Raw genomic sequence first — 143,498 nt, 5'->3', positions numbered from 1 at the left:
TCTGTAGTTGTGGTTCTGGCTAATTGTTCTTGTTAACTAAAGTGTGCCAACCCAGGATGCGATTTTTGCTCCTAAAGCAAAGAGAACGGCTTGGGGATACACTGGGATCCTGAGCACACAGTGTGTACACAATACAGTCACTGGCCAGCTAATAAAGACTGTTCCCTTAAATCCGTATCTAAGCAATCTTCTCCGGCAGATACTCCACAGCACCTCCAGAGCCTCCGGCCTCCACCTCACAGTTGCTGGGAGTAGACTGACATACTTGCACAAATTTGCACCTTTCTAAGACTTGCCCATCTGTAGTACAACTCCTTTTTCTGGTGGCGCACGTCTTTAATCCCAGCACTCCGGAGGCAGAGGCAGGCGGATCTCTCTGAGTTCGAGGCCAGTCTGGTCTACAGAGCAAGTTCCAGGACAGGCTCCAAAGCTACACAGAGAAACCCTGTCTCATAAAAACCAAAACAAACAAAAAAGAAAAAGAAAAATTTTAAAATTACTAGAAAAAAACAAAACAAAAGAAAACCCACAGGGAATTAGAAAAAGACTTTGGGACTGGAGAGATGACTCAGAGATTAAGAGCACCAGCAGTTTACTCCTAAATTCAATTCCCAGCAACCACTTCCTGCTCACAACCATCTATAATGAGATCTGGTGCCCTCTTCTAGTGGGCAGGCATATATGCGAGCAGAACACTGTATACACAATAAATACATCTTCAAAAGAGAAAAATAAAAAAAGCCTTCAGGATCTAGGAAAGTGGGCATAGTGACACATGCCTGGCAGCCACAGCACCCAGAAGGCCAGACAGGATCACCACCATCAGCTCAAGGCCACCCTCAGCCACATATCAAGTTTAAGGCCAGCCTGGGAAACAGGAGATTCTGTTGAAAAAAAAAATCTAGTAATAGGTAATGGTATTCTGAATATGATCCCTATAACCTAGGAGATATTAGCAAGAACTGACCGACGAAGCTGGGTGGTGGTGTCACGTGCTGCCTCTAGTCCCAGCCAGTGCTCTTAACTACTGAGCCATCCCTTCAGCCCCAGTAACCAGGTCCTTAAAGGAGACTTTAACCAAATACATCTTTAAGATCAGCAAAAATTGGAAGACTTCTAAGGGCCAGGTGCACCTTGTACCAAAAAGGTGTCACCCCATTTGAAATCATGCTTGGGAGGTCTTTCCAATCCTCTCTAAGCTTAGAAATGTTCATAAGGCAAAAGTTACTAACCTCCCTCCTCAAGTCCTCACAGGCCCTGCAACAGACCTCTGTCTCTCTTTTCTTCCTGCTTTCCTTTTAAAGACAGGATTGTACTAGGTATCCCTGACTTCCCAGAACTACATAAACAGGGAGTGCCAGCATTAAAGGCATTCTACCACCACACCCTACCCATTACAGTCTTGGCAAGAGTTTAACCACTGAGTTACATCTCCAACTCTGATTTGTACTTTCTTTTTAGTTTTTTTTTTTTTTTTTTTTTTTTTTGGTTTTTCGAGACAGGGTTTCTCTGTGGCTTTGGAGGCTGTCCTGGAACTCGCTTGGTAGTCCAGGCTGGTCTCGAACTTACAGAGATCCGCCTGCCTCTGCCTCCCGAGTGCTGTGATCTTTTTAGTTTTTTGAGATAGGGTTTCTCTGTATTGTTTTAGAGGCTGTCCTGGAACTCGCTCTGTAGACCAGGCTGGCCTCAAACTCACATAGATCCGGGCGCCTGCCTCTGCCTTCGGAGTGCTGGGATTAAAGTCGTGCACCACCAACACCCAGCCCTTTGTTCAACTTTTAAAAATACTTCTGTGTGTGTGTGTGTGTGTGTGTGTGTGTGTGTGTGTGTGTGTGTGTGTGTGTAAAATACATTAGAGTGTCCAAGGAAGCCACAAGAGGGCATCAAATCCCCTGGAGCTAGAGTAACAGGTGTTTGTGAACAGCCTGACATGAGGTTTGGGATCTGAACTTCGATTCTCTTGATTTAGCAGAACGTGAACTGTCTCCCTAGCCCCTGGTTTTCCTTTTGAGACAGACTTTGATTTAGGGCAGGTTAACCTTGAATGTACTGTGTGGTTGAGGATAAACTTGAACTCTTCTAAGACTTTCTAGTTGCTGGGTATAAAACTTTTTTAAATTGTTTGTTTTTCAAGTTCATGTACAAAGTTTAGGTTTCATTATGACCTCTCCATACATTAGTATCATCAGACTTCTTTTGAATTCACTACCTCCCATCCTGCCCTCCCTTCCTCCTCTGATGTCATCCTCCCTTGTAATGTCATGTCATATGAATTCCCCTACCCTTTCCTGCTAAGACGTCTTTCTCCTCTCTCATGGTCTCCTTTCTACTTTTCTCTCTCTGTCTCTGTCTCTCTCTGTCTCTCTCTGTCTCTCTCTGTCTCTGTCTCTGTCTCTCTCTCTCTCTCTCTCTCTCACACACACACATACACGCGCGCGCACGATATATGTATGAGAAAAAAACATATGGTATTTGGCTTTCTGAGTCTGGCTTATGTCACTTGACATAATCATTTCCAGTTCCATCCGTTTTCCTGCAAATGTATGACTTCATTTTCCTTTTCGGCTGAAAAATGTTCCCTTTTGTAAACCACAGTTTCTTCATTCACTTATCTGTTTGGGGACGTCTGGGCTGGTTCAGCTTCCTAGCCAGTGCAGCAGTTAACTTGGATGTTCATGCGGTCTGTTGATCTAGAATCTTCAGGTCTGTACCAAGTGGTGTATAACTTCATCCTATGGTAGTACTACTTTTAGATTTCTGTTCTGTTTTGTTTTATACATGGTGTCATTTAACACAGGCTGGACTCAAGCTTACTATGTAGCCAAGCATGAGCTGGAATTACTGACTGCTCTGTCTTCAGCTTCCTAGGGCTAGGACTACAGATGTATGTCACCATGCCTGGTTCAGTTTGATTTTGAGGGACCTCTACACCAATTTCTGTCATAGCTGCAGTAGTTAACATCTTCATCATCAGGATATGAGCATTTTTCTTTCCCTACATCCCACCCATCTCTGGGCATGTGTATTTGTAGTTCTAAATGTCTTTTGTGTTCTGATATCCATTTCTTTCTCTAGATTTGAGAGAGTTTCTGCTATAATCTCATTGAATCCATTCTCTAAGTCTTGGGTTTTTATTTGTTTGCTTATTGTTGGTTTTTCGAGCTAGGGTTGCTCTGTACAGCTTTGGAGGCTGTCTTGAAACCAGCTTTTATAAACCAGGCTGGTCTCGAACTCACAGAGATCCGCCTACTTCTGCCTCCCGAGTGCTGGGATTAAAGGAGTGCTCTACCACTGCCTGGCAGTCTTAGGTATTTATTTCAGTTTCCTTTCTATTCTATGGATCCTTAGCTTTGGTCTCTTGATCATATCCCAGAGTCCTGGAAGCTATTGTGGTGATGCTCAATAATTTCCGTTTGCCACTGTTTGAATGTAGTTAGTGTTTCTTTGGCCATGCCCTCCATACCTGATGCCCTTCTGCTTGGTCAAGATTATTGATAATTCTTTTTGCTGTGTTTGTTCTTTTGATTCATGGAGTTTTCTTTTTTTTTTTTCTTTTGGTTTTTTTCGAGACAGGGTTTCTCTGTGGCTTTGGAAGCTGCCCTGGAACTCGCTTGGTAGTCCAGGCTGGTCTCGAACTCACAGAGATCCGCCTGCCTCTGCCTCCCGAGTGCTGTGATTAAAGGCGTGCGCCACCAACGCCCAGCTGATTCATGGAGTTTTCATTTCCAACATTGCTATTTTTCTTCAAAATTTCAGTTTTCTTTCAATTCTTTCATTCCATGTTGTGACTTTTGGGTCCTTATTTCTCATCCAGCTTCTGGCTTTTTCCCCTGCCTGTTGCTGCCCTTCCCTTCTGAGTTGAACGTATTTGCTTGTTTGTATCAGACATACATAAATCTCCCTTTGAGGTCACTGATCATTTTCTATAGTAAATGCTTGATCCCTTCTTTTACTTGTTTTAGTATCCTTGAGTTCAGTAGTTAAGAAGTTCTGATCATTTGGAGGAGTCATGTTATTTCCTGGTTTGGCTGTTGCTTCAGTGTTCTATACAGATCCTCTCATTGAGGAATCCCCTCGTGAGGACTCTTTTTATTCTTCAGGGGATAAAAACCAAGTTGCTGTAGCAGGAACAAAGAGAAACCAATCAGAATATTGAATTGTATTTAAAAACTGATGAGAATCCACTAATGCATCATCAGAAACCATAAAAAAGACAGTGGAAAAGTTGATATAGAGTATACTGTGGAGATAAAACTATTTGGGATAAACATGGAAATAGAACTGGAGCGATTACTCAGTGGTTAACAGCTGCTCTGCCAGAGGTACTGGGTTCAATTCCCAGCACCCACATGGTGGCTCACAACCATCCGTAATGAGATCTGGCGCCTTCTTCTGGCATGAATTCATACACGCAGATACAGGACTCAAACATCAAATAAATTAGTCTGAAAAAAACATAGAAATAATAAATGATAGAGAAAGCAATACTAGCCATGGGAGCAGAAGGAAGAGGCAGAGAAGAATGTTCTGGAGGAGAAGAGGAAACCAGGAAGTGGTTATGTCAATAATCACAACATCTTGAAAGTTAAGGCAGAAGGATAAAGAGTTCAAGTTTAATCTGAGGCCAGCCTGGCTGTATGAGAACCTTTCTCAGAAAACTACCGAACAAATGGCAGCTCTGATGGCTCACATTTGTAGTGCCAGAACAAGATCTCTGTTAAGTGTGAGGCCAAATAGAGCTACATATGGATCCTCTCTAAAAAAATTTTTAAAGAAATGAAAAAGAAACAACAAAACAATATTTTAAAAAATAAATAAAAATTTAAAAATCTCCCAAAACAAAAAAGAGAAATTAAAAAAGTGAATTACACGTAATGAGAAAGTTTGAAAGTAAAATTAGATAAATATAAGATATGGCATGAGAAAGAAAAACATAAAAACCATGAGGTGAGAGAGATGATTCGGTGGTTAGGAATGGGCACTCCTTTTCTTGAGGGCTTGAGTTCTATTCCCAGCACTCACATCGAGTGGTTCACAATATAAGTAACTCCTCCAGTCTGATGCCCTTGGTCTCTGTAGGCAGGGACACACTCATGCGTGGTTCCCGTTACATACGTGGTGTCTCAGTCACCCATAAGTCCAAGTTTGTGGGTCCAATGCCATCTTTTGAACTCCATGGGCACCAGACACTCATGTGGCACACATACATACATACATACACTCAAGCAAAACATATACATAAAGCGTACACCCATGCTGGGGGCTTACACTCAACTGTAACTTCAGCTACAAGAGATCTGAGGTCCTCTTCTGTCCCCCCCCCCCCCGGGGCTCCCACACACGTGTGACATACCCTCACACAAATGTATAAATACATTTCTTTTAAATTAAAAGACATTCCAAACAAATAACAACAATAAAAGAGAACAGGCTGGGAGACAGAGGCAGGTTGATCTCTGAGTTCAAGGCCAGCCTGGTCTACAGAGTGAGTTCCAAGACAGCCAGGGCTACAGAAACTACATTTAAAAAACCAAAACCAGGCCTGGAGAGATGGCTCAGTGGTTAAGAGCACTGGCTGCTCTTCCAGAGGTCCTGAGTTCAATTCCCAGCAACCACATGGTGGCTCACAACCATCTGTAATGAGATCTGGTGCCTTCTTCTGGCCTACAGGGATACATGAGGTGCTGTATTCATAATAAATAAAATCTTTTTTTTTTGTTTTTTTTTGTTTTTTGAGACAGGGTTTCTCTGTAGCTTTGGAGGCTGTGCTGGAACTCACTTTGTAGACCAGGCTGGCCTTGAACTCAGAGATCCTCCTGCCTCTGCCTCCCGAGTGCTGGGATTAAAGGTGTGCGCTACCAACGCCCGGCAATAAATAAAATCTTTAAAAAAAAACCAAACCAAAAAAGTTTTAAAACACAAAACCCGAAACAAAAACCCAACAACAATAAAGAACCAAACAAACCAAAAGCAGCAGCAGCAGCAGAGGCCTGGAGAGATGGCTTAGCAGTTAAAATCACATATCAGTGTTCTAGCAGACCTACCTATGTTTGATTACCAACATCCACCTCAAGTAGTTCACAACCACCTGAAAATCCAGCTCCAGGAGCATCCCACTGGCCTTTGATGGCATGTGCACCACACACACACACACACACACACACACACACACACACACACACACACACACACACACCTTTTGTGCAGAGGGGTGATGCACTGTGTCAGGTCCCCCAGGGGCTAGGCCAAGGTGTGCCTGGGTGCTGACACCACCCATCCCCCTTTTCCTTTATAAGCCACCATTTGCCTATGGGCAGTGTCTGTCTCTCTATGTTCCTCCAGGACAAATATCCCTGCCACTTTCCCTTGTCCCCTGTCTCCTCTACCGCAGCATCCTAGCCCATTCTAACACAGACCTCCCCTTCTTCTCTTCTTAGGAATGACCACAGTCATTCCCTGCTGTTTTTCTAAGTCAGAAAGCAGCCACTTTAACTCTCTGTGCAAACAGATGATTGGGTGTGGTTTATACATAATCCAGAGTCTGGGAGGGAGCCCCCGCTGTGAGGTAGTCCCCTTCAGCTACCTTCTTGCAAAGCCTCTAGAAAACAAAACAAAGCATACCTAGGTTTTGCTGACATAATACAATGGCATAGGACAGTGGCTTAATTCCCCACAACATCAATTTCAGAAGAATTTTACGACTCCCCAATTCTCTTTAACATGTTCTACTCTGGCACCTGATGATATGGCTTGGGGGTAGAGTATTTGCCTCACATGAAGACCTAGGTTCAGTCTCCAACTCCAAACAAACTAGGCCTGTGATCCCAGAAGCCAGTGTGAGTTTTGGGGAGACAGTGATTACTCTGGCAGAGAGCAGAAGGAGAGTAGATCAGGTATGAGGGATCTGAGTGTTGAAAACTGAGCAACCCCGAAGGACCTGAAAAGAGAGAAGGACTCCAGTCGAATTTAACCCAGAGCACCTCCAGGTCAGAGACAGCTCCGGGAGAGCAGGAGGCTTTTCCTAACAAGCCAAAACAAGCAGGAGGCTCAGTTCAGGTGATTTATTGTGTAATAATGCACCCTCATTAAATGAAAAAGAGCCAGAGTAACTTTTGGTTTGGTTTTCAACATGTGGGTGCCCACAGGGTTCCTATGAGTGTGGAGACAACCTCAGTTGTGATCACCTTTTTCTGTTTCTCTTTTTATCCTCCCCACACACTTCTTTTTAAAGCCAGGGTATCATTATGTAGCCTAGGCTGATATGGATAAAACATAGGAACCTGTCTGTCTCTGTTTCCTGAGTACTGGGATTAAAAGTAAGATTGAAAATGAAACTTCTGTCATTATGAAGAAGAACTTACTTTCTAGGGGGTAGACTGTCATGGGGGGGTCATTTTTCTAGAATTAAAGCTTTTTATTGAGTGATAATTTTTCTTTCCTCTCTCTCCCCTCCCTCTGCCTGTCCCCCTCTCTCCCTCTCTCCCTCCCTCCTTCTTTCCCTCCCTCTCTCCCTCCTCCCCTCCCTCTCTCCCTCCTTTCCTCTCTCTCTCCCTCTTTCTTTCATTCCTCCATTTATTTATTTTTGGTTGTTTGAGACAAGGTTTCTCTTTGTAGCCCTGGCTGTTCTGAAACTCACTTTGTAGACCAGGCTGGCCTCAAACTCACAGAGATCCATCTGCCTCTGCCTCTGGAGTGCTGGAATTAAAGGCATGAGCCACCACTGCACAGATGACTTCCAACCACTTTTAACTTCAATTCTTTTTTTTTTATTATTGAATTTTTACATTCCAATCCCGTTCCCCCTCCCTCCTCTCCTCCCGCTCTCAGGTCATTCTCCCCATCCTGCCTCCCACCTGCTCCTCAGAGGTCTCCCCTAGGATGTCAACTAAGTCCATCCCAAGACCAAGGTGTAACGCTCTCCCCATATCTAGGCTGAGCAAGGCATCTCTCCATAGGAAATGGGCTCCACAAAGTCAGTTTACGCATTATAGCTAGGCCGTGGTGCCACTGGCAGTGGCTTCATATACTGTCAACTCACACCATTGTCTCCCATATTCAGGGAGTCTAGTTCGGTCTTATGCAGGTTCCCCATTTGTCAGACCTAAGTCAGTGATCTCTCACTAGCTCAGGTCAGCTGATACTGTGGGTTTCCCCATTGTGGTCTTGACTCCTTTGTTCATGTATTCAAATCTCCCTCACTTCGATTGTACTCTGGGAGGACGGCCCCATGGTCAGTTATAGATCACTGCATCGGCTTCCATCTGTTTCTGGAAGAGGGGTCTAGTTTCTCCATGTTGTGGATTATAGGCTGGTTATGTTTTGTCTTATGTCTGGTAATCACTTATGAGTGAGTACATACTATGATTGTCTTTTTGGATTTGGGTTACCTCACTCAGGAGGTTTTGTTTTGTTTTTTTTTTTAGTTCTGTCCATTTGCTTGCAGTTTTAAAGATGTCATTGTTTCTGATGGATGAGTAGTACTCCATTGCATAAATGTTTAACTTCAATTCTAGGAGAGCTAATGTTCTTTTCTGGCCCCTGTGGGCACCACCATATAGAATACAAGCAAATAAACATGGATACCCACTTAAAAATCCTTTTAAAAACAGAGAAACCATTAAAAATATTTCAAAATATATTTATCTAGCACAGGTCTGGAGATATAGCTCAGAGGGTGAAGTGTTTTCCTAACATGCATTAACCTTTAGGTTCAATGATTAATCCTGCATAGAACAATAGTTGCAGTCAGCACTGGGGAAGCAAAGGCTGGTGGATCTCTATGAGTTCAAAGCCAGCCTGGTTTACAGAGTGAGTTCCAGGACAGCCAAGGTAACACAGAGAAACTCTGTCTTGTAAAATCAAAACCAAACCAAACTCAAACAAACAAACAAACAAACAAACCCCAAAACAGTAGTTGTAGTTTACCACTGTTACTCAGCATTCTGGAGGTAAAAAGAGGAAGGTTAGAAGTTCAATCATTGCTTATCTGGTTGAACATTATCTTAGTTAAAAGTCTCTATTGTTGCCCGGCGTTGGTGGCGCACGCCTTTAATCCCAGCACTTGGGAGGCAGAGGCAGGCAGATCTCTGTGAGTTCGAGGCCAGCCTGGTCTACAGAGTGAGTTCCAGGACAGCCTCCAAAACAATACAGAGAAACCCTGTCTCGAAAAAACAAAAAAGTCTCTATTCTTATGATAAAACACCACAACAAAAAGTGACTTGGGGAGGAAAGGGTTTGTTTCATCTTAAAGCTTGTAGTCCATCATCTAAAGAAGTTAGGGCAAGAATTCAGGGCAATAAGTGATGTAACACAAACCCAGTTACTGATAGTGGGATTCAAACTGAAGAAGAGAGAAGCAAAGCAGCCTGCCACTAGCTCTTACCTCTACCTCATGCTGATAGGGCTGGCCTGTCCTCAGCGTGGCTGGAGAATAAGTCTCCACGACTGGCTTTGTTTCTTCCTTTTATACCTCCCTAGTGCTGGGATTAAAGGCTGTGATCCCAAATGCTGAGGTCATCCTTGGTGAGCCGTTTCTCAATAGGACTGGATCAATTTTGTGTAGCTCAGTGTGGCCTTGAACTAACATAGATCCATCTGCCTGTCTTCTGAGTCCTGGGATTAAAGGTGTGTATCATCACTGCCTGACTCTATGGCTTGTGGCTAACTTTGCATTCTGAACCCTTAGGCAAGCTTTAATAAATCATAAAGTGATGCAGAGGTTTTGAAGGAGTTCTTCTTACTGGTTTTCTCGGCCTGCTTTCTTAGAAAATACAGGACCACTATACAAGTGGTGGTACCACCCATGGTAAACTGCCCTGCCACATGAATCATGAATCAAGAAAATGCATTTAGTGTGGGTATTTCTTAACTGAAGTTCCCTCTTCCCAAATATGTCTAGGTTTGACAAAAGCCAACCAGCACAAAACTCATCCTGCAATACATGAGACCATATTTCAACATGTTTGTGCATGCACATACACGTGTATACATACACACACATACACACACACACCAATTTCCCTGTTGTGGAACACTTTCCTATGGACATGACAAAGTCATTGTCCTCTTGAGCTCTCAGTGACTGTGATTTCTTGCATGAAATCTGCACAAGACTGGTCTATAAATGTTTCATCAAGGACAGGAAAGAGGGGCGCATGAGTTGTCCATCAGATGGGTATAAGAAGTTAACTGCTGATGGGTAAGGGATTTCCCTTTTTGTTGTTGCTGCTACATTTTGTTAGGCATGTGTGTGTGTAAGTATGTGTCATACATGCTATAGTGCACATGTGGAAGTCAGAGGACTACTGGCTTTTAGAATCTTTTTGCTGCTTCTTTCATGAAATTCTTGGGGCCTTGAGGGAGTTGATTGATAAAGACATCCCATTTAGGACAAGTGTTCCAAGGACTCTCACTCTCTCTACATTGTCCAGTTGTGGGTCTCTATTTTAGTTCTCATTTATTTCAGGAGCAAACTTCCCTGGTGATGGATGAATGAGACCTGATCTACAGGTATAGCAGAATGCTGTTAAGAGTCATTATATTGCTATGTTCCTTTAGCAGTTCAATAATACTTGGTTTTCCCCTAGGTCTGTGGCCTATTTAGTCTCAGATTTTTGGTCCAAGACAGAGGTGGGTAGATCTCTGTGAATTCAAGGTCAGGCAGGGTTATATAATGAGTCTCTCTCTCAAAAACAAAAATAAACTAAAAAGTGAACCAAGGTTTGAGATCTCTATGTGTTTGGGGCCAGCCTGATCTATATAGCAACTTCCAGGCCAGCCAAGGCTACATATCAAGATCTTGACTCAAAACAAAAAACAAAAACACCCAAGCAGTGTCAGGCATAGGTTCTACATCATGGAGTAGGCCTTAAATTCAGTCAGATAGTTATTGGTTACTCCCACAATATTTGTGATACTGTTGAACCAGCATTATCACACAGTCAGGTCATGATTGTAGATCAAAGGGTTTATTGCAGTGTTCATGTTTATCTTTCTCCTCTGACAATGTGCAAGTACCTTCCAGTATTATGAACACTAGTCATTTGGGGTGAAGTCTCTACTCTAGTTAGGCACCAGGTCAACTTCCCTGTGTTCAGTAAGATATGTAAGTGTTGTCTTCAGTAATAGGGCCTTACCAACAGTTTGTGGAGAACAACCAATAGACTTGGAAATAGTCTGAGTTCTTTGGTAGTTTCCATGGGACCCTTTTGGCCAACAACTCAACTAGATATAACCCATTCCCTGGCCCGGCGTTGGTTGCACATGCTTTTAATCCCAGCACTCGGGAGGCAGAGGCAGGCGGATCTCTGTGAGTTCGAGGCCAGCCTGGTCTACAGAGCAAAATCCAGGACAGGCCCCAGAAACAATACAGAGAAACCCTGACTAGAAATAAAACAAAAACAAATAACCCATTCCCTGGCACTGGTGGCAAGAGAAGTCTAGTTGGAGCTTTGTCTCCCCTGTTATTTGGTGATTATGTTTAGTTTTCTTTCATATATATGTTGAGAAGCTTCTACTATGGTAATTTTCCATATGACCCTTTTTTTGTTTGTTTGTTTTTTGAGACAGTATTGTTTTGGAGGCTGTCCTGGATTTTGCTCTGTAGACCAGGCTGGCCTCGAACTCACAGAGATCTGCCTGCCTCTGCCTCCCGAGTGCTCCACCAACGCCCGGCTTCATATGAATGTATACACTGTTCTGCCTGCATGTCAGAGAAGGGTGTCAGGTCTCATCATGTGGCTGCTGAGAATTGAACTCAGGACCTCTGGAAGAGCAGTCAGTGCTCTTAACCTCTGAGCCATCTCTCCAGCCCCCTCATATGACCCTACTAATGCTCCTTAGTATTAGCTGGACCTCCCTGTAACCCCTCCCTTATCCCTCCTAACTCCTCCTCTCTATTTAATCCTCTCATTATAGTCCCCCTCCCCTATCTTTTTATAAGTAAATGTTTTATTTCCCCTTCCTTGGAAGATCCTTCCTTCCCCTCTCAGTCTCTTTCTCTATGTACCTAACCTCTGTGTTTATACAGATTGTAGCATGTCCATAGAAAACTTAACAACTAACATCTACATATAAAGAATATTTACCATATTTGTCTTTTGGGGTCTGGGCTACCTCACTCAGATGATTCTTTTTCTAGTTTCATCCATTTACCTCTGAATTTCATGCTTTCACTTAAAAATAGTAATATTTTCTTTTTAACTATACCACATTTTCATTATTTATTCCTCAGTTGATGAACATCTAAGCTGCTTCCAATTTCTGGCTATTATGAGTAAAGCAGCAATGAACATGGATGAGAAAGTATCTCTGTAGTAGGATGTAGAGTTCTTTGGGTATATGTCCTTGAGTGGCCTAACTGGATCATGAGGTAATTCTATTCTCAGCTTGGTTTTGTTTTTGTTTGTTTGGTTTTTCAAGACAGGATTTCTGTGGATAGCTTTGGAGCCTGTCCTGGAACTTGCTCTGTAGATCAGGTTGGCATTGAACTCACAGAGATCCATCTGCCTCTGCCTTTCCAGTGCTGGGTTTAAAAGCGTGGGCTACCATTGCCTGGCCTATTTCCAGCTTCCTGAGGAACTGCCACCCTGATTTCCACAGTGGCTGTGCAAGTTTGCACTCCCACCAGCAATGAATGAGTGTTCCCCTTACCCCACAACCTCAACAACATGAGCTGTCCTTTGTTTTATTGATTTTAGCCATCTGACTAGTGTACGATAAAATCTCACACTAGTTTTGTTTACATTTCCCTGACAACTTAAGATGCTGAACATTTCTTTAAGTATTTGGCAGTCTTTTGTATTTCATCTTTTCAGAACTGTCTGTTCAAATCTATATCCCATTTCTTTTTTTTTTTTTTTTTTTGGTTTTTACGAGACAGGGTTTCTCTGTATTGTTTCGGAGGCTATCGGTCCAGCCCGGCCTCGAACTCACAGCGATCCGCCTGCCTCTGCCTCCCGAGTGCTGGGATTAAAGGCGTGCGCCACCACTGCCCGGCTATATCCCATTTCTTAATTGGGGTATTTGTTTTCTTGATGTCCAGGTTTTCTGTTGTTGTTATTTAGTTCTTAAGATATTTTATATCTAAGCCCTCTATCAGATATATAATGTGTAATGACTATTTCCCATGCTGGGACCTGCTGCTTTGTCTGAATGATGGTGTGCTTTGCCGTACAGAAGATTTCCAGCATCATTGGTCTCATTTATTAATTGTTGGTCTTAGTGCCTGTGCTAAGGGTGTTCTGTTCAGAAAAACTATTCCTGTGCCAATGAGTTCAAAGCTATTTCCCACTATTTCTACCAGACTCAGGATATCTGGCCTTACGTGAAGGTCCTTGATCCATGTGAGACTGAGTTTTGTGCAGGGATCTATATGCAAGCTTTTATGTGCAGCTGACTAGTTTGACAAGCACCGTATATTGAAGATGCTGTCCTTTTTCTAGTGTGTATTTCCGGCTTGTTTGTCTAAATTTAGTTGTCAATATGGTGTGTGAACTTATATCTGGGTCTTGGACTCAATTCCATTTATCAAAGTGTCTGTTTTTATGTCAATACCATGATGTTATTGATAAGTTTCTATACCCCGATATTAAGTCTCTCAACTGATGCAATAAATCAGCTTAGCCCGAATTAAAGTCCAGGTTTTAATCTGAGCAAAGCATTCCCAGGTGGTCCCAGGGGACAAAGAGAAACCACCAGGGAGAACCATGTAGCAGGTGGGACCGAATCTTAAGGCCTGCTCTTGAGCACCTCAGGGGGAGGAGCTGACCCTTGGCTGACTTTCTCAGGGGCTGGGTCTGGAGAGGGCAGTTCCAGGAGAGGTCCCCAGCAGTTATTATTACTATAGCTTTATGTTACAATTTGGGATTGAGGATAGTGATACCTCCTGAAGTTTTTTTTATTTTTTCAAGATTGTTTTAGCTATCCTGTTTTTTATTTGTTTTGGAATTTTTGTTTTGTTTTGTTTTGTTTTTGAGACAGGGTTTCTCTGTGTAGCATCTCTGGCTATCCTGCAACTTGCTCTGTAGACCGGGCTGGCTTATAGAGATTTGCCTGCCTCTGCCTCTGAAGTGCTGGGATTAAGGTGTGTGCCAGTACTGCCCAGCTTGGTTTTTTTTTTTTTTTTTTGAGACAAGTTTTCATTATAAAACCCTGGAACTCATTATGTAGACAAGGCTGGCCTGAAACTCACAAAGATCTATCTGCCTCTGTTCCTTAGGTTCTGGCATTAAATTATTTATGGGACTATAATTATTTATACTTTAAACTTTAATATATGTCTGATTCTATGAGTACTGAAGTTAGAATGATGGCAGCACATTATTAATAGTTTTTCTGTAATGTGGTGTTGGGGACTGCTAAGAACCTTGAACAAAATGGAGTGTGTCAGCCATTTCTTGGCCTTCCGCCTACGTGACTGCGGGCACACATGCCCTTGAGACAAAGGAAATAGCTAACCACAAAAGTTAAATTTACACAGGGCAGCCCACCCGCCTAGCCAGGGGGAAGTAACCCTTATAGAACAATTGTCTTTGTTAACAAAAGGTTAATATGTTCCTTTGGATGCTTTTACCATAATGATAGGCGGAAGTAACCCTTAAAGGGCAATTGTCTTTGTTAACAAAAGGTTAATGTGTTCCTTTGAATGCTTTTTACCCCTCCCTATTTCCTGCACCTGGCTTACGCTGACAAGCATTTGCGGAATGCAACTGATGGAAAATTACAGCTTTGTCTTTACCTTATTTGGTGTTTATTTGATACTTGATTGACATGCTTGTACCGCCCCCTGAGATGCTCTACTTATAAAAACTATTTCACCCCCAAGAATAACCGCTCTTGATCAGCAAAAGTAGTCTTGAGCCTGTTTCCCTTAACCTCTTGAAGTTTGCTTTTTAAGATCGGATCTGCTCGTGAAGACCCACCAAATTAGTAGCGACCCTCATCACTTCATCCCCGAGGGTCGGGGGTCCCCTCAGGGGTTGCAACGTGGTATTAGGTTTCTCCGATGATGTAGAGGTAAAAGAACAGGTCTGTTTGAGCGAAGCAACTCTGGGGTGAGCAAACCAGTCCCAGAGATCAGCTGGAGAAGTCACCAGGCAGAGCCAAAGGAAAGAGCATACACATGCTTTAGGTGAGCTGCCACAGCTGCCAAGAATTCAGAACTGGGCTTTTTGGCGCCTTTTCTTTGTTGTAGCATCTCTGAGAGGTTGAGGTTTGCAGAGAGAGGAACGGGGCTTTCTGAATCAAGCAGGAGTGAGCTGGGGTCCCAGCCGAGCAATTACAGACTAATTTTCTACCAGCTTACTAACACACTCTTATCAATACCACACATGTCGAGGACAGTACCTCCTTCTCTGCCTTCTGTCAGCACTGGCGTTCACTGTTCTTCCCTTTCCTCACCTCCCTTCCTCCTGTAGGATTTGCAGTCAGCTGTGTTGAAAATAAGAAGTAGCTGGACATGATGCCACATGCCTGTGACCTCAGCACTTGGGGAGGCTATGGTAGGAAGGTCATCAAGACTTCGAGATCCAGCCAGAGCTACAGAGTGAGAAACACTCATCACGAGACAGAATCTGTCTCCCAGTCATTGGTCACTTACTCACATTCACGTCTACACCATAGTTTCAAACCCTTCTTTGGAAGGATCCTTGAAGGATTTATCTCACACCTAGCCTCAGGTGAGAATTCTGAATTTTGTTTTAAAAAATGAAGAATCTTAAAAAAGGAAAAGCTACCTGTGGTGATGCTCACCTGTGATCTCATCATTTGAGAGACAGAGGCAGGAGAGTAAGGAGTTCAAGGCTAGCCTTTGTTAGGTAATAAATTCCAGGCCACCCTGGGCTACAGGAGACCCTGTCTGGAAATACAAAAACAGAGCAGGGTATGTTTTTAATTCTAGCACTAAGGAAGTAGAGGCAGGTGGATGTCCGTGAGTTTAAGAGCAGTCTAATATACAGAATGCATTCCAGGACAGCCAGGACTATGTAAGAGAGACCACATCTAAAACAAACAAAACAAAAACAAAAATAACAAAAAAAACAAACAAAACCAAAAAAACGCCAAAAACAAAAACCAGAAAATAAGCCAAGCCTGCTCTCTAAAACAAAGTAAACATACAAACAAACAATAATAACAACAAAGCAAAACCAAATACTAATTTCACAGAAATTGTAGGAACATAAGAAATTGCCTATAAGAAGCCAGGCAAGCCAGACATTGGTGGCGCACGCATTTATTCCCAGTACTCGGAAGGCAGAGGCAGGAGGATCTCTGTGAGTTCAAGACCAGTCTGGTCAACAGGAGCTAGAAAATGTCTAGGTTTACCCAGTAACGAGACACAAACCGTGACTCAACGATCCCACGTGGAGTTTTATTGGTGGACAGGGAAGGAGGAAAGGGGAGTGAGAGGAAACCAAGCCATGCAGAGCTGTGTGTGTGTGTGAGAGAGAGAGAGAGAGAGAGAGAGAGAGAGAGAGAGAGAGAGAGAGAGAGAGAGAGAGAGAGAGAGAGAGAAGCCCTGACTGTTCTGGAACTCATTCTGTAGACCAGGCTAGACCAGGCTGGTCTCAAACTCAAGTCATTGAGTAGCATTGTAAACGTATTTCCCTAAGCTATTTTTCTTTTGATATTCACATCAGGATTTTTCAATATTTATAAGAATACTTTGTGTTAATTTGCATAATTTTATGCATATGAATGTTTTGCCTGCATCGATGTTATGCATGTGTACTACATGCCTGAGGAGGTCAGAAGAAGGCATCAGATTCCCTGGGGCTGGAGTTACAGAACAGATGTTTGTGAATCAGCATGTGGGCTCTTGGAACTGAACCTGGGTCCTTTGCAAGAGCAGCCAAGTGCTGTTCTCCAGCCTCCACTTTACTATGTAAGCAATACAGAGAAGGGCTTGCTGTATATGGGGAGGCACAAGCCTATAGTCTCAGCCCTGAGGGTGAGGTAAGAGGCCAAGTTCTTCTTCTCTAGACGTCAATGTCATCCTTAGCTACACATCCATACTGGGGCCAGCCTGGGCTACAGGATACCCTAAATTAATTAATTTTTTGTTTTTCCAGAAAGGGTTTCTCTGTGTAGCCTTGGCTGTCCTCCAACTCCCTCTGTAGATCAAGCTGACCTCAAACTCAGAGATCGGCCTGCCTCTTCCTCCCAAGTTCTGGGATTAAAGGCATGCACCACCACTGCTCCATGTTAATTTATTTATTTTTAAGAGACAGGGTTTCTCTGTGTGACAGCTCTGGCTGTCTTGGAACTCACTCTATAGACCAAGCTCACAGAGATCTGCCTGTCTCGGCCTCCCAAGTACTTGGATTAAAGGTGTGGCTCTCCACTGCCTAGCACACACACACACACACACACACACACACACACATACACACACACACACACACATACACACACACAGAGAAAGAAACAAAAATAATTACATAATCATTTACTTAGGAATCAAAGAGACAACTTGTACAAGAAAGAAGTCTTTTTATTTTACTCGAGATAGGGCTGGGCTCAAACTTTCAGTAATCTTCTTGTTCTCCGGAGACTGTAACTTATTTATTTTTTTAAATCCAGTTATCTTTCTTGCCATCATGGTAATACCCTTTGTCCTGAAGTTTAGCTTTGTTTTAGCTACTTCTCTATTTCTGTGGAGGCGAACGATGACTAAGGCAATTTATAAAAGAAAGCATTTAATTTGGGGACTATGGTTCCAAAGAGTCCATGACCATCATGGTGGGAACATGGCAGCAAGCATGGTACTGGAGCAGTAGCTGAGAGCTTATATGTGACTCACAAATTGAAGGGAGAGAGAGAGAGAGAGAGAGAGAGAGAGAGAGAGAGAGAGAGAGAGAGAGAGAGAGAGAGAGAGACAAGGGCATACCTCCTAATCCTTCTCAAACAATTCCACCAACTGGGAACCAAACCAAATGGGGCCATTCTCATTCAAACAAGTGCTACTTGGTGGTGGTGCACACCTTTAATCCCAGCACTTGGGAGGCAGAGGCAGGTGGATCTCTGAGTTCAAGGCCAGCCTGGTGGTCTACAGAGAGAGTGCCAGGACAGTCATGGTTAAACACAGAAACCCTTTCTCAAAACAACAACAAAAAAACCTGAAACTCCCAAAAGAACAACAACAACAACAACAAAAAAAACCAACCAAACTGCCACAACCTTCTCTTTTTTGGGGGGGGGGTTTCGAGACAGGGTTTCTCTGTATTGTCTTGGAAGCTGTCCTTGAACTCGCTTTGTAGATCAGGCTAGCCTTGAACTCACAGAGATCCACCCGTCTCTGCCTTCCGAGTGCTGGGATTAAAGGCATGCGCCACCAACGCCCGACTCACAACCTTCTCTTTGAAAATATTTTTTTATTCTTTAAAAAATTCACATATGCACACAAAGTATTTTGGTCACTTCCTGCTATCTCTCTCTGCTTTCTATTGCATATGCTACTTCTTTTTTCTTGAACAAAATTAATTTTCTAACAATTTATTTGATATCAGAAACTTGTTGCCTAAAATTAAAGCTCTTACTTTTTTTTGGTTTTTTGAGACAGGGATTCTTTGTGTTTTGGAGACTGTCCTGGAACTAGTTCTGTAGACCAGGCTGCTGGGACTAAAGACCACCACCGCCTGGCCTCTTACATTCTTTTTTTTTTTTTTTTTTTTTTTTTTGGTTTTTCGAGAGAGGGTTTCTCTGTATTGTTTTGGAAACTGTCCTGGAACTCACTCTGTAGACCAGGCTGGCCTAGAACTCACAGAGATCCTCCTGCCTCTGCCTCCCGAGTGCTGGGATTAGAGGCATGCGCCACCAATGCCCGGCTCCGGCCTCTTACATTCTTGAAGTGACGTTCTGTGGTGATATTCTGTTTATGATCTAATAGAGCTTGCCTAAAGGTCAGAGTGCAAAGCTAGCCACAGCCTTAGTAGCTGGGTGTTGGTGGCACACACCTTTAGTCCCATTTTCCTTGTTTTTGAGGCATGGTCTTACTCCACCCCAGAGTGACTCACTCTGTGTAGTTCAGGCTAGCCACAAACTCAGCAATCTTCCTACATCACCTCTGGAGTGTGGGAATTAGAGAAGTTAGCCACCACGCCCAGCTAGAGTCTTTCTGTTCGTTGGTTGGTTGTTGTGTTAGGGATTGAACCTAGGGTTTTGCACAAGCAAGTACTCACCACTCTTTTTTTTTTTTTTGGTTTTTTTTTTTTTTTTTTTGGTTTTTCGAGACAGGGTTTCTCTGTGGCTTTGGAGGCTGTCCTGGAACTCACTTGGTAGTCCAGGCTGGTCTCGAACTCACAGGGATCCGCCTGCCTCTGCCTCCCGAGTGCTGGGATTAAAGGTATGCATCAATACTCACCACTCTTTATGATTCTGTTTGTTGGCATTTTCTAGTCTAACACATTCCACGAAACAAGAGACCACATATTTGTTTTCTGCTGTTGTATCCTTAGCACTTACGTATCTAAAATAATGTAGACCCTCAATATTAGTAGAATGAATAGACAACCAAATTCTCAATAAAAACGCTACACTGTGTGGGTGCTAGAGAGAGAGTGGTTAAGATCAGGCGCTGCTCACTTTCCCAGCCCACATGGCGGTCCACATGGCAGTCCACATGGCAGCCCACATGGCGGTCCACATGGCAGTCCACATGGCAGCCCACATGGCGGTCCACATGGCAGTCCACAGTCATCTGTAACGCCACTTCCACCAGCTTGACACACTCTTTTGACTGCCACATGGTGCACATGCATGCAGATAAAACACTCATTCACTATACATATTCTATTTTGCATTAATAGCAGTTACTAACTGTTAGACTCTCTGTGAAGGGGCCTGGAGATATGGCTCAATGGTTAAGAGCACTAACTGCTTTTTAGGAGGACCAGGGTTCAATTCCTAGCACTCATGGTAACTCCCAACTATCTAACTCCATGGCAAAACACCAATGCATATAAAATTTTAAAGATGAATTAATTAATTAAGAAAAGAGTCACCATGCCAACATTTAAAGAATGGGATGTGCACATTTGCAATCCTTGGCAAAGTTTCAGGTGAGCATGGGATAAATAAGATTCTGACAGTTGCCGGGCAGTGGTGGCGCACGCCTTTAATCCCAGCACTCGGGAGGCAGAGGCAGGTGGATCTCTGTGAGTTTGAGGCCGGGCTGGACCGACAGCCTCCAAAACAATACAGAGAAACCCTGTCTTGTAAAACCAAAAAAAGAAAAAAAGAAAAAAAAGAGATTCTGACAGTTAAAAAACGGAAAGATAATTCAATGTAGAACGACTTCCGTGCTAGCACAGATGCACTTCCTCCACAGCCTTTCCCATACAACCAACTTATTTTGTCATACCACATAAGCAATGTAAGTGTACCTAATGTCCTCCTCCCTGCTTTTTCTCAGGTGCCGTTTGTGTTGAATGCCATTTACCCATGAGGGTGTCCTCAGATTTGATTTCTTCTCAACCTCTTTCTGGCAGAAGGCCGCCATGGCATGGTGCTCTTCCTAATGACATCTTACTTGGTTCTGCATGTGCCTCTTCTTAAGGTCTGTCTCCCCTAGCTATCTTTAGTTCTCTATTGCTGTGATGGAATACCCTATCAAAAGCAACTCGAGAAAGAAAGAAGGCCTTGTTTCATCTTACCCTTTCCAGTCCATCATTGGGAAGTCAGGGTAGTAGCCCAGGGGCAGCAACTGAAGCAGAGACCCTGGAGGAGCTTTGCTGACGGGCTGGCTTGCTCAGCCTGTTTTTTTCTACTGTCCTGCCCACCTGCCCAGAGTGGCACCACCCACAATGGTGGGACCCAACCACATGAATCATTGATTAAGAAAGTGCCTGCAGGTTTGCCTACAGGCCAATGTGATGGAACTTTCTCAACTGAGATTCCTCTTTTCAGATAACTCTAGCTTGTATTGACTTGACAAACAAAACAAACAAATAAAACCAACCGGGACACTAACCATCAAGAACAAAAGGGGGATGATTACTTTTCCCTGGGACAATTTTATTTTTCTGATTATCACCAGTGCTTTACAGAACTTCTTTCTTCTTTACTCTGCCCCATGACCGTTAATGTCACATGACCTCAGTGAAATACCTGTGGCAGCTAATTCAGTAAGGAACGCCACAGGCTGAACGGCTAAAGTTGCTGTGGATCCTAGCAGGATCCACAGTGGATGGTGAGACGTGGGCTTAAGGAAGAAAGCACACTAAACCAGAAGCCAGAGAGAGACCTGGGTGGGAGGGTGTGTGTGGGGGGGCCTCTCTGTTTCTGTCTCTCTTTTTCCTCCCTCTCTCTTTTGATTTTTCAAAACAGGGTTTCTCTGTGTAACAACCCTGGCTGTCCTGGAACTCGATCTGTAGACTAGGCTGGCCTCGAACTCACAGAGATCCATCTGTCTGCCTCTGCCTCCTCAGTGCTGGGATTAAAGGCATATGCTACCAATGCCCGGCTTTCTACTTCATCTGTTGGGAACCTAAATTTTTCAAAAAAATGTAACAGGAGTCATGTGTGAATGCCAGCTTTATTGGTTGTGTTTTCTGTTGTACTTTTGGGTTTTCTTATATGAATCTCTATTTTTGTGTTCTTTTCCTTCTGAAAGTGACTGAGTTTATATTTATAGCTTGGGAAGTAGGAAAAGCATTTTGAGACAGGAATAGGCTAATTCATAACTATTAGACCTGCTTAATTTTACTCTCTCTGTTTTTCAAGACAGGGTTTCTTTGTGTAGCTTTGTAGTTTTGGCTGTCCTGGAACTCGCTCTATAGACCAGACTGGCCTCCTTTTTTTTTTTTTTTTTTTCGAGACAGGGTTTCTCTGTGGCTTTGGAGGCTGTCCTGGAACTAGCTCTTGTAGACCAGGCTGGCCTCGAACTCACAGAGATCCGCCTGCCTCTGCCTCCCAAGTGCTGGGATTAAAGGCGTGCGCCACCACTGCCCAGAAATTTATTATTTTTTAAGATCATAAAATTTAGTTGATCAAAAGGATCTCTGAAATAATCTCGTATGGTATTCTCTTTTACACTTTGAATCTGAGAAGCTAGCTGAAATGGTTCAATAGTTAAGAGCACTTGCTGTTTTTGCAGAGGACCTGGGTTCAGTTTCCAGCATTCACGAACTGGCTTTGGTTTCCAACAGCTGCACGGCAGCTTATAACCATCTGTAGCTCCAGTGTCCTCTCCCAGCCTTCACAGACACCAGGAATGGATACACTTACATACATGCAGGTAAAATGTAACAGGCCCCTAGACTAGCACGACTGACTCCATGATGGAAGTACCATTCAGGCCATAAAACTCAGCACATAGAAAACACCACCTGCCAAAACTAAAGCAAAGACCCAATCCATCAAAATCCAGTCTGGGAAAGTCTCTAAATGCACTAACTTTGCTTTGTGACGTCTATAGTTCTGCTTCTGGCTAACTGTTGTTATTAACTGAACTACACTTAACCCAGAACATGGTTTTTGTGCTTAAAAGCTCACCCGAGAAAGGCTTGGTGCTATCCTGGGATTGTGAACATTCAGTTTAGTTGCTGACTGGCGAATAGAGACTTTCTTTTGGCTTAAACTCCTGTCTGTTCAGTCTTCTCTGGCAGATACACCACAACATTTTTGGAGATCCTGCCAAGATCCCCAGAGACCAAACCTTGAGACACTGGGTTGGGAGTGGGGTACTCAGCGCCTGTAACATGCATTCTTCCTGCCAGCCTGCTACCAGAGCCGCATCAGTCCCAAATGAACACTCAGGACACTATATTAATTATGAAGCTGTTGACCATTTGTAATGGTTTCTTGTTGACTAGCTCTGACTTAATGTTTAACCCATAACTGCTAACCTGAGTATTTCCACATGGTCTTCTCTTACCGGAGAAAGGGTCTGGACCTCTTACTCCTCTGGTGTCCTACATGGTGACTGTGTCTCTGTTTCCCAGAATCCTCCTTGACTCCTAGTCCCACCTATCTTGCTTCCTTCATGGCCAACAGTGCTTTATTTATCAACCAATAAGGCAAACATATACACAGAAGGACTTCCCCCAACAAGAGCCCCTTGGAGCAGGAAGACTGGGGTGGATAAGGAGCTCCCAGGGGGTAAAGCACTTAAGCTACAGGTCCCCAAGGCTCCCATTGATCAATTACTACCTAATGCTTAGGAGGAATCTGATACCTCTCTCCTCAAAGGAAACAAATAAGAAAGACACCTGATTGTCACCTGTGGAGATGAGTGGTTAAGACTCCTTCTGGGGGCGGGAGAGATGGCTCAGTGGTTAAGAGTACTGGCTTCTCTTCTAGAAGACCCAGGTTCAACTCCCAGCACCCACATGGTAGCTCACAACTGTCTGCAACTTCAGATTCAGGGGATCTGACATCCTCACACAGACATACATGCAGGCAAAACATAAACAAAAAATAAATCTTACAAAAAAAAAAGACTCCTTCTGTTTGGACATGCAGCAGAGGTCAGATGTGGTCACTGATCCAGTGTCTGGGAATCCATGTCAAACACACTGAATTCCCTCTATCCAGGTGTGTGGATGTGTGGTGGCCACCCCAGGTTGTCTTTATTGTGTTGTTTTCTCTGGTGTGAGAACTCCCTGGCTTAAGAACTGTGCCCCTCCTGTTGGGGACCTGAGTGCTGGGATTAAAGGCATGCGCCGCCAACGCCTGGCCTCCCACTGTCTTAATTAGGGTTTCTATTGCTGTGAAGAGACACCATGACCACAACAGCTGTTCCAAGGAAACATTGAGTTGGTGCTGTCTTACAGTTCAGAGGGTTAGTTCATTGTCATCATGGTAGGACATGGTAGCATGCAGGCAGACATGGTATGGAGAAGGTGCTGAGAGTGCTACCACTGGATTGGCAGACTGCAAGAAGACAGTGAGACACTGACTCTGACCTCAGCATCTGGGACCTCAAAGCCTACACCCAGTGATACTTTCACCAACAAAACCACACACTCTCCAACAAGGCCATACCTCCTAATAGTGCCTATCAGGCCCATTTTCATTAAAACTATCACATTACACTCTCTGGCCCCTCCATAGGCTTGTAGCCATACCATAATGCAGAATGCACTATTCCAACTTCAAAGGTCCCCATAGTCTATCATAGTACAGCACTGTTTAAAAGTCCAAAGTTCAAAGTCTCTTCGGATTCACAGGATCTCTTAACTGTAATCCCCTGTAAAATCAAAATGAAAAAGCAGATTACATTCTTCCAACATATAATGGCACCGATATACAATGTTTTTCCAAAAAGCAAGAAGGGGTCCATAATGAAGAAAAACTGGACCAAAGCAAGATAAAAAACCAGCTGGGCAAACTCCAAACTCCACATCTCCATGTCTGATGTCAATGGACTCTTCAGATGTCCAACTCCTTTTAGCTTTGTTGACTGTCACACACTTCTTTCTCTTGGGCTGGTTTCCTGTTAGCAGCTTTCCTCAGCAGGTATCCCACAACTCTGACGTCTCTAACATCTGGGCCACCAAGCCAACCCAGGCTTCATTTTCACAGCTTCACTCTATGGCCTCTCTTGACCACCATGCAAGTACAACCCTGACATATACCTGGCCTCAGCGGCTTTCCTTAGTTGAAGAGGGAGATTCTATAACTCCTTTCTTATATCCTTGACTCTAAAGCCAGAATCATGTGACTGAAGCTGCCAAGTTCTGCTGCTTGCTGGGGCTAGAACATGGTCTGTACCTGGGAACTAAGAAAGACAGACAGGGGAGGGGACACCATTTGTGCCTACAAAACAGCAACCCGTATTTCGTCTTGACCTTTACTTACTGATGCTCACTGTCTTAGTTAGGTTTCTGTTGCTCTGAAGAGATACCACGACCATGGCAACTTGCAACTCTTCTAATTAGGTGACTTACAGTTCTGAGGTTTAATCCATTATCATCATGGTGGGACATGGTGGCACGCAGGTAGACAGGGTGCTGGAGAAGGAGCTGAGAGTCCTACATTTTGATATGCAGGCAATAGGAAGTGATGTGGGACTCTGGGTGTGGAGGGGCATGTATGAGACCTTAAAGCCCACTCCCGCAGTGACTCATTTCCTCCAACAATGCCATACCTATTGCAACAAAGCCACACCTCCTAATAGTGCCACTCCCTATGGGAACCAATTACAATCAAACTACCACATCCACTTTAAGTGCCTGGTTGTATTGGAGAAAGGAAAGATTCAGGGAGTTAATCTTTTGACATAGGAGTACAGAATTTATAATTCTATGCATGCTCTGTGGCTGGGTCCCCTGTTGTCAGGAACAAGGGAGTTTCCATTGCAAAAATTAGAGGCTTCTGAAAAATTCCTTAAGAAAGATTCTGGTCTTTTGAAAGCAGGGAAAACATGGGGAATCAGATTCTATGCCACAGGAAGGGACCCTGGAGATAGAGTTAATCATTCCCACCTGGGTGGTGGTGGTGGTGCACGCCTTTAATCCCAGCACTTGGGGGGGCAGAGGCCGGAGGATCTCTGTAAATTTGAGGTCATCCTTGTCTATAGATCAAGTTCCAGGACAGGCTCCAAAGCTACAGAGAAACTATGTCTCAAAAAAAAAAACATAAAAAAATCATTCCTAGCCAATAACTGGCCAGGATTGCTGATTAGACTGCCAGTTCATTGACTGACAAAACTCATTGTGACTGGGAACAGCCCAAATTAAAATTAGAGGACTTACAAGGGGCTGAATGGAACTTGTCTAATATCCAAAATATTTCATCTAGGCAGTTCTCCTTATTCTGACACCTGCTAGTTCACCTTGTGGTTTAACACATCTGGGCAACAGCAATGTTACTACCGGGCCTCTGAGACTACATGTTGGGCATGTACCAATGGTGACTAAATGTGCCTCTTCTGATGCTTTCCAACTGGCTAACTGTTGTTAACTGAACTATGTCAACCTAGACCATGGTGGGTAGTGTGTATGTGTGTGTGTGTGTGTGTGTGTGTGTGTGTGTGTGTGTGTGTGTGTGTGTGTGCACTTACGAACACACATGAGTGCTTACAAGCTCACCCTGAGTAAGGCTCAGTGCTACATTGCAATCCCAAACCCCCAGGGTAGTGGTGGACCAGCTAATAAAAACTTTACATTGGCTTAAACCTGTGTTCAAGCAACCTTCTCTGGTGAATACCCTGTAACGCAAAAACATTCTTAAATATAACCTGAATGTAAAAAACTCTCTAAAAATACTAAGACCACAAAGAAAAGGAGAGGATATTAGTAATAACCTAGAAGAATGAGAAAGATATTCATTGGGATCCTACAAATGAGGACAGATGAGAAACAAGAAACTTCTTTCAAGGACATAGGATGTGTGATTCTCTCATTTTAGTGAAGAAGGTCAGGCTTCAAAAGATTTAGAGTCACTGCTAGAGTTAGAATGCTTTTCCTTGCCTTCAGAACTCAGGGGCACCTTATCTTTCACACTCAGTAAATAGAGACAGGATAATCAAGAGTTCAAGGTTGTCCTCTGGTTACACAGTGAGGTCAACGCCAGGCTAGGCTACCTCAAATTCATTTTCAGAAAGAGAGAGAGAGACCCTCAAGTTCAAATGGAATTGCTATTTTGACAATACTAAGAGGAGTTTAGATCATGGGGGTTCCCCCTTATAAATTTATTAGTGCCTTATGGTAGTATTGGGTTCCTTGTCTAGGAGTGTGGCCACCTATTTGCTCTTTTGGGTCTTTGTTTATGTGTTGCTGTCCCCATTGAGGCACAGGAAGGCTCTCTCCATCTGGCATCTTGATGAACTTCCCCAAATCTAGAATGAACTGATAAACTGCCATCTTTTAAAATCTATTAATTTTTATTTTATGTGCATTGGTGTTTTGCCTGCATGTATGTCTGTGTATGTGAACATGTCAGATCTTGGAGTTAAAGAGAGTTGTAAACTCATGTGTGGTTGCTGGGAATTGAACCCCGGTCCTCTAGAAGAGCAGCTGGTGCTCTTAACCTTTGAGCCATCTCGCCGGGCATTGGTGGTGCACACCTTTAGTCCCAGCACTTGGGAGGCAGATGCAGGTGAATCTCTGTGAGTTCGACACCAACCTGGTCTACAAGAGCTAGTTCCAGGACAGCGTCCAAAGCCACGAAGAAACACTGTCACGAAAAACCAAAAAAAAAAACCCAAAACCAAAAAGACAACCTTTGAGCGATCTCTCCAGCCCCTAAATTTCCATTCTTTATAAAGTATGCCGGTTCTGGAATTCTGTTCAGAACAGATAGACAGCCACAGGATTAGGAAGCAGTCGCATTAGCATTGGCTTCAACCTTTGAGGCAAACTTCCAGGCATCCTAATTCTTCTTACTTCTCTGGGAGCATTTTGCTTGTTTTCTGTTTTCATAGATAAAGGCTTGCTTGATTTCAGTACCTGATTTGTACTCACCCAGGCCATTGTGTAGAGACACCAGGCACAGATTTCATTTCTTGCTTTCTTCCTCCAGACAAAAGGAGTCTAATGTGCCCTTCTTAGGCAGAAGGCCTCTTCTTCCTGCCTGAGAACTCCTAAGCCTAGAGTTTCCCCAGGGACCTTGTGGAATGTTTAGAATGTATGATGAGGATCCCCTTCTCCTCCGTGAGCAGCTATGATACACGTGGCGTTCCATCTTATTATATTCATAGAATCTGCAGCCCACAGAGGACCTTACCCAGATCACCTTTAGGGACATTCAAAGCCAGGCTGCAGTCTTGCCCAACCTAGGCTCCAGGGCTACCCTTCCCTGGATCACAGGTGTTTTTATGGATGTTCACAGGCTTGTAGATGAGCAGGTCTTATTGGATAAGATTCTGGATGCACTGGCAGAGTTGGCATTTGATTTCTTTGGTCTTACTAGAGATGAAAAAAACTGGCCCTGAAGCCGGGCGTTGGTGGCGCATGCCTTTAATTCCAGCACTTGGGAGGCAGAGGCAGGTGGATCTCAGTGAGTTTGAGGCCAGCCTGGTCTACAAAGCGAGTTCCAGGACAGCCTCCAAACAATACAGAGAAACCCTGTCTCAAAAAACAAATAACAAAAAAAAAAAAAAGAAAGAAAGAAAAAAAAACTGGCCCTGATAGTCTCTGCTTCCCCCTAAAACTTTATAAGCCAGACTTCCATCATGTATCCTGCTCTCAACGTATCTTTCTTCCAAACTCTCACAACAGTGCTTTGAGCTCTGAACACTAAATGGCTTTTCCAATTCAAAGTCCCAAATTCCTTCCACAGTCTTCCCCAAAGCAATAGAGTCAGGCCTATCACAGCAAGGTCCCAGTCTCTGTCACCAGTTTCTATTCTAGCTTGCTTTCTGAATGGTGCAGGCCTGGGAATCCAGCACTTGAGAGGAGGAAGCGAAAGGATCAAGAGCTCCACGTAAGCTTGGTTTGCATCAGACACTGTTTCAAAGAAAAGCAAAAAGGAAAAATGAGATTTGACTAATAACTCTGGAAGCTGAAGGATCTGTACAGCACTGGACTCTGACTGTTTCAACATGGCAAAGAAACGAGCAGCTTCCTTTCCAAGGAACCAAGACACAGCCTTGCTTTCTATTTTTTTTTTTTTTGAGACAGGGTTTCTCTGTATTGTTTTGGAGGCTGTCCTAGAACTCCCTCTGTAGACCAGGCTGGCCTCGAACTCACAGAGATCCGCCTGCCTCTGCCTCCCGAGTGCTGGGATTAAAGGCGTGCGCCACCACCGCCCGGCTATTTTTATTTTTTATTTTATTTTTTTAATATAACACTCTGCCTCCATTTATGTCTGCACGCCAGAAGAGGGCGCCAGATCTCACTATGGATGGTTGTGAGCCACCATGTGGTTGCTAGAAATTGAACTCAAGACCTCTGGAAGGGCAGTCTGTGCTCTTAACCTCTGAGCCATCTTTCCAGCTCCCTTGCCTTGCTTTCTAAAAAGCCATTACTGAAAGGGCTTTTACACCACAACCGTGGTTCTCAACCTTCCTAATACCAAGACTCTTTAATACAATTCCTCATTTTGCGGTGACCTCCAACCATAAAATTATTTTGTAGCTACATCATGAATGTAATATTGCTACTGTTATGAATGGTAATGTAAATATCTGATATGCAGAATGGTCTTAGGCAACCCCTGTGAAAGGGTCATTCCACCTCCAAAGGGGTTGTATCCCACAGGTTGAGAACCACTACACTACAGAGACTTGCATCATCCATTCATGAAAGTAGAACCTCCCATGGCTACCTGCTGCCACCGCCTGCTCCTCCTCCCCCTCCTCCTCCTCCTCCCACAAGGTCTTGTATAACCCAGACTATCCCTGAATTTACTGTGTAACCAATATTGGCCTTGAATGTCTAATCTTTCTTCCTTACCTCTCCCCCCACAGGCAGGGTTTCTCTGTGTAGTCCTGGCTGTCCTGGAACTTGCTTTGTAGACCAGGCAGGCAGTCCTCGAAATCAGATTCACTGCCTCTGCCTCCCTTTTCCCCACTGGGACTTAAGGAGTGTGTCATCACTGTCTGGCCTGCCTCAATTTCTGAAGAACTGAGATTACAGGCGTGTTCCACCAAGCCCAACTCAGAAATAGGATTTCAATGTAATAATCAGTCAAGTTAAACATGTTTCAGTGTCCCCCCCAAAAGAGTCAGCTTGGTGGTACATGCCTTTAATCCTAGCACTTGGGAGGCAGAGGCAAGCCGATCTTTGCGAGTTTGAGGCCAACCTGGTCTATAGAGTGAGTTCCAGGGCAGCCAGGGCTACAGAGAGAAACTGTATCTCAAAAAACAAAGAAACAAACAAAAAAGAGCCAAAGCCAGGCAGTGGTACCTACTCTCTATAATTTGCAGCTTAATTATCTTCATCCTGTTAGCTTACCAGGCACATTCACTAGTGACATAAAACTTCAAATGAAGTTAAATAAGAATTAAAAGTGCAGTTAGGAGCTGGGTGGTGGTGGCATCGCCTTTATTTCTTTTTTTTTTTTTTTTTTTTTTTTTGGTTATTAGAGACAGGGTTTTCTCTGTGGCTTTGGAGGCTGTCCTGGAACTAACTCTTGTAGACCAGGCTGGCCTCGAACTCACAGAGATCCACCTGCCTCTGCCTCCCAAGTGCTGGGATTAAAGACGTGCGCCACCAATGCCCGGCGACATCGCCTTTAAATCCAGCACTTGGGAGACAGAGACAGGCTGATGTCTGTGAGTTTGAGGCCAGCCTGGTCTACAGAGTGAGTTTAAGGACACCCTCCAAAGCTAAAGAGAAACTCTATCTCAAAAAACCAGAAAAAAAAAGTACAGTTAAGGCTACTAGATGACTCAGTATTCTAGATGCCTGCTGGGAAGCCTTACAAGAATGCAATCCCCTAGAACAGTGGTTCTCAACACATGAGTCTCTGTAAGTCTACATAACAAGTTTTAGGTCAGCCAGGGCCTTGCAGAGAGACCTTGTCTTGAAAAACCAAAAACCAAACCAAACCAAACCAACCAACCAACCAACCAACCAACCAAAAACAGCATAAAGGGATTTGTAAGAGTATTCACTTTCATTTGTTCTCATTCCTAATGTGATTATTTCTCTATTTTGGGGTCTTGGCTAATTTAGACTCATCATTTATCGAGGGAGACACAGCATCCTCTGAGTTCTTCCAGGGTATGCCTTTGCACTGTGCTATTTTTCCCGAAGACTTGGTGGTTCTTGTCTTCCCAGTGCACAGTAGGTTCCGTAGCACTGGAGAGTTTTCACATGCTCTAGCCAAGAAGTGATGGGTCACTCAGTGAAGTCCTTTCCGTGCAAGCATGAGGAGATGAGTTCAGGTCTGTGAAAAGCCAGGCATAGCGCTGAGGACCTGCAGTCTTAGTACACGGGGTGTGGAGACAGGAGGGTCACTGTAGCTCCATGGCTAGTCATTCCAGTGATTTTGGTGAGCTTTATATTGGGTGAGAGAACCTATTTTATAAAAAAAAAAAAAAAGGTTGAGCCAGGCATAGTGGCACACACTTTTAATCCCAGCAGGAGGGAGGCTGAGGCATGTGGATCTCTATGATTTCCTCTTGGTATGACTTAGTTCTTGCACTCTCAGCAGCTGTATTACTTGTGCAAGACCTGTGCATGGTTCGGCCCATTACTGTTTATCATATTGGCCATAAGAGGTTCATAATCTCCTACTCGTCTAGATATACGAACAGTTAACAGTTGGTTGGGGGAAGGGCTCATGAAACCCTGTCTCATCCCGAGAATATATAGTCAGTTAACAGCCGGTAGGGGAGGGGTTCGCAAGGCACCATGCCTACCTTAGAAGTAGATAGTTAATAGTTGCTGGATGAGGGGCTCCAGAGGTACTATTCTCCAGGATTTAAAATGTTAATAGTTGCTGGGAAGACTTATCTTCAATATAAGTTTTCTTCAAGCATAAGTTGTCTATGTTTCTGTAAGTAGTCATAATCAAACCCATTAATTCACAAAGTTCTACTTGGGAGGAGTCATTTATTTGATTTGTCTTTAGTACTCTACCTGGGGTGAATGGGCATTTGTTCTCCCCTCTAGGAAAAGTCCATGTAACATCTAGTTCAATCCAAATTTTTGTAACTGGCTGACTACAGTGGTATACACCTTTAAGCTTAGCACTCAGGCAGGCTGAGATAGAATTTCTATGAGTTCCAGGGGAGCCTGGTCTACATATTGCATTTCAGGCCAGTCAGGCAACACAGTGAGAGATTGTCTTACAACAACAACAAAAAAAAACAAAACTCTGACATGTTGTTGAGTTCTATGAACAAAATAAAATGATGAACAAAGTATTGTATCTAATCTTCCACATATTTTCATTTTAAAAATTATATCATGCACTCATTCATGCACATACATGTGCACATGGATGTTTTTGTAGTGGCACATATTTATAATTCCTGAATTTAGGAGACATAGACAAGGTAAAGAGTCCAAAGTCATTCTCAGTTACAGTGTAAGTAGACCAGCCTGGAGTATATGAGGCATTTGAGCAGGGCACCCAGACCCATGCTTATACCAGAATTTGAGAGGTAGAGGCAAAAGCACCAGGAATTCAAGGTCTTCCTTAGGTACATATTTGAGTTCTTGGCCATCTGGAGTATAAGAACTTGTTTCAACTAACCAAATAAACATTTGAATATTTTCCAAGAAGAGCCATGGACACTTGCCTTCCACTGCATGGGTCCCGGGGATTGAGCTCAGGTTGTCACCAGAAATTAGTGAAGTATAAAACAGCAATGACATCAGGGAATTGATAGCAGTGTAAAGCTGCTCCCATGTGAACACCAAGTGGCAAACCAATCAGCCTACCACATGAAAACAATTCTAACCATAATTTCAGTGACTCAACTTACAATATGGTCCTAATGACTTCATCAGAACCCTCCCTCAAGGCTCAGACATGTATTCAGCAGAAGACAGATTGTAAGAGCTAGAGGTGGTGGATGACTGGATGACTTCAAGGAAACAACAGGAATGATACACGTGTTACCTCTCAGAGAGGTTGAGACAGAACTCCTGGGACACGTGTTACCTCTCAGAGAGGTTGAGACAGAACTCCTGGGATCTGCAGCGGGTCAGGTTCCATCGTTGCAAAGAGGAAGTGGACCCTGAGGCCCCACTCCTAACCAAAAAGCTATTTGTAACTAGTATCTGTTGGCAAACGGAAAATCAGTTTTTTCCAAGGCAGTGTCATTGAGCATATCAGCCACCAGTCAGGGCATGCCAGGTGCCCAGGATTAGTTGGCCAACACAAACGAACTCCATGCTTTTTTCAGTAGACCTACTGTTTTGGCATTATTTATTCACTTGGTTTTTCGAAAACAGGGTTTCTCTGTGTGTGTAGTTTTGGCTGTCATGGAACCCACTCTGTAGACCAGGCTGCCTTCAGACTTGGAGATATATCTCCCAAGGGCTGGGATTAAAGACATTTGCCACCATTGCCTGTCAGGTTTTTTTGGCATGTTTTTGTCTTACTGGTTTCCTACTTATTTTTTTGAGATAAAGAACAGGATGTCAGGGTAGGGAGGTGAGGAGGGAGCTTCAAAGAAGTGAAAGGGGAAAACATGATGAAAATATATTGTATGAAAACATTTTTTTCTTTTGGTTTTTCAAGACAGGCTTTCTCTGTATTGTTTTGGAGGCTGTCCTGGAACTCGCTCTGTAGACCAGGCTAGCCTGGAACTCAGAGATATCTGCCTGCCTCTGCCTCCCAAGTGCTGGGATTAAAGGCGTGAACCACCAACGCCTGGCATATGAAAAATTTTTTTAAAGAATTAACACATATGGCCTTAGATGGTAGGAGAAATAGATACTGTCACATTTTCAGCGAATTTTATTTTCTCAACATTTATTAAGAGATGTTCCTGAGCCAGGCGTTGGTGGCACATGCCTTTAATCCCAGCACTCGGGAGGAAGAGGCAAGCGGGTCTCTGTGAGTTCCAGCCCAGCCTGGTCTACAGAGCGAATTCCAGGAGAGCCTCCAAAGCAATACAGAGAAACCCTGTCTCGAAAAACAAAAAACAAACAAAAAAAGATGTTCCTGTTGTGACAAGGACATCGATCATGTACATGTAAAATGGCATTGTGTAATATAAAATTCCAAAAGGCTGTTTTAGCGTATTGAAAACAAAAATATACACATATATATTTTTTAAACGAAATTTCCTGAAAAATATTCTTTGAAAAGCTGGGTCAAATACATGTAGGCCTTTTACAACTAGTAAAAGAGAGCAGTGTATGTACGGGATTTAGACACGGGTGAAAATACTTGGTTTAATTTTCATTGAGAATGAATCTCAATTTCTATCAGGTTATACTTTGTAAATGGCATCCACCAGAGTTCACACATTAGTCTTGAGTCTTTAATCGGTAATTCACTTCATTAAAAATTTCATGTTCATTATCATTCTGAAGAGCTTTAAAATGTAACGTCATATTTCTAATTAATAGGCAGTATTGTCAATCCGGAAATTGAGGTCTAATTCAGTCATCCATTTGGCTGGGGATGTAACCAACTGCATCAGTTGTAATCCCGCTAACAACCGCCAGGGCGAGGCTCATTTTAGGTCTTTTCTGGAGTCCTGGAAATCCGGCACCATGACACACGCCGAAGACGTAGGTGTAGACGAGGAACAAAAGACCCTCGTGCCGCCCCCCCCCCCGCGGCTCCGCTCCGAACGCGCCCGGCGGGGCTCCCGGGCGAGGGTCGCTGCCCACGGCGGGCAGGAGGAGCGAAGGGCGCGCGGTGGCCCGAGGCCCCGTCAACGTAGAGCACGGACGCCGGGCAGGCCCGGGAGCGCGCGCTCTGCCGGGCACCGACGGCCGAGCCCGCACAGCCCCGACCCGAGGCGCGAGCCCGCTAGGGGGCCGGCGGCTTCCGGCGGCTGCACCTGGGCCCCGCACCGTCGTGCGGCCCCGTCGCAACCTAGGCGCGCACGCCCTCAGCAGCCGAGCGCACGGCCGATGGTCGAGCGCGGTCGGGGCCGTTCCGGGCCAAGTTTCCCGGCCCCACGGGGTTCGGTGCTGATGGGCACCAAGTTCTCCCAACAGATCCCACAAAATGGAGGACGACGTCTCCTCCCGCCGCAGCCATGGCGGAGGTGGGGGGCCATTCCCACGGGCGAGGCAAGGTGGAGGCGCCCGCACGGCCGCCAGCGCGCCAGTGCCCCGCAGCGGCGGCCCGGCCCGCCCCCTCGGCCCGCCGCAGGCACTGCGGGGCTCGGCCGTCTCCCGGGCCTTGGGGGCCCGGACAGGGAGGACGCCTCGAGGCCGCGTCTGTCCTCGGGCAGAGTGGCGGGGGACCGCGGCGACCGTCTGGAGGCCAAGGCCCGGTGCCCGATCCCGGCCCCGCGGGAAGCCTCGACGAAGATTCCCCGCCCCGAGGCCGAACCGCGATCCGTACTGCGGGTCTCGCCACTCGGGCTCCTGACCCGGGCGGACCCGGCGAGTGGGGGCGGGGCGGGGCGGGGCGGGGGCGCCGAGGGAGGGACGGAGGGAGGGAGGGCTGGCTAAGCCCGAGGCTGGCGGCAGGGGGGAGGGAACGGCAGGCCCGAGGGCGTGGCCCGCGTTTGACGGACAGCCGCTCTGACTACCTCACCGAGGAGGGTCCTGAAGGAAGGCCGACTGAGCCAATGGACTTGCCCGAGGCATTCCGGGCCGCCTTCGGCAGCAGCCAATGAGCGTGCGGAGGGCGGGGCGTCCCCGGGCTCCGCCGCGCCGCCGCCTCCTCTACCTCCTCCTCACCAGCGCTAAAGCCGGGACTGGACCGAGCGGAGTTGTGCGTGTCGCCGAAGGGGGGTGGGCCGGGGAAGGGGAGGTTCGTTCCGCGGAGCTGCAGCCAGCACCGGGTGAGGCTTATCCCCGCTGTCTTTCCTGTCGAGGGCCGCGGAGAGTGGGGGTGGCTGGGAGCAGCGCAGCCTCGGGAGGAGGAGGCGGAGGCGGGGGCGACTGGGGAGGCGGAGATGGGTGAGGGCAGCCTCGGGAGCCTCCCACCGACCTGGGCTTAGCAGCCCGCGGCGGCTGGTGTCGCCGCTGCTGCGTCGGAGCCTCGGGGTGCGCTGGGGGCCGCGCTCATGTCCCGGGCGTCTTCGCGTGCGGCCCGAGGGCTGAGGGAGCGCGGGCGCGGCCGGGCGGGCTGGGTGAGGCGGACGCCGGGGCGGGGGGCGCGGGGGCCTTGGGGCGCGGGCGGCGGCGGCCGGAGGTCGTGGGGTGTTTTCTTCTCTGTGCTGCGGGCGGGCGGGCCGGGGAGGGGCCCGTTGGCCCTCCTGCCTGGGGGCCGCACTCCCACCCTGTCTGTCTGACCAAGACCCCAAGTTTTCGAAGGCGAGGGGCGCCGCCTGAGTCTCGCCTGGTCCTCTTCGTCGCTGGTCTCCTCCCCGGCGCTGTGCTGCGCGGCGCTTGCTCCTCACGTATTGTTTGGCTGGGTCTCTAATGGCGGACGGGGAGGCAGCGCTGCCGGTCGCGGACTGCAGGGGGGGCAAACCTCGGGCCCAGGGCAACTGCTTGGGGCAAATATGGGCAATAGCAGCCCAGCACTGACGTGAACTGTTTCTTACCTGTAAATTGGTGCTGAGTTTGACTGCAGTGATGGTGGGTGGTAAGATTTGAGAGGGAATACAAGTCGCTTACTGGCGTCGGGGCAGTGTTTGCCCTTCCCCCCTCCTCCCCTTCTTCCCAGGAGCAAGCTTGATGCCCTGTGGTCCCTTCCCCTGCAGCTTGTGGCTTTCCCATAGGTTTTGGCCCCAAATAAATATTTTGCTCCACTTTCATAGGAGTGGGCTGTTTTGCGTGGGTTGGGGGTAATAATAGAAGGACCGAACCTCCTTGACCTCTTAGTCCCTTCTCTGCCTCCTCCTGGTGAAATAGGCTTGGTGCTCCTACCAGATTGGGTGTTCATCCATTTTCCTTTCTTTTTTTTCTCTTTTATCCCAGGACCAGAAATTTCGTTCAGTCCTATCTGGTGCATCTTTGGGAGAAAGTGAGGAAACCACCCTCATTGTGAGTCCTTTTCTTCCAATGTGTTGCTTAATACAGAGGGCATCGTCAGGTTATAGGGGTTCAGCTATGGGACTCTGGTTCTCCTGGTTGTTTTCAGGGGGAGGAGCTTTCGCTTGGGTGGCAGCTGCTCCCGGGGAGAAGCCCGAGTGATGCCTGGTGAGGCAGCTGGGAGTGGGTGCTGCTGTTTCCACCGCTGCAGACATCGCTTCTGCTGCTGCAATACCAACCTCAGCAACCAGACGACGGGCTTCTGCAGCTGCTCACGTTACCGGGGAGGAGGGGTGTTGTGAAGGAGGGCATATTTCTGGTGCCCTCTAGAGTTGCCAAGTAGGAATTAACGTTATTTCGTTTGAAGCGCATGCAACCATTTTTGACATTTTTCTTGCCATAATGGTTAATTGATCTAAGGTATTGGAAAACTAGAGAGAGCCACTTAACTTTTTATGTCTGATTTAAATTGACAAAATTTCATTCTTATTGTGGATTGGTTTCTACATCTTTTCTTGTCTCTGGGTAGATGTTGCTCAGAGTTGTGTAGTCCTCTACTTAGTCTTTCATCTCCGGTGTTGACCAGTCTTCCATGACGCTTTTTAACTGCTAAAACTTTTTATTGTGTGTGAGTACCTGGCCTGTTGTGTGGGCACACATCCCACAGCATTGGTGTGTAGGTCAGGTTCTGGAGTTGGTTCTACTCTTTGAGCTTACTGGGTTCCATGGAACCAGCTCAGATTTGTTAGGCTTGTGCAGCAAGCACCTCTATCCACTCAGGTCTTGCCAGCCCTGTCACTTATTTTGAGACAGGGTCTACTGTATCCCAGGTTGACCTTGAACTTTTGTTGTATAGCCTAGGAGATGATTTTGAACTTGATTCCTCTGTCTCAACTTCTTTTTGGTTTTTCGAGACAGGGTTTCTTTGTATTGTTTTGGAGGCTGTCCTGGAACTCACGCTGTAGACCAGGCTGGCCTCGAACTCACAGAGATCCGCCTGCCTCTGCCTCCCGAGTGCTGGGATTAAAGGTGTGCGCCACCAACGCCCCGCCTGCCTCCTACTTCTTAAGTGCTAGAATTACAGGTATGTGCCTCTTGTGAGGTTTATGTGGTGCTGGGAATCAAACCAAGTGTTTCCTTCATGCTAGCAAGCACTCTACTAGCTGAGCTACATCCCTAGTCCAGACACCATTCTTGAACCCAGGATAGCTTGTGTTGTAATTTGTAGACTTTCTGGTTAGTTTTTTTTTTTTTTTTTTTTTGGTGGTTGTTTGTTTTGTATTTTGGAGACAGGATTTCTCTTTGTCACCTTGGCTGTCCTGGAACTAGCTCTGTAGACCAGGCTGGCCTTGAACTCACAGAGATCTGCCTGCCTCTGCTTCCCTAGTGCTGGGATTAAAGGCATAGGCTGCCTGTCAAAATTTGTAGACTTTCAAAGGTGTGTTACAAATATTGGTGCTTATGTTTTTTTTGTCCTTTTTTTATGTGTATGAGTATTTTGCTTGCATGAATGTATGTGTACAATACATGTGTCTGGTGCTAAAGGATGTCAGGAGGGGGTATTGGGTCCCGGGGAAGTGGAGATGGTTGTAAGCCACTGTGTGAGTGCTGGAAACTGGATCCTCAGCAAGAACAAGTGCTTTCTTTTAACTGCTGAGCTATCTCTCCAACCCAATGTTTAGCCTTTTTAAATGTGTATTAATTAGTTTAATCCACAGGAGAACTTGGTGGCATAGCTAATATTTTTTCCCTTTTCGATTACTGTTTTCATTCCTAATTTGCAGAGAAGTAAATGGGCATAGAAAGACAGGAGGCAATATTTAGTAAAGCAGGTCTGAACTTAAGCAGTGTGATGGTGCCCAACACCAGCAACCATATTATACTTAAGATTCTCATGACATCTCAAATTTGAAACTGAGTCAAAATGGTGTTTTCCTGTTTGGAAGTAGAAACATAAAAGGTGCTTGAATCTTGTTGAATGAATTCTTTTTAAGAAAATAAGAGAAAGCCAGGCATTGGTGACACATGCCTTTAATCCTAGCACTCAAAAGGCAGAGAAAAGCAGATCTCTGAGTTTGGGGCCAGTGTGGTCTACAGAGTGGGTTCCAGGACAGCCAGAGCTGTCTTGGAAAACCTGCCTTGGAAAAAATAAAGGGGAGGGGGACACATTTAATTTGCACTTATTTATTTAATTAATTTTAGTGAGAATTATGGCCAGGACTGGCTTTTAATCACTGTGTAGTACAGGATGTCTTTGGGCTGTTCTTTCTGCTTTTCTTTCCTAAGTTGGTGGTGTTACAGGCATGTGCCACTATGGCCAGCTTCATTTAAATATTTTTTTACTACCTCATCAAAAACAATAGAGGGTGCTTGTATCAGTATTACTTTTACAGCATATGTCCAGATGAGTCTAAAGATTTTGTTTTGTTTTGTTTTTCAAGGCAGGGTTTCTCTGTGACTTTGGAGGCTGTTCTGGAACTAGCTCTTGTGGAACAGGCTGGTCTCCAACTCACAGAGATCAGCCTGCCTCTGCTGTACTAAAGGCGTGCCAAGTCTGAAAATTTTGTAAGAACTTTATTATTACTGTACTATTATTTGAGACATTATATAGTCATGCCACCCACTGTGTAGACCACACTGGCTCTGAACTAAGATTCACCTGCATCAGCAGTTCAAGTGCTGGTTTTGCAGGTGTTTGACACTATGCTTGGCTTGAATATAAACTTCTAATGATTGTAAAGCTCTTTTTAGGGATTAAGTGTTCAGATACTAAATTACAGGACCTTTCAAGTGAATGATGTTTATCATATTCTCATGAAAGGTTGCCTTATCCTCCCCACCCCTTTTTCTTAGGTTTATTTTATTATTATTATTATTATTTTTTTTTGGTTTTTTTGAGACAGCGTTTCTCTGTGGCTTTGGAGGCTGTCCTGGAACTCGCTTGGTAGTCCAGGCTGGTCTCGAACTCACAGAGATCCGCCTGCCTCTGCCTCCCGAGTGCTGGGATTAAAGGCGTGCGCCACCAACGCCCGGCGTATTTTATTGTTATTATTATTATTTTTTGTGACAGTTGTTCACACTGGCCTTGAATTTGCATCAATTCTATTGACTCATTCTAGTGCTAGGGTTACAGGTGTACACCACCTGACATGGCCTGACTTTGCGTCCCTCCTCTGATGAGTCAGTTCTTTGTCAGTCACTTTGGTATTTCATAGAAGCTGACATTCCACCTTGCATGGATATGAGACCATAGATTTACATAACAGGGTTCATTTTGTAGGCTTTTGCTCTATTTTGCTTGTTTGTGGTACAGAAGTATACAAATAGTGCTGTTGTGACAAAGTGCATCTTTGCCTGTAATAAGTTGCTCTGGTATTACTGTGATAGAAAAAATAGGGAGCCAGGTAGTGGTGGTGCTCACCTTTAATCCCTGCACTCAGGTAGTGGTGGTGCTCACCTTTAATCCCTGCACTCAGGAGGCAGAGGCAGGCACATCTCTGAGTTCGATGCCAGCCTGGTCTATAGAGCAAGTTCCAGGCCAGCCAGTCCTGGATCCGTTACACAAAGAAATTTTATTTGAAAAACCAAAACCAGACAAAAAAGATAGTTTATCAAGCCGGGGGTTGGTGGCGCACGCCTTTAATCCCAGCACTTGGGAGGCAGAGGCAGGTGGATCTCTGTGAGTTCGAGGCCAGCCTGGTCTACAAGAGTTAGTTCCAGGACAGCCTCCAAAGCCACAGAGAAACCCTGTCTCGAAAAACCAAAAAAAAAAAAAAAAAAAAGATAGTTTATCATCTTAAAGGGTGAATTATAACACCTTTTATTTTGTTTAAAAGTATATCAATTTAAAACTGAAGTTTAAGTAATAATAGCATTTTTGTTACACTGCAGAATTAAAGTTTTTGTTAACTGTTAAAGATCCCTTTTGACTTAGGAAAGTAATGAGGGGGAGTTGGAGAGATGGCTCAGAGGTTAAGAGCACTGGTTGCTCTTCCAGAGGTCTTGAGTTCAATTCCCAGCAACCACATGGTGTCTCATAGCCATCTGTAATAAGATCTAGTGCCCTCTTTTGACATGCAAGGATACATCACTGTATACATAATAAGTAAATCTTCAAAAAAATAAAGAGCCGGGCGTTGGTGGATCCCAGCACTTGGGAGGCAGAGGCAGGCAGATCTCTGTGAGTTCGAGGCCAGCCTGGTCTACAAGAGCTAGTTCCAGGACAGCCTCCAAAGCCACAGAGAAACCCTGTCTCGAAAAACCAAAAAAAAAAAAAAAAAATTTAATGAGGTAGTATAATCACTCAATCACACAGTGTGATTTGTGATTTTTTTTCATTATTAGTATTGTTTTTTGAGACGTAGTGTCTTAGTTTGCTTCTCTGTTACTGTAATAAAGCATAGATTAAAAAAAAGCTTGGGAAGAAAAGCTTAGGTGGAGTCCATCATTGAGGGAATTCAGGAATTCAGGAGGACAGGAACTCAAGACAGGAACCTGGAAGCAGGAATGTGGAGGAACACTGATTGCTGCATTGCTCTCTCTCTCTCTCTCTCTCTCTCTCTCTCTCTCTCTCTCTCTCTCTCTCTCTCTCTCTCTCTGTCTCTCTGTCTTCTCTTGTCTTTTATTTATTTTTTTGTTTTTCGAGACAGGGTTTTTCTCTGTAGCTTTGGAGCTTGTCCTGCAACTCACTTTGTAGACCAGATCAGCCTGGAACTCAGAGAGAGCAAGATCCACCTGCCCCAGTGCTGGGAATAAAGGCATAGGCTACCATGCTGGGTTTATTTAGTTTTCTTAAATAGCCTTTGTTGTGTGATAATTTGACCACATTCTGTCACTCCCAAGACTGCCAATAAAATTTGCTTTGAGGGTGGAGCTAGCTACTAGCTGACCAAAATTAACCATAGAGGATATAAAGACACAGGAAGTAGTAGGGTGGGGCTTAGAGAGGGTCTCTTTTGGATCAAGGAACAAGAGAGAGGGAAGCGTGGGGAGGGGGACGGGCAGAGCCAGAGATCAAGAGCCAGAGATCACTGGTTGCTTGGCTACTTCTCTGATCATTCAGGTTCTTACCCCAGTATCTGACTCCCGAGGTTTTATTGATAAAAAAATAGATAAACCTTCAAGCCCAGGTGTGCTCACCACAGTCATGGTATGTTGGTGCCCACATTGGGCTGGGCCCTCCCTTATCATTCATCAGTCAGTACTGTTCCCCAGACAAGGCATAGGCCAATCTGATTTGAGCAGTCACTTAACTGCAATTCCCTGAGGTTACTCTAGGCTATGTCACATTGACAGTTGAAGGGTATTATTGGCAATTAGAAACAATAACTTTGGCCAAGAATAAGCTTTTCTTCATGGCTGTAATTGTATGTGCTGCTTGTATGTCCATGTCCATTTTGTAGTGTATACATACATGTGTGTTCATGTGGAGGTCAAAGGTTGATGGTGTTGGGTGTCTTCCCCAATTGTTCTCCACCAAAGGTTTTTTTTCTTCTTTTTCTCCCCATGTTTTTGAGACAGGGTTTCTCTGTAGCTTTGACTGTCCTAGAGCTCACTCTTTTGAACAGAATTTTTTTTTTTTTTTTTTTTTTTTGTTTTTCGAGACAGAGTTTCCCTGTGGCTTTGGAGGCTGTCCTGGAACTCTCTGTAAACCAGGGTGGCCTCGAACTCAGAGATCTGCCTGCCTCTGCCTCCTGAGTGCTGGGACTAAAGGCGTGCGCCACCGCTGTTTTTGAGGCAGTCTTTCACTGTTTGTTTGGGTGGGGTGGTAGTTGCTTCCCATATAGATTGTGCTTAAAATTTAGTGTGAGGTGCTATAAAAGGTATCAATTAGCTGGGTGTGGCGGCATACAACTTTAATTCCAGAACTCTAGAGGCAGAGGCAGGTGGGGCTCTGAATTCAAGTCCATGCTGCTCTACCTGAGTTCCTGCTAGCCACGGCTACATAGTGGGATAGTGAGACCTTCATCAAAACTAAATACAAAAATTAAAGACAAACAAACAAACAAAAAAAGGCATTATTAGGGACCTTGAGAGATGGCTCAGTGGTTAAGATCACTTCTTACTCTGTCAGGAACCACATACTAAGCTATACATTGACCCTTATACAACATACGTAAATAAAAAATCTTACCCAAAAATATAAAAGGTAATATAAGCCTTTTTAACTTTGTCAGTGTAATATTAAGATGGAAGTTCATTAGAGTCTAAGTTTATATTTATTTAATAAAAATGATTCCTAAGTTTTTTTCCTTGGTAGCTACTGTTCCCTTTCCCCCAACAGGAGGAAAGGTCCTGACTGTCCTGGAACTCACTGTGTAAACCAGACTGGCCTTGAACTCACAGAGATCTGACTGCCTTTGCCTCCTGAGTGCTGGGATTAAAAGTGCATCACCACCTCAGTAATTTCTTTTCAAGTTAAAAAAAAATTGTTTTATTGTTTTATGTGTATGGGTGTTTTACCTGCAAGTATGTCTTGAGTGTCTTGTGTATGTCTGGTGTCAGTAGAGGCCAGGAGAAAGTGTCTGCAACTGGAGATGTGGTATATAACCCATGTGGGTGCTGAGAATAGAATCTGGATCCTCTGGAAGAATAGCCTAGTGTTATAGCTGCTGAGTCATCTCTCTAGCTCCCCTTGGTAGCTATTTTCAATAGTTTATGTTCACTTTTAACTGAAATGTACTTTTGGTCTCAATTTCCTGGTATACTACTTCTGAAATTTATGAGTCTCCAGAATGATGTTTATGCCAACAAAGTTTTCTGATGGCTGGAGTTCTTTGGTATTAGAATGTAGGTGGGGCAAGGGACTAGTAATTGGAAAGACTGAGCTTTAAGAAGGTTGGGATTTTTCAGTTCCAAACTGTTCCCTCTCAGGAAAGGAAAGAGAGTTGATGGTTAACTTTATCATCAGTGTTCACAAGCTTCTGTGAAAACCAAAAAGGAAAGAGAGCTTTTGGTTAGATGAACTCTTAGAGAGCCCTGAAAGATGGCACCCCAGGGGGGGGGGCATGGGCTCTTTGTCTCTTGGGTTCTTTAGACTTAAAATATCATATAAAGTAAACAGTTAGATGTAAATACCAAATTGAGTTTTATGGAGAGCTTTAGCAAAGTATGGGCCTAATGAGAGGATCTGAGGGCTCCCAGTTTTAGAGCTGATTAATCAGAAGTACAAGTTCAAACAAGTCTGTCATTTGCAATCTGAAATGGAAGGTACATGAGTTTTCAACCTATGGGATATGATGTTGTCTGTAGATAGATGGTATCAGAGTTAAGCTGAATCAGAGGGTATCTTATCTTGCTCAGGGAAGTCTGTACTGATTTTTGAATGGGAGTATTAGAGAAACTTCAGTGTATCTTATTTTCTGATTGGTTGTCTCAGGGTTTCTATTGCTGTAAAGAGACACCGTGACCACCTCAACTATAATGAAAATATTTAATTGTGGTCGCTTGCTTACAGTTTTAGAGGTTCAGTTTGTTATCATCATCTTTGAGAGCATGGTGGCATGCAGGGAGATGTGGTGCTGGAGTAATAGCTGAGGGTCCTATGTTTTACAGGCAGTAGGAAATTGACTTATTCACTGGTTGGTATCCTGAGCATAGGAAACCTCAAGGCCTGCCCCCATAGTGACACACTTCCTCTAACAAGACTATACCCACTTCAGCAAGGCCACACCTCCAAGTAGTGCCACTCCCTATGAGTTTATGGGAGCCAGTTTCATTCAGACTATTACATTGGTCACAACCGCCCCCTTCCCCCCATATAGTTAGCTGTCTTTCACTCTTTCCTTTAAAAATTCCTGTGACGGTGGTTATTGTGCACGCCTTTAATGTCAGCACTTGGGAGGCAGAGGCAGGTAGATCTCTGTGAGTTCAAGGCTAGCCTGGTCTACAAAGTGAGTTCCAGGACAGCTAGGGATGTTACACAAAGAAACTATCCCCCCTAAAAAATTCCTGTGACATTTAAAAAGATATATTAATTATAAAATTTTAAGGTTTATTTTTATTTATGTATGTAAGTATGGCTGCATATATGTGTGTGCACCACATGTGTGCCTGGTTCCCCTGGAGGCCAGAAGAGGGCATTGGATCCTCTGGAACTGCAGTTACTGATAATTATAAGCCACCATGTGGGTACTGGGAATTGAACCCAGGTCTTTCTTCTGCATAATTAATGAATGATCTTAACTCACTAAGTCATCTCAAGCTTCTGTTTTATTATTTTTAAATATGGCGTGTGTGTCCATGTATGTGTATGTTTATGTTTGCAAGTGTACAATGCCTTCAGAGGCCAGAGAAATCTTTGAGCAGCCTGACGTGAATGTTGGTGATTGAACTTCTGTCATCTGCTGAGCCACCCTTTGTGTTGGTCTTAAGTGGTGGCTCACACCTGTAACCCCAGTGTTTAGAAGACTGAGGTAAGAGGATCACCAATGTTTGTAGTCCGCTTGGACTACATGTGAATTCTAGTCTAGCCTGGGGCTTGGTCAGTAAAGTGGCTCAGCAGGTAAAAGTGCTTAACATTTAAGACCTGCAGGTTGGAAGGGAGGGAACTGGTTTCTTTGACCTCTGTACGGCACACACTATGCATGCATGTGCATGGATATCCATAGACACACAAGCCCATGTATATGCACACTCTTGTGCATACATAAGTATAATGCAACTTTTAAAAAATTGTTGAGGTTTCTTCATACTTTGAAAAAAATTAAAAAAAAATTTGAGACAGGATTTCTCAGTGTAGCCCAGGCTGGCCTTGAACTCAGATCCACCTGCCTCTGCCTCCTGAGTGCTGGAATTAAAGGCGCAAGCCACCACTTGAGACCGATATTAAAATGTAGGTCAGACTGGCCTGAAACTTACTCAGTATGCAAGCTGAGATTACAGATAACATACTATCAAGTTGAGATCTCTTGATTTCATGTCCATTTGCCTAATGACTGATAATGTTGGACTATCTTTTGATTTGGTTATTGATAGGTTGTGTGTCTTTTTAGCAGAGTGTTTTTTTTTTTTTGTTTTTTGTTTTTTTTTTCCGAGACAGGGTTTCTCTGTAGCTTTGGAGGCTGTCCTGGAACTCACTTTGTAGACCAGACTGGCCTCGAACTCACAGACATCCGCCTGCCTCTGCCTCCCGAGTGCTGGGATTAAAGGCGTGCGCCACCAACGCCCGGCCAGAGTGTTTTTATTTAAGTATGGTGTTCAAAGTTCCACTTACCTACCTACATTTATTTCCAAGTTGATCTTTGATTTGGAGGTATTTCTTTCCCCTCTGCATTGTCTTTATTTTCTTGGTAATTCTTTGCACAAATACTGTAAATCTTGAGCACCCTAACACATTTTTTCTTATCTGTGTTTTTGTTGTCATCTAAGAAGTGAATGACAAATCCAGTGGCATGAAGTTTTCTCTCCAAGAGTTTTAGTTGGCTTCTGTTTAGATCTCGATTCTCTTTGAGATTTATTAATTTATTGCACGTGGTCAAAGTAAAGGACTAGTTTTGTGAGTTTTTTCCTTCAGGTTATCGTTTTATTTTTGTTTCCATATATGAAAGAAGGCATATGGCCAGCTATGATTATTTTATTTAACATGATTTTCTCTAGTTCATCCATTTTCCTATAAATAACAGAATCCCATAATTCATGCTGGAATATACTCTGTATAAGGTATTCTTTATCCATTTATCAATTTACTTCTCTGTTAAGGACTTTTGGATCTGTGTTTGTTGTTTTGTTATTTGAGACAGGGTCTTTCTAGTCCTGGCTGTCTTTGTATTTGATAGGCAACCCATGCTGGTCTCCAACTCACTGAGATCCTTTTTTTCTCTACCTCCTAGTGTTGGTGTTAAAGGTCTCTGCTACCAAAGCCAGCATGGATTTGTCCTTGTGTGAAGTGTTTGCCAGAATTATATATTCAGGTAATTCTGGATTAAAAAAGGGAGTTTTGGAAATGTTCTTTTCATTAATTTTGGGGAGAGGTTTAAGAATGGTTGTTGGTCATTTTGAAATGTTACAGAATTCATAAGTAAAATTAACTATCCTAATCTTAATTTTTGCTGAGATGCTTCTGGCTTAATCACTTTGCCTATTTTAAGTCTACTCAGATTCCATATCCTTTGTGTGAATTTTAAGGATTTTTTTCATTTCATCTTTATTTTCCAGTTTGGCATATAATGAATTGCTCATGGTAGTCTTTAAAAAAATTTTTTTTTTTTTTTTTGGTTTTTCGAGACAGGGTTTCTCTGTGGCTTTGGAGGCTGTCCTGGAACTAGCTCTTTGTAGACCAGGCTGGCCTCGAACTCACAGAGATCCACCTGCCTCTGCCTCCCGAGTGCTGGGATTAAAGGCGTGCGCCACCAACGCCCGGCTAACTTTTTTCTTTCTTACTAATTTTTTTTTTTTTTTTGCTGCTGTTTCTTTGTTCTTTACTGATTTAAGAGGTTTTGCTATTGTTGTTTGTTTTAATAGACAAACTGTAATATAGCCCAGTCTGGCCTCAAGCCCTCCTGCTTATAGTGCATACAGAAATAAAACACTCATATCCTTTAAACCAGAATTTTTTAAAAAAAAGATTTTATTTATTTATTATGTATAGTGTTCTGCCTGCATGTATGCTTGCATGCCAGAAGAGGGCACCAGATCTCATTACAGGTGGTTGTGAGCCACCATGTGGTGTGAACTCAGGACCTCTGGAAGAGCAGCTTTTCTTAATTTCGGCCATTTCTCCAGCCCACCTGAATTGACTTTTTTTTTGGTTTTTCAAGACAGGGTTTCTCTGTGGCTTTGGAGGCTGTCCTGGAACTCGCTTGGTAGTCCAGGCTGGTCTTGAACTTACAGAGATCCGCCTGCCTCTGCCTCCCGAGTGCTGGGATTAAAGGCATGCGCCACCACTGCCCGGCCTGAATTGACTTTTAACAAGGAATTTATATTAATCAGAAAATAGACAGGTAGTCACAAAAACTGAAGTCTTATGGTAGCATAGCTTTGCTTATTCTGACACTAAAGAGGTAGAATAAAGTTTAGAATGAAGGTCTTCTATTCATAAAGCCCTGGGATGATTTTATGAATTCTCAATTATTATGAATGAATGATTAGGTTTCTCTGTGTGTAGCCACTGTGTTACCACTGTAAATCTAGTAGTACTGCTGAACACTCTTCTTCTGTTGAGCTGTCAATGTAAACTTTTGATTTTTTTGATTTCTTGACCAGTTAACAGTTACTCAGTTATAGTTTCCATGTTTTGGAATAAAGTTTCTGACCATCACTTGTACTTTTTTTTTTGTTTTTTGTTTTTGTTTTTCGAGACAGGGTTTCTCTGTGGCTTTGGAGGCTGTCCTGGAATTAGCTCTTGTAGACCAGGCTGGCCTCGAACTCACAGAGATCCACCTGCCTCTGCCTCCCAAGTGCTGGGATTAAAGGCGTGCGCCACCAACGCCTGGCTGTACTTTTTTTTTAAAGGATTTTATTTATTACGTATACAGTGTTCTGCCTGCATGTATGTCTGCAGTCCAGAAGAGGGCACAGATAACAGATGGTTGTGAGCTACCATGTGGTTGCTGGGAATCAAACTCAGGACCTCTTGAAGAACAGAGTGTTCTGAACCCCTGAGCCATCTCTCCAGCCCTACCTGTACTTTTTTTCTATTACTACATCCCTTTTTTCTTTTCTTTTTGTTTTGTTTTTTCAAGAGAGGGTTTTTCTGTGTAGCCCTAGCTGTACTGGAACTAGCTCTATAGGCCAGGTTGGCCTCCAACTCAGGTATCTGCTTCCCCATCTCTGGAGTGCTGGGATTGAAGATGTGCACCACCATAACCTGACAGAAGTATCATCTCTCTTAAGGTTTAAAAATGATGAGTTATTTGAAAGATTTTTCTAAGGCTTTTGTTTTCTTCAAGGTGGAATATTGTTTCTGCTCTTTAGTTTAACTGCTGCTATTTCAGTCATTTAGTCAAGTGTTTATAATTCCTCAGGGTTCTTCAGTTTTATTTTCATTATTATACTCATCATTTCTGACTAGCTATTAGCCCTCTAGACTCTAGATAGTTCTCAAAGTTGCTCATTATAAGTTTCAAAACTGATTTTTTTTTCTCTTAGGAGTATGTAGGTTTTGTTCTTTTCATGCATTTGTTTTCTTGTGGGAGTCCCATAACTAATACGGGCCATGACTGATTTCTTGTAGCTTTGTTGTTGTTTTGTGTTGTGCTTTGTTTTTTGTTTGTTTTTTAGACTAGGTTTCAGTATGTAGTCCTGGGTATCCTTAAACTTGTCTTATAGACCAGGCTGGTCTTAGACTCACAGAAATTTGCCTACTTCTCTTTCCAGCATGCTGGTGTTAAAGATGTGGCTGGGCCCAACCTAGCTCAGTTCTCTTACTGCTTCTTTAAGCTCATAAACTTCTTTTTTTTTTTTGTTTTTTGTTTTTTGTTTTTTGAGGCAGATTTTCTCTGTATTGATTTGGAGGCTGTCCTGGAACTCTGTAGACCAGGCTGGCCTCAAACTCACAGAGATCTGCCTGCCTCTGGCTCCCGAGTGCTGGGATTAAAGGCGTGTGCCACCAACGCCCGGCTGCTCATAAACTTCTTGATACTACTTCCCCTTGTCAGTTGTTGAGAGCTATGATCCTCCCAGAGATTCTGCTGCACTGTCATGATCTCTCAGTCTTTAAGAAGGGCTTTAACATCAGCAAATGCTTTCTCAGTTGTGCAGCTCACTTCCAAATGAATACCTCAGTTCCAAAAAAGAAGAGCTCACTGCTAGGCAGTTCTTATCCTAGTCTAATCATGAGCTGATGACTAAGGCTTGAATGCCAAAGTCAACGACTGTGCCCTTGTTTTACTTTTTAATACAAGGTTCTTGTTCCAGGGTCTTCTGCCTTCTCCTTATAGGTTCTGGGATTACAAATGGGTGCTTCTGCCCCTGGCTTATGTCATGCTAGGGATTTGAACTCAGAATTTTGTGCATGCTATGCAAACAGTCTATCATCTGGACTACATCTTTATACCTCTTTCTGCTTTAGACATTTTAAATTTATAACCAGAATTGATAGTTTACACCTGCCATCCTAGCACTTGAGAGGATAAGGCAGGAGGATTGCACAAATTCAGCTAGTTTGTGTTACATGTTGAGTACCTTGACGGCACAGCAAGGCTCTATTTCAAACATAAAAGCCAAGCCCCCCCCTTAAAAAATGAAAATCATATGATCCAAAATTAAGAATGTGAAAAACAGTGAACACATTCTCTATCCCTGTCATTTATGTCCTCTATCCGTTGCTCTTTGTACTTTATGGTTTTAAGCTAGGCTATTAAGATTTACACAACCAGGACCTGGGGTGATGGCTCAGATGAGAAAATGCTTGCTGCTTAATCATGGAAGCAAGACCTGAGTTCCAGCACTCATAAGAAGCTGTTTGTGGTGGTGCATATCTGTCATCAGTGGAGAGGTAAACATAGCAGAAACTGCTAGCCAGTCAATCTAGTCAGCGAGATTGGTGAGCTCCAGTTTAAGCAAGAGATGCTGTCTTAAAAATTAAGGTGGAAAGTGTTAGATGACTCAGTGGTTAAGAGTGCTTCTTGTTCTTCCAGAGGACTTGAGTTTGCTCCTAGCATCCACTTTGAGCAGCTTACAGCTGCCGGTAACTCTTGCCCTCTGTGCGCATCTACACACATGTGGCATGCACTCAGTACAGATACATATAAATAATTGCAATAATAATGTAAAGAGCTGTCCTAGGGTTTCTATTGCTATGAAGAGACACTATGGACATAGCAACTTTTATATGTTTTGGTTGTGAACCTAGTCTTTAACAGCTGAGCCATCTCTCCAGTTGGAACATGGCAACATTCTCAGAGGGTTAGTCCATTATTATGGTGGCACACAGGCAGACATGGTGCTGGAGCTGAGAGTCCAGTACTTAGATTGACTGGCAGCAGAAGTAAACTGAGTTACTGGGTGTGACTTCAGCATAGATAAGACCTCAAAGCCGGTCTCTGCAGTGACACAATTTCTCAAGGCCATACCTACTTCAACAAAGCCGCATTTCCTTATAGTGCCATTCCTTAAGAGCTTATGGAGGGGCCGGGCATTGGTGGCGCACGCCTTTAATCCCAGCACTCGGGAGGCAGAGGCAGGCGGATCTCTGAGTTCGAGGCCAGCCTGGTCTACAGAGTGAGTTCCAGGACAGCCTCCAAAACAATACAGAGAAACCCTGTCTCGAAAAAAAAAAAAAAAGAGCTTATGGAGGCCAGTTACATTCAAACTACCTTAAGAGCCATTGAGGAATAAATGCATGTTGGCTTCTGGCCTCTACACACATTGCATGCATGCCTATATATATATAGTTATGAATGTGCATACACAATACACCAAAAATACCTGTGTAGCTGTTGTCTTTTTAGGTAGCATCATCTGAAAATAAAATTGCCATTTATAAATCACTTCATCTTCTGTCATGTCTGCAGATGTACCTATAGTGTATGCTTCTATTTTTACCTACTCTGCTTGGACCGCTACTCTCTTTTTCATCTCTAAGATCTTAAAACATGTGCTCAAGAATTTCGTTCTAGTATTTTTTTTAAGCTTCACTCTCTCTTTGGCATAGATAGATATGTTAGGTATTCAGAGAATTTTAATTGGAGCTGAATGTGGTGGCTTAAGCCTGCTAACCTAGTAATACTTGAGGCTGAGACAGGAGGATTGCTATGAATTTGAGACAAGATTGGGCTGCAGAGTGAGATCCTTTTCTGAAAACAGCAACAAATGAACAGAAATAGTCGAATATAGCAGAGCATTGGAAGGCCACGGACTCTTGAGTTTAGAGGCTTGTATGTTCATGCTATGTACTTAGACAGATTAGCTTCTCTGAGTTACAGTTTTTTGAGGGAGTGAGAGAGAGAGAGAGAGAGAGAGAGAGAGAGAGAGAGAGAGAGAGAGAGAGAGAGAGAGAGAGAGAGAGAATGAATGAATGAATGTAATTGCCAGGCGTGGTGGCACACGCCTTTAATCCCAGCACTGGGGAGGCAGAGGCAGGCGGATCTCAGTGAGTTGGAGGCCAGTCTGGTGTACAAAGTGAGTTCTAGGACAGTCAGGGCTGTTACATAGAGAAGTCCTGTCTCAACCTCCCCCCCCCATACATTATGTGTGTATCTGTATCATGTATATGGCCTGGTGTCCATGGAGACCAAAAGAAACCATATGATTTCCTGGAACTGGAGTTACAGATGGTTGTGAACCATTATGTGGGTGCTGGGAATTGGTGAACCACTATGTGGGTGCTGGGAATTGAACCTAGATCCTCTGGAAAAACAGCCAATAAATTGCTGAGCTACCTCTCCAATCCCTAAGTTACAGTTCCTTTCTTTTTTGGGGTGGGGGTGGTTTACAGAGTTTTTCTGTGTAGCTCTGACTGTGCTGGAATTTGCTCTGTTGATCAGGCTGGTCTTAAACTCAGAGATACCCTGCATCTGCCTCCTGAGTGCTGGAATTAAAGTCATGTACACTGCCTGGCCTTTCTTTATATGTAAAGACAAGGTTTGATTGTGTAGTTCTAGCTCATCTGGAGCTCTATGTGAAAGCTGGTTGGTCTGGAACTCTACCTGCCTTTGCTTTGGGATTAAAGGCCCGTGTCATACTTGGCCTGCAATTTCTTAATCATTAACATAGTATACCAATCATGTCTAGATTAAATGTCGTTTGGGAGATACTTGAATAGAAAAATGGATTATTTGGGTTTCTTGGGGCTGCTGCAACAAACTACAATAAACTTGGTAGCTGAAAACAATAGAAATTCATCCTGATAGCTTTGGGGCCAGAAATCTGGAATCATTTCACTGGGATCAGATCAAGGTGCCAGCAGTGCTACACTTGCTCTGGAGGCTCTAGGACCTTGCCAACCTTCTTAAATTGGATGGTTATGAAAAATTTGTTAACAATAAAAGGTTTCTGAATGTCCAAATAGCAAAAATTGAGTGAATTCTAGGTTTAGTGAAAGATTCCTTCTCCAAAAATAAAATGTTGACAGTGAGAATAGAGCAAGTTACCTGATGATGTTCACCCCTTACCTTCATAGTATCGTGTTAGTTTTTGATTTTCTGTTGCCACTTATGTTGGGGGTAAACTTCATGGAATAAATAATGTGTCTCCAGAAAGAAGGTGGTACTGGAGTGTTGTACACATGATTACTGAGAATTGTCTGTGTTCCTTGTTCTCTGCATATAGTTATATGGATATGTAAACTATAAAATGCTTGACCATAGAAATGTGTTACAGCAGTCTTAGAAAATAAATACATCTTTAAAAAATAATATTACATACTCACATTTATATTTCATTTTCCTGAACAGGTTCTTTGGTATGGACACAAGTTCAGTGGGAACATTAGAATTGACTGATCAAACTCCTGTTTTATTAGGAAGTACAGCCATGACAACTAGTCTCACAAACGTGGGAAATTCATTTAGTGGTCCTTCGAATCCTTTAGTGTCTAGATCTAGTAAGTTTCAGAATTCATCAATGGAAGATGATGATGATGTTGTTTTTATTGAACCTGTACAACCTCCTCCATCTTCTGCACCTTTGGTTGCTGATCAAAGAACCATAACATTTACATCTTCAAAAAATGAAGAACTACAAGGAAATGATCCCAAAATCCTTCCTTTATCGAAAGAGTTGGCGTCTCAGAAGGGCAGTGTAAGTGAGACAATTGTCATTGATGATGAAGAGGACATGGAAACAAATCAAGGGCAAGAGAAGAATGCCTCAAATTTTATTGAAAGGAGACCTTCTGAAACTAAAAACAGAACAAATGATGTGGATTTTTCTTCTTCTTTTTCAAGAAGTAAGGTAAACACAGGAATGGTTAATAGTGGTATTACCACAGAACCAGACTCTGAAATTCAGATTGCTAATGTTACAACCTTAGAAACAGGCGTAAGCTCTGTGAATGATGGCCAGATAGAAAATACTGATGGGAGAGATATGAACTTAATGATTACTCATGTAACATCACTGCATAATACCAACTTGGGAGATGTCTCTAATGGACTTCAGTCAAGTAACTTTGGTGTTAATGTACAAACATACACCCCATCTTTAACTTCACAGACCAAGTCTGGAGTAGGACCTTTTAATCCTGGTAGGATGAATGTTGCAGGAGATGTATTTCAGAATGGAGAGTCAGCACCTCATCATAATCCTGGTAAGTAGTAATACTCCATGCACATGAATTTAATATTTTGTCAGATCTTCCTTTCACTGTAATAAAAAATGTCTTAATTCTGTTGACATTAAAGTTCAAAATTTTAATGAGTTGTAAAACAATGAGTTATTTGTGAAGTAGAATATTAATAGCAGTATGATTTTATGTTTAGTGGATTAGAAATGTATAAATATATCATTTAGTTAGTTTTTGCTAATATGTATTAATGTTTGAATATGTAAAGTGGAAGAAAAAGATTAATAACATCCTTAAAAACATTATATAATAAATTGCACTTGTTCTCTTCTTTTTCTGCATATTTTTATTAAAGAATTGACTGAGGTATCTTTTTATTTACCGACTTTTGAAGAAAGCCAAATACATTGCTTATTTTTAAACTATTTTAAGGAATGATTGGCATGCACACATTTACTATATTCAACGACTTTGTGGTTTGTTTGCTTGTTACTATCTTTGTTCTTTGGAGCCAGGGTCTCACTGTGTAGCTTTAACTGGCCTGGAACTTGCCATGTAAATAAACCAGGCTGAACTTGTACTCACAGAGATCAGCTTGCCTCTGTCTCCAAAGTACTGGGATTAAAGGAATGTGACAGCACACAGGCCTTGTGTTTGTTTTTGATCAGCTACCTTATTTATTTATTTATTTCAGGGTTTTTTTCAAGACAAGGCTTCTCTTTTTAGTTTTGGATCATGTCCTGGAACTCACTGTGTAGACCAGACTGACCTCAAACTTATAGAGATCTACCTGCCTCAGCTTCCCTGCTAGTGGTTTTACTTTTTTTTCCCAGTGTTTCCAGTAAGCACTTCATTTATTACTTTTTGAGAGTTGGTATGGTTCTTGATTGTTGGATGTCTCTTTCTCTGAGCTGCTTTGCTCTTTGAAAAATATTAAAATACATAAGTTATAATAACTCTGGCTTTAGCTAGGTATAGTGGCACATACCTGTAATTCCAGCACTTGTGAGATGAAGGCAGAAAGATTAAGAATTCAAAGCCGTCCCCTACCACATAGCACATTTGAGGGCATCTTAGGCTTCAGGGAGACACTATCTCAAAAAACTCTCTCCAAACCAGCCAACACACAAAATCCTCCTAATCCTCCTAATCTTTCTCAAATAGTGCCACCTCCTGGTGACCAGGTATTCAACTATATGAACCTGTGTTGGGACATTCTTTTTTTTTTTTTGGTTTTTTTCGAGACAGGGTTTCTCTGTATTGTTTTGGAGGCTGTCCTGGAACTCACTCTGTAGACCAGGCTGGCCTCGAACTCACAGAGATCCGCCTGCCTCTGCCTCCCGAGTGCTGGGATTAAAGGCGTGCGCCACCAACGCCCGGCGTGTTGGGGCATTCTTAATCAAACCGCCACAGTGTCTATGGACATAAACATTTAGAGGCCAGTGGTCACTGTTGGACTTGTTCTTCAGCCGCTCTTATTTTTGAGGCAGGGTTTCTAAGTGAACCTGGAACCTATGGATTTGACTAGACTGGTTGGCCAGGAAGCCTTAGGGATCTTGTCTGCCTCCCTAGTACTGGGATTACAGGTGTATTTAACTGTACCTGTGTGCGTGTGCGTGTGCGTGTATTCTAGGTGATGAAACTTGGGTCTGTATTCTTCTGTGGAGAGTTCTTTACCCAGATCTATTTCTTTTTTGAGACGAGAGTTTTATATAGCCCACACTTGGGTTCAGTATATAATTAAGGATGACCTTGAGCTTCTAATTGTTTTTGCTTTTAAAATTTTTGAGTGTAGGGATTACAGGCATTTGCTACCACCATGCTTGGGTTTTTAAAAAAAATATTTTCTTCTCCATGGTGTATGTTAGGAAAAGTCTTAAAAAATGAAAACTCTGTCTCATGTATGTGTGTTTGCACACATGCTGTCTTAGTTACTGTTAATATTGCCTCCTAATCTTCCTAATCTTTCTCAAATAGTGCCAACTCCTGGTGACCAGGTATTCAACTATATGAACCTGTGTTGGGACATTCTTAATCAAACCACCACAGTGTCTATGGACACAAACATTTAGAGGCCAAGACCAAAAGCAAGAAGAGGAAGAAAGGGTTTATTTCAGCCTACATGTCCTGATCACAGGCCTTCATGAATAGAAGAATAGAAGTAAGGAAGAAACTTAAGACTAGAACATGGAGGCAGGAGCTGATGCGGAGGCCATGCTATGTTGTTGGTTATTGGCTTACTCTCAACCTGCATTCACACAGTACCCCAGGATCACCTGTCCAAGGATGACACCACTCATAGAGTGGGCTTGAGCCCTCCTATAGCAGTCAGTAATTAAGACTTGCCTATATAGGCAGATCTTATGGAGGCATTTTCTCACTTGAGAGTCTCTTTTTCTCAAATACCTTGAGCTTGTTTGTCAAGTTAACACGAAACTAGCGAGGACACAGACAAAACCATATAGAAGTCAGGTGCTCTTTCCTTCTGACTTGTTGGACTTGGGGCTTGTTGACAAGTGCCTTTACCTCTGAGTCATCTCACTTCTTCATGCTTAGGTTTTACAGTGTTAGAGATCTGCTATATAGACTCTACTAAGCCATACCTCCATACTGAGCATTTTTGATTTATGACAGATTTATCAGAGTACTCCCACCAAGTATATATTAGTGTATTTAGTGTATTCCCCCCCCCTCAGGTCAGGGTTTCTTTGTGTAACAGCCCTGGCTGTTCTGGAACTCACTCTGTAGGCCAGGCTGGTCTTGACTCAAGATCTGCCTGCCTCTGCCTCCCAAGTGCTGGGATTAAAGATGTGCGCTACCACTGCCTGGTGTAAATGATTTATTTTTATTTATGCCTTATGTGCCTATCTGTTACATGCATGTATGTGTGCACGTGCCTGTAGAGGTTAGAGGGGGCACCAGATCTTTTGGAGCTAAAGTTATAAGTAGTTGTGAACTACTTGACATGGGTGCTGGGAACTGCAACTCTAGTCCTAAAAGAGCACCAAATGCTCTTGACTGCTGAGCCATCATTCAGCCTCCACAATAGTTCTTAAAGTTTGTTCAAGTCAAGCGTATGTGTTCTTTAGTCTCTACTTAGTTTAGTTCTAGTTTTTTAAATTTAGTTACTCTTAGTATTCTGTGCATGTATCTTGTTATACTTATTTCTTTAGGAATATTGACGGGTCATTAAATGATATGCTATTTGTATACTACCAACATTATATAAAGGAATGTAAAATGCACATAAGAAAAATTTAGCTAACTCAAGCTCCCAAGCCACTTGCAGTCCATCCTGGGAATTCATGTGGAGGCAGAGGAGAGCTGACTCCCAGAATGAGAGCTGACTTCTTCAAGTTGTTAAAAAACAAACAAATAAACAAACAAACAAATGAACAAACAAACGTGGGGGCTGGAGAGATGGCTCAGAGGTTAAGAATGCTGGTTGCTCTTCTAGAGGTCCTGAGTTCAATTTCCAGCAACCACATGGTGGCTCACAACCATCTATAATGAGACCTGGTGCCCTCTTCTGGTCTGCAGGGATATATACAGACAGAACACTGTGTACATAACAAACAAACAAACAAATCTTAAAAAAACAAACAAAATATAATCAGACTGATGTAGTTTCTAATTAGCTTTTGCATTTTGGGGCTATTTTCATTTGTAATAGAATAATGGACTAGAGTAAGAAAATTTACTAGGTATTGTGGTGCTAATCAAATGCTAATTCATAGCATTTGAGAAACTAAACACAGGAGGGATCAGTAATTCATTGCCAGTCTCAGGTACATAGAGAGTTGAGACTCAAGAGTGTTATATAAAGCTTGCTGTTTATACCAATTATTCTACTGGTGTTATTTGGAAAAATGTAACTGTTATCCCTTTATCTGTTTATGTAAAACGGAGGACTTAAATAAATGATTACCAGCCGGGCAGTGGTGGCCCACACCTTTAATCCCAGCACTCGGGAGGCAGAGGCATGGGGATCTCTGTGAGTTCGAGGCCGGGCTGGACAGACAGCCTCCAAAACAATACAGAGAAACCCTGTCTCATAAAACCAAAAAAAAAAAAAAAAAAAAGATTACCATTCCTTCCTATTCCTAAAGTATTTTTAAATACTGGAGAACGTGAAAACCTGGAAGTAGGGGAAGTAGAGCTGATGTGTAAAGAAAGCCATGTATTATTTCTACAGGCATGAAGCCATATAAAATCTTAAAGCTAGTTTCCCCCAAGTAAGTATAGAATAGATGCCCTTGTTTATAAAGTATGTGATCAAAAGATGATCCTACAAAATTGAAAATCTTAGTGGTCAGTATTTGTATTAAAAACAAAACAATTTTTGCTGTTTTGGAGATGGCATCTCAGTCTGCATTGCAGGATAGCTTGGAACTCTTGATCTGCCTATACCTCTCTCTGCCTCCTAAAACTTGGATTAAAGATGTGTGCCTGAGGAGGTCAGAGGAGTTTCTGATCCTATGAGCTGGTGCTACATGTGGTTGTGAGTTTCTTGACATGGGTGCTGAAAATAGAATTTGGTTCAGCTGGAAGAGCGGAAAGTGCCCTTTAACCCACCTAGCAATGTGCTCAACCCCATATATATATATATATAGTATTTTAACCCACTTACTGAAATTGACCAGTTACCTTGATGATAGCAAGAAAACCCTTTCAGAATGTACTGTTTACTCTTTTTATATGTGTGTGTGTGTATTTTGGGACAGTGTGTGTATTTATTTGAGACAGTTCTATGAATTAATTTGTTCTGGGTGTTCATATGTCGTCATTTCAAACTGGCTGGGATCTCCTTGTAGCCTAGTTTTAATCTGCTAAACTGGGTCCATCTGTCCAAGACTCTCCTGTGTGGTGGCATTATCAGGCATGCACTACCAAACCAGTTTAAAGTTTAGATTTTGAAGACGGTATCTTGTTGCTCTGTGATAAAATAACTGTGAGCACAATCATCTTAAAGAGTTTATTTTGACTTAAATTCCAGAGGGGAGAATGTCTGTAATGATGGGATAGGCATGCTGGCAGGAATAGGAATACACAGTTTGAACTAGGAGTGGGATGAACCTATGAACTCTAAAGGCCTGCCCCAGTGATTTATTTACTTCAGGAGACTGCATATCCTAAAAGTCCCATAATTTCCCTAAACAGTTACACAGCTAGGAACCAAGCAAGGGGCATTGCTTATACAAGTCACCCATCACCCCGGGTTTCACATAGCCGGAGCTGGCCTCAAAATTCACTATATAAAGAATTTTTCTTTTATTTTTATTTAACATGTGTGAGTTTTTCCTTACATATTTGTATGTGTACCACATGCATGTCTCATGCCATGAAGACCAGAATATGGCAATCCCTAGAACTGGAGGTGTGGATGGTTGCTAGTCACCAGTAGGTCTGGAATTCTGTAAGAGCAGGGTTCTTAACTGGTGAGCCATCTCTACAGCTCCATGACTTTAAACTTTTGATTCTTCTGTCCCCACCTTCCAAGTGCTGGGATCAATAACTGTGCCTTTTTTTTTGTAATGCTGAGGACTGAGCCTGGGCTTTATGCATGCTGAGTAAGCACTCTGCCAGTGAAACTACATTGCCATATTCCATTCTATGTTAAGTTGAAGAGTATTAACATAGTTAGGAAATATAAAATATGACTAAAAGGTATATAATTGCTTGAAACCATTGGGCTGATAGAACTGATCAGAACCAAGAAACTACTCTTAAATGTTTTTATAGGTAAATTCTCTCCCAAGTTTTGGTAATATGTCTGTTCCCCCCCTGTGTGTGTGTGTGTGTGTGTGTGTGTGTGTGTGTGTGTGTGTGTGTGTGTGTGTGTGTGTGTGTGTGTGTGTGTGTGTGTATGAATGTATCTATATCTATATATCTATATAATCTTTATAATTAGTGGATTAATGGTTTTTCAAGACAGGGTTTCTCTATACTTCCTGTCTCATAGTAAATGGCATTTTTTTTTTAGAGCTTCCTGTATGCTAGTCACTGCTTAGTTACATGTATTATCACATTTAATGTTTGGTGCTGTTTAAGGAAGAAGAGTAAAACACATTTTTCTCAGTAGTACACCAATCTTGGTAGAATGCAAAGTATTATTTTAAATTTATTTTTACTTACTGCTCTGTTGTGTACACTCCTTTGGATGTCAGAGATTAATCTAGAGTATTGTTCCTCAGGCACTATCTATCCTTATTCTTTTGAGACAAGGTCTCTCATTTGCCTGGACATCACTAAATTGGCTAGGCTGGCTGGCCAGTGAGTCCTGGAGATCTGTCTCTGCTTCCTCAGTACTGGGATTATGGGTGTGTGTGTTGACTTTTTTTTTTTTTTTGGTTTTACGAGACAGGGTTTCTCTGTTCTGGAGGCTGTCGGTCCAGCCTGGCCTCGAACTCACAGAGATCCGCCTGCCTCTGCCTCCCGAGTGCTGGGATTAAAGGCGTGCGCCACCACCGCCCGGCTCGGCTCATTCTTTTTTATTTAAATTGACAAGCAGACATAATATGCTTTTTTTTTCATGTAGAATATGTTGACAAGAAATATGAATACATTGTGGAATGGTTAAATCAAGCCTATCACACCGCATACTTCCTTTCTTATAAGAACACTTGAAATTGTTTTTGTTTTTGTTTTTTCAAGACAGGGTTTCTTTGTGTAACAGTTCTGGCCATCCTGGAACTCACTCTGTAAACCAAGCTGGCCTCTAACTCACAGAGATCCACCTTCCTTGTGCTGGGTTCAAAGGTGTACGCCATCACCGCCTGGCCTTGTCTTGCCATTTTTTACGACTATAATATATTGTTTCTAGAAAGCAAACAATCCTGCCCACAGGTACTCTAACTCTACCTCTGCAAAATTGCTGCTTATTGCTGTTTCAAGCTTCGTTAGCATCTGAGACAGGTTTTACTTTAGAGTTCAGGCTGGTCTTAAATTCATGGCAATCCTTCTGTTTCAGTTTCCCAAGTGTTGGGGATTATAGACATGAGCCACCACATTTGGCTTTAATTAGTATTATGAACTTTGGCAAATTGGAAAAGTAAAACTATTTCTTTGATAATAAGTTTCAATGTCTTTAAATGCGTATTTGATTATTTTTTCCCCTATATCTCCTTTTTAAGATTCTTGGATCTCTCAGTCAGCATCATTTCCTCGTAATCAGAAACAACAAGGAGTGGATTCTTTATCACCAGTGGCCTCACTTCCTAAACAGATATTCCAGCCTTCCGCCCAACAACAGCCCAATAAACCAGTTAAAGTCACTTGTGCAAACTGCAAAAAACCTCTACAGAAGGGACAGACGGCTTATCAACGAAAAGGATCAGCTCATCTCTTCTGCTCAACCACCTGCCTTTCTTCTTTCTCTCACAAACCTGCTCCAAAGAAACTCTGTGTTATGTGTAAAAAGTAAGATTAACCTTTCACACAACTTCTTGTGGTTGAACAATGATCATAAAAGTTCGTAGAAATTTCACTGAGAGACTTGGAGATGAATTCATGTTTTAAAATTATAGATTGGGCTTCCTATTTGGTAGGTTTGGGGCTAATTTGTTTAGGCCCTTGTAATTATTTTGATTGTTATCTCCAATGGATCCCTTGAATTTGCAAAAATGTGAATATTTACATTGCTTTACTTTTTTTTTTAAACAGTGTTAGGGATTAAGTCTAGAGCCTCACCTCATAGAGGCTCTCTACTACTAAATACATTATTAAGAATGCATTGTAAGAATATAGCTCAATATTAGACAATTGTATATTTATATTTATGAAACAGAATGTATATATGGTACATTCTGTATTAAAATAAGCTGCGTTTTACACTGTCTTTGCATTGTGGTTATTTTCAATTGGCAAATCTGTGTTTTTTGAGTATTTGTTTTGAATGTTGTCATAGTTTCATGATTGGTACCTTTTTTTTCTGTTCTTAGAAATACAGTTTCTGTCCTATTTTATATCTGTTCTTAATGATAGCAAACAAAACTGGATAATATAATGTATTGCAGGGTCAGATCAGATGGATTTTCTGTACTCTTCTTGGAGCTGCCTAAGTCTGAAGTTATTTTTAGGTATTAGACCTCTGGGAAGGACTTAGTGCTTTATTCTTGAAGTAAATCTAAGCACAGAAACAATTGTTCCATAGTGTTTAGATTATTTTTAAATTTTATTTTATGTGCATTGATGTTTTGCTATGGTTATCGGGTTCCCTGGAACTAGAGTCACAGACAGCTGTGAAGCTGCCATGTGAGTGTTGGAAATTAAATTCAGGTCCTCTGGAAGAACAGTCAGTGTTCTTAACCACTCAGCCATCTCTCCAGCCCATGTTTAGATTATTTTATAATACACCTAAATACTATAATGGAGAGTCTAGACACTTAGTATTTCTTTAAAGTCAGTAGTGTCATATTTATTATTTGGGTTTTTTGTTTGCTTTTTTTTGAGATGTCTTGGTATGTAGTCACGGCTTTCTTGGAACTTTATAAGACACTCTGACTTCAAACTCGTGGCAGTCCCAGTACTTCTCCCTAGTGCTGGGATTACACTGCTTGCCCCCTTTATTGTATTTACTCATCATTTTATTTAAAGATTTATGTCCAAACAGGATCTTCTGTAATCCTTGAACTCCTGATCATTTTTAACTCTTGCCTGGCAAGTGGTACATTTAAGTAGAAAATATTTCATGTAAGCTGGGTGGTGGTGGTGCATGCCCAGCACTTGAGACAGAGAGAGACAAGTGCATCTCTGAGTTTGAGACCAACTTGGTCTATGGAGTGAGTTCCAGGACAGCCAGAGCTGTTACACAGAGAAACCCTTTCTCGAAAACACAAAAGAAAATAAAAATAAAAACTCATGTAGTCTTTCTTGATGTTAAATTCCTATAATCTAGGAATCTTATGCTTACCTATTAGTTGGGAAGGAGAATTGAACAGGCACTATCATTTTAAATTTGTCTTTAATTCCATGTAATTATGGTAGTTTTATTTTACTGTTTCCAATATCTGAAAGCCTTGTTAGTGCATTTGAAGATAAATTATTAGTGACAGGATCAAACATTTTTCACTTTTTAACGTTTATTGCCAAGAGTTCATATATATAAGCTCATATAGACATATATTTTTTTTTATTTTTTTACTTTTTTCATTTTTCGAGACAGGGTTTCTCTGTATTGTTTTGGAGGCTGTCCTGGAACTCACTCTGTAGACCAGGCTGGCCTCAAATTCACAGAGATCCGCCTGCCTCTCCCTCCTGAGTGCTGGGATTAAAGGCATGCGCCACCAACGCACTAAAAGTGATCTCCTGAATCTAAAAATGGTGTTTGATTTCCATGAGTCAATCTGTGGAAATTAAAAGTATCAGTTATAACCTTTATTTTTGGTTTCATTTAAAATGGAACTTTGTAAATTGTACCTCTTATTTTTTTCAGGGATATAACTACAATGAAAGGAACAATTGTTGCTCAAGTGGATTCAAGTGAGTCCTTCCAAGAATTTTGTAGTACATCTTGTCTGTCTCTCTATGAGGACAAGCAGAGTCCTGCTAAAGGAGCCCTAAATAAATCGAGATGCACAATCTGTGGCAAACTGACCGAGGTTTGTACTTCTGTATTTTTTACTTGCTCTCATGTGAGATCATTTTAGGTGTTGACCGTTCTCCCCTACTTTTTTATATGTTTATGTGCCATTAGAAGTGAGGATATATAAACTTTTAGAGTATTCTAGTTTTCCAGAAGACTGATTCAGGAAAAATTACCATGTTTATTTCATCAGGTTGAGAGAGCAGTCACGGAAAAAGAGTCATAGTATTATGATTATTTTCTTTTTTATTGGTCTAGTAATATGTTTATACAAATAGGCTAACTACACAGGAAAGATAAACACAGGCAAATAGAAGTGAAAGAATTTTAAAAAATCAACAAACATTATTATGACATTAAGTAACCTGTATATGCATATCCCATTTGAATTGCTAGTAGTACTGGCTTTTCTTCTTCCTTGTCTAGTGCGATGTACTTTATCATTTCTTTTGGAGTTGTCTAAAGATTTATAATAAGTCTGTTTATGAAATGTAATGTTAACGCTATCCAAATGTGGTTCTTCTGTCATTTTTAATCTATCTTTACAGGTTTATAGTGATAATCACTATGGCCATTTATTCATTTTCTTTAGTGCCATGCATGTGTGCATATGTTCTTGTGTATATAAACAGTTCAGAGACATAGGAAATGTATTTTAATTTTTCCTTTTCCTCAAATTAGCCTTCTTATGATATTTTTGTTGCTGTTGGTTCAGCTTTTTAGCTACTTGAAAACAGATGCACTCTTTAAATTCTGTTTGTTTTTCTCTTAGATTCGCCATGAAGTTAGTTTTAAAAATATGACTCATAAGCTGTGCAGTGACCACTGCTTCAATAGATACAGAATGGCTAATGGTCTAATAATGAATTGCTGTGAACAGTGTGGAGAATATTTGCCCAGTAAAGGTGCTGGGAATAATGTTCTGGTGATTGATGGTCAGCAGAAAAGATTTTGCTGTCAGAGTTGTGTCAGTGAATACAAACAGGTAATTTATGTGCTAAAATTCCTGAGGTATTCTTTTGGGTGGGTTTGGAAGCATTGTAGTAGTTCTAATATAAGAGGATTTAGCCATATTTATCTTGGAATCCTTTAATTCCATAATTTTCTTTATATAAAGATAGTTTACCTCAGATGAATTAAGAAATATATGTTGGAGCCGGGCGTTGGTGGCGCACGCCTTTAATCCCAGCACTCGGGAGGCTGTGAGTTCGAGGCCAGCCTGGTCTACAAGACTAGTTAGTTCCAGGACATCCTCCAAAGCCATAGAGAAACCCTGTATTCAAAAAACAAAAAACAAAAAACAAAAAAAAGTTCAGTGTGGCTGGATTTATTTATGTTGAGGTCTTTGATTCATTTGGACTTAAGTTTTGTGCATGGCGATCTATCCGCATTCTTCTATATGCCAGCATCCAGTTCTACCAGTACCATTTGTTGAAGATGCTTTCTTTTTCTGTTGTATAGTTTTAGCTTTTTTGTCGAAGATCAGGTGTTAATATCAGGGTGTTCAATTGTATTCCCTTGGTCTACCTGTGTATTTTTGTGTTAATACCAAGCTGTTTTCAGGACTATAGGTCTATAATAGAGCTTGAAGTCTGGGATGGTAATGCCTCCAGATGTTGCTTTGTTGAGCAGGGTTGTCTTGGCTATCCTGGGTTTTTGTTTTTCCATATAAAGTTGAGAATTGTTTTTTCAATGTCTGTGAAGAATTGGGCTGGGATTTTGATGGGGGTTACATTGAATTTGTAGATTGCTTTTGGCAAAATTGCCATTTTTACTACATTGATCCTACCTATCCAAGAGCATGGGAGATCTTTCCATTTTCTGGTGTGTTCGTTAATTTCTTTCTTTAAAGACTCAAAGTTCTTTTGATACAAGTCTTTCATTTGTTTGTTTAGCGTTACCTCCAGGTATTTTATGTTGTTTTTGGCAATTGTAAAGGGTGATGTTTCTCTGATTTTTTTTTTTTCTCAGCCCTTTTATCGTCTGTATGTAGAAGGGCTACTGATTTTCTTGAGTTGATCTTGCATCCTGCCACTTTGCTGAAGGTATTTATCATCTGTAGGAGTTCCATGGTAGAGTTTTTTTGGGTCACTTATGTAAACTATCATATCATCTGCAAATAGTGAAAGTTTCTATCCCCTTGATCTCTTTTTGTTGTCTTATTGCTCTCTAGCTAGAACTTCAAGTACAATATTGAAGAGGTATGGAGAGAGTGGACAGCCTTGTCTTGTTCCTGATTTTAGAAAATTTGCTCTGAGTTTCTCTCCATTTAGTTTGATGTTAGCTGTTGTTTTGCTGTATATTGCTTTCATTATGTTTAGGTACGTTCCTGTTATCCCTGATCTCTCCAAGACCTTTATCATGAAGGGGTGTTTAATTTTGTCAAAGGCTTTTTCAGCATTTAGTGAGATGGTCATGTGATTTTTGTTTCTCAGCTTGTTTATATGGTGAATTACATTGATGGATTTTCGTATGTTGAACCATCCCTACATCCCTGGGATGAAACCTACTTGATCATGGTGGATGATTTTTTCTAATGTGTTCTTGGATAGGATTTGCCAGTATTTTATTTTGAGTAGTTTTGTCGCATCACTTTTTATGAGGGATATTGGTGTGAAGTTCTTTCTTAGTTGTGTCTTTGGGTGGCTTGGGTATTAAGGTTATTGAAACCTAGTAAAAAGAGTTTGGCAAAGACCCTTCTGTTTATATTGGTTGGAATACTTTGAGGACAATTGGTATAATTTGTTATTTGAATTTTTGGTAGAATTCTGAACTGCAACCATCTGGACCTGGGCTTTTTTTGGTTGGGAGACTTTTGATGACCGTCTCTATTTCCTTAGGTGTTATCGATCTATTTAAATTGCTTATCTGTTCTTGATTTAATTTTGGCTAGTAATATTTATCCAGAAAATGGTCCATTTCCTTTAAATTTTCAAATTTTGTGGAGTACGAGGTTTCAAAGTATGCCCTGATGATTCTCTGGATTTCCTGAATGTCTTTTGTTATGTCCCCCTTTTCATTTCTGATTTTGTTAAATTGCATGTTCACACTTTGCCATTTTGTAATTTTGGCTCAAGGTTTGTGTATCTTGTTGATTTTCCTCAACTAACACCGCCACTATAATAGGCATTTTCCCTGTTTCATCCAGCAGCAACTAGACTCATGTAAAAGGTACATGCCTCAAACAGCATTTGTGGTGGCTATTGCTGTTGTTGCTGAACTCTCCCCATTCCTTAGTCATTTGTATTTGGTGGAGCCTGAAATTTCTGTTGGTGAAGATAACTTTGGACTGCTGGTTCTCCTCTGTCCACCTTCCAGGTGTTTATATGGTTGTGGGGCTTTGCTTGGGTTCATTGCTGGCATGTTCCTTCAGTAATACACCTCCAAACTCCTTTGTGTTTTCATTTTTTGAGGTGTAGCTGCTTTAATTTCAGTATTGGTCAGACCACCTTTGCAGGATTTGGGATAAGAGTGGTTGTCGGTGGTTAAGCTATGCTATTACTGTCTGGGAAAGTGGAAGACTTGGTCTTTAACACAATAGTAGCTGGGGCGGGGACCTTAGGACAGGCCCCTTACTACAGTAGAGGAAATGGAGTCTAGGCTCTGTTTTGTCTTTTCTTGTGCGGGTGGGGCTCGAGTAGAGTAGGTTTTTGTCTCTATGTGCTGCTGTTGTGTTGTAGTTGTGTTTCCTCTATCAGTGTTTCTTCTGTTCGTTGTCAGGATTTTGTTCTTGATGATGCTAATCTAGGGTCTGCTCAGCTTTTATCGGTAAATTAAGTCTTCTGCCTGATGGGAGGCATCTTCAGGTAGTTTGTTTGTTTGTTTGTTTGTTTGTTTGTTTGTTTGTTTCTTTCTTTCTTTCTTTCTTTCTTTCTTTCTTTCTTTCTTTTTTTGATTTTACGAGACAGAATTTCTCTGTATTGTTTCGGAGGCTATCGGTCCAGCCCGGCCTCGAACTCACAGAGATCCACCTGCCTCTGCCTCTCGAGTGCTGGGATTAAAGGCGTGCGCCACCAACGCCTGGCTGCCTTACTGATTTTCAGGTGTTAACTTTTCTTTTGGTGATGGGTATTGGCTGCTTTTAACTTAAATTGTGATTTTTGTAATCTAGGGCTCTTTTATTTTTTCACTTTTTTGTTTATCTGTATGTGTATATGTGCTTTTTTTTTTTGGTTTTTACGAGACAGGGTTTCTCTGTTTTGGAGGCTATCGGTCCAGCCCGGCCTCGAACTCACAGAGATCTGCCTGCCTCTGCCTCCCGAGTGCTGGGATTAAAGGCGTGCGTCACCAACGCCCGGCTGTATATGTGCATTTTTGAGATAGGGTCTTTTACTGTATATGTCCTGAAACCTGTGATGATTTTTCTCGTTTTAGTTTTTCAAGTGAAGCCTTGTGAATGTTTGTTAAGCATATACTATGTATCTGGAAGCATGTACCTTCTAACTGAGCTCCACAGCCCTATCATTATTAAGTAAAAGGAGAATTTTCTTAATACTTTTCTTTGAGCTGTTATTTTCATATATTTAATTCATAAGTAAATAAGTAGATAGGAAGCCATGCAGGCCTTTTTATTGATCACAGGACTTAATCAGACAGGTTGAGGAACTCAGCATGAGATGTTCTAGTCTAGACAGTGTCTTCTTGCAGTGTAGGAATTAGTTATGTAACCCTTTCTTAAACTTTGTCCCTCTGATGGTGAAATTGACTGTTATAATGTGTGTTCTCGTTGCTTAGTTTCTGGAATCCTGATTCGTTTAACACTGTAGATCATGGCAGTGCATACTGGGGGATGCTTAGTTGTTCTTCAGTAGCTTTCTATATCTGGCATATTTTGACTTTCATAACACATAGGAAGCTCTTTAGGATAAGTATGTACATTTTTATTAGAGAATATCATAAGTGCTCTAAAAGGATTCTCAGAACAAACCATTTTTCAGATAATACAAATTTAATCATAAATATTACATTAGATCTGAGATTTCATTACAGTTTTTTTTTTTGATTTTGTTTTCTTTTGTTTTTTGAGATAGGGCTTCTCTGTATAACAGTCCTAGCTGTTTTCGAGCTCTCTTTGTAGATCTTGCTGGACTCAAACTCACTGAGGCCTCTTCCTCCCAAGCACTGGGATTATAGGCGTGTGCCACCACCGCCTGTTTTATAGTTAGTATGTTTTAACAAGATCTTAGAATATGCTAGGTTATCTGAGAGGAGCAAGTAATTTTTCTCAAAGGTGATATAAGTGTGGCTCGGTGCTGCAGGATTGTGATCTCAACTACTCAGAAAGCTGTGTAATTGAAGGTTAATCTGAGCTAGACAGTGTGAAGCAAGTCTGAACATAGCAAGTCCATCTCAAGACTCAAGTACAGTGGTTGATGTGGTGATATCACCTATGCAAGAGTGAGAACCAGTATTTGAATTCGTTAGAACCAACAAAGCAGCATCTTGTCTGGAATCCCAGTACTCCTACAGAGGATGGGAGATAGGATGACATCCCTGGAAGCCCACGGGCCAGCTTCCTGGCATGTTTGACACATAGGAGATCCTGTCTTAAATAAGGTGAAAGTCAGGACTGATATCTAAGGCTGTCCTCTGAGCCTCATACATGTGTGATTAATAACATCAGAAGTGTAGGTTTGGTATACAACTTGAATCCTAGTACTCAGGTGGTAGAGGCAGAGAGGGATCTTTCTAAATTTGAGACTAGTCCTACATATCAAGTTCCAGGCCAGCCAGGACTGTAAAAACAACAACAACAACAACAACAACAAAAACTTGGTGGTGGTGGTGGTGTTGCAAACTTTTGATCCCAGCACTTGGGAGGCAGAGGCAGGTGGATCTCTGAGTTCGAGGCCAGCCTGGTCTACAGAGTTCCAGAACAGCCTCAAAAATAATACAGAGCAACCCTGTCTCGAAAAAGCCAAAAATAAAAAAGTTAGGAGAATATATATCAGTCAATAATTGAAGCAACTTTCATAGATTATTCATTTACTTTTCAGTCTAACAGCTTTTCTTTATGTATTTACAAAATCTTTTAAAATGTTTTAGGTAGGTAGCCATCCAAGCTTCCTGAAGGAAGTTCGAGATCACATGCAGGACTCTTTCTTAATGCAGCCTGAGGTGAGCAAGAATGTTGGTGAGATTGAAAACCCATTTAAATAAAAAAAAATTATTTTGTGTGTGTGTATATATGTATGTGGGCTTATGCATGCCATGGTGGGTGTTCGTTCAGTGGACAGCTTGCTGGGATTAGTTATCTTCTCATACTATGTAGGTTCTTGGTGTCAAATGTATATGAAAAATCACATCCGTTTTGAAGCATTAAAATGTTATTATAGTTGGGTGGTGGTGGCACATCTTTAATCCCAGCACTCACTTGGGAGGCAGAGACAGGTGGATTTCTGTGAGTTCGAGGCCAGCCTGGTCTACAGAGTGAGTGCTAGAACAGGATCCAAAGTAATGCAGAGAAACCCGGTCTCGAAAAATGTATTTTAGCATAATAGTTGTGTATTAAAATTTATTCTCTTAAATTATACCAGATGATAGGTGTTTTCATTTTCTCCAAGGGATAGATTTTTTAAATTCCAATAATTTTTACATGTCTTTTGGTTTTGAGAAAATACTTGTATTCTTAGGAAATTCTTTTCAGATACTATCTTTTGTTTACCCAGATTAATAATATCCCATCTGATACATCTGCCATCTTGTTTTTACTGTTCTTAGCCATAGAGGCTGTATGTATTTTCTTCTCCACACACTCCATTTTGCAGCATGTTTTTTTTGTTGTTGTTGTTGGTGCTGCTGTTGCTGCTGCATATTTTGAGACAGAGTCACATTATAAAGCCTCCCCTCCTACGTGCTGAGATTGAGACATGTTGCACCACTGCCATCTCTTGTCTTTTTTTTTTTTTTTTTTTTTTTTTTTGATTTTTCGAGACAGGGTTTCTCTGTATTGTTTTGGAGGCTGTCCTGGAACTCACTCTGTAGACCAGGCTGTTCTCGAACTCACAGAGATCCGCCTGCCTCTGCCTCCCGAGTGCTGGGTTAAAGGCGTATGCTACCAACGCCCGGCTCTTGTCATGTCTTTGCTTTTCACGCGTGCACACGTTAGTTCTTAGCAGAGACTCCTTGTGAGATACTGTGGCTAGATAGTCGTAGTTCTTTTTTTGTGCAGCTCCCTTCATTATTTTGTGATCCAAATTGTAGTTGTCCAGAACTTCATGTGTTTCTTCAACTCAGTAAAACTCCAAAACCAACTCCAGGCAGTGAGATTAGTAGCTACAGGACTTGTCCTGTTCCTGTTTCTTATGGATGCAGTTTTGAACATAATGCCAAAACCATTGTACTCACACAGAAAAGGTATTATGCCTTTCCTAGATTTCCAACTAATTATAGACAAAATCATTGTTATTTGAAGGAGAGTTAGATGATGATAATTGGTTTGTTAGAACCTAGTTTAGTTGGTGGCACAATTAGTTTGTATCTAGGTGAAAGCAAACACTTGAGCCAGGTATAGCATGTGTCTGCATGTGGATTAAGTCTTGTGGGCCTAAGGAGAGAAGGGGAGGAGTTTTGAGGCTTGCCTGCACTCCATAGAGAGCTCTGTCTTCTGCTGGTCACAAAAATATTATGATGAAATTAGTTGTAGTTGGATGTGTGTGTCTTTTTTTAAAGATATCTTTTATGTTCAAATTTTAGAAATATGGAAAACTGACAACATGTACTGGTTGCCGAGCACAGTGCAGGTTTTTTGATATGACTCAGTGCATAGGTCCTAATGGATATATGGAGCCATATTGTTCAACTGCTTGCATGAACAGTCACAAGACAAAATATGCAAAATCACAAAGTAAGTTTCAGCTATTTGGAAAGTTTAATGACATAATTGTTTATTAAAGGTAACAGTCATATTTTTATATAGTTGAACTGGTTTTTTTCATACTGAACTTTGCTGTAAGTCTAAAATTATTTTGATTTTGTCATACTTTTTAATTTTTAAGAGTCATTGATGTATTATTTGTATCTGAAATTCTTAGCTAAAACTGATTTATATCCAAAAATATCTAAAACATTTTCATGTGTTCATGTATACTTTAGAGACGTTAGTAGTTTTTTAATGGCAGAATTTTTTTTATTAAATACTTATTTTCATATATGTGTGTGGATATTTTGCCTGTGTGGTCTGTGTGCACTTGTGTGCATACAGTGCTCACAGAGGTCTGAAGAGGGTGAAGGGTCATCTGGAGTTGGTATTATAGGTAGTAGAACACCTATGCCTTGTGGGTGCTGGGAACTGAGCTTTAGTCCTTTGCAAGAGCTCTTAATTGCTGAGTAATTTCTTAAATCCTAGCAGGATTTTTTTGAAGATGTAAATAATTGTGCAAAACTTCAGGTACAAATAATATGAGAATAATTTATAGATAGACTCATTTAAAATGGATTAACATTTTAAGAAAATCTCTTTTTTTTCTTCTAGGTTTGGGAATTATTTGCCATTTTTGTAAGCGAAACTCTTTACCTCAATACCAAGCCACAATGCCTGACGGAAAGCTTTATAACTTTTGCAATTCCAGCTGTGTGGCTAAATTTCAGGTTAGTTATCTGTTTCTCCCTTACTCCCATAAAATGTATATATAAAATAATTAGTGTAATCTGCTTTATCTTTTCTGCTATTTTTTTACTTAATTGTTGAGGGCCTGATTGGAGGGTGGAGATTATATCATGAGTCACAGAAGACCTAGCTAAACTTTTGTATAGATTTGATGTGGTACAGCGGTTGAAGGAAAATGAATTTTAGTGTGATTTAATTCAATGTTTGGTGTGTAGTGATTTTCTTGTTAGATAGTTTGACTAGCAGTGTTCTGTGTTAAGTGAATGAAATATATAGATGTCATTATCCTGGAAATATTAAGCATATGTATTTCCCAAACTCAAAATGAACCTTGTTAAAAAGGACTTCTTATAGTAGATATTAACTTAGTTAGTATGGGATACATTTCAGGGTGACATTTTTGATTTGGTAAATGATATGAGCTGTTTGACATAGTTCTTCAAATTTGGAGTATGAATAATCTCAGAAGATAAATGTTTTAGAAAATGTTGAGACTTAACTTGGTTGACCACTCTGAAGGAATAGTTTAGAGTGGACTTAAGCATTAGGTAGTACTAGTAGGTTTACCTATTGATTGTGAAAATTTCAGGGTATTACTCAAAGACCCAAACTAGTACATAAAGCCATGATTCATGAGTTAATTCATTTAACAGTTCTGCTTTATTCCAGGTACTGTTCTCTATGTTAATTTATTTAAACCGAACCTATAGTTTTTTAAATATGCTACAGTAGTTACTACAACAGTTACTCCCATTTAAATTGAGTTTTTAAATTCAGTCAAGTGAATGAATATTGTTTTCTTGAGTTATACCCTCATTCTAGTTAGAAATTAAACTTGTTCAAGACTATAAACTTTTATAAATTGAAATCATGGTCGTTGATATAAATTCTTACAGTAGTACATAATTTTTTATTTTGGTGATTTTTCTGTTTTTTTTTTTTTAATTTATTTGTTATATATGCAGTATCTGCCTGCATGTCTGCCTGCAGGCCAGAAGAGGGCACTAGAACTCATTAGAGATGGTTGTGAGCCACCTTGTGCTTGTTGGGAATTGAACTCAGAACTTCTGGAAGAGCTGAGCCTTTTCTTTAGTCTTTTTTGGTTTTTCTTAAACTAGAAATAAAGGGTTGGTTAGTTGAGAAGGATAGCAATAATGGCCTGCTGCTTGTCAGATATTAAAATTACCTTTAACCCTTCTGATGTTAGATATATTGGACAGATGAAAGATAATGTCTTAACTACTTTATTCTCCACTCTTGCTTTTGACAGTGTTTAATGCTACAGCACCAGATCTCATTACAGATGGTTGTGAACCACCATATGGTTGCTGGGAATTGAACTCAGGACCTCTGGAAGAGCAGCCAGTGCTCTTAACCCCTTAGCCATCTCTCCAGCCCCCACATTAAACATTTTTAAGAAACAACTTTGGGTAACACATCCAGATAAGGATATGAATATCTTTATATAGTTTCATTTATGTACAAATAAGACAAAGTTGAAAGATAGGCAATATTTTTGATCTCTCAGGCAAGGTGTATAATTTGAACTTTTTATTTGTATTAGGATATTTTCCTTTTAAAAGCAAGATAATGTGACTGGAGAGATGAGTGATTAAGAGCACAGAGTGCTCTTCCAGAAGACATGAGTTCAATTCCCAGGACCCACATGGCTGCTCACAGTTGTCTGTAACTTCAGTTCCCAGGGATCTGGCACCTCACACAGATACACATGCATGCAAGACACAAATGCACATAAAAATGAATTCATCTTTAGGAAAAACCAAGATAATAGAATACTCTTTTGTCTCTTTAAGCTGTTTCTTGAATAATTTTATTAGCTACTTCATACATGAATAAGGTTATGCGTAACCTGTATATATGATGCAGGATATACTTCAAAAGAATGGTAAATACTAGTGTACTCAGGTTAAGAATCAGAAAAAGCCGGGCATTGGTGGCGCATGCCTTTAATCATAGCACTTGGGAGGCAGAGGTAGGCGGATCTCTGTGATTTTGAGGCTAGCCTGGTCTACAGAGTGAGTTCCAGGACAGCCTCTAAAACAGTACTGAGAAACCGTGTCTCAAAAAACCAAAAAAAAAAAAAAAAAAAAAAACAAAAAACAAAAAACAGCTGGGGGTGGTTATTGCTTACTTCTTGAATCCCAGCACTCAAGAGGCAGCTCTTCTTTTTCTCACACAAAGAATCATGAAAAAAATTCAAGTATGTGTATGTTTATGTATCTTATTCTGTGAATTATTCCTGGTATGAATACCAGTTTTTACTCTTTCCCCACATAACTCTGTAGAATAATTGATGACTTTTCCCCCCCACTTCTGAGATAGGATTTCTCTGTGTGTTCCTGGCTGTCCTGGAACGTACTTTGTAGACTAGGCCAGCTTTGAACTGACAGATCTGCCTGCCTCCCAAGTGCTGGGATTAAAGGTGTGCACCACCACTGCCTGTCTTGATTACCTTTTTGAAAGGTAATACATGCTCTCTTCCTTGATAAGGACTTGGTGTGAGAATTATGGGAGTGATGTAGAGGGTGAGTCATTCATAACTTAGTATTTGATCCTTGGGAAGATCAGTATAGGTTTTTGTCTCCCTCCTGTCTTTCTCCTCCTTCCCTCCCTCCGTCCTTTCTCATCCCTCTTCCTTGCTTTTATTTGTAGTTTAGGACTTGGACAACTAACCTTACTGTGATCATTTTCTTCAACTGAAGTAACTGAGTTGTAGTTTTTCCTTTTCATATTTTATTTTAGCTAATTCTTGGTAAGGATTTCAATTTGTAAAGCTAACAGTACTTTTTTTTTTAATGTTTTCTTTCAGTACTGTGCATTGAAGCCTTGAACTAGCTAAGCAAGCATGCTACCACTGAGCTATATCCCAGCCCTTCGACACAGTGTATTTTAAAGGAAAAAATAAGAATTGTTTCATGTTCCAAAGAAATAATTAGCAAAGAAACTCTTGCTTCTGAATCTAGTAGACATTTGATAGAACTTATAGGTAGAAGTTCTAAAAATAGGTGTCAGACTAAGTCTATTTTGTTCTTTATTTTAGGCTCTAAGCATGCAGTCATCTCCAAATGGCCAATTTGTAGCACCCAGTGATATTCAATTGAAATGCAACTACTGTAAAAATTCCTTTTGTTCAAAACCAGAAATCTTGGAATGGGAGGCAAGTCTTGTTTTCCTTTTATGTGTTACCTAATCCTAAGATGAGAATCTAATAACTGGCATTTCTATTTGGAAACTTTTCTTAGTAGATAATAACATTTCATATTTCATGTTGTTGGTGTGTATACTTATGTGGAAATGAAATCAACAGAATAGAGTTTAGGTAGAGTAATTTATTGAAGTCTTCATGCACAATAAATAATATGCTTGTAATAGAATATAAAGTCACTTCGTATATCCAGAGTATCTATCGACTATTTTACTGTCTTCTCATTATCATTATCTGTGAACTATAAATAGCTTATTCTCAATATTTGTAGAATTAGAATTTATAAGTCAGATACTATGCTGTAATTTAACGTCTTATATTTTAATAAAAGAATAGAGGCCTGTGAATCTAGTTGAGTTTTTCCTTAGCACTCAATGTTTTTTAGTGTACTAATTTATCGGCCATGTTTTTTCCTTTGTTGTTGGCACCTCTGAGCAGCGAGTTCGTTTCCATAAGAGGACAGTAATGGATAGATGATCCAGGCTGCTCATTGCTGTGTTGAACAGTGTTTACTTTTTGGCCATTCTTTTTCTTTCTGTCTTTCTTTCTGTCTTTCTTTCTGTCTTTCTGTCTTTCTTTCTTTCTGTCTTTCTTTCTGTCTTTCTTTCTGTCTTTCTTTCTGTCTTTCTTTCTGTCTTTCTTTCTTTCTTTCTTTCTTTCTGTCTGTCTGTCTGTCTGTCTGTCTGTCTTTCTTTCTTTCTGTCGTTCTTTCCTTCTCACTTTCTTTCTTTTGTTTTTTTTAAATACCTACCACAGCCCCAACTCTTCTTTTTCTTTTTTAAATCCGTTTATTTTTATTTTGTGTGCATTTGTGTTGCCTGCATGTATGTTTGTGTGAATCCTGGAGGTTGGACGATCAGTCAGTGCTCTTAACCACTGAGCCATATCTCTATGCCCTACTTTTGGTCATTCTTTAACTTTTTCTAGGTGGATTTGGTGGTTGGAGGATAGAGCAGGAAGTATATACTTAAAAGTTATATAAGATGTCAAAATCAGACTGCTTTTTATGATTCTTCACATCATTTAATATGCAATGCTCAAAGTGGTATCATGATTTCTAAACAATTTGGAAATTTGTAGTTTATTATTTTTCTTGGTGCTATCTCCAATGTAGTTAAGACAGTCATTCTTTTGAGACTCTTGATGGCATTCTGTCATGAGTTTTAGAATAATAACTGCCTAATAGCACAAATACTGTTGACTGCCCAGCATGAGAGAGTAAAGGAATGATCAGGGAGTGAGGAAAGCAGTGCACCAGCAAGCATGTAAATAGTGTCATGTAGGAAATAAATGCCCTGCAATGAACTGAAACTTGATAATTTCAGAGGAAAATCATCCCTACCCACATTTTGTAGTGATACAGTATTGCTTCTGCTTACACAGAAATTTAGTGTTAGATGTCATTAAGAGATACTGTCCTATTGAGTGAGAATCTCCCTCAGGAGACTGTGAGTTTAGGTCCTTTTTTCAGTCTATGATTAGTAGTTAATCTTCCTTCCTTCCTTCCTTCCTTCCTTCCTTCCTTCCTTCCTTCCTTCCTTCCTTCCTTCCTTCCTTCCTTCCTTCCTTCCTTCCCTCCCTCCCTCCCTCCCTCCCTCCCTCCCTCCCTCCCTCCCTCCCTCCCTCCCTCCCTGTGTGTGTTTGTTCCTGTGCGCGTATACGTGAGTGCATGTGCACACTCACTCCATGTTTGTATGAGTCTCTGTATCCTCCCCAGTGATTTTTTTCCATTGATGACTCCTTTAACTACTTTAACTATTTTCCTGCATTGTTTTATTTCCTTATTTTAGTCTTCAGATATCTTTGATATGTATTAAGTTGATGATTTAGACTTAATCTACACGTGCCATAATTTGGGAGAAAAGTTACTTTCCTTTGAATTTTAGTTCTTAAAGCCTGGCTCACTGTTTAAAAAGTAGTCCTGACAGGGTTTTGAAGTCAGGACAAATCATAATTAACCATTTTTCCATTTAGGGAAACTAACTTAGTTCCAAGTTTTTGTTTTTTTTTTTGCATGAATGCTGTAGAATAGTACTAAATTGAAAACTTTAGACGTAGGTGGATGTTTTTATTAAAGTGTTTCAGGCATGTCTTTGAATGAACATGTCTATTTTCAACAAAAAGTTTGTTCCATTGACATAAAAATGTTCTGTCTTGTATTTCTGTAGCTTACATGTATTTTTCATTATTTCCTTTTTGTTTCTCCAGTTAGCAATGCTAGATGGATACTTTATGTTAGTGATTGTTCACCTAATCCTAGAGTACTTTTATATAGTTAATGATACTGAATTTAGTGGAGATATGTTTATATTTAGTGAACTCGTTAGCTTAGTTGTCTGTGGCCTATAGGAAATGTGTCTCCAAGAATCATAACATTAAATAGATAAATGATTTAACTTACTGTAAAAGTGGCTTTTTTATTTTTTAAATTTGGTCTTGAGATGGTTCTCATACTTACCAAGGTTCCCATTGTGCATTTAGAACAAAGTGCATCAGTTCTGCAGCAAAACTTGCTCAGATGATTATAAGAAGTTGCATTGCATAGTTACATATTGCGAATACTGCCAAGAGGAGAAGACACTTCATGAAACAGTAAATTTCTCTGGCGTTAAGAGACCTTTCTGTAGTGAAGGCAAGTGTGTACACAGTATTTGTTGTTCATAACTTTTACTATATATAATGTCTTTTCCCAAAATATTTAAAGAATATGTAATTATAGATGTCCATAATAGGTACACAATTTCAATAATGCTGAACAAAACTTATATTTACTTTTCTGCTGAATTGTTTTGTTTTTACATGTGTTTTAGACTTACAAGCTTCAAAGTTTCATCTTTAGAAATTGGGATAAAAATGAAAGAAAGCATTGTCATACCATGTCATCACTAAACTTGTACATTGTAGCCTGAAAGCTGATTTTCAAGAGCAAAGAATGTTTTGTGTTAGCTGTTTCCCATACAAGATTGCTGCCTAGCTACAGATGTTTTTAGTAAATAGATTGATCATCACTGTTCTCAAAATCTGAAACTCAAAATGCTCCAGAAGTTTCAGGTTTTGGATCTTTAGGTTAAGGGAGCTCAGTAAAGTGCATCTGTTCAAAATAAATCACCCCCTCACAGCTGAAATTCATCTGACCCCAAGCATTTTAGATAAGGGTCATTGATGGAGAGGTGGGTGGGATTACATGCAGTGACAAATATAGTGGGTACTTAGGGTATGGGGTTTCTGGGCACATTGGGCTCTGTTACAATATGTTTATAGAGTCCTTTCTCCTTACTTAAAGTTTGCTGGTCTCATATCAGAAGTCAGGTTATAGACATGAACTCTAGATCGAAACTCAACTTCTCTAGAGATAGAAACAGGATTGTAGCTGTGGGCTTTACGTGCTTGTTGTTATAGTATTCCCAGTTGTGTGACATTTTTGCTCTAAGATGGCTTTCACCTTCTTTTCTTTCTTTTGCTGGGACCACTTAACTATCTGTTATTTTCTACTGAGGACTCTTTGTCACTTCTATTTTTTTCTGTGGGTTCCTGTAGCAATTTTGGGGCAAGAGGAAAGTTGAGTAATCCTAAATGCCAACAGTCGATGACAGAAAAAAAATCAGATGTCAGTGTGTTTAATTGATATCTCCATACATACTTATCTCGTGCATTAGAACACATGTGTATTAACAAAGCGAGGACTTTCTATTTAGTTGTAATTGGTAATCTCACCTAGAATCATGATGCTTTATTATTATTATTATTATCTAAGAACAAAGTTATAGTGAAAATGGTAAATTTTAAGATGTTAAAATGATAATATTGAGTTGATTTGGTCTATCACTTGTGTTTTTGTGCAAAAACAGTCTTAATTTATTCCTGTTTGTATATAATAATTGATTAATACGTGTCAGTGATCTTGTAGCAATTATATTTCTATAAATCAAAAATGGATTTTACTAAATAAATAATTGATACCTAGATACATAATTTTCTTTTTTTTTTTTTTTTTTTTTCTTTCTTTCCCTGAGGCAGGGTTTCTCTGTGTTGTTTTGGAGGCTGTCCTGGAACTAGCTCTTGTAGACCAGGCTGGCCTCGAACTCACAGAGATCCGCTTACCTGTGCCTCTCCAGTGCTGGGATTAAAGGCGTGCACCACCAATGTCCAGCTGACATTTTTTTTTAAGGCTGTTACTCAACCTAGTTTTCTGCTGGAACTTATAAATAACAAAGTACCTAGTGTTACCATCAATCAAATCTAGTTAATTTAAAAAGGCCAGATGTGGTGGTGCATGTTTAATCCCATCGGTAAAGGAGGCAAAGATGGATACCTGTGAGTTCCTGGGCAGCCTGACCTACATTTTGAGTTCCAAGACTGCCAAGGCTACATAGAGACCTTTCAAAAAAACCTAAACCAAAAGATACTCTACAACAACAACCAAAAAACCCTAAAAAGGTAAATATTAAAAAGTACCTTAAAGTAAGGTAAAGTGCTGGTGCTGGCTCAGTCACAGAGGTGCCATGTCTGGGTCCTCAGTTTGAGTCCCAGCATCCACGTGATGGAAAGAAAGAACTGACTCAAGTTGTCCCGACTGCCGTGTGTGTGCTGTAGCATGATGAGGACACACAAACACATTTACACATACAAGTCAATGGATGTAATTTTAAAAAGAAAATACTGTTCACAGTAATTAGTTGTAGGATGGTGTACAGTGATTTGTAAAACTTTATATTTTTAAAAGCTGTACAGTTAGGTATGGTAACAGTTGCCTGCAGTCATAACACTTGGGAGTTTGAGGAAGGAGGATTGAAAGTTCAAAGCCATCTAAGCTGTAGCTCAGGATAAAGATGAGACCTCGCTTCCAAAAGCAGAAGATTCATAGATAGGACAAAACATTTAAAACATTTAGGTTGATGAGTACACTGTATATGGTAGAATTATAATTTGAGCTTGTTAAAGGGTAGATATGGTTTTCGTAGACCTTAGCAGATTTTTCTACTTACATGAAATAGCGTGAGTGAGAATATAGAGGCCTGTTTAATTTCAGTGGTACTATAGGTGGTAAATTAGATATGTGAAAACAGGTAGCACATTTATGCAGTAAAGAGAGGTATTTCATTAAAGGAGTAGTAGATAGCATTTTCTCTAGACAAGTCAGTAAATCAGTTCTATTTCCTTGAAGAATTCCTGTATGAAAATAGGTTGATAGGAAGAATCTAAAATGCTTGAGTATAATGCCTTCTAAATATGCGTGTAAGTCAGGCAGTGGTGGTACATGTCTTTAATCTCAACACTTGGAGACAGAGGTAGGCAGGTCTCTGAGTTTGCAGCCAGAGTGTTCCAGGACAGTGAAACCCTGTTTGGAGGAAAATAAAAGGATGTTTGTTAATTTAGTTGGAACTTCTCAGCATTCTGTGTTCATTTTTCTAACACACTCATTTGCTGTATCCTAGTGATTTTATTTAAATATTACAAAGAAAATAGTTCTCAAGTATTACCAGATTTTAATGTCTTATATGTGATAGATATGTTTTTTAATATAATAATTTATGTTCTGTTCAAGTTTTTAGAGGTTGGTGTTATCTTAGTAGAGTTAGTATTTCATAGGGCCTGGGGAAAACGTTCCATTAGTAAAGCGCCTGCCATGCAAACATGAAGTATGAATACTTACCTGAGTTTGATTCCTATCATGTAAAAGTCATGCATGATAATATGTAATCCCCGCATTGGGAGTGGCAGAGACAGGAGGATCCCGTTGGGGGCTTGCTGGCTAGCCAGTCTAGCTTTAGGTTCAGTAAGAGACTCTAAAAAATAAGGTGGAGAGCAATTGAAGAAGATGACTGTCTTGAAGCTCTGGCCTTCACACGCACCTGAACATATACATAAAACACGTAAGTTTTTAATCAGAAGGGAAAGAGGACTTTACATGTGAATATATTTGGCGTTTTCTAAAACTAATAACTAGTCTTATAAGACCTGTTTCACTTTAAAGTTTGTCTTTTTATGTGTTCTTTAAAAAATGTAACATTTTTCAGGCTGCAAGTTATTATACAAACAAGATTTTGCAAGACGATTAGGATTAAGATGTGTTACGTGCAACTATTGTTCTCAGCTGTGTAAGAAGGGAGCCACGAAAGAGCTTGATGGGGTTGTCAGAGACTTCTGCAGCGAAGACTGCTGTAAAAAGTTTCAGGAGTGGTACTACAAGGCAAGTATCAGCATGCTCTGATGGCAGCAACTACTTTGGGTAGTTTTTAAAATTCTCGGGAGCTATTATTGTGACGGTAACGCTTGTTTTTAAATTTGTATACTTTATGCCTAGTCCTTATTCTGCTGCTCATTAATATGTTTTTTTGTCTTTTCTGCTTGTTTTATATAAGTTGAACTGGAATTAATATTATTTTTTTCTTTAGAATTTAGAATTCAACCATTAGGCTATTCACATATTTTCAGTGGTGTAGCTTCATAAAATGGATAGTTCTGATTTTTATTTTAATGACTCTGTTGTAGCTTTAAATATTTGATTAATATTTTGTAAGTCTTTGCGTTTATGTGTGTGAGTTCACATGTAAATGTCTCTTTGTGGAACAGAGGTGTGGAACAATGTTGCATTGCATCTTATAAAAGACTTTTTAAAAACCATACTATAATACCCTTTGGCCCATTGCATTAACTACTTTTGTTTATTTATTTATTTTTTTTTGAGACAGAGTTTCACTGTGTATCACTGACTGACCTTGATAGCACAATCTTTGCTTCCTGACTGCTGGGATTAAAGGTGTGCACCACCATTCCTGGCAACTCTTATTTTAGATGAGAAAATAAAGATAAATTTGGAGTTTGTATTATCAGATGTTACCCAAGGAAAAGTTAGATACAACACAAGAAAAGTTACTAATTTTTATGTTGATAACATGGAAAAGTACCTCAGTGGTAAAAGCTTCACCATAACTAAAGTCTTAAATCATGTGACGATAGATATCATGACTCCTAAATTGTGAGATAGATGAAGCTTGAAGGATCTGATTCAGATCATTCAAAATTTAGAAATACACCAAGGACACATATTTTAGCACTCCTTACATTTTCATATTTCAGAGTTGTGTTTTGTTTTGTTGGGTATTTAATAAATTTCTCCCCAGTTGTTACTTTAATCATATTAATGCTTATTTTTTGCTTAACACACACAAATGCACTGTTACCTTCACCATAGTTTTTATCTATCTATCTATCTATCTATCTATCTATCTATCTATCTATCTATCTATCTATCTATCTATCTATCTATCTATCTATCTATCTATCTATCTATTGGTTTTTCGAGGCAGGGTTTCTCTGTATTGCTTTGCAGCCTGTCCTGGAACCCGTTCTGTAGACTAGGCTGGCCTTGAACTTACAGAGATCTGCCTGCTCGGATAAAAAAAAAAGCATACGCCACCACTGCCTGGCAGTAATAATTTCTTTGTAATTATTTTACTGTTTAAGTTTCTACCTAATTGTGAACCTAAATTTGATTTTTTTTTGGAGATTTTGCTTTTTGCTTATAGAATAAACTAAATTCACTTTTTGGACTAACCATTCTCTCTGTGTCTATTCTTTCTTCCACTTGTGTGTTCCTTCCTTTTTTTGAATATTCATATTTTCTTTATATTATTTATAATGAAATTAGAGACATCTTGTTTCCTTGTTCTTTGGTTGCAAGTAAAGCTGTGCAGTTTGGTAAAAGCCCACATTGTTGTGTTATGTTCCATTTTCTTTAGTTTTCATAGTGCTGGGACTTCACACATACTAATTGTACTTGCTAATAATGTTCATTTATGTAGTGCTCAGTTATGACAATTCATGAAGCAGTACATTTCAGAATGTATAAAATCACTACATATTTCATATTTGGTTGGTGCAAAAGTAATGTCAGATTTTGCATTGTTGAAATTTGTTGTTTTATTGTGAAATATGTTCTTATATAATTAATGTGGTTATGCTTCTCATTTTAGTGCTCATTCTTACTTCCTGTTTTTGTTTTGCTAGTGGCTTACTACTTGTTACTTATTTTATACTATGGAAAGTATGTTAGACAAAAAGCAATTTTGAGTAATTTTCTTAACTCAAATTCAAAGTGAGTCATAAAGTGGCAGAGGTAACTTGAAAAACTTCAAGAATGTGCTTGGCCCAGGAGCTGCTAGGAAACTATACTCAGTGCATTGTGATGGTTTAAGAGATTTTGCAAAGGAGACATTTGAAGATAATGAGGATATGACTCAGTCAATCTAAGTCGACAGCGATTGTTGGAAGTAGTCAGTGAGGCTGATCCTCTTAAAGCTGCATGAAGAATAGTCAAGGTCACTGGAAAGGTGGTAGTGGAAAGGTGGCTGCCTCATAAGCTGAAGTTGTGTTGTGTTGTGTTGTATTGTATTGTATTGTATTGTATTGTATTGTATTGTATTGTATTGTATTGTATTGTATTGAGACAGGGTTCTCTATGCAGCTCTGGCTGTTCTGGAGCTTGCTTTATAGACCAGGCTGGCTTTACCCAAAGAGATCTACCTGCCTTCACCTCCTGAGTGCTAGGATTAAAGTTGTGTGCCACCACTGCCTGGCAACAAACCATTTCTTTATTGTAGTGGCTGGAGAGTTGGCTTCATAGTTAAGAGCCCTTGCTGCTCTTCCAGAGGGCCTGTGTTCATTTCCCAGCATCTTTCTTAGGTGGCTCATAAATGTCTAACTTCAGCTTCAGGGAATCTGACACCCTCTTCTGGCTTCAGTGGTGGCAGCTACATACAAGTGTCATATGCACTCACAGAGTCATACATAAATATATAAGTTAAGCTTTTAAAAATATGAATTGTATACAACTGGCAGTTGGCAGCTCAATGTGCTGAGAACCAGCTCTAACTTCCCAAGGCCAAACATTCACTGAAAAATAGTCGTTGTCACTGTTGGATTGTCTGCTGTCTGGCCCGATTCACTGCAGTGTTCTGAACCCTAGAGAAATGTACTCAGAAAACCCATGAGATGCACTGAAAACTGCCAATTTCCTTAACTGTTATTGGTCAACAGAAGGACCCAGTTCTTTTCCACAACACCCACCACTACTTGTTGTACAACTAATACTTCAAAAGATGAGGCAGGTTACTGTCCTGTGACCTCGTTGCCAATGAGGTACTACTTTTTCAAGCACCGTGACAACTGTTTGAAGGGAAAGCAAACATTTCTTACCTCCCCTAAAGGTGATAATTGTAATGGTTCCTGTTTTGATGGGTGTGTTCCTAGTTAAACACACACACACTTGTGTGTTTAAAATTCGCAGCCCAAATTGTCGTTTCGTTTGCACCAATATAATAATTCTTATTTAAAACCCACAAACCACTGGGTGGTGGTGGAGCATGCTTTTAATTCCAGGACAAGAAGACCCTGTCTTTAAGGGTTGAAAAGATGGTGCAGTGATTAAGAGCACTACTTTTCTGGTAGAGGATCCAGGTTCAGCTTCTAGCACCCTTGTTGAGACTCATAACTATGTGACTCTCTCTTCTGACCTCTACAGGTAATAGGCATGCACATGGTTCACAGACATTCCTGCTACTAAAACACTTAGATGCATAAAATCAAATAAATAAAAGCTTATGGCCTTCGCAATCTGTTTATGGCAGTAAGCTTAGAGTTATTAGTTTTGAGTGCTCACTCTTAGTTTGAAAAATGTAGATATTTTGCTTTTGTGTGTAATCCTGCCCTGGTTTTCTTTCTTTATTTCTTTCCTTCTTTCTTTCTTTCCTTCTTTCTTTCTTTCTTTCTTTCTTTCTTTCTTTCTTTCTTTCTTTCTTTCTTTCCTTCCTTCCTTCCTTCCTTCCTTCCTTCCTTCCTTCCTTCCTTCCTTCCTTCCTTCCTTCCTTCCTTCCTTCTTTCTTTCTTTCTTTCGTTTTTCGAGACAGGGTTTCTCTGTATTGTTTTGGAGGCTGTCCTGGAACTCACTCTGTAGACCAGGCTGGCCTTGAACTCACAGAGATCCACCTGCCTCTGCCTCCCGAGTGCTGGGATTAAAGGCGCGCACCACCGACGCCTGGCCCCTGGTTTTCTTTGGACAAATTGTTTTCAGTCTTTTGGAAGAAAGGAGCTGGATATAGGAAAACGTGTGTTTATGACTTTAGAACTAAGGACTGATTTTTTGGGAGAGGATATAGTTATGTTCTTTTGAATTATTAGTTTAAATAAAAATATTATTGGGTGTGGTGGCATATGCCTGCAATTCCAGCTCTTGGGATGTGGAAGCAAGATGATTGATCTGGGCTTGAGGCTAGGTTCAGTACCCTGATACTTGCCTTTTCAGAAAGCCAGTAAAGTACATAGTACTGTGCTATGGTAAATTTTACACCAACATAGTTTTGGCTTAGATGTTAAATTGACAACCCTTTTTGTGTGCTTTACTTTTATTAGTTAGGACTTTCATTTTTTAGTTTTTATAACAACACATTTTGTGTTTTTCTTTGCCAATCTATCATGAGGTCATGATAAAGTACATGATTTGACTTGGTTTTTCTACTAGGATCCTGTTACTTCATTTTTAATATTTGATGTTAGTTGGATCTTTAACTTTTGAGTGCTGGTTTTCAATGTCTATTTGTAGGGCTATTGTAAGAACTGTAGATAAGATAGTGGGTCAGTATTAGGCTTTTATCTTAGGTTCTCAGTGACGGGGGACTTGCTTTTTTCTGATACTCTGACTCATTTGTAAGTGGTGGTAAGCTTATTTCCTTCCTTATACTTTGATTATAAAAAAGGACAGAAAAAAATTACTGAAACACATCTTTAGTTTCAAGTAGTCTTTAGTTGATGAGAGTTGTACATAGAAATTGTTTCCATTATTGAGTCACGTATAATTGTATTAAGAATCCTCTAGAGGAACAGACCTGATAGAATGTGTAGATTAAAAGGGAGAGAACTTGAACCTAGTAGCAGTTCAGTCTTCTAGGTTGAGCAGTTGTGGTTTGGTATTCAAGGCCTTGAGAGCTGCTCGCAGTCCTTGTTGGAAGTCCCTAAAGTCTAGGTTTGGTGTTAACAACAGACAGTAGCTGCAGTGGTGTAGATGAACATGGTAGTGAGAGCAGAAGCAAGTGGATAAAGCAAAGAGTTTTCCTTACTTTCCTTTTATCTAGGTGCTGCCACATTTAAGGTGACTCTAAGATTATCCATCATAATGATCTCAGTTAAACATTATACGCTCCTGTGATTGAGATTACCACATAACACTACCAGTAGTGTAAAGTTTGATTTATAAGTTTTTAGACAAGGCATATAATATTAGCTCCAGTTACTGCTAATACTATATACCATGAAGCTTCATTTGTTTAATGTTTATTCAGCAAGAGCTGAAATGGAGAAAAAATAACAGTGTATTATTGTCCATCTTTGTTAGTTCCTTAAGTTCTGTGTACCAGTATGACCCTTCATTTATAGCTCTCAACTGGGAGCTTGCTTTTCCCCCTCAAGCTAAAAGATATGTTGAGATAATGACATACACAATATAAAACTGTGGATTAGAATAATGAAAAAGTCACAGCCATAATCATTATGAACTGTATAGTAGAATTTCTAAGATGTTGACAGGCAATTCTTTTTTTTGTTTGTTTGTTTGTTTGTTTTTTGTTTTTGTTTTTTGAGACAGGGTTTCTCTGTAGCTTTGGAAGCTGTCCTGGAACTCGCTTCTGTAGACCAGCCCGGCCTCAAACTCACAGAGATCCGCCTGCCTCTGCCTCCCGAGTGCTGGGATTAAAGGCGTGCGCCACCACCGCCTGGCAGTTTTTTTTTTTTTTAAATAATGAAGTTTTGGATTGGTTTGATCTGGTTTTAGATCTGTTGATCTTTTCTAGGTGTAGATCTTAATGGATATCATTTATTTATTTACTTACTTTTCTCCTCCCCTTTCCCCCAGGCTGGCCTCAAACTCAGAAATCCATCTGCCTCTGCCTCCAGAGTGCTGGGATTAAAAGCTGTGCCACCACCACCTGGTTTCTGATTGAAGATCTTGATAAAATTTTGTAAAGTAAATATTGGTTCTTTTAATACCATTTCAAAGTTCTTGTCAGAAAATGAACTTTTTCCTTATAAATTTTATATTAAGCTGTCAGAAAACTAAAACAATTGAAGCAATTATTTTTGAGTTTTCTGTTAAGAGAGCTTGCTTCAGAATTACTCTGGTCTTCCTACAGGCGTCATTCTTGCTATTGTCCAGTGTGTTGCCCTGCAGTGCATTCAGTGAACTAATTTTTCTTTATATTAAAAGAAAATCTAGTCTCTACTTAAGCATAGAAATCTGCTTATTATAGGAACTGTTCAAGATAATATACTTGCTAGAGACTTGTTAAGAGTATGACTGTCAAAAATGCTACTGCTGTTTGGTTTAAAGCTTGTTTTTGTTTTTTGTTTTCTGGTTTGTTTATTTTTGAGTCAGGAACTTACTATGTAGCCTAGTCTTGCTGTGTAGCCCAGGGTGGCCTCAAACTTGCCAGTTTCCTGCCTTAGCCTGCTGACTGTTGGAGTAGTAGGTATGCACCACCATGTTTGGTTTCAAAGTTATTTTCAAGTAAATTCTATCAATTTTGTCTAATCATGTTTATTTAATTATTTTTTAAAAAATGATTTGTGTGTGCATATGAATACCATAGGAGAGTATGAGATTGTTCAGAGGTGGATTTATGGGTGTTTATGGGAAGCTCAGTTAGTTTTAGGGGTGCTAGAACTAGAACTCCAGTCCTAATGGTTGCACAGCAAATACGAGAAAGTGCTAAGCCATCTCTTGCAGCCATTGTTGTTTCTTTCTTTCTTTCTTTCTTTTTTTTTTTTTTTTTTTGGTTTTACGAGACAGGGTTTCTCTGTATTGTTTTGGAGGCTGTTAATCCAGCCCGGCCTCGAACTCACAGAAATCCACCTGCCTCTGCCTCCCGAGTGCTGGGATTAAAGGTGTGTGCCACCACTGCCTGACTGTTGTTTCTTTTTGACTTTGGTAATATAGGATTGGATTTCATCAGTATGTATTACACATTTGGTCTTCATGTGTGACTTAACAATTTTAGTTTTCCCTTTGTTACCATTTCAGTACTTTCTCCTCAGTTTTATCAGCTAATGTGTATGGTATGTTAAATCTTCTCATTTGAAATGTCTGAGCACTTTCCCTTTTTTTTAAGGCTGCAAGGTGTGACTGCTGTAAATCTCAAGGCACTCTTAAAGAACGAGTGCAGTGGCGTGGGGAAATGAAACATTTCTGTGACCAACACTGTTTACTACGTTTCTACTGTCAGCAAAATGAGCCCAACATGACAACCCAAAAAGGACCTGAAAACCTACATTATGGTATGTAATGTGGCCATTTAAAATTTTATAGTCTTTATTTTCCTAGTTTTAAATCCCAACCATTGATACTAAGCAGTTGATTTGAAGATAGTTATCTTAAGATTGGGGCATGACTCAGTGTTATAGTGAGGGCCATAGGTTATATAAGTCTAGTAAACCTCCCCATGAAAAAGGTCAGGTCTCTTAGTTTATGTATGTATGGAAAATAGTTGAAATAAACACCATATTTTCCCTATGTTCAAGTCTGCTGTATGATAATGTTTTACAGATACATTGCTTATTTTATTTCCCTTTAATAAACTGCTGAAAAATATTGGGCATTATTAGAGAGAAATCAAACATAATTAAAAGAGTGATTTTAAAAATAAATCTGTCCTGTGAATTCTAACTTCAAATAAGAAACTTTTTAGCAGATTATGTACTAGTAGTGGCCTGGAAGGAACAACAAAACTTATAAAAAGTTGTGGCCTTTGATTTTATTTAAGCATTAATTCTTAGAATATAGTGTTCACCCCAAAGCACTCTGTGCATCAGAGAGGGCAAAGGGGAAAATCAGTTAATTACTCATTTACCTCCATATTTTTATACTGTTTGTTAAATTTGGTATCCTTTCTTAAAAATAAATTTTCAAAATTGGTAAAATTCAATAATAAACAGGTATTTAGAAAATGTATTTTGTCTTATTTTAAATGTTTATGTTTTTTAGATCAGGGGTGTCAGACGTCCCGAACCAAAATGACAGTGAGTATTTTCTCAGTTTAGTGCTGTGATGTGGTTTATAGTATGAGTGAAAAATATTTAGGCTGAATTAGTATGATCATCATGAAAGATTTTTACTTTGTTGAAATGGAAACATCCAAGTTACTTACTAATAAGTACTTACTTTAGTACCAGAAGTTGTAAGACGTAATAGGAACATAAAAGTGAATTGTTGATGATAGCCTCTGTTCCAATGCGGAAGATCATACAGGGTATTTGAATTGCCATAATGGTGGCTTTGAGATGGGTGGGTCAGTGATTAATAGTCAGTAGAGTGTGGTCAAGAGGAACAACAGAGGACAGAGTGCATGAGTACTTGACTGAGGGTCACGTTAGGTCCAACTGGTGTGGATCTTTGAGAGAGTAAGGGAAGTGAAGCTAAAAGTAATTTAAAGATCTATTAGTACATGTCTGGATCTATGAGTCTTTTAAGCCTGAAAAAATATGTACATGATATGCTCTTTTTCTTTCTTTTGGTGTAATACAGTAAATCCTATCACTTTAAGAATTTTATAGGTTGATAGTGGCCTTTTACATATAATGATTACCAGAGAGCATAAGTAATGTTTTGCCATGCCTTGAACAGTAAGACATTGACTATCTTCATCCTTGTTCAAATGAAGCTCCGTGCTTCAAGGAGTTGTTCATTGGCATGATAAAAAAACCCCTCTGAACTAGCCTTAATTTGGTAATAGTGATGATGATGATCTGTAGTTACTAGTTTCTAGCTCCAGCAAAGATCATGTAGCATATTTTCAGAACTGTGATATCTAGGCTCCAACTCAGAAACTGTGTTTTAGAAAGTTACTAGGTAGTTTTAATATAAAAGCAGAGAAGATAATAACCAGGAGACATATCTTTATATCCTTACAGGATGACATTATGACTATTAAGACCTGTGTCTTACAAAACTATTTTCTTTGCATTGTGATCTTTTAGCACTGTATCCATAGTCAAAAGACTAGCTTAACCTCCCTCCCTCCCTCCCTCCCTCCCTCCCTCCCTCCCTCCCTCCCTCCCTCCCTCCCTCCCTCCCTCCTCCTCCTCTGTAGCTCTGGCTGGCTTGTTTCTTGGCACATAGACCAGGTTAGTCTCTAACTCAGAAATCTGCCTGAGTGTTGAGATTAAAGGCATATGTCACCACACTTGGCCATTAGCTGGATTATTTATTTGTTTGTTTTTTGGTTTTTCGAGACAGGGTTTCTTTGTAGCTTTGGAGCCTGTTCTGGAGCTTGCTCTGTAGACCTAGCTGGCCACAGAGATCTGCCTGCCTCTGTCTCCCGAGTGCTGGGATCATAGGTGTGCGCCACAACTACCCCGCCTAGCTGGATTATTTTAAGCAAATATTTCAATGTCTTTTAGTCTTCTATTTATAAAATAAGGTTGAATATGATGCCCTCTTCAAGTTTGTTTTGTTTTGAGATGGAATGTCATCATGCAGCCCTTGGCTGGCTTGGAACTTACTGTCATCTTCCTGCTTTAACCTCTACATATGGTAGTTTTTTAGTTCCAGAGTTATGTATATGGTGTACATGGTAGTTAGAACACAGGCTTTGACATAAGATGAAATGTTTGCATTATAACTACATAACTCTTCACCCTTTAACTCCTTGCCAGATTATATAATTCTAAATCCTTACTGTTCTCAGTTGTGAAACTGATAAAAAGACCCAGCTCCTGTTGTACGGAGGATGAAAAATTTCTTGCTTTATGTAGTTTTTAGCATAGAGTATGTTGCCAACAGGATGGCTAGTGGTTTTGTTAAAAAAAAAAATTAACACATATTTTTTGAGAATTCCACATAGCAGTGCTATTTATAGTCTTCGTAAGTTTCATAGTTTGGGTCCTGTAGTATCAGCATAAATAGCTATTGATCATACCTGTTGATTAGCAGACAAACATTCTGAAAATTTGGGAGTCAGTTGTAGGCTTTCATTGTGGCATAGTTAATTAACATAGTGTCATGTTTACAGAACAGGGAGAGGTATTGCATGAAGTAATCATTTGTGATTTTGGATTTCTCTGTTGTTCAGTTGGGAGGGTATCCTCCTTAGGGTTACTACTGCTGTGATGAAACACCTTGACCGAAAGCAACTTGGTGAGGAGAAAGGATCAGTTTCACTCACAGTTTATCTTCAAAAGCAATGAGCACAGGGACTCAAACAGGGTAGGAATGGCTGTAGAGGACGTGGAGGGAGCTGCTTACTGGCTTGCTCCTCATGGCTTGCTCAGCCTGCTTTGCTATAGAACCCAGGACTACCAGCTGTGGGGTGCTCTATTTATAGTGGATTGGGCCCTTCCACCATCAATTGCTGTTTAAGAAAATACCATTCAGGCTTGCTGGCAGACTGATCTTATGGAGGCATTTTCTCAATTGAGGTTCCCTCCTTCAGATGACTGTAGCCTGTGTCAGGTTGACATAAAACTAGCCATCTCAGGGGCGTATCACAGTATTTTCCAAACTTAGCATAGTGCCTGACATATAGTAGATACTCTCTGCTAAGTTTTTTTCTTGATTATGTATTTGAAGAGATTGAAGTATAAATTGATTTTTCTGAGGTTACAGAGCAGATTAGAACCAAGTTCCTTTCTTGTTCTGGAGTCTGTATTTCTGATTAGTTTGTATCTTGAAATCCAATGATTTTGGAATAAGCTTATCCTGGAGCCACTCTTCATGACTGTATATATTATTTGTAACAAATGAGTGTCGTCACCCTTCCCCCCTTTTTGGGTTTCTCTGTAGTTTTGAAGCCTGTCCTGGAACTCACTCTGTAGACCAGGTTGCTTTGGAACTCATAGAGATCCACCTGCCTCTGCCTCTGGAGTGCTGGGATTAAAGGTGTGCAACACCACTGCCTAGCTGAGAAAGTCACTTTTAAAAATCATTTAAAAATAAAAATACATGTACACATGCACTCTTGTGTGTGTGCGCGTGTGTACACACCCACCCCACCCACCCACCCACCCACCCATCCCTTCTAGAGCAAGTCTGGAAGTGGTTTCATGTTCTTCTTGAGAATCTTTTTCTTTCTCTAGTAGGAGTGTTGATTGATTAATTAAAAAAGAAAATTGACAGAAGGGGTTGGGATGCAGTTCATCGGAAGAGTCACTTCCTAGCCCATGCAAAGCCCTGGGTTTGGTTCCTAGTATGCATACTTTCTTTCGAGAAGCCCCCCCCCCGAAAGTTTTTTTTTATAGCATTGCCAGTTTTCATTATCTGTAGATGATATTTTTGTAAATTCACTTACTTCGCCGGGCGTTGGTGGCGCACGCCTTTAATCCCAGCATTTGGGAGGCAGAGGCAGGCGGATCTCTGTAAGTTCAAGACCAGCTTCGACTACCAAGCGAATTCCAGGACAGCCTCCAAAGCCACAGAGAAACCCTGTCTCGAAAAAACCAAAACAACAACAACAACAAATTCACTTCTCCAAACTTACCAAATCTAAATTGGCAATTATTAGGAAGCATCTTTAACACAGAGTGTTCAAGTCATCTGTGGTCCATAGTTCTTGTAAATGAAAACTGTGCTGTGATTTTATTGTTTCCATGTTCATTCTGGAAATTGGAAATGTGTGTTTGCTTTTTTTGCATTACACTGTGGTTGTTTTTGCAATTTTATTGTGGACTTTGCTGCTTTTAAGGGCCCCCACATGTGGTGCTGAAGTGCTGTTTCTTGTCCTTGCTCACGAGAAAGATAATCTGTATTAGTTAAAGCATTCAGGTTCAGTTTGAGTATGGTTTATGTGGATTTAAAATTAGGAAGTCAGCTGTGGATGGTGGTAGATGTCTGTGATTTTGAGGCCAGCCTGGTGTGAGCTCAGAACAGCCAGAATTACAGAGTGAAACCCTGTTTCAAAAGTAAATAAACCAAAGCACGACGAGAGAAAGAAAGGAAGATGCCACTACAAGAACTGACATAACGGTTAAAGCAAAATTATGGATTTGTGAGATTATGACTTACTTACAGAAAGTGTAATGCATTGTTGGGACACTTTCTACTTACAACATAACAATCAGATTTAGCAGAATGTTAAACGAAAAGTTACTTTCTAAAAAAAGTACTGCTAGTATGTGTCTTAAAATAAATGGGGCAGTTGATGAAAATGTAACCAGAGGTTTACAGGAACACAAGCCATGTTGTTCTTTGCAGCCATGTTCCATATTGGTTACTTCTTTGTTCAGGGAAACTCTATGTAAAAGAAAGTGCAACCTTAATGTTGAGGATTGACTGAATTCGTATTCTATATTTAGTTAACTTCACCTATTAGTAGTAGAAAGAGTATGTCTGTACATTACAGGAAGCTGTAATGTTAGCCATAATACCTGTAAGAATTCTTTTCATAAAAATAGATATAAATGTAACAGTTGATTTCATTGATACTTAAGAGGTAATTTTTTTGTTATTTTTTTTTCTTAAAACATGCTTATTTATAGAATCTCCTGAAGGTGACACTGCTCTGCAGAATGAATTCCTGCTGCTCACCAGTATCTAGAGTAGATTCACATTAATCCTCCCAGATTAAGACTGGTAAATTAGCAGTAATAACATTTGGTTATACTTTCCGACTTGGAAAATGGACTTTGAGCTGGGCATGGTGGCACATGCCTTTAATTCTAGTACTCTGGAGGTAAAGAGAGTTAGATGTCCTTGAGTTTGAGGCCAGGTTGGTCTACATACTGAACCCGGCTTTGTCTCTAGAAAGGAAAGAGAGAGAAAAAGAGGAAAGAAAACAGATTGTTAGCACCAGGAAGTCATAAAAATTACAAAAATAAAACGTTTTCTCTTTGTTTCTCTGTAGGGCTCAGCACCACCACCATCTCCTACACCAAACAAAGAGATGAAGAACAAAGCAATTCTTTGCAAACCTTTAACAATGACAAAAGCAACTTACTGTAAGCCTCACATGCAGACCAAATCTTGTCAGACAGGTAACTTAGGAACAGACTTTACTGAATTAAAATGCATGCTTCTCTGGAGTGAAGCCTACAGAATAGATTGGTTAGGGCATTGTGTCCTTTTCTTTTGATTTCCACCTGCATGTTTTTTTTTTTTTAAATATATATATAGCCTTCGGAATAAAGCATATTGTTTACATTATTTGTGATCTGTTAATAACTGATTTAAGGCTTTAGGTTATATATATATATATATATATATATATATATATATATATAACTTGTTAAAACTACACAATTCTATAAAACCTTTCCTGTTGAGAAACCATTTTCTTTGTAGTCTGTAACAATGATAGTTCTGTTTTCCTCCTGGTTAGAAAGATATTAAATAATCTAGGTACTTTACATCTGCAGCATTAACTGTTTTTGTTCTTTGTTTTCTTTTGATTTTGAGGGGGGTTCTGCCTTGCTATATACAGCTTTGTCTTGAATACAACCCTGAATGCCGGCATTACAGGAGTGGGCTACTGTGCAGCTCAGTGTTTGCTCCATTTTAATTGTTTAAGTAAACTGGGGGGAATTGTCAGAACAGTCTGCTGGATATAGAATTATATTTTTAAAGAATATATATTGTTTTCATTTTTTAAAAAAAAGTGTAAGTTGTGTTTGTCTTAAGGTAGAACAGGTGTTGTAGAAAATAAGAATTTTACTGTTTGAAGTTTATTAAATATAGAAACTAGAAATTTCTCTCTCTCTCTCTCTCTTTTTTTTGTTTTGTTTTGTTTTGTTTTTGAGACAGGGTTCCTCTGTGTAGCAGCTCTGGCTGTCCTGGAACTCGCTTTCTATATCACGCTGGCCTCAAACTCAGAGTGATCTGTTTGCCTCTGCCTCCCAAGTGTTGGGATTAAAGGTGTACGCCACCACCATTGGGCTAGAAATTTATTTTAAATGATTACAAAATTATTTGCCTTTGCTATCCAGTTAAGTTCATTATGAGACCAAGTAACCAGAGAAGTAAAAAGCCTTTGTAAAAAATGTGAAAAAGTCATGCTTGGTGGTTGTATGCTTTTAATTGCCCTACTAGGGAGGCAGAGGCAGGAGGATTTAAGTTTTAAGGCCAGCTTGGTCTACAAAGCAAATTCATAAAAACAAAAGCCATTATCATAGCTCATACCTGTATAATCCCAGGATATAGGAAGTTGAGGTAGGAGGATAGCCATGAGTTCAAGGCCAGCTTGTACAACAGTGTGAGATTATGTCTCAGACAAAGCAAAACTTACATGTTCTTTTTTGCCTATGTCTTGTTTTTCAGATGAGAATTGGAAGACAGAATATGTCCCAGTGCCTATTCCTGTACCTGTATATGTCCCTGTGCCTATGCACATGTACAGCCAGAATATTCCTGTCCCTACCACAGTTCCTGTTCCTGTGCGTGAGATTTTTACCCTGGCATTCTAGTTTTTGCAGGCAGTTTGGAAAACTTGTTTGTAATTACTAAAACTTGTTTGTAATTACTAAATTGGTGATACTGGTGAAGTTGTACCACTTTCAGTCACTGTGACAAAAGTGACTTCATGAAAGGAGGGGATTCATTTTGTTCATGATTTAGGAGGGAGGGCATAGAGGCAAGAACATGAGGGAGCTGCTGGTTTTACTGCATCTGTAGTTAGGAAGTAGACAAGAAGTGGACTAGATTATAAAACCTCAAAGCCTCTGCCAAGTGACCCATTTTCTCCAAAGAGGTTCCACCTTGTAACCTTTCAAAACAGCACCAGCCGCTGAGGAGCAAGTGCTCAAACACATGAACATAAGAATAGTTGACACTTATACCCAACAGAAGCCATCTTTTCTATTCTTCCACAGTTAGATTTTTTTCAACTTTTTAACATGGCGATGCGTTTTGTTTGTTTGTATGGTCATCCCAGAGAGTAAGTTGAACAGATGGGTATATGTGCTGTGCCAATGTTATATTTTATATTTGAATTCATCTTCAAAAGAAATGTTTTGTGAAACCATAAGGTTTAGAACCAACATAGACTAGCGATTCTTCTTCTTTTTTTTTTAAGATTTATTTATTTATTATGTATACAGTATTCTGTGTGCATGTATGCCTGCACACGAGAAGAGGGCACCAGATGGTTGTGAGCCACCATGTGGTTGCTGGGAATTGAACTTAGGTCCTCTGGAAGAGCAGCCAATGCTCTCAAGTTAGGAGCCATCTCTCCAGCACAACTGAAGGTTCTTAAAATATTTACTTTGTCACAGATCGCCTGTAGTATGTACAATACTACATTTGAGCTTTCCTTATTTTCCCTTAATTTTTATTTTTAGAGTACCTATATTTTGGGACATCCTTGCTATAGTACACATCTTGGTTTTGATATGTATTCTTCCCAAAGATTTTCTTAAAATTAAATGCATGATCTATTACTATATTATTTAAGAAATACCTTGTATTTTTTAGTATACCTAACATTAAATGCTTTGGTTAATTAGGTGCCCGTTCCTGTGTTTCTGCCTGCTCCATTGGACAGCAGTGAGAAGATTCCCGCGTCAGTTGAGGACCTAAAAAACAAAGTTTCTTCAGATCCTCTTGATACAGAATTGCTTACAATGACAGATATGATGACTGAAGATGGGAAAACAGAGGCATCAAACGACAACAGTGAGTCATAGTTTGTCAATAAGTGGTTTGGGGGATGGATACTATGTATTGTCATTATTACAGTACTTAAAGGCGTATTATGATGCAGGAAAACTTAATATGGGAATAGGAAAAAGAATTATAACAGAAATACATTTCATATTAAGAGATGCACACTTTGGCTCTGCAATTGCTCTTGTAGAAGACCTAGGTTTGGCTCCCAACACCCACATACTTACATCTGTTTAAATTTAGTTCCAGAGGTTCTCATGCTCTCTTCTGGCTTTTACAGGCATAAGATATGCAAGTTATGCACAAATATACACACATGCAAAATACCTGTACACATAAAACAATATATATGTATATATATATATATATATATTTTTTTTTTTTTAAAGAGAGATACACACCCTGGCTTGAGCCAAGTATGCTCTATTCTAAGCTTGATGTCCAGTGAAATGATTTGTTTCATTTTTGTTTTATTTGGAGATGAAATCTTGGTATATGCCCTGGGAAACAAACTGTTGGGCTCAAGAGGTCCTCCAGCCTCACCCTACCACTACACACATACTTAAGTTCTCAAAGAAATTCAGTGTTTTTAGCTGATTTATGTGTTGCAGCACTTGTATGAGTGGTACCTGTGGAGGTCAGAAGATAATGTTGCATCCTCTGGAACTAGAGTTACAGATGCTTGTGAGTCACCAAGTAGGGGTTGTGAACTGAACCAGGTTCTCTGCAACAGTAGCCATTTGTTCCTGATCCTGAGCTACTCACTCCGTTTGTTTTTTTTTTTTTTTTTTTTAACTAATAGGATGTGATTTGAACTTCAACTTAGTTATTTTTATTAGTAACTTGTAGTTTTCCAAGATTTTATTTTGTACTAGATTATTTCCAGTATTATTTTGTTTCTTACATTAATCAAATATAATTTGTTTTATCTAAATCAGAATTTATTCCACTTTCTGTTAGGACACTGTTTGCATGATTTAATATGAGTGTTTTGTGGATGGTTCTGTTCCTTGGAATATTTATTCCTATTCCTAGCCTTTTGGTGATTGATACTCAGAATCCCTTTTTAGTCCTGAACTGCCTGATTGTCTTTACACTAGAAGACAATTGTAGTAGTGGTTTTGCAGTACTGTTAGGGCACTGTACAATTTAGTAGATTATAACTAGTGGTATGGTGTTTGTTTTTAATTAAAACAACATAGAGATACTCACTTACTTGTTGTATTCAGGACACTGAGGCAGAAGGAGCGTGAGTTCTAGGTGTGCCTGCTATATAACATGGCAAGACTCTGTGGAAAAACACATCAAACTCTGCCTGACACATGCATGGCCATGTGAAGTTATATATGCCACACTAGCTGGTTCTGTCTTTCTGTCTGTCTCTTACACACACACACACACACACACACACACACACACACACACACACACACACACACACACAGAGAGAGAGAGAGAGAGAGAGAGAGAGAGAGAAAATACTCTAACGAAATTGTTATAGTAGCTTATCTATTAAGATCGGTATGTACTTTTTCCTTTGGCAAATTAAGTACAGATACTGAATATTTTGAAAGTTTGATTTCTAATAAAATTATTGCTTGTTATAGGTGTCATTATTGAGACTGACATAATTGGTTCAGATCTCACAAAGAACTCTGACCCAGATATACAATCCAACATGCCTGATGTACCATATGAACCAGATTTGGATATTGAAATAGATTTCCCCAGAGGTACTTAAATATACTACTTTATCATTGTTAAATCAATCTGTAGAGATGTATTTAAAATGAATGATCATCAATGTTAAGTTATTGCCCATTGTCTCCATAATTGTTTCTTATTTTCCTTTTTTTTTTTTTGGGTGGGTGGTGGAGTTGTGAGGAATGTGCTTTTCCACTTAGCTGTATCCTTTACCCTCTGCTTTTTCTTTTCCCAACTAAAACTGGATTCATTACAGGAACTTTAGATACTAGAGAAGAATACAATACTTTCTGTTCAATTAAAGGTATTGATAGTGCTGTGGTGGAGGTAGGGGTCAGGGTAGGGCTTTGCTCCATATTCTGGGTGGGCCCCGCAATTCACCTCAGTCCTCGCCCAGCCTCTCCAAGTCATTTTTATTGCTTCTTCGCTGTTTAGCTAAGATCCCCAGTCCAGCAATTGAACAATGGCAAAATTAAAGGTCAGCCCCTGCTATGTATCAAGATCTGAGTCAACCTGTTCTAATGAGAAGCAGTCTCAATAAAAGAAGCCTCCTGTTATAGTACATACCTATGTAGTCCTGCTACTACGGCAGGAGAACTGGAAATTCTATAAAGTGAGTTCCAGACCATAAACAGAGAGAGACGGATATGTTCCTTTTTTCATCCCCCTTCCCCCCCAATTTTTGAATTCCTATTGAGTGAAATGTAAAGCATTTCATGAAAAAGACTTAATAGATTAAACTGGATTGATTGTCACTTTAGGTTTTCTAACTAAATTTTTAGTTGTTTGCTCTTTCTGGTATCATATAGTTCTATGAAATTTCTGTATTGATACTTGTTATATATGGCTTTTTAGGAACATGAACAGAGTTTACCAAAACTCAGACTATATTAGGTATGATAAATCTTTTATTCTCTAAACTGTCTCAAACTTATTCCCATGTTTGAATGATCATTCCTGTCACATGACTATTTCTTTATTGGATGTGTTTATAATATAAGCCTGTACTGTTTGTTTTATTTAAAGTAAAATATTCTCTTGTCAGCTGCGGAGGAGCTTGATATGGAAAATGAGTTTTTATTACCCCCTGTTTTTGGAGAAGAGTATGAGGAGCAGCCTAGACCACGATCTAAAAAAAAGGTACAGAATTTGTTAATGGTTTTATGTCTTGTAGTCACTTAGTATCTCTGTAGCAGCATCTCAGACAGAGAAAGATGCATTGGTGTCATTTTTTATGCCTGCCAATATAGGAAGGTAGATATATTTTAATACAAGGTCAAAACAGAAAATATTTTACTTAAAAGGTTCAACTCTGACATTAGAATGAGCATGGTGGTATATAACTGTAACCAGCAGTGAAGCTGAAGTAGGATGATTGTCTCAGAAAGGAAAGGAGAGGGGCGAAGGAATCGATGATTTTCAAGGGATTAATTTTTTCATCAATATTTTTGATGTGGTTAATCAATAAAGGAGGTATGTTTTTCTTCTTTTTTTTCAGTAGTTTAATGCATACAATTTATTATGTTTTTTTTAGACAGGATCTTGTAATACATAATTTAAGGTTAGATTTTTTTTGTTATTTTTAAATGGAAGACTGAATATATTTTTAAAAAGCAGAAAATATAAATACATTTTCAGATGAATTAAAGAATTGACTATTAAGATTTCAGGTGTTCATATCAATAGTAGAGCTTTTGTTTTGTTTTGATTTTGAGACAAGGCCTCTCTAAGTAGTGAAGTTTGGGCCCAAGCCCATGACCCTCTTGCTCTAACCACCCAAGTACTGCCATATGAGATATTTGTTTTTTATACTTTTTTATTATATATTTAAATTAGGACAAGCTTGCTTGCCATGTCAGTCCCAGATCCCTTTCCCTCCCATCCATGCCCATTCACCCCAGGTAAGGCCCTCCATGGGGGAATCTCTAGAGTCTGTCATTTCAGGGAGGGCCCAGGCCCTCCCCAAAGTGTCCAGATTGAGAAAACATTCCTCATTGTGAGATGGGTCCCCAAAGTTCATTTGTGTGCCAGTGATAAATACTGATCTACTACCCAAAAACTACATAGATTGCCTGAGTCTCCTCACTGACACCGATATTCAAGGGGTCTGGATCCTCCCTCTCTGTCACTGGGTTCCAGGAGTTCAGTTCTGTGTTTAGCTGTCGGTGTCTGCCTCTGTTTCTGTCTGTCACTGGATGGAGGTTCTAGGATGGTATGTAAGGTAGTCGTCAAAATCATTATTAGGGAGGGGCATTTGTTATAGTCTGTCCACTACTGCTTAGTTTGACAGTTGGTGTCATCCTTGTAGATCTCTGGAAATCTCCCTAGTGCCAGATCTCCCCTCAAACCTAGAATGGCTCCCTGCATTATGGCATCTCTCATCCCGTTCTCCTCTGTTTTTCCCCCAACTCGACCTTCCTGCTCCCCCATGTCGTCTTCTCCCTTCCTCTTCTCTCCCTCTCTTTTTTCCTGGCTCCTTTTCCCCTCCCCCACCGTGTGCTCCCAATCTGCTCAGAAGATCTTGCCTCATTCCACCTTCTGTGGGGTACCATGTTTATCTCTCTTAGGGTCCTTCCTGTTTCCCTGCCTCTCTGGCAGTGGGATTGTAGGCTGACACTCCCCTGCTTCATGTCTAAAAATCCATATATGAGTGAGTACATACCATGTTTGTCTTTTTGTGACCGGGTTACCTCACTCAGGATGGTTTCTTCTAGTGCCATCCATTTGCCTGCGAATTTCAAGATTCCATTGTTTTTTCCTCTCTCTGAGAGTGTGTGTGTGTGTCTGTCACGCGTGCACTCGTGCACATGTATGTTTAACTATATGTCCCCATCTTTGCCTTCTGTCTGTGTCTCTTCTGTGTTTCCTCCCTTCTCTCCCCATCTCTCTCCTCATTTCTCTCTCTCTCTCCCTCCCCCTCCATCTCTTTTTCTCCTCCCTCCCTCCCTCCCTCCCTCCCTCCCTCCCTCCCTCCCTCCCTTTTTTGCAGGGGGAGTGGGGGTTTGAGACTGGGTTTCTCTGTGGCCCAGTCTATATGGAAGTCACTTTGTAGACCAGGCTGGCCTTGAACTCAGAGATCTGCCTGTCTCCCTCCCAAATGCTGGGATTATGAGTACATTTCTTTTGAAGTTACTAAAAAATTCTCCAGTCTTCAGTGTCAACTTGACATTTAGAATCCTATAATTATTATTGTTTATCTTATTTTTCATTAATTCTGATTTGTGGTTTGTATAGAAACATTCATGGAATTAGATTTCAAGAAGCAATATGGATAACTAGCATCAGTTCTCAGAATACCAGTCAATTCTAACATAAATAAGTACAGTTCTGTTTTATTTGCTTTTCTTCAAAGATAAATTGATAGAATTCATGGGATAATGTAGATTCAAAGGAAGGATTTACAGTACTGTTTTATTGCCAGGGAACCAAGAGAAAAGCTGTATCAGGATACCAGTCTCATGATGATAGTTCTGACAACTCAGAATGCAGCTTTCCTTTCAAGTATACATATGGTGTAAACGCATGGAAACATTGGGTCAAAACTAGGCAGCTCCATGAAGATCTTCTGGTGTTAGATGAGCTAAAATCTCGTAAGTGTTTTGGTTTTTTTATCCTAAGTTCTGTTTAAAAATCTGTTTCTGTAATTAATTATCTTTAGTATTTTCTTCAAGATTTAATTCAATTTTTCCCTGAAGATTTATTATTTAATATGCATGAGTTTTTGCCTGCATGCCTGGTGTCCACCAAAGCCAGGGAGGGTGTTGGATTCCTTGGAACTGAAGTTGCAGACAGTTGTGAGCTGCCATGTGGGTTCTGGGGATCAACCTGTATCCTGTGGAAGATCGGTTATTGCTCTTAATTGCTTAGTCATCTCTCCAACCTCAGGATTTAATTTTATTTATGTCTATGTGTGTATGTGTGCCTGAGGAAGCCAAAAGAGGGCATCAGAGTTAAAGCAGGAGTTAAAGGCAGTCAGCTGCCCAGCATGATGCTGAGACATAAGTTACTGATTATTTTATTTCTTTTTAGCTAAATCAGTAAAGTTAAAAGAAGATCTACTCTCTCATACCACAGCTGAGCTCAACTATGGGTTAGCCCATTTTGTCAATGAGATCCGACGACCAAATGGAGAAAATTACGCACCTGACAGCATCTATTACCTCTGCCTTGGTATACAGGAGGTAAGTTTTCAAATATAATAAAAGTTATGGTCGAATTTTTTGATACATAGGTGTGTCTCTGAAAATTTAAGGATCATTTTCTCGAACTTATATGTATGTGTGCATATGTGTGATGGGTGCTCACAGAGGCCAGAGAAATTATCATATTCTTGGAGCTGGTGTTTACAGGTGTTTGTGAGCTGCCTGATGTGGGTGCTGTATTTGAACTCTGATCTTCATATTGAACAGTGTTTTTGGGTGAGTCATTTCTCCAGTCTCAAGTTTCTGGAATATCTATTGGCTTACCAAGAAAGGTAGAATTCAATCCCTTTGGAAATACCTAGGGTATATAAAAGATATCTAGGGCATATAAAATATTTTCCTAGATATTTTGTATCAAGACAAAAAGCAACAATAACAATTGACTTAACTGTGCACTTCCCCCTCCCCTCTTGTTTTAAAACAGGATCTCAGTGTATAGCCCTGGCTGACCTGGGACCCACAGAAGCCCACCTCCCTCTGCCTCTTGCATGCTAGGAATTAGCACATGCGCCACCATGCCTAGCCTCATGAATCTTTTGTGGGGGATCTTACCAGTGTTGTGTGTTTGGGGATGACATTATTTTTTAGTAGTTGGAAGTAAATGAATTCATAGACGGTTAGCTACAGAATTCCCTTTAGAGTTACTCATGTTTATAAATACAGGATATAAATATATGTACCTAGACCACACTAGCAATGCTAAGTAACTGTATATGCCCTTTGTTTCATGAGGCATAATTTTTGACCATGCAGATGTAATGACCAACTATTTTTTGTGTAAAACAAAGCCCTGGGGTTCAGTAGGAAAGGAAAGAAAGTTTTAGGCTTTTCTTGTTATTCTAATCCAGGTCTATATTTTCATTATGTCTTAGAGTCTACATAAAATTTAAGCACCTTCTAAACATATCCTAAAAATGAACTTCTAATTTCTTCTGGTTGCTTGGTTAGCTTTGAAGGTTTGTTTCTTGTTTTTAATATTTTCATTCTTTGAGAATTTTTCATAGTATATTCTCTCTTCCAACTCCCAAGCCTCCCTAGACAGAAACTTTTCATCATACCAGAATTTATTCTAGGATTTTACCTTTGAGTATTTTAGAGGTAGGAATGTGGCAATATTTTGTTTTAAAGCTTTGCACTATAAATTTAAGAGTTGAGCAATTGCCTGTGTAGTTAATTTAAGTTCTTGTTGCTGGAGTTTCTTTCCAGTCTGCTCCTACAGCCAATCAGCCCCAAATAAACACACAAAAACTTATATTAATTTATAAAGTGTTGGCTAGTGTCTAGGGCTTCTTACTGGTTAGCTCTCTCTTAATTATTAACTCATAATTACTAATATATGTATTTCTACATGGCCTTATCTTACCAGAGAACCACTGGCGTGTCCTATCTCCCTGGTCTCTACATGGCATCTCTCTTCGGCTTCGCTGTGTCTCTCCTCCTCTTTCCTCTCGTAGCCCCACCTATATTTCCTGCCTATCATTTGAGGCTGAAGGACTGCAGGACCTGGCGAGACAGAAATCTCCATCTTCAAGTTATATATAAATGAATACTTCTCAGTAATTGCTAAAATACACAACCAACTTTCTTACATTCATGAGACTTTAAGACTGTAGCATTTATTACATACTATAAAATATTTATAATGTTTAAGAAATGAGCTTGAGTTTTGCTAATTTTCATTTTAATATTTCCTGTTTACTGGACATTGACATGTTTTGGAAATTGCCATACTCGTGTTGATAGGTTACATTAACTAATTGCTAATATTTGATTTTCTGTGTACCCATGCTAAGCATTGGATGTACCTACTCTTATTCTTTTGCCTTGTTCTGATGAAGAGAGATGCTATAAGTAGTAGCTTGTCCCAATTATGTAGTTCATAAGTTTTGAATCTGGACTGATTATGGTTAGCATAGTACTTGGGAGACTGAGGCAAGTAGACTTATGAGTGTGAGGTCAGCATGGGCACTGCATTGTAAGTTCTTCACTAGTCTGGACTACATAGCAAGACCATGTTTCAAAAAAAAAAAAACAACAAAGACCCCTCTCCCCCCAAAAAATAAACCCCCAAAACGACACACAACAAAAGAAAAAAAATCAAATAGAATCTGATGAGTTTGACTTAAAAAATCATTATAAACCAGGCATGGTACATGGTACATGCTAGCATATATGAGGCAGGACGGTTGTAAGTTTGAGACCAGCAAGGGCCATGAGGGAGAATAGCATGGGAGGCTACTATAATATGGTTTGCTCAAGGATTTGAAATATTTATGTGGTCCTCTATCCAAGGAGTATTTATAGCACAGTTTCAGGGCAAGTATCTATCAATTCTATCCAAGTACCTCAGTGAAAGGTATAACAGTGGGGCAGGGATAAGGCTCAGTTGGTAAAGTGCTTGCAGTACAAGCTTGAGGTCCTGAATTTGGACCCTCAGCACCCATGTAAAAAGCCAGGTGTTGGTGGTATTTGCTTGTAATCCCAGGAGGAGATGGGTTCCCTAGGGCTTCCTGGCCAGACAGTCTGCCTGAGTCAGTGAGAGACTCTGTCTCACAAAAAAGTGGAGAAGCAATTAAGGAAGCCATTCAATGTTCACATATGACCTCCACATGCATGTGTATGCACATGTGTGTTCCACAGATGTGTACACAGCGTGAAAGACTTTAAATTGGATTTCTCTGAAATACAGGTAGAAATTTCCTAGACAGAAAGGATGAAAGGAAAATGGCATTCCTAGAAGACAGAGTCAGGCAGTTTCCTAGGAGCCATGTTTAACATGTTAGATGTCAGGTATGAAGTACAGAGTGTGATAGTAAAAGTCATACCGTAAAGGGCCTGGACTCTTTCAAGTGAAAAGAGTTCCTGTTCAGATTTCTGCTATGTTGGAGACAATGCCCAGACCCCTGAGCACACCAGACAGCTCCTCCACCCTGGTTAGGGTCTCCTCAATGTTTTCCTTTAATCATTAATTATTCTTTAAAACGACAAGTTTTTCTTCATGTGTGATATAAACTGGAGTCATTCTATATTTTGTCTGACTGTGTGTGTATGTGATATGAAAGTCCGTGCCTGCCACACTGCACAGATAGATGGCAATCAGAGGACCATACTGTAGAGTGGGTTCTGAGATCCCTTACATGTCAGGCTTTTGCATGCCAATTGCTTTACCTGCTGAACCATTTCTGTGGCCTAGACTAATGATTCTTATCCAGTGTTTACATTCAGGATTTTGTATTATACTTTTCAGCTTTGCATGTTTAAGCAACAGGTTAATTGGTAATTTATGCCTTTTCAATTTGTACACACATACCCATCCATGGCCAGTAATCTCTTGTGTTTATTAGAATCCTTGATTTTCTTAAACATACAACTTTTTCTTAAGAAATGAAAAGTGTAATACATTGACTGCTTATAATTAGCTGGTTTCCTCCAATAATTTTTTTGTAGTACTTATGTGGTAGTAATCGAAAGGACAACATATTTATTGATCCAGGATACCAGATGTTTGAGCAAGAATTGAGTAAAATACTCCGAAGTTGGCAACCAAGCATCCTTCCAGATGGTAATTTTGTTTTTAATATGTGTTAATAGTTGATAATGGACTTGTTGCTTTTATAGAAAGTATGTTAAGTAAAGTTAGGAAATGATTTAAATTAGAATGTAAGAGCTTGTGCCCATGAGCTCACTTGCAAATAAATAGTAACTAATGTTTCTGAAGAACTTTGTAAAACATGTGCCCTACTTTCTTCAAATTCTGATGTGAAGAAAATGTATTTGTTTATGAGAAGAAGCACATGTTGTTTTCAAGAATTATATATATTTCAAATTATTTTCTGATCATAATGTGTTTGTCCTACTAAAGGATAGAAGCAAGCATCCTGTACCTTATTCTGTGGAAGGTGGTTCCATAGGCTGTTCCCCAACCTTTATATTGTTAAAAGAACTAACCTGTAATTTTGAGAATTTTGAGGTTCATTCACATTTTCCTAATGTGAATAGTGGATTGGCATTGGGCTGTTTTAAATTCACTTTATTTCTAGATGGTTAAATTAAAACTGTTGTATTTATAATTTTTTAAAAAATAGTTCTCTCTATTTAAGGGTCAATATTCTCTCGGGTTGAAGAAGACTATCTCTGGAGGATAAAACAACTGGGATCACACTCTCCAGTAGCTCTTTTGAACACCCTGTTCTACTTTAACACTAAGTATTTTGGTCTGAAAACAGTGGAACAGCACTTAAGGCTTTCCTTTGGCACCGTGTTTAGGCATTGGAAAAAAAATCCTTTAACAATGGAAAACAAAGCATGTCTTCGTTATCAGGTGTCTTCCTTGTGTGGAACAGACAATGAAGGTAGTGTAACCTTTTAAAATCAAAATTTATCTTTATTTCCTGTGTGCTTTGACTGCATTATGTATGTGCATCACATATATGCAGTGCCTGAGGGTGCCATAAGGGTGTCAGATCTCCTGGAACTGGAGGTAAGACACTGTACAGGTTCTAGGAACTGAACCCAGGTCTTTTGCAAGAGTAGTAAGTGTTCTTAACCTCTGAGTTACCACTGGCCCCAGTAGCCTAGCATTTTTATTTGGAGATTGTTTGTGGTGGGAATATTCAAGCTTTTTCTTACTAAAAGCCCACCTCAGCCAATCTTTAAGAGCCTAAACAATTGCTTTCATAAAACACAACAAAGTTGTGGTCTCTTCCCCCCCCCCCCCTTCTTTTTTCTTTTTTTGAGACATGGTCTTTCCTGTGTATCCTTGGCTTGTCTGGAATTCCCTGTGTAGACTAGGATGGCCCCAAACTCGTAGATATCCATTTGTCTCTGTCTCTACCTTCAAATTGTATCTTAAAATGTCTTTTTTGTTGTTGTAATTTGTCTTAAATCGGAGTTCTAATTCAAACTGGCCTCAAACCATATATCCAAGAATGACCTTGAAACTGTGTGATCCTGATTCCTTTGTTGAGACTACAGACATGAACCACTGCACCTGTTTATATGCTTAGCTGGGGTTCAAACTCAGGCGTCAGGCATACTAGGCAAGCATTCTACCACCTGAGCTATATTCGCAGTCTCTCCATTCCTTTTGTTGGAAAGTTACACATTATCAAAACCTACCACACAGAAAACTCTGAAGAGAACCTAATCCTATACTGATCAAACAGGTGCTATGGGTAGCTAGTAATTTCTTTCCTCAGAATTGGTTTTAGGGTGTTGTTAAGTAAAACCAGCGAGTAAAATCAGTTGCTGTACAAGTCTGACCACCTGAATTCAAATTCTAGTGCCCACATAAAAAGCTAGATGCAGTACGGTGCGTTTGTAATCTCAGCACTCTATGAGACAGGAGAATCACCAGGAAGCTCATACATAGGCCAGCTAGCCTGGAGTGTGCACTGCAGAAGCAGAGAGACCCTGCCTGGGATAGGTAGGTAGAAGACAAGAACTGGCTTTTAAAACTCCTCTGACCTTCACATACACACTGTGGCACGCTGTGCCCATATTCATGCATATAGCATACATACACATATACACAAGAAAGAAAAAAAGATTGGTTTTAGGAGGCTTACTTTTAGTATTGTTACTTTTTAAAGATAAAATTGCTACTGGAAAACGGAAACATGAAGACGATGAGCCAGTATTTGAACAAATTGAAAACACAGCCAACCCTTCTAGATGTCCTGTGAAGATGTTTGAATGCTACTTGTCTAAAAGGTGAACATTACTGATATTTGACTTTTACTTTGTAGTACGGGTGTATTAAACTTGTGGCCTCAAGCATCCTAGATTAAGTACTCTACCACTGAGCTACATGCTCAGCCTGATACTTGACTTCTTAAAATGTTTGTATAAGTTGGTTGAATTTGACACTGTTAAGAAGTGATGGCATTGCCGGGCAGTGATGGCACACACTTTTAATTCCAGCACTCAGGAGGCAGAGATCTTTGTGAGTTCAAGGCTACCCTGGTCTACAGAGAGAGCTCCAGGACAGCCAAGGCTACACAGTGAAACCCTGTCATGAAAAACCAATATAAGCCGGGTGTTGGTGGCGCATGCCTTTAATCCCAGCACTTGAGAGGCAGAGGCAGGTGGATCTCTGTGAGTTTAGGGTCAGCCTGGTCTACAGAGCGAGTTCCAGGACAATCTCCAAAACAATACAGAGAAACCCTGTCTCGGAAAAAATCAAAAACAGGAAAAAAAAAAACTAATATCTCACACACACACCCCAATCTCTCTCTCTCTCTCTCTCTCTCTCTCTCTCTCTCTCTCTCTCTCTCTCTCTCTCTCTCTCTCTCTCTCTCTCTCTCTCTCTCTCTCTCTCTCTCTCTCTCTCTCTCTCTCTCTCTCTCTCTCTCTCTCTCTCTCTCTCTCTGTCTTTCTCTCTCTCTCTCTCTCTCTCTCTCTCTCTGTCTCTCTCTCTCTCTGTCTCACACACACGCACACACACCTGACCAACCTATACCCATTAAGAAGTGACAGTACTTATCAATTTTTGAGATTTCTTTCTTTGCTTAAACTAAAGTTTATATTCCAAAGTTATGGTCAGCTTTAACTCTAGAGCCCTCTTGTGAAATACATAACACATAGGCTTTAGGCCTCTCGTCCATGTTAAGCAGTCACTCTTTATTAAAGATAACACTCTGCTGTTGTCTTTTATATTAGAGAATTAGAGCAGTTCTGTTGCTTGCCAAGCAGGGACAGAAACTTTCTGTTTAGAGATAACTATTTTAGGTTTTTCTGGTATTGTCTCTATCTACTTGATTGTCTACAACTAGAAAGAGGCCATATACTATATAATAGTACATGGCTTTATACAAACAGGTTGCTGGCCACTGTTTGCCAACTCCTAGTGCAAAGGTAGGTGTGTTTCAAAGTAGGTACAATGGGTAGAGATGAAAACAGTTTTTTTGAAGACATTCTTTGGAAGGTTCCCCAGTTGCGTGACTACTGTCTTCCCCTGTCTGAAATTAGCAGGCACTGTTGAGGCCTCTGTCAGATAGTTTCATTTTGAGTGTTGTTTTAAATAAGCACTCTGACTTTCAGAAAAAGGACAGAGTTGGGTTTGTAAACAACTTCTCACATCATAGTATGGTTTCCAGGGTGGCTCTTAAGAACTTCTAAAAGTATGAACTTTACCTCTAGCATGCCCGTGTTTATAACTGGTGTAAAGGTAGATTTCTTTGGCTCTATTCTGGACCATTAATTTAGTTCATGGATTTCCAGTTGGTTATTTGCCAGATGGGAGTTCCTTTCTCAGTATTGTCTTGTTGGTTTTTAATGTTTTTTTTCCCCTGTTGTATAATGCTATAAGGCTTTTTAATGTGTTGCATATTTTCATCATTTTAAGTCATTTTTCACATTTACCTTTTCCTGAAATGGACATGCACTGTTAAATTAATGCAGTTGAGATTATAATTGGCCCCAATATAAAAATGACTAAAATAATAGTGTATATATTAGTAGGGTCTTGGAGTCTATGAAATATAGGGAGCTCATGCTTTTGTCACAAAATTTACTGATAAAACAATGCAGTTATCAAGGCAGAAGATGCTGAGCACATCTGATGCTGGGGGCTGAGTTGTTCTTGAAAGAAGTAAAGTTATGGGGATTTTGTTCTGTTATATGAAATTGACTTTTTCTCTCTCTTCCTCCAAAGTCCACAGAATCTTAATCAGAGAATGGATGTTTTTTATTTGCAACCAGAATGTTCTAGTTCTGCAGATAGCCCTGTGTGGTACACATCTACTTCCCTGGACCGGAACACCCTGGAAAATATGCTTGTACGGGTTCTTCTAGTAAAAGATATTTATGATAAAGACAATTATGAACTGGATGAAGACACAGACTAAAAGGACCGTTTCAGAAGCTATGGGATAACACAGCATTAGATAGTCATGCTGCTAGATCTTTACAGGAAAACATTTCAAGTTTACTCCTTCTGTTTTGAGTTTTGTAGCAGTGTACCCACACTGGGTATTACCATGTAAATAATCTGTGAGTGAAAGTTGCCATTATTCTATGTAGTGGTTTTAGGATACTTAACAAATACATCAAATTCTTTTTTTATTATTATTTATTTGATTAGGTATGTTTGTAACTTTTTACATTACAAAATACGAAGAGAATGTGCCATGTATAAGTTTTCTTGTTGCACTGCTCTACTGTGGCAAAGCTCCCTCCAAAGGGTGTGCTTTTACTGCATTCTTGACCAGACGGTTGTGTATGAGTAGCACTACTCAAGTTTAGAACTTGCAGTGTCTTTCAGAATTTTTAAAATAAACTGTAAACTAATAGGCTGGGTTTTTTTTTGTTTTGTTTTGTTTGGGTTTTTTGTTTGTTTGTTTTATGTTTGAATTACTGAAGCCTTACCAGGTTATGTAGAGGATACCATCTTCTGTACCAAAAATAGATGAGAATGCTGTCGATACTGGTGTTCTGTAATGTGAACCTATGCTGGTGAAAACAACTTTATGTTCCCCTTATTAAAACTTAGTGTCCTTTTCTCACTTGTGACTTTCTGCATCACCCCATCAATAAAAAAGTATGTATATATGTACATATATGTAAGTAGAGAGAGAGAGTGACTGTAACTTAAAAACAAGATTAAGACATTTTTCTTTGTAAAATGTCTGGTGACAGTGTAAGACTGTTTTCTTTTTCCATGTCAAGCATCAGTATATGACCCTGCCCCAAGGGTGTACAGATCATGCTGCACTACAACTTGCATAGCACTCTCAAGTTTTACCACTCTTATGAAAATTCTTGTGCCTGCTTCCAAAAGTGACTGATTATGCAGGGCAGAATTATTTTTAGAGATTCCACTCCTGAAATAGTCATTTTTGGAAAGTCAAGCTACTTGAAGGGAGATAGTGTCACACTTTCCTACAAAGATACCAGTTGAGAATGCTGAGTAATCCAGATGATCAAGAAAAGAAACTGGTGGATAAAGTCGGTTTCAGAGGAAATCATACTTGATGTTAGATTGTTTGGCTTTGAAATTTTAATTACTTCTTATAGAAGCTGACATTTTAAATATCTTTGTGCTTCTGCATAGCAGTTTATCTGTTCACAACTTTTAGATTAAGGACATTTACTTCACTTATACTCTCTAAAGACTGAGTAAAGTGGTAGCTGAAAATACTTGGCTGACTTTGTGTAGCATGTGTGATGTTACTTTATTATTTCTGAATCTTGAAATCACCATGGTGATACTAGTTTTTAAAATAGTTCTGAGAGAAATTGGTCTGTTTTCCACAGTTAGTAGACACTATCTACACAGCCATTGCACATTTCTCTCTCCCTTAGGATAAATTTTAGCATACTAAAGAAATTTTATCAATCATGATTTTGAAAATTTCACATGTATAGCCACTGGTCATTCAAGCAATAACTATCCAAAAAATTTTTTTTGGCATGAAAATTTGCAGTGTACTAACTTTTTGTAAGTTTGAATACCTTGACTCCCTTGGTTTTATATTTGAATCATTCGACTGACAGTATCAAATCCATTACAATTTACTAAGATTGAGTCCCCCATTCGCCTGGTGAATGACGCTGGAAACACTTCAAACAGAACGCAAGTTTCTTGGCTTTTCAGTGCTCCTTCTGAAACGCTTTTTACTAGAAATGCATATTGTGACTAAAGACTGGTTAATCCAACCGTCTTTTATTCCTCAGAGTGGTGCTAAAGCCCATCAAAAAGCAATAAACTTATCCACAAATGTCACATGTATATTTTACCAAATACCATAAATTTCTGCTGTGGTACTAAGCACCGTGTCTTGCTATTTAGTTTTTATCATTTGTACATTTTAGCTTTTCTAAACAGAAATGCCTACAGAATTTTGATCTTACATGATAGAAGATTTAGAGCTCGTCTTTGTCTCATGCGATCCAATGATCTACTTGATTCTCAGGGGGAAAGAAAAAACTATTTTATGAGAGTTGTTCTGGGAAATTTATTTCACCTGGAACATATTTCTTTGGTTCTTGGCGCTCCTTAGTGTGTGGCCATAAACTACTGCTGAGAGAAAGGACAATGAAATGATAGTTTATTTTTGCTTCTTGGTGATTTCTGATTATAGACAGCATCCTGTAAATATAACTTTATTGTCTTGAGATGTCTATTGCAGATAATATATTTTTCTGTTCTGAACGATTTTGCTACTTAAAATCGTTCAATTAAAAAGATGACTAGCCATTCTGAGGCAGGTGGATTTCCCATGCAAACTGAATCCTCAACGCATTTCGAAAGGCTCTTACTGTATTAGGTAACATGAGATATTAAAGGATTTTTCTAGGCAAGACGCTCAGCCTTTTTTTTTCCCATAAAAATACTTTTTACTCAAACCGTAACTCATGTTTTCCTTTCATGAAATGGAGTGGTCACCAGTGTGTTAAATACTGAATTAGGAGGAGGGCGCATACTGTGCTTTCTGTTTGCACTGCGTTTTCTGGCTTCCCTTTGTCCTGGTCAATTGTGACTTGCAAGTCAGGGTAACTCATTTATACATGTAGCATAAAAGGACTGTAGTGACAGGAGCATAGAAAATGGTGACGTTTAAGTCTGCACTGTATCATAGGTTCACTTAATGTTCAGTCTTCACAATCTTAAATACCCTAAATGTAGTCTAAAAAAATCACTGAACATTAGTTTTTAGGCTAGCTGTTTTCAGAACATATTATTACATGGCTTTGCTTTTGTTCTAAGCTACCATTGACTCTCTGTTACTTAAATTTCCCTCAAACAAAATAGTCATGACTTTCATATCTGTGTGAAAGATTCTTAAAGAATAAATTTCCTTAACTAAGTTACAGAATTTTTTTCCATTAATAATTTAGAGTAGATTGCTACATTGCACCAGTTTCAGAGCATTACCAGCATGGAAGCTTATGTCCACAGCAGGTTGGCTTCTCCATTCAGGACCTGGGAGTAGAAATAGCTATTCTACTTTATGTCTTCATTGGGAAGCTGGATGTTTAGAAGGGTAATCTTGTAAATGGTTGTGATTCCCACATGAAATGAACTGGATAGGAAAATGTCTCTAAAATAAAAGGCAGGGAGTATCCTGGCAACTGAATTACAAGTCTTCTGAAAAGGAGACCAAAATATATAAGGTAGTATTTAACTTGTAAACAATAGTGACAAGGTGAGCTTTCCTGGTTTGAAAATCTGAAATCTACAATGGCCTAAAATTAAAAAATGTTCAAGAGCTTTTATGACAATAGTCAGATTTTGCGTGTTCAGTGAGGAGTAGTCAGGCACTAAGTCCATGGAGACATTGCAGACCCCCAAACTCACTCTGGTGCCAAGCATTTCAGCTTGGGCAGACCTGAAGGGGACTGGGAACTACAGGCAGTGGGATCTGAGCTTACGTCCAAACTGACCATGTTCCCCGATGTAGTGCACTGACAAGAACAGTGACAGGTTCATGTTCATAAAGCCCAGTATTTCCTGAATTTCTGATTCTGGGGTTGAAAATTGAAATTTGTTATGGTATGCATCACGGGTTGACAGTGTCCTTGTGATTCAGTTAGAAGCATGTTTTCTTGGAAAATGTCTAAACCAGTTTTAATAGTTCTAAAACCTTATGTTTTAAAGTCCAACTGGAAACCACATCAGTATTGACAAAAAATTGTATACTACACATTTTACTTTTTTTTTGGTCTTTTGAGACAGGTCTTCTCTTTGTATCCCCTGGCTGTCCTGGAACTCACTGTGTAGACCAGGCTGGCCTTGGAGATCCGTCTGCCTGAGCGCTGTGGCTACTACACAGTATCTTTGTGCCACAGAACTGTTGTTCTCCGTGGTAGGTGTAAAGAAAAAGATAGTGTGTTGAAGTATAGTTCTAAAGAGACACACCACATTTAACTGCTAGGAATGCATTCTTCATCTTTTTAGAAGGCTGTCAACAGTCTAAAAGTTCTCCCAAAGACTATTGCTGTGCTCTAGGTTTGTTGAAGAGGTCATCACTGCCTGTGAATGTGATGTACATCCATTCCTGTAACTGCAGTTGGTTGTTAGCTCCAGTGTAAATGGTCTGAATAGTTTTTGACAGTGATGGTATCAGACCTGGTACATGAGTAGTTAAAATATAGTTCTCAACTGCGGATCTGGAATGTTCTCCATGGATCAGACAAGTCTATAAGAGCCTCAACTACCAAGAATCAAGAGCAATCCACTTTCTAGGTTCTGTTCAGTAAATAATGGGAACATACAATGTCCAACATGTTACAGGTTATTTTAAGAATTTAAATTGGTAGAGGATTTTCCATAGCAGTTGCTTTTGAAATAAACTCGCTAAGTATAATGTGTTCTTCTTAATTTTATATCAGGTGTAAAACATTCCCACTTTGATTATGTAGTGTACCTTGCTTTTGTTGTTGCTTAGTTGAGATAGCATCTCACCCACCTATCAGAAAGACCTCAAAACTACTATTCCCTTGCCTCACTTCTCATATGCACAAGTTCCTGTCAGCAGGTGGCAGTAGTGCACAACAGTATCAGTTGCTTTTATGGTATACATACTACTTTAAAATCCCTGAGGTTTTTGGAATGCAGAATTTTCAAAAGTGAATTATATGCTGTAGATTTATGTTAGTGAAGTTGGGGCAGCATCTTGCTATTAGACTATGTGACTGGCATAAAATTGGGGAAATTTCTTTTGCAGATTTTTTTTTTCTAAAGAGAATTATTGGTAAGGAATTGGTGATGGGAAGAGTAATAGATTGGTATTTCTAGTAAAATGGTTGGCTTTTTTGGTAGAGATAAAAGGAATCTGTAAGACTTAGATTTTTGTTTTGTTTTGAGGTAGGGTTCTACTATGGCTGTCTTGGAACTCAATATGTAGACTAGGCTGGCTTCTAGCTAATGGAAATCTGCCTGCCTCAGCCTCCCAAATGTTGGAACTAAAGGCATGTTCCACCACGCCTGGCCCCATTTGGATTTTAAGACTGTATAAATGGCTAGAATAGGAATAAAATGCACAAGTTATAATGTTTGGCTCACCATTGGATTCACTTATCTACTACTTCAGGCATTTGTAACTTAATGTACATAAACAGCACCTTCGTGGAGTGCTGTTTCTATGGAGTAAATTGTTTATTCATTCAACAAGTTGACCATCTTTCATGTATCTATTCATGTGCTAATAACCCAGTGGGACATAGAGTCCAGCTTCTCTCCAGGATATGAACCTCAGTTAAGATGGTCACTTCCTTCCTATACTAGGGGCCCACTAAGACCAGCTCTGTCTGACTGCAGTTCCAGGCTTCTCTTATTGGTATGCTACCTGTTCTCTCAAGAGGGAGATAGATGCCAAGTGCAAATAGCAGAGGACAGACTGGAGTTTTCTCTTTAAAGAGATATAGTCATGCACACCTTTCCATTCTGTGTTTAATGTCTGCCTGCTACAAGAGCAGAGTATACACCATGCTTGTGAGGATGTAATGGAGTAAGGTTTCTCTCCTGTATCACAAGTACCTAGGGAAATTCTGGCACATACTAGATGTTAATAAATGTTTGTTGACTGAATCAATGGTTCTAAGTACCTTTAATTGAAAAACCGAAATCAAGGGAGCATTGGGAACACCCACACGATGAATGATAATGTGTCTGTTTGGGGATGTACTTCTGACTGACCATCTGTGTCATGTGGGTCTCTCCTTACTTATCCTAAATACTGCTGCCTTCTGAATTCCTCGGCCTTCAATTTCAATAGCTGGGGGAGGTGGGGTACAGGGTTAGAGGTAGGCATTTGGTTAGTCTGCATGGGCTATAGAGGAGCGGTATTTGTGACATTGGTTAAAAACCTAGTCAAATTCAGCTACAGGGCTGGAGAGATGGCTCAGAGGTTAAGAGCACTAACTGTTCTTCCAAAGGTCCTGAGTTCAATTCCCAGCAACCACATGGTGGCTCACAACCATCTACAATTCAATCTGGTGCCCTCTTCTGGCATGTAGGCAAAACACTGTATATGTAATAAATAAATAAATCTTAAGAAAATTCAGCTACAAATCTTTAGAGGAAGAACAGGCATGTAGGTGGAAAGTGATAAAGGCATTCCTGACAAAACCTTTTAACCCTTGGGTGACATACTTTTATAATCGCAAAGTCTGAAGGTTCTACTCTTGGATTTCAAAGGGGATGATCTATGCCTACATTTCTTTTTTAGATTCCACTTAATTTTCTACACTGAGCTTTACTTAGGCCATTTTAAAATATTTTAATTAGTATTTTTTCATTTATTTCATATACCGACCACAATTTTCCCCTTGTCGTCTCCTCCTGTTCGCCCTCTTCCCACCTACCCCCCCCCCCCATCCACTCCTCCATCTCCATTCAGAAAGGGGCAGGCCTCCCAGGGGCCCAGGGGCTTGAACAAAGCCTGGCATATCAAGTTGAGAAAGGACCGAGCTCCAGCCCCCTGCATTAAGGCTGGGTGAGGTCATCCTTCATGGGGAACAGGTTCCCAAAACCCAGCTAAGCTACACAAGTACCACACAAGCAAATGGCCCAGGTTTGTCCCATGTAGGCTCCTTGTTGGTCCATAGTCTATGTGCTCCCACGAACTCATGACCCCCCTGGCTCATACAATCCCTCCCTTCAGGAGGACTCCTGGAGCTTGGTCCAGTTCTTGGCTATGGGTCTCTGCATCTACTTCCATTAATTAATGGATAGAGGCTCTTCAGTGATGACTGGGGTAGTCACAGTGGGTGGTCATTTCAGGCACCCGCTCCACTATTGCTATGAGTCTTAGCTGGGGTCATCCTTACAGATTCCTGGGCGTTTCCCTGTCACCAGGGTTTTCCCTAACCCTGAAATGCTCCCTCCCATCAAGACATCTGTTACTCTTCCCCTTGTCCCCCCACACAACCCAACTCGTGTGCCTAGCTGCTTCCTCAAGTTCCATTCCACCAGCCCACCCACAGTTTACCCAGGAGATCTCTTCCATCTCCCATTCCCCGGGGAAATCCATGCACCCCTTTTTGGGCCCTCTTTGTTACCTAGCCTCTCTGGGCTGTGGATTAGAGGTTGGTTATCCCATGCTTTACTCCTAATACCCATGGATGTATGAGTACATACCATGTTTGTCTTTGTCTTTCTGGGTCTGGGTTATCTCTCTCAGAATGATTTTTTTTTCTAGTTCCATCCATTTGCCTGTAAATTTCATGAGGTCACTGTGTGTGTGTTTCAGCTAAATAATACTCCATTGTATAAATGTACCACGGTTTCCTTACCCATTCTTCTGTTGAGGGGCACCTGGGCCGTATTTATGCTGAAGTGGATTGTTTGAATCAGACTGTGATTCTATTTGCCCAAAGTGTGAGCTCACTGGTCCCAGCAAAAATTCCTGTGGGATTAAGAACTGTCATAATTCTAGTGTTTTGTGTGGACCTGTAAAGTGGTTTTACCCATAATTTAAAGACCTGCGTCACACAAGTGACGGCAGAACTGAGGTCTGCTGGAATCACTGTGCAGGTGCCTGGTGTGAAGCAGGATATCCAGATGACTCAGAATTTCTTCTTGATATGAAGTGGCAAAAGGGTATATGCCAAGTCAATGGTAACAGAGAAGTGTGCGAGCAGGTTTGGAAGCTAAGAGGCAAGTGGTAAGTGGCTACAGCAGAGCCAGTAATAGTCACACTAGGAGCGCTCCGTCACTGCCTCAGCTGCCAGTACCTAGTGCTCTCATCTGTAGGCTGTAAAAGACCAGAGAATATGCTAGATCCTAGGACCAATGGAAAGCATTGATGATATTATGAGATACAAAAGAATTTCCACAAGGTTTTTACTGACAAGATGTCAGTTTACAGAAAAATCAGTATTTTCCAATAAAGTTCCAATAAGAATGAAATGCCCTTTAGAGGACTACTCATTTTGCTTAATTGGGTTCAAAGCCAGTAATTATTATCATAAGTGGTTGCAAATGTCATCTTGTTGGGTCTCATCTTTAATAATGTCTTCTTGAATGGGTAGGGATTGCTGAATACTGGCAAGTCACTAAGTGCATTCCTCTCTTGGAAGGCAATAGTACAGTTCTTCTATATCTTATTTAAGGGTGTTTACCTCTTAACATATCATTATGTTACAGATTAATCCTGTTCCATCCAGAGTTCCATGGACTGATTGCACCATCAACTGTCAGGTTAATGCTATTTTGGAAACCACTCCCACAGGTTGTTTTATACTACAGCACTCTCTGCCTTGTGTCTTTTGGCTTGCTCATTAAGAAACATCACTAACTCATAGCAAAAACTGCTTTCCAGAGCTTTAGTGTTCAGTATGGGACTTGAAACACCCCTGCCCCTGACACACACTAAGAAAAAAAAATTCAGCTTGGCCCTGAGTGTAACACATCACAGTAAGTTAAGTGTTAAGGCTTTGAACATATCTGTGTAGCGAGATCAGTAGGGCTGGTCTTCAGGGCTGTACTTCTCTGACAAAGTCTGTGGATCCAGGATCCAGGAGAGTGCACAGTGCTGGAATAGCACTACAGGTTCAGTCGTGGGTGGACTCAGGCACACTTAGAGCAGGGCCGCTGAGGACCACCAACTACCATCAGCTCTATTTCCATCTCTGCTAAGCCTTGCTCCATATGCACACACCCATCTCAGCATCATCCCCATACAGATCTATCGATAGAAGTTTATTTGGAGGGGCTGGTGGAGCTCTGTGGCAGAGTGCTGGCTTCTACCTTTAGCACTGGGAGAAAAAGGAGTTAAGGAAAAGCTGACCCTTCACAGTCATTTCAGTCTGCGGTAACTTCTTAGAAACAGCGAAGGTGCATCAGCGAAATCACCGGACTTACAAAGAGCCAGGGGTGGTGATGGGATACCTGTAGTCCCTGCTCTTAGGGATCTGAGGCAGGAGGATTGAAAGGTTGAGGCCAGCTTGGGCGATAAAGTGGGATTTTTTTGTCTTACACATACACCCTCACTTTCCCCAAGAGAGGAAAAAGTAAAAGAGGAGGGTTGGGGGTGTTATTCAATGACGTGAGGGTAGACGAGCCTATAATCATAAGCCTGCAATTCACAGCTACTGTGGCAAAAGATACATGGTTGAGAGTGGGAGGAAGGACTGTTTGGCTGCTTTCAGTGGCCTTAGCTTCTCCGCGCTCCAGACGTCTGCCATAGAGGTGCCCTGCAGCCTGGGTGGGGCCAGGCCCAGCCACTCAAGGTCAGACAGGTCCCTGGGGGCATCCCTAACTCCCACATACAGTCCTCTGCCAGTCCCGTGGCAGGAAGGAAGCTCCCTGGAGGGCCCTGGACTTGGTGTTCTGTTGGCCTTTTTCTGACCCAGGCCGGCAAGGACCTGAGTCAGCAGGGTGTCTTTGGAGACTTGTTTTTCACAGAGCTGGCCTAACCCACTTCTTTTTCTGTGTCTCACTGATGGAGTGTGTAGGGTTAAAACATTTAGCTGTCTGGGATTTTGAGAGGCTGAGCATGGCAGCTGTTAAGGACAAGGGATTTAGGTACAGGCCCCCAGAACTCTTTCCAGTCAAAACTCAGCAGCAACCTGCAGTGGGGAGGCGGCGCCATTTTTGCAGAAGTGCAGGTGCTGGTCATGAGTAGAGTTGGTGGCCAAGCTGTTTCTCTAGTTGGAACCCCATAAAATCACATTCCCGATGGGCCTGCCACAAAGCCTGACGACACACGGTAGAAGGAGAGAACCAATGCCTGCAGGTTATCCTCTGACTGCCACACACCCATGGTTTACACCCCCTTCTGATCCCCGCATAAAAAGAAGTGTAGAACCGCATTCCTCAGCTTATGTTCAATTTTTACTAAATAGTGAGGCTGATCTGGATCGGTGGATGTGGAGCACGAGGCTGGGAGGGGAGTTTCAGGTTCTGTCGGGCGGTCCTTAAGGAGTTTGCTCAGTTCCTCAGTTCACTCATCAGGACCTGCCCCTCCCTCCACCTCCCAGAAGATAGAATCTGGGCCACCACAGGTAGCATGAGGTCTTCCCTTTCTGCTCTAAGGTTCAGCAAAAGCATTTTTTCTCTCCCCACTTGCCGTGGGGTTCGGGCAAGCCAGGGCATAGCTCTGTAGGGGTGCTGCAGCGGGTTCAGAGCAAGTGCCGAACCTTTTTTTTCCCTCCCCCCTTTTGCTATTGAACCTTTGCAAGAGCAACACTGCCCTTCATCCTAAACCTGAAGGGTTCTATAATTTGAAATGTATTTGCTGCTCTCTCCTGAGCCCTCTGGATCAAGTCAAGCAGGCTCCTTGGGCTAAGAAAGCAGTTCTGACACAAGTAGGTGAACTAGAAATTTAGCAGCTTCGTACCTCTTGCTGGTGCCTGTGTGCATCTGCCACGAAATTCTTAGCACTATTCCCTACACCCCCACGTGGAAGGAAGGAAAATCTTTTTTGCTTTGGCCATAATGGATTCCTCTGAGTCCTTATCAGAAAGTGACACAGAAGAAAGGAGAAGTGATTTTGTGTTCTAACCAAAATCCTAGCTCTGTGGTCAATTTTACTCAGACGTTTCTACAGAGGACCAAACCAGAGATTCAAAATCTCTGTTTCCCTGTTTCTTCTTTGCCTGGAGTCCCATGATGTGGTGTGGCCCAGAAACTTCTCTGTCCTGTTGAATGAAACGTCTGAGACCGTCACGTGACCAAACTTTCAATGAAACACAACAAAGAGATGCAGCCAGACACGGTCACGGCGTCATGAAAGGCTGATGGAAACACATTCTGGGGAACTGCAGAATGTCGGGGATGTGAGGCAGAGAGGGATTACAGAGGTTGGTGACAAGTATAGCAGGAATTTAGGTTCCAAGCAATGGCTTCCGAACAATTCTCATTGAGATTATCAGTAAATTATTCTACTTTAGATTTTAAATTTTCGGAGTCAGTGTTTTGTTAATTTTTAATTAATTAATTAATTAATGAAATCATGAAATTTGCAGGTAAATGAATGGAACTAGAAAAAATCATCCTACAACTATGGCATATATTCATTTATATGTGGATAATTAGCTATGAAGTTAAAGAAAAAGAAACAAACAAACAAGCACTGGCCAGATGGTGGTAGCGCACACCTTTGATCCCAGCACTCGGGAGGCAGAGGCAGGTGGATCTCTGTGAGTTCGAGGCCAGTCTGGTCTACAGAGCAAGTTCCAGGACAGCTAAGGCTGTTACACAGAGAAACCTTGTCTGGAAAACAAAAACAAAAAACAAAAACCAAGCTCCCTTCCCAAACCACAACAAAACAAAACAAACAAAAAACAAGTACTGTGTTGGATAGGTATGGAAAAAGCAGACACAGAAAAGCATTTTCCCCTGAATTCTCTCTTTCATCACCCTTTCTCCTCCTCCTCCTCACTTGATGCTCCTGTTCTACCCCCAAATCCATCCATATCTGTCTAGTCTATTTCCCTTTCCTAGGGAGTCTGTCATGCCCTAGTCCCTTACTCTAGACATAACCTCTGTGGTTCTATGGATGGTAGCTTGCTTATTAGTGACTTCACAGATAATATTCACATATAAGTGAATGCATACCATAGTCTTTCTGGGTCTGGCTTACCTCACTCAGGATTTTTTTCTAGTTCCATCCACTCACCTGCAAATTTTATGGTTTCATTTTTTAAATGACTGAGTAATACTCCATTATATAAATGTACCACATTTTCTTCATTCTTTTATTGAGTGGCATCTAGGTTGTTTCCAATTTATAGCTATTTTGAACAGAGCAACAATGAACATGCTTGAGAAATTATCGCTGGTAGGATGAACCATCTTTGTGTATGTGCCCAAGAGTAGTATGGCTAGATCTTGAGGTAGCTTGATTCCTGTCTTCCTGTTGAACTGTCACACTGATTTTTGTAGTGGATGTGTAAGTTTGCACTCCCACCAGCAATGTATGAGTGTTCCCCTTACTCCACATCCTCTCCAACATGAACTGTCACTTGTTTTATTGATTTTAGTCATTCTGACAGGTGTAAGATGAAATCTCAAAGCAGTTTTGAGTTGCATTTTCCTGATGACTAAGGATGTCAAACATTTCTTTAAATATTTCTCAGCCATTTGAGTTTCCTCTTTAGAGAATTCTCTTGTTTATATGTGTACTCCATTTTTAGTAAGAATTTGTTTTAAGATTTATTTATTTTTTATTATATATAATTGTTCTGCCTACATGTACATCTGTATGACAGAAGAGGGCAACAAATCTCATTACAGATGGTTATAAACTACCATGTGATTGCTGGGTATTGAACTCAGGACTCTGGAAGAGCAGCCAGTGCTCTTAACCTCTGAGCCATCTCTCCAGCCTTGTACTCCATTTTTAATTAGGCTTTCTTGACATCTTTTTTTTTTTAGTTTTTTAAAAAAGACTTATTTATTGTGTATACAGTGTTCTGCTTACATACCTGCAGGCCAGAAGAGGACACTAGCTCTCATTATAGATCATTGTGAGCCACCATGTGGTTGCTGGAAATTGATCTCAGGACCTCTGGAAGAGCAGTTAGTGCTCTTAACTGCTAAGCCATCTCTCCAACCATATATATATATTTGAATATTAACCCTCAATAGTATGTAGATTTGCTAAAACCCCCTTTTCATTCTGTGGGCTGCTGCTTTGTCTGAATGATGGTGTACTTTGCCTTGTAGAAGCTTTTCAGTTTCATGAGGTCTCATTTATTAACTGTTGATCTTAGTGCCTGTGAGAATGATATTGTATTCAGAAAGTCTTTCCTTGTGCCAATAAGGACAAGTGTATGTCCCACTTTCTCATCTATCAGGTTTAGTGTATCTGATTTTATGCTGAGGTCTTTGATCCACTTTGAGTTGAGTTTTGTATAGAGTAATAAGTAAGGATTTATTTGGATTCTTCTATATGAAACTGTCCAGTTTGACTAGCATCATTCATTGAAGATACTGTCTTTTTTCTAGTGTGTATTTTTGACTTTATCAAAAATCAGATGACCATAGGTGTGTGAATTTATGTCTGGGTCTTCAATTCAATTTCATTGATCAACATGTCTGTTTTTATGCCACTACCATGCTATGCTGATTTTTTGTTTTTGTTTTTTTTTGTTGTTGTTGTTTTGAAACAGGGTTTCTCTGTGGCTTTGGAGGCTGTCCTGGAACTAGCTTTTGTAGACCAGGCTGGTCTCAAACTCACAGAAATCTGCTTGTTTGTGCTTCCAAGTGTTGGGATTAAAGGCGTGTGCCACTAGCGCCTGGCTACCATACTGTTTTTATTATTCTGTAATAAAAAGCTCTATAGTACAACTTGAAATTGAGGATGGTGATATCTCCATCAGTTTTTTTATTGTTCAGCATTGTTTTAGTTATTCTTTGTGTGTGTGTGTGTGTGTGTGTTTCCATGTGAAGCTGAAAATTGTTCTTTCAAGATCTGTCAAGAATTGTGTTGCAATTTTGATGGGGATTTCATTGAATCAGTATATTTCTTTTGGTAGGTGGCCATTTTTACTATATCAACCCTTCTGATTCATGAACATGGGAGATCTTTCCATCTCCTGTATCTTCTTCAATTTCTTTCTTTAGTATCTTAAAACTTTTATTATGCAAGTCTTTCACTTGCTTAGAGTTACCTGAAGATATTTTATATTATTTGATTACATGGGGATTATATTTATTGATTTACATATGTTGAACCATCTCTGCATCTCTGGGGTGAAGCCCACTTGATCATGGTGGATGATCTTTTTGATGTGTTGGTGGATTTGCTTTTTAAGTATTTCATTGATAGTTTTTGCGTCTATGTTCACCAGGGAATTGAGCTGTAATTTTCTTTCTTTGTTGGGTCTTTATGTGATTTGGCTATTAGGGTAACTGTGCCTAATATAACGAACTGAGCAATGTGTCTTCCATTTCTATTTTGTGGAATGATTTGAGGAGTATTGACATTAACTTTTCTTTAAAAGTCTGGTAGAATTCTGCGCTAAAACCATCTGGTCCTGGACTTTTTTTTTGGTTGATTTTTAATGACTGGTTCTACTTCATTAAGAGTTAAAGGTCTGTTTAAATTGCTTACTTGATCTTGATTTAACTTTGGTGAGTTGTATGTATTGAGAAAAACTATCCATCTCTTTAAGATTTTCCAATGTGGTGGAATTCAGGTTTTGAAAGTATGTCCTTACAGTTCTCTGTATTTCCTTGGTGTCTGTTGTATGTCCCCCGTTTCATGTTTAATTTTGTTAGTTTTGCTATTCTCTCTCCTCCTTTTCGATAACAAGGGCTTGTCAGTCTTACTGATTTTCTTAAAGAATCAACTGTTTGCTTTTTTGTTTTCTCTTTTTGCATTGTTGTTGTGTTTCTATTTGATTGATTTCAGGCCCGAGTTTCACTATTTCTTTCTGAAGACCCCTTTTGGGTGTGATTTCTTTTCTTCCTCTTCGTTTTCTTCTTCCTCTTCCTCCTCCTCTTCCGCTCTAGGTCTTTCAGGCATGCTTTCAGGTTACTAGTATGAGATCTCACTTTCTTTTTACATGTAGATGCTTAGTGTTATTAACTTAGCACTTTGGACTGCCTCATTGTGCTCCACGAGTCTGGGTATATTGTATATTAATTTTCATTGAATTCTAGGAAGTATTTACTTTCTTTCTTAATTTTTGTCTTGACCCATTTTTCATCCAGTAGTGAGTTGTTCTGTTTCCATCAGTTTGTTAGTTTTCTGTTGTTGTTGACATCCAGCTTTATTCTGTGGTGGTCAGATAGGATACAGGGAGTTGTTTTAATTTTCTTATGCCTATTGGGACTTTCTTTGTCTCTGAGTATGTGATTAATTTTGGAGAAAGTTCCATGAGGTTCTGAGAAGAAGGCATATTCTTTTGTGTATGGGTAAAATGTTCTGTAGATATTTGTTAGGTCCATTTTGGTTTATAACATCTGTTAGTTCCAACATTTCTATATTTAGTTTTTTTTTTTTTTTGGTCTAGGTGTCTCACCTGTGTATTGGTGAGAGTGGGGCAGTGAAGTCTCCCACTTTTAAGTGTGTGCAGATCAATGTGTGATTTAAACTATATTAGTGTTTCTTTACAATCTTGAATGCCCCTGTGTTTGGTGCATAAATGTGAAGAATTCCAACATCCTCTTAGTGGATGTTTCCTTTAATGAGTATATAGTGTCTTTCCCTATTTTTTTTTTTTGTTGTTGGATTTTCAGGATAGGGTTTCTCTGTATTGTTTTGGAGCCTGTTCTGGAACTTGCTCTGTAGAGCAGGCTGATCTCAAACTCACAGAGATCCACCTGCCTCTGCCTCCGGAGTGCTGGGATTAAAGGCGTGCACCACCAATGCCCGGCTGTGATATCTATCCTTGATGTTAATGTGTTTTTCTTGGATGTAGCAGAAGGATGGATCTCCTTAGTCTGTCTTTTTATTGGGGAATTGAGACAATTGATGTTGTGAGAAGATACCAATGAGCAGTGGTTGTTGATTCCTGTTATTTTGTTGTTGTGGTGATGGTGGTGGTGGTGGTGGTGGTGGTGGTGGTGGTGTGTGTGTGTGTGTGTGTGTGTGTGTGTGTGTGTGTGTGTGTATTTTCCCTCTTTTGATTTTCTGGTCTGAGATTATTCTTGTGTTTTAGTTAACTTTAGATTGGAGCTTTCCTTTAATACCTTCTGTAGGGCTAGATTTGTAGACGGATACTGCTTAAATTTGACTTTATCAAGGACTATCTTATTTTCTCCATCTATTGTGATAGAAAATTTTGCTGGGTATGGTAATTTGAGCTGGCATCTGTGGTCTCTTAGAGTCTGTAGAGCATTTGTCCAGTCCCTTCTGGCTTCTACAGTCTCCACTGAAAATTCAGTTATAATTCTAATAGATCTGCCCTTATAAGTTACTTGGTCTTTTTCTCTTGTAGTTTCTATTCTTTCTTTGTTCTGTACATTTAGTGTTTTGATTATTATTTATTGTGTGGACTTTCTTTTCTGGTCCAGTCTATTAAGTGTTCTGCATGCTTCTTGTACCTTGATAAGTACCTCTTTCTTTAGAGAAATCTTCTATGGTTTTGTTGAAAACATTTTTTGTGCCTTTGACTTGGGTGTCTTCTCTGTCCTTTAGTCCTATTATTCTTAGATTTGGTCTTTTCATGGTGTTCCAGATTTCCTCGATGTTTTGTGCCAGGAGTTTTTGGATTTAACACTTTCTTTGACTGATGTATCCATTTCTTCTGTCATGTTTTCAGTGTCAGATATTCTCTCTTTCATCTCTTGTATTATGTTGGTAGGGCTTGCCTCTGAGATTCCTGTTTGAATTCCTGAGATTTTCATTTCCAGATTTCCCTCAGTTTGGGCTTTCTTGATTCTATTTCCACTTTCAGGTGTTGAACTGCTTTATTTATTTCCTTTCATTGTTTGTGTTTTCATAGGATTCTTTAAGGGATTTATTCATTTCCTCTTTGAGGACCTCTATCATATTCATAAGACTATTTTAAGGTCCTTTTCTTGTGTTTCAGCTATGTTGCAATACTCAGGGCCTGCTTTGGTAGGATTTCTGGGCTCTGGTGGAGACGTATTATTCTGGCTATTGTTGATTGTATTTTTATGCTGGCACCTAGGTATCTGGGTTTGGGAAGATTGTAATTCTAGGTGCTGATATCTGATCTTGTCTTTGTTGGTGGATAATTTGTTCCTTGGTTTCTGTTGCTCTCTCTTGTTCTTAGGAGGGTGTGATGGCTGTGGGTTTTCTGGTAGGAAATTCTTCTGGTGTTCTGATAGGTGTGGACACTAGGAGTTCCTAGTAAAATGTGGTTTTGAGTATTGGGAGCTGACACTTAGGAATGGGAATGGGCTTGAAGAGAGGGCTGAGGAGGTCCACAGGAGGAAAGCAGAGTGTTCTATCCAGTTCAGCTTAGTCCCCTGGAAATGGGGGCAGAAAGTGAAGAGAGGCCACAACAGGTCTGCTACAGAGCTGGGGTTAGTCTGTGGAATTAGACTTGGAGGAATGGAAGGAGAGGTGAAGAACTGCAGTTAAAACACTCTTGCTTGACTGGCTGGAGGGACCAGCAAGTTCCCAGGGGAGTGTCTGCTGGGGTTAGGGGCAGGGCTAAAGCAGTGGGGGGTGGAGTTAGGAGAGGGAGATCTATGTGGTCTGCTGGTGATGGAGGTGTGTGTGTGTGTGTGTGTGTGTGTGTGTGTCTATGTCTGTGTCTGCAGCAGGTGGTCTGCCATAGAGTTGGAGGAGCTGAGAGACAAGTGAAGATCTGTAGTTAGCCTACCTGCTTCCCTGGCTGGACTCAAGGAGAAACATTATACAGCCTGCATGTGGTTCTTCCCACACCTTCATATTGTTTATGTACAGATACAATCATTTTATATTGTATCTTGTTCTTGATATAACATTAATATTTCATATATATCCTTTAAGGCATTTTAATGAAATGTTCTGCTGTTAGTTTACTGTAACTCCTTTATTTTTCTTAGTCATTTCTGTTCCTATGTTTGTTGTTACTAATATTTATTTTGTATTTATTAAGAATAAATAAAGAAAATACCAATAAAATACAGATATATGGCAGTCTGTGTAGTAGATAAAGAGCTATCAAAAGGCCAACCCTAAAACAAAAATGATTTTGTGATATTCTCTTTGGGAATGAGAAAAACAATATCCTTTCTGTATTCACATCCATTCATATTATTATGGAATACCTGATTCCTGTCCTCAGGAGCTTGTTGTCTACCAGGAAGGTCTCCTATCACATTGGGTAGCAGGAGAGATGTGTCACAAGCTAAATTATCTTGTGTACAGAGGCCAGAGGAACTGTGCTTGTTTAGGGTCATCAAGAAGACAACATGGAGAGATCGCTATAGAATCTGGAGTTAGAGAACTGCAGAGCTCTTGTGCAGACTGGGAAACAGAGGACAATGGTGTTAACTGACAGTTTGGAGCCAGGTTATGGAGAGTCTTGGATTTTACCTAAATGGTTTACTAGTCAGCTTTCTTTCTGCTACTATGACAAAATACCTGAGGAATGCCCTAAAAAGAGGAAAGGTTCACTTTTCTTTGTAGTTACCAGTCCAGAGTCACTGGGTTATATTACTTTTGGGTGGCACAGTACATCATAGTGGAAGCCTATGATGGAGAAAGCAGCTCACTTCATGGTAGCCAGCAGCAAAAAGAGAAGAGGGGCCAGTGTCCCAGTAATCCTCTCAAGGGCACACTCAGTGGGCTAAGGTCCCGTTTGCTCAAGGTCTTACCACCTTCCAATAATGTTAAGCTGACACCAAGATTTTGAGTATATGGACCTTTGGGGATCCTTTCACATCCAAGTCACAGCTCCTGAGAATTCCCAGGTGACTTTTAGGAAGGTGATTGTGTTAGTTACCACCCTCAGTGCTGTGACAAAATGCCAATGAGATGTACCTTAAGTAGGAGAATTTAGCTGGCACACTCCTTTGATCCCAGCACTGAGGCAGAGGCAGGCAGATCTCTTGAGTTTGAGGCCAGTCTGGCCTACAAACCAAGTTCCAGGACGGCCAGGGCTACATAGAGAAACCCTGTCTCAAAAATTCAAAATAACAACAATAAAACAATAACAACAAAAACAAAAAAGGAAAGCTTGTTGTGGCTCAGAATCCTAGGGGGCACATCACATCATGGTGAGAAAGACACAGCAGCGGTGGACAGTAGTCACTGCTCACATTGCATCCACTGGGCTGGGCTATGAAACTCCATTTCACTCTCATTGGCCCACTTCCTCCAGCAAGGCTCCACTACCTACATGTTTCATAACCTTCCCAGGCAGTGTCACCAGCTGATGACCAAGAGCCTCTTGGGAAATTTCACACTTGAATCACAACACTGAGTAACTTCAAAATGCGGCCTTAAAATATGAGCCTGGGCAGCTTGTTCAAGACAGTCTGCAGAGAGGACAGACCATAGACAGAGAGTAAAAGACCAAGGAAACAGAAACAGGGAGCTGGGAGGATGGGATTTCAGATTGTAGGTTTGGATATTACAGCCGTGCTAAAAGCTTGGTCCCTTATGCATGGTGCTATTAGAAAGTGGAGGAACTTTTAAAAGGTGGGACCTACGTAGGTCATTGAGGGTATACCTTTGGAAGGGAAATGGAAGCCCTAGCCTTCCTTGTCTCTGTTTCCTGGCTGCGGGGAGATGAACATGCTTTCAACAGTGTTTTGTGCCACTATAGGACCATGGTGATATGGCCCAGTGACTATGGACTGAGATACCTTTTCTGTCTTTAGAGTCTCTGGGAAAATGTCACAGTAATGGGAATTTAACACGGTATCACTTGAGTTTTGAAACAAGCTTCCATCGACACTGGGTGTGTTCAGGAGGAAGAGGCAGTGGCAGATGGCCCCTCGGTCCAGCTTCTGGGTATGTGGGGTTCCAGACCCTGGTAGCAGAGTGAAGCTCTGGAGAAGGTGAGGCGGTGGGAGCTGGTAACGACGATGGGGTCTGGAAGAGGGTGAGACCTGAGAAGGAGCATATTTAAAGACAAGAATGAAGGACAGGACTGGGGGGAATGGCCCTCTGTGGGGACACCAGACCTTGAGCAGAGACCCACTTCCCCTTCTGCCTGGGAGTAGGCAGCTGTAAGACAATGTTTACTAAAAACATGTTTACTAAAAACAATACAATGCCCGGGGCAATAAGTTTCTGGAAAAGGCCTGCCCACGGAAACTGCCCTGACCTCGACCTTGTCCAAAGACTAACCGCACCTTCAGACCCACCCACATCCACCTCTGGTGTCAGAGCAGAACCAGCCAGGGTAGAGGAGCGAGCAGAAGCTTCTCTGGAGGGAGCCTTTCTTAGGAAGTTTTCTTGAACCTTTTTGGGGCCTGCTTAAAGTTTTCTTTACATCGTTGAACGAGTCTCTGTGTTGTCAATCCCTGACACCCTCCGCACGTTCTCAGACACAGGCTGCTTGGCAGTAGCAACAGCCCTCAGTATATGTACTGGAAGGACTATGGGGGCTCATTTGGAGGAAGCAAGGGGTTGATGTCAGAGGCCCTAGGCCAGCATGAACATGGAGTAAAACACGTAGACCAGAAGTTTGAGAGAGCAATGCTGCTCCTGAGAGGTTTACTGGTGAAAGGAAGAGATGGGAGCTATATTTCTTTATTGAGCCTGTCCTTAAAGCTGTGCTCAGTCACCACTGGGTGGTTCATTCTGTCTCTTATCTCGTCCATGAGAATCTGTGACAGTGGGAACCAGGCAGGCTACTTCATAGTGGCTCTCTGTCCCACATACCTGCCACCAGCCAGTCCTGGACAACCGAATTCCAAAATGCCACTCCTTCCTCACAGGACTGAGCCCAGTCACAGTCAAGAGTGGCTGTTGGATTATAGACAGGAACTGAAAAAGGGTTGCTTGCAGACTGAGGCCTGCCACCAACCATTTTGGTTGATGCTGCATGGGTACGGACACACTCATTGGCGAGTGTCTGTGCCAGAGGCAGAATTGAGTGGTTGCATAAGAGATGCACCATAGAGGAAAAACCTGTGGAGCCCTGGATCCCAGGCAGGGGGGACAGCTGTGCCCTTACTGTGACCACATGGGTCTTCCTTTTGACCGGGGCTAATTGCGGTGCATTTTCAAAAGCACCAGGAACATGTTTTTTTGGAAGTGAGAGTTTTCCATCAAGTGGTGTTGGCTGGGCTCCAGCTCGTTCCTATTCATGTGAGGGCAGAGCTAGATGGGCACATGGTGTGACAATTCTCAGACCTCGCTTTTGTTTCTGCTCAATCCCTGGTCCTTTTAAGCGACACAATGAGAGTGCTTTGGTCAGCAGGGCCAAGCAGGACACCCGGAGAGGAATGTGAAAACCAGATTATGGGCTGTGATTAGAGCCTGGGACCTTCGATGAATGCCTTTCACCACGTGGTCTGAGCTAAGGCCACCATTTGTCATAAAACAAACTGTCTGGTGCTCAGCGGGTGAAGAACAGATGACAACTGCACTTTAATGTGTTTTGTCCAAGTAAATGATGCACCATTGTTTTGGAAAACAGAAGCAAAGCTTACAAACAGTGAAAGAATCTCCGCATTTCCATATTTCTGTGCTTCTAAGGGGTGTGGATGCTTTGGGGGCTCTTTTGCTAGTCTGTGCCTGGAGCTTTCATCTACTGGATGGGGCATTCATGAAAGTCAATTAATGTAAGTTGGGGACAGGGACAGTGGCTATCCCACACCTGGGACCTGAGACAGGGTCCTCAGGGACTGAGGTGCAAGACAGTCTTCTGGGGAAGTAGTTAGGTAATGCACATCTTAGACTTCATCTCCCTTACCTCAGCAACCTGCTCCTCTGCATCTGTCCTGAAGAAATAATCAGTGATGCCTGGAGAGATGGCTCAGCAAGGGTCAGGATCCCCAGGAAACCACTTAAATATCAGGTGGGCATGCTGGATCACCGGCAACTCCAGCTACTGAAGAAAAGTACCTGAATAAAGTGCCTAGCAGGACTGGCCGCAGCGGTGAGCTCCCGGTTTGATTGACAGAGCCTGAATCAGCGAAGAAAGTGGAAGCACAGGAGAGGCTGAATTTCCACATTATCTTGAAGCCTTTTTTCTTTTTATTTTTTAATGTCTTTTTATTTTTTAATTTAAATTAGAAACAACGTTGCTTCACATGTCAATTCCAGGTCCCTCTCCCTCTCCTTCCCCTCCTCCCATGCCCTCCCAGCAACCCCCACCAACCCCACATCCTTATTCTTTTCCCCAGGGAGGGTGAGGCCCGCCAAGGGGGGTGTACATAGTCTGTCATTTCATCCAGCCTAGGTCCTCCCCCAAGAGGCCAGGCTGAGAGAGGATCTCTCATTGTTGGATGGGTGCCCAAAGTCCATTTGTATACCTGGGATAAATACTGATCTACTACCCAAGGCCCTATAGATTGCCTAGGCCTCCTCACTGACACCCACATTCAGGGAGTCTTGATCAGTCCCATGCTGGTGTCCCAGCCATCAGTCTGGGGCTCAAGAGCTAACCCTTGTCAGGTCAGCTGTTTCTTTGGGTTAAACAAGCCTAGTCTTGACCCCCTCCCTCTCTGTCTCTGGGTTCCTTGAGTTCAGTTCAGTGTTTAGCTGCCGGTGTCTACCTCTGCTTCCATCAGTCACTGGATGAAGGTTCTGTTTCCCAGACTCTCTGGCAGTGGGATTGAAGGCTGGCACTCCCCTGATCCATGTCTAAAATCCATATATGAGTGAGTACATACCATGTTTGTCTTTTTGTGACTGTGTTACCTCACTCAGGATGGTTTCTTCTTATGCCATCCATTTGCCTGCAGATTTCAAGATTCCATTGTTTTTTTTCTGCTGAATAGTACTCCATTGTGTAAATGTACCACATTTTCTCTATCCACTCTTCAATTGAGAGTCATCTAGGTTGCTTCCAGGTTCTGGCTATTACAAATAATGCTGTTATGAACATCGTGGAACAGATGTCTTTGTTGTATGAATGTGCATCTTTTGAATATATGCTTAAGAGTGGAGTTGCTGGGTCTTGTGGTAGGGTTATTCCCATTTTCCTGAGGAATCTCCATACTGATTTCCAAAGTGGCTGTACAAGTTGGCACTCCCACCAGCAGTGTAGGAGTGTTCCCCTTTCTCCACAACCTCTTCAGCATAAATTGTCATTGGTGTTTTTGATTTTAGCCATTCTGACAGGAGTAAGATGGTATCTTAGAGTTGTTTTGATTTGCATTTCCCTGATTGCTAGGGATATTGAGCACTTTCTTAAGTGCTTCTCAGCCATTTTAGACTCCTCTATTGAGAATTCTCTATTTATTTCTGTAGCCCACTTTTTAATTGGATCCTTTGGTGATTTGGAGACTTACTTCTTGAGTTCTTTTTACAATTTTAGAGATCAGTCCTCTGTCAGATGTGGGGTTAGTGAATATCTTTTACCATTCTGTGGGCTGCCTTTTTGTCTTGTTGACTGTGTCCTTTGCCTTACAGAAGCTTCTCAGTTTCAGGAGGTTCCATGTATTAATTGTTGACCTCACTGTCTGTGCTACTTATGTTCAGGAAGCGGCCTCTTGTACCAACTGATTCAGGAGTACCTTCCACTTTCTCTTCTAACAGGTTCAGTATGGCTGGATTTATGTTGAGGTCTTTGATCCATTTGGACTTAAGTTTTGTGCATGGCGATAGACATGGATCTATCCACATTCTTCTACATGCCAGCATCCAGTTATGCCAGCACCATTTGTTGAAGATGCTTTCTTTTTTCCATTGTATATTTTTAGCTTCTTTGTCGAAGATCAGATGTTCATACATGTATGGGTTAATATCAGGGTTTTCAATTCGACTCCATTGGTATACCTGTCTTTTTGTGCCAATACTAAGCTGTTTTCAGGACTATAGCTCTATAATAAAGCTTAAAGTCAGGGATGGTGATGCCTCCAGACTGTTGCTTTGTTGAATAGGGTTGCTTTGGCTATCTTGGGTCTTTGGTTTTTCCATATAAAGTTGATTATTGTTCTTTCAAGGTCTGTGAAGAATTGTGCTGGGATTTTAATGGGGATTGCATTGAATTTGTAGACTGCTTTTGGCAGGATTGCCATTTTTAATACGTTGATCCTACCTATCCAAGAGAGTGGGAGATCTCTCCATTTCCTGGTGTCTTCTTTAATGTCTTTCCTTAAAGACTCAAAGTTCTTTCAATACTGGTCTTTCACTTGTTTGGTTAGCGTAACCCCAGGTATTTTACATTGTTTGTGGCAATTGTAAAGGGTGATGTTTCGCTGATTTCTTTCTCAGCCCTTTTATAGTCTGTATGTAGTAGGGCTACTGATTCTCTTGAGTTGATCATGTATCCTGCCTCATTGCTGAAGGTGTTTGCCAGCTGTAAGAGTTCCCCGGTAGAGTTTTTTGGGTCACTTAAGTAAACTATCATATCATCTGCAAAGAGTGCAAGTTTGACCTCTTCCTTTCCAATTTGTATCCCCTTGATCACCTTCTGTTGTCTTATTGCTCTAGCTAGAACTTCCAGTACAATATGGAAGAGATATGGGGAGAGGGGACAGCCTTGCCTTGTTCCTGATCTTAGAGGAATTGCCATGAGTTTATCTCCATTCAGTTTGATGTTGGCCGTTGGTTTGCTGTATATAGCTTTTTTGTTTTGTTTTTTGTTTTTGTGTGTATATAGCTTTTATTATGTTTAGGTATGTTCCTGTTTTCCTAGATCTCTCCAAGACCTTTATCATGATGGGTTGTTGGATTTTATCAAAGGCTTTTTCATCATCTAGTGAGATGATCATGAGATTTTTGTTTCTCAGTTTTTTTATAAGGTGGATTGCATTGATGGATATTCATATGCTGAACCATCCCTGCATCTCTGGAATGAAGTCTGTGTGATCATGGGGGATGAGGTTTCTGATGTGTTCTTGCATCCAATTTGCCAGTATTTTATTGAGTATTTTTGCATCAATGTTCATGAGGGATAATGTTCTGAAGTTCTCTTTCTTAGTTATTGAAGCCTCAGAAAAAGAGTTTGGCAAACACCCTTCTGCTTCTGTTGCATAGAATATGTTGAGGAGAATTGGTATAAGCTGCTCTTTGAATTTCTGGTAAAACTCTGCACTGAAGCCATCTGGCCCTGGGCTTTTTTTTGGTTGGGAGACTTTTGATGTCTGCTTCTATTTCCTTAGGTGTTATAGGTCTATATAAATTGCTTATCTATTCTTGATTTAATTTTGGTAAGTGATATTTATCCAGCAAATTGTCCATTTCCTTTAAATTTTCAAATTTTGTTGAGTACAGCTCATAACTTCTATTAGGTCTTTCATATCCTTATTAAGTTTCTGTCTTGTGGTGAGAGTGGGGTGTTGAAGTCTCCCAATACAAGTGTGTGAGGGTTTTTATGTGATTGGAGTTTTAGCAATGTTTCTTTTATGAACCTGGATGACTTTGTACTTGGGGCGTAGATGCTCAGAATTGAGAGTTCATCTTGGTTGATTTCTTCTGTGATGAGTATGAAATGACCTCCTTCATCTATTTTGATTGATTTTAGTTTAAGGTCCAATTTGTTAGATATTAGGATTGCTACCCCAGCTTGTTTCTTGGGTACATGTGATTGGAAAATCTTTTACCAACCATTAACTATGAAATAACATCTCTTTGAATGCCTAGGTGTATTTCTTGTATGCAGCAGAAGGATGCATTCTGTCTTCAAATCCATTCTGTTAACCTGTGTCTTTTTATGGGTGAGTTAAGACCATTAATATTGAGGGAAATTAATGACCATTGATTGCTCATTGTTGTTTGTTTGTGAATGGTTGTTGTTGGTAGAATTGTATGTGGATTTCCACCACTATTTCTTTTGCCTATGATTTTCTGGTGGTAGTTAACTTCTTTGAGTTGGTGTTTTCCTTCCAGAATTTTCTGTAGGGCTGGGTTATTGGATATGTATTGTTTAAATCTGGTTTTGTCATGAAATATCTTGTTTTCTCTATCTATATTGATTGAATTCTTTGCTGGGTATAGCAGTGTTGGCTGGCATCCGTGGACTCTTAGTGTTGGTAGAATATCTATCCAGAACCTTCTGGCTTTCAGAGTTTCCTTGGAGAAGTCAGGTAATTCACATACGTTTGCCTTTAAATGTAAATTGGACTTCTTCCATAGCTGCTCTTAATATTCTTTCTTTATTCTGTATGTTTGGGGTTTTGATTATTATATGGTGCAGGGATTTTGGGGGATCCACTCTATTTGGTTTTCTTTAAGCTTCTTGCACCTTCATTGGCATGTCTTATTGAGGTTGGCAAAGTTTTCTTCTATTATTTTGTTGAATGTATTTTCTGGCCCTTTGAGGTGGGTTTCTTCACCTTCTTCTACACCTATTATTCTTAAGTTTGGTCTTTTCATGGTGTCCCATATTTCCTGCATATTTTGTGTTAGGGATTTGTTGGACATAACATTTTCTTTGGTCGAAGAATCTAATTCTCCAAGTGTATCTTCAACACTTGAGATTCTCTCTTCCATCTCTTGTATTCTGTTGGTTATGCTTGCATCTGTGGTACCTAATCATTTTCCAAGCTTTTCTATTTCCAGCATTCCTTCAGACTGTGTTTTTTTATTGTTTCCATCTCAGATTTCAGCCCTTGCACGGTTTGAATTGTTCTTGCAATTTTTGTTTTGTCTTTTGCTCCATTTCTTGCATTATTGGATTGTTTCTTCTTCCCTCTCTTTAAGGGATTTTCTCATATCCTCTTTGAGGGCCTCTATCATTTCCATGAAGTTGTTTTGTATGTCACTCTCTTGTAAGTCATTCGTGTTGTGGAGGTCCAGTCTTGTTGAAATAGTGTCTCTGGACTCCGGGGGTGTCATATTGGTTTTTCTGTTACTCCTTGTGTTTTCATATTGTCTCCTCCCATCTGTTCTTGCAACGTGTTCCAGAGGGTGTTTCTTCCTCTCCTGATGGGTGTGGGACCAGGGTTCCCTTCTAGTGGGTATAGGCAAGTCCACTGTTCTGGTAGCTCTCTACTAACTGGTCTTGTGGGTGGAGCAGGAGACTAGGATGCTGGGGTGCTTTGGATCCCATTGGCATGGATGGGAGCCTCAAAGGTATAACCCAGGGATAGCAGTGTGGCCTGGAGACAGGCCCTGGAACTCGTAGTCACTTGGGTAAAGCAGGAGACAAGGAGGCCGGTGTGAGGTTGCTCCAGCCTCTCAGATGAAAGCCACCGTGGCATTCCCCAAACACCGGCAGCTGGTCTAGTCCTAGTTCCGTGGGTGGAGCAGGAAACTAGGTACCTTGGCTCCTGCCGCCTCTGCCAGGATGGTAGACTCAGTGGCAGAGCCCAGGTCCAGGCAAGCGGTCCAGAAATGGGCTCTGGTTCACCTTGACCTGTCGATGGGGCAGGAGGCTAGGGAGAGTTGGCTCCTGCCACTGGGATAGAAGACACAGCAGTAGACCCCTAGCACAGGCAGCCAGTATAGTCCTAGTTCTATGGGTGGAGCCTCTCTACAGTTTCTAATCGGTTACCTCGGACGTAATCATTCACCAATAATCACAAACATAATATATATATATATGTATAATATATTTCTTGATTTCTCTCATCCAGGGATCACATCTCAAAGACTCCCTCTTCACTACATTCCTTGGAATCCTTCTACATTCCAGGTCCCAACTATTTGGTTTCCTATTGGCCAACATAGCATTATTTATACCAATAAATAGTATACACAGAAGGACTTCCTCCATCACTTCCTCCTCATGGGATCAACAGGCTCCCTGTCCTAGATGCCCAGGTATTTGGGTGTTTTACCTAATTGTCGTGAAGACAGGCACAAAGAGCCACCACCTGTCCACCCTTTGTCAATTTGATATACAATCATGTGACCTTATGACATGATTAATTTCTGAACCATTAACCAGCTCATACTTACATATAAAGTGTGATTATGTGATATAACTCTCATGTGTGTATGCATAATGGCAGTAGCACTATCCAACCCTGAATGGCAGTCACTGTATATACATAACCAGGTCATGTTTATGCCTGATATGTTTCAACTATGCCTCGTGAAGGTGCAAAAGCATTTTAGATTGAGTCAGAGTGACATGTTCCTTGGTGGACATTCTCTTAAATCTGTAGCTGAAACATGACCCAATTCATATTCCCTTACCCGATATAAAACAACCCCAGCATGCAACTCCATATGCAGTTCCAACAGGTTTCCCTTGCACTCTGGAGAATTTGAGGCTGGGAAACACAGACCCTGAGTTCTACAGCTAGAGGGCTCCAGGAAGAAAACAGTGTTGAGCAGCTGGCCATGAAGTCGAGGTTCCCCGTGCGGTGTAGGGGACTGCATGCCAGGAGTCAGAAGCAGATAGATGGCACAGGGCCTGTCCCAGGTCACCCAGGAATGAACCTCCACTAACACCACATCCCCTGCCCCTCTATGCTTACGGTTCACACTGAAATGACAAGGATGAGTCAGGAGCTACTTTATAGACCTGTATTTGATTCCACCTTGTCTTCCCTGAGGAGGTAGACAAAGATGCATACACATACAACACATAATGATTCTCATATATTTACAAGCACAGAAGAATCCAATCTTTTGTTCACTGAGGGCCTTGGATATGATCATAAGACGAAGAACTCGGGTCCTGTACGCTGGTATCTCCGGGGACAGAGGCGGGAAACAGTTGTGGGCTTGGATAATAAGAGCTGGCATCCCAGGTGCCCCACTGTGGAAACCCTGAGTACCCATTAGAGTACATGGCCGATGGGGTCCATTGATGCTCTCCGGGGGACACCAGGAAGCCATTGTCCCAAGGATGGTACAGAGGATGTGGCAGCACCATTGGAGGTTGAGGTTCCATGGGAACCAAGGGATAACCTGCTCCATCATATACAGGTCCTAGGAGGAGAAGAAACACAGAGAGACCATAAGCACGGCAGCCGGGTAGGCCCTGAAGCACCACTTCAGCAATTGCCTGGCCTGTGTGTCAGGATCAGCTGTGAACAGGTCCCCATTCCGTTTCCTGGGGTGAAAGACAAATCAGACACACACACACAGAGTCCAGAATTTTCTGCCCTGTGCCGTGGACGCCTGTGGGAATGGGGCTCGCCTGCATACTGTGCTCTGCTCTGTGCTCACCAGAGACAGGCCAGCTGATGCCACACTCTGGGGCACTCAGTTGACTATCCCCAAGGGACTAACCTGGGAAGTGGATTGCCTGGGGTCTGGGGCCCAGGATCCTGTAAAGGGCCTGAGTATATGGTGAGAATAATGGGACGTTTCCTGGTCTCTCGCTGCACAAGATCCTGTGCACATTCTGCAGATTCACTAGCAGGTCAAAACAGCTCTTCCACGTTTTCTTCAGGCCCCTCTGGTAGAGTCGCTGGCATAGAGCCCTTGTCTTCTTGTGGATCTTCCTGCCAGGGTGGCCCACTTCCTGTTCCACGACTTCCCACTCCATCAGGAAGATCCTGATTTCACCGTCAGTCCATCGGCTAGAGGAAGGAGCTGTAACGACAGAGGGACGGGGTCAGTACTTGGGACAGCATGCACCTGAGCACTGAACTCCTCCTGGGGAGTCTTCCTGCACACTGACCACCACAAGTAGCCTCACTCACTCAACAATTTATTTTCAACACTTGCTCTCCGGTCCAGAATTCGGCATCCACCCTACCCGTAGTGCCAAGCAGTGCCCTCCCTGGGAAAGTGTAGGTGTCTTCAGTTTCACAAATTAAACTTCAGCAGAGAAGGGGCACTCAAAGGCCTAGTGCCGACTGAGAACTCTGTCCTCATACACACTGGAAACACCCAAGCCACCACCAGGAACCCTCTCTCATTCCTGGAGATTATGGACAGCTGGGAGAAAAGAAGTCAGGTGTCTGGCACCACTGGCTGCCCCTCTATCCCGGTCACATCTGTCCCCATCTTGACTCTTGAGGAAACCCATAAGTCCCAGAACACACACACACACACACACACACACACACACACACACACACACACACACACCTTTTAGTTTCTATCACAGATTTCCCATGTTTACCTGAGGATCTTTGGTCTTCCTGCTGACCACTCTGGTCCATCCTGCCTTCTTCTCGGGTGTTTCTCAAACTATCGAATTGGGTTTTGTTTCTCTGTTCACAAATGAATGAATAAAATGTTACACATTTTCATCCATTAGAAATCTCTGTCTCTCATCTGGGCCTGGATTAAGGAACCAGCCCTTTGTGGCATCAGCCACACAGTGGACTTGTCTTTCCACATCTACAGAGGCTGGTACATTGTCACCAATGGAAAGCATGGTTTTTAAGTTGAACCAGGAAGCCAGCAGTGAATAGTGCAGGTGTGCCCCCAGTGGGAGGGCAGATAAGAGTCAGAAGGACCTGTCCTTTGACAGGACCTCCACGGCCTCGACACTCGAATTCTCCCCAAACTCCTCCCCATCACCCTACAGCTAAAAGTCAACCTTACACTGTCCTAATAAACCACAGCTGGGCTTGCCACATAGACAAGTATCAGAAGAAAATGTCAACCAACACTTTTCCATCTCCTGTCTCATGACTTGGGGTAAGCCTGCTGGCCATCTACAATCCCAGGTTTTGTGGGAGAGCTCCATGCAGATTCAGCATTTCCAAGCCATCCTGGGCTACTCTTTGCTGCTCTTGTTTGGATTAAGAAGTATCTGCTTCTGGGGGCATTTGTGCTTCACACCTTTAAACCTAGAATACAGGAGGCAGAGGCAGGCAGATCTATGTCTGTTCCAGGCCTGCCTGTTCTACAGAGCATTTCCTGGACAGCCTCCAAAACAATACAAAGAAACCCTCTCTCAAAAATCCGAGAGAATCCGGGTGGTGGTGGCACACGCCTTTAATCCCAGTACTCGGGAGGCAGAGCCAGGCAGATTTCTGTGAGTTCCAGGCCAGGCTGGACCGAAAGCCTCCAAAACAATACAGAGAAACACTGTCTCGGAAGAAAAAATCCGTGAGAAAAAAAGGAAGTATCTGCCTAAACAACTTAACAGGAGGTAAACCCAAGGAAATAAAGTTGGTGCCTATTGTGTCTCTGAAGGTGGCAGAGATGCGTTCACAGGGAGGACGGTGGGTGAACTCCTGGCCTTGTCTATGTAAGGTCACATACTAGCATACCACATGAGACTCCCTGTTATTCCAGCTTCATTTCACATTCGTGTGGAGTGGAGAAACATGACAGAGGACAGCTTTAAGGCTAGAGAGCTTTTGAAAATTTTCAAAGCCTGACATCCCACAGCCATCTTCCTGAAAACAGAAGTCAGGATCCACTCGCCCCCACCACTCACCTTCTTTTTTCCTCATAAATTGTTTTGTTCCACAGAGTCAGGTGACTAGGCTTCTCTGGGCGCCTGTGTGTGTGATAGAGATCCCTCTTGCTCTTTCTGGGATTAAAGGCAAGGCCACTTAGACAGTAGAGCACAAAAATCTAACACATTTCTTAAAGGTAATACAGCAAATAAACACCCAGAACTCATATTGGGCTTCAAACTTCAAGGTGAAAGTAAGAAAACCAAAGTAGCTGGCCACTTGGTTTTACTACACAGGCTGATGGGCGGTTCACAAGCTCTTCACCAAGCACCAAGCTGCTTCCTCTCCTCAGTGTGGTCCAGAATGGATGCTCTTGAATTCAGTGTGGCTGGCTTCAGATTGAATTTCCCCTGCTGAACACTGAAGACTTCATTTCTATATTTTGCAAACCTATTGTGAATGTATCAAGGGTTGGGTGTTTGTTTTTTTTTAGTCCTTTTTTTTAATTCCAGGATTTTTTGAGACAGAATTTCTCTGTATGCCGTTGCAGGCTCTCTTGCAACTTGTTCTGTAGACAGAGATGGCCTCGAACTCACAGAGATCAGCCTGTCTCTGTCTCTGGAGTGCTGGGATTAAAGGCGTGAGACACCAACAACTGGCAATTCCTTGGGTGTTCTGGAACTCAGAGAGATCCCACTAACCTTTTTTTTTAATTTTATTTTCCAGTTTAAAGTTATATAAGAAACGAGGTTGCTTCACAAGTCAGTTCCAGGTCCCTCTCCCGTGCCCTCCCCTCACCCCCCCCCCCCCCGTTATCCCCTCATTCCCCCAGGGAGGGTGAGGCCCTCCATGGGGGTGTCCATAGTCTGTCATTTCATATAGGGCAGGGCCTAGACCCTTCCCCAAGAGTTCAGGGTGAGAGTGCACCTCACATTGTTCTATGGGAGTCCAAAGTCCGTGTGTATACTTGGGATGGGTACTGATCTGCTGCCCAAGGCTCAATAGATTCCCTAGGCCTCCTCACTGACACCCAGATTCAGGGGGTCTTGATCAGTCCCATGCTGCATTCCCAGGCTGATGCCTGGGATTCAAGAGTTAACCTTTGTCTGGTCAGCTGTTTCTGGGGGTTAAACCAGCCCGGTCTTAATCCCTTTGATCACCAGTCCTCCCTCTCTGTTACTGGCTTTCTTGAGTTCAGCTCAGTACTTAACCAAGGGAGTCTGCCTCTTCTTCGATCAGCCACTAAATGAAGTTTCTGTTTCCCAGACTCTCTGGCCATAGGATTGTAAAATCCATATATGAGAGAGTACATGCCATGTTTCTCTTTTTGTGACTGGGTTACCTCACTCAGGATGGTTTCTTCTAGTGTCATCCATTTGCCTGCAAATCTCAGGATTCCATTATTTTTTTTCTGCTGAATAGTACTCCATTGTGTAGATGTACCACATTTTCTCTATCCACTCTTCGGGTGAGGGACATCTAGGTTGCTTCCAAGTTCTGGCTATTACAAATAAAGCTGCTATGAACATAGTGGAACAGACATCTTTGTTGTATGTGTGGGCATCTTTTGGATATATGCCTAAGAGTGGAGTTGCTGAGTCTTGTGGTAGGTTTATTTCCATATTTCGGAGGAATCTCCATACTGATTTCCAAAGTGGCTGAACCAGTTGGCACTCCCACCAGCAATGGAGGAGTGTTCCCCTTTCACCACATCCTCTCCAGCATAAATTGTCATTGGTGTTTTTTATTTTAGCCATTCTGACAGGAGTGAGATGGTATCTCAGAGTTGTTTTGATTTGCATTTCCCTGATGGCTAAGGATGTTGAGCACTTTCTCAAGTGCCTCTCAGCCATTTTAGACTCCTCTAGTGTCTATTCCTGGTATACAATCTGTCTTCATGTGCCTATAGCACAAAGAGAGATGCTCTCTCAGCCTGGACTCTTAGGGGAGTGCCTTGACCCTACCAAGAGTAAAATGATAGACTCTAGACATCCCCTATGTGGAAGTATGTGGCAATAGGGTGGGAGGGAGGGTGGAAGGGGAGTGCGGGAGGAGGGGAGGGAGAGGGAACTGGGATTGACATGTAAAACAAGCTATTTAAAATTTAAAAAAAACTAACGAAAAAAAAAAAGTTAACCTCATATGGTGGGCTAGGGAGGGAGGGAAAAGAAGAGATAAATGTTGTTGTTAGATTATAATCTCAAAAATAAACAAAAAGAGATACAGAAAAAAGTCAAAAAAAAAA

At 41.0% G+C, this 143,498-nt stretch overlaps 1 protein-coding gene across 1 annotated transcript; it reads left to right on the top strand.

The window, feature by feature from the left end:
• Window positions 1–35,441: 35,441 nt before the first annotated feature.
• On the top strand, window positions 35,442–111,127 carry Zmym2 (zinc finger MYM-type containing 2). The gene is given in 27 exon segments (XM_040740479.1): window positions 35,442–35,519; window positions 36,399–36,464; window positions 52,787–53,640; window positions 60,750–61,035; window positions 63,050–63,076; window positions 63,078–63,118; window positions 63,121–63,215; window positions 63,972–64,184; window positions 69,245–69,316; window positions 70,895–71,045; window positions 71,673–71,788; window positions 74,869–74,985; window positions 77,515–77,665; window positions 81,051–81,223; window positions 88,191–88,356; window positions 89,063–89,097; window positions 93,915–94,044; window positions 95,324–95,439; window positions 96,508–96,676; window positions 98,275–98,400; window positions 99,417–99,511; window positions 101,793–101,961; window positions 102,401–102,552; window positions 106,021–106,135; window positions 106,674–106,925; window positions 108,165–108,285; window positions 110,228–111,127. Coding segments are annotated over 25 exon segments (4,125 nt in total). The 5' UTR covers window positions 35,442–35,519; window positions 36,399–36,464; window positions 52,787–52,796; the 3' UTR covers window positions 110,421–111,127.
• The last annotated feature ends 32,371 nt before the right edge of the window (window positions 111,128–143,498 follow it).

The sequence above is a fragment of the Mesocricetus auratus genome, unplaced genomic scaffold, assembly GCF_017639785.1.
Source record: "Mesocricetus auratus isolate SY011 unplaced genomic scaffold, BCM_Maur_2.0 Super-Scaffold_100707, whole genome shotgun sequence".
NCBI classification, from domain to species: Eukaryota; Metazoa; Chordata; class Mammalia; order Rodentia; family Cricetidae; genus Mesocricetus; species Mesocricetus auratus.
This window is presented reverse-complemented; position numbering and strand designations above follow the sequence as displayed.